General features: G+C 46.9%; 1 protein-coding gene across 1 annotated transcript; it reads left to right on the top strand.

Annotated features, from left to right (window-relative positions):
• The first annotated feature begins 60006 nt into the window (after positions 1-60006).
• LOC119444711 (transmembrane protease serine 9) lies at positions 60007-112456 on the top strand. Its single transcript, XM_049664711.1, has 11 exons — positions 60007-60133; positions 61625-61901; positions 65489-65603; positions 72936-73071; positions 75815-75954; positions 79327-79584; positions 92622-93004; positions 97095-97227; positions 100591-100732; positions 101802-101944; positions 112162-112456. The coding sequence occupies exons 2-11, from the start codon at positions 61630-61632 to the stop codon at positions 112393-112395; spliced, it is 1956 nt and encodes a 651-aa protein (XP_049520668.1). The 5' UTR covers positions 60007-60133; positions 61625-61629; the 3' UTR covers positions 112396-112456.
• Positions 112457-126300: the final 13844 nt, after the last annotated feature.

The raw sequence follows: 126300 nt of genomic DNA, 5'->3' as shown, positions 1-126300 counted from the left end.
AGTGCTGGCACGTCCGGCCAGAGGTACGGCCGCACATCTTCTGTGGAGTTGCTCGCTTTTGACACGATCCGAGAAAGGATGAACTTCACTCCTGGACGGGAACCGACCTGGCACCCTGCAGGAGTGGACCGACCGCAATCGCACATCCAACCCAAGGACTCACTGTGGCTTTGGCATGCTTTTCTGGACTTCTTCAGCATAAAGAAGGGCCCCACAGCCTTCTTTTAAAAGCCGACCTCGGGACCACTCCATTTCGTGTAATAAACGAACACAGCTTCCCCCCCCCACCCCCATAGAGCACCTCTCTTTTGCCGGAAGTTTGACCGATAAAAAAATGAAAAAGCGCAACAGTTTCTGCGAAAAACATGCTTCACTTCCTGTTTTACGGATTCCTATGAAAGAGAGATTAACCATATTTCTTCGCATTGCGCGTAGAACGTTCAGAAATTCTTTGATTGCATGTAAGTGTTGCCATTTTTTAAGGCTTATTTTGTATTTAGAGCATATGTACCCAAATTGTTTTTCCGTGAAATCCTTAAAGCTTTTTGGTGGCGCATGCTCAAAGCCGCGCATCTGTTCGGCCTTGCGCTTTGGGTTTAGCGCAAAACCTTGCGATGTGCGTCCAAACAAGCTTCCCTCGTGTACGGAATTTTTAAGCTATGTCGTCTTGGCCTGACGCACTCGCATTGTCCAAGCCGCGTAGAAAGTTCTTCGGGAGTCTCCTAGGCACGCCTAGCGCGCGTCTTTTGCCAGTATTGTTGAGCTCGTGCCCAGCACTTGCCGACGATTCAGGGACGGTCGACTCGCTCTGGCTTGCAGTCGGCTTGCGTTGGTATACTCCGTCCTCGCTCGGCGCTCGGCCTTTCGATCGCCATACGAACCGGTACATACATAGCGAACACAGGACCGCAGCAACTGCCAGAGAAAGTGAACCCAGCGCGCCTCTGCCTACCATCCTCCGCCGCGACGCTCCGCCTCCTTCCTCCTCCCTCCTCCGCCGCGCGAACCTGCTCTCCGCCTCTAGGCACCCTCATCTCTGCCTCGCTTCCTCCGTCCCCCAGATCGGCGGCCTCCGACTTAATTCTCGCCGAATTCACTGACGGGGCATGTGGGCGTGCGCGTAAAATGCTAGAATGAAAATGCTAGCCTTATATCATACATGAATAACTCAAGCAGACTTGGTGACTATTTGAAAACCGCTCCGTTTCGAAGGAATGCCAATAAATCATAAAGCATCACAGGTGCGCAAATTGTGGCAAAGCGGTACAACTCGACAAGCTTTAATCGAGTGTGTTGCGACTGAGTTGTATCGCACTTCGTGGAGCGCACCTTTGGAATCGGGGCCTCATCGCGGTGGCAAAGGAACAATGGCATGTTCTCCCAGTTGGTACAAGAGGTAACAATATATGCGATGGGAGGCGCGGTGACAGACTGAAGCGCGGTGAAAGCCACAGCGTGAATTGTTCCCGGCTTTACATAGTGTGCCCCAAATTATTTTCGCCTACTTGGTTGACGAACTCGAAGGTAACGGTGTTGATGCCTTTTAGGGCGCTGCACACAAGTTTCTTTTTTTTTTGTCATGCAAGGATAAAAATGAGATTCCGCAGGGCCGGTTATAGAGGAACCTTACAGAAACAGTTTTTCATTCCCCCATTTCTGCTTTTTTTCTTTTTTTCACAGCGGAGCTGTTACGTTTTTCGTAAGTCCGTGTCATGCCGACAGAAAACTCGGCCCAGCTGTGCGTCGCCGAGCTAAGCTAGTTAGTTAGTTATGTAAGGTTTTGTGGCGCAAAGCAACTAAGGCTATGATGCGCCATGCACAGGATGAAATATATAATTTGATAAAAGTGCTTCAAGCAAACAAAGATCATTTACTTCAAAGTTAAAACCCTGTTCATCTAAAAACTTAAAAACATCATCTAGAGATACAGTGCATTTTCAGCTAGGATCAGGGATGAATGAAGTGGTGTTAGTGTTTGTAAAGTTCATAAAATATTTCTGTCTTTTTTCCTGCAACGCCAGACATGTTATTAAAATGTGATTCACAGTTAGAGATTCTTGGCAGTGATCACAAACCGCTTGTTGTTCATTTTTCAATAAAACGTTATGTGTGAGATGTGTGTGTCCGATGCGAATGCGACATAGAATAACTTCCATGAACGTTCCTGTGATATGATGTCTTTCACTCCTGCAGTATTTGCTTTACTATTGCAGCTTGTTATTACTTGACAGCCCCAATCCTGTTGCCACTTCGAGGTGATCGCAGCACGGACCACCCGGACACAGTCCTTGAATGGAAGATTTATCTCTGTGATTTTTTCACGGGCAGCCATTGCTGCGCCTTTATCCGCCTTGAAAGAAACACCGCTTGAACACATAAGGCAAGATTTCTCAGAATTACAAGAAAAATACAATGACTACACTGAGTTTTACACTGACGGTTCCAAGACAAGGCAACATGTCGGAAGCGCAGTCGTATCGGAACACTGGGAACACTGTCTTAGGTTACCACTGTTTGCTTCCGTTTTCACAGCCGAAGCATATGCCCTGCTCATGGCCTTGGAAAAAATAGTTAAAGGAGAGTATAACAAAGCAGTTGTCTACACAGATTCCCTCAGTTTACCTAATTCTCTCTATCGAAAATCAGAGTGCGAACCCTTTCTCGGCTGCATCTTAAAAATGCTCGGCAAAAGTGAAAAGTATGGTCAAGTAATTCGTCTCTGCTGGATTCCAAGCCACATGGGAATCCCGGGAAATGATAAGGCCGAGCTAAGCAACCTCCTCGCATCACTCAAGTGCATAGTGCGAAGTCTCGCTGCGGCATGCGTGCGCTTCGCCTTCCCTCTCCCCAGCCGAGCAGAAGCAAGTGTTCGCTTAGCCGTGACGTCACTGATAGGCTAAAAAGCCCGGAGCCGCCGCCGGGCCGTGTCGCCTCTCTCGTCTAGTGAACACGTGTGCACAGCTATCATGGGGCGACCGAAGAAAGGCAAGACTCACGGTAAATATACCTGGTAGCGAAGCTTCCGCAGAAGCCCATACGTTCAAAACATGGCGGTTCATCTGCGGTTCATGGGGCTTAGCGCCATCTGTGTGAGGAGGGAACACTTCCGGTGGAAGAAAGAATGATGTCACCGTCATATCAGTTAAAAACAGAAGTGACGTCATTTTTTTCTCTAAGGCGCGAAATATATTTTCGGAGGCCTGCCATCACAGCTGTATATTCAAATGCCTGAGATATCTCAGGCATTTGAATATATATTTGAAGGCAGGTATTTCAGGATAACCTGAGTTATCTCAGCAACCTTCGGTTTGCAGATGACATTGTCCTATTCAGCACAATGGAGACGAATTACAGCAAATGATTGAGGACCTTAATCGAGAAAGCGTAAAACTGGGTTGAAGATGAATATGCAGAAGACAAAGATAATGTTCAATAGCCTGTGCAAGGGAACAAGAATTTAGGATCGCCAGTAAGCCTCTAGAGTCTGTAAATGAGTACGTTTATCTAGGTCAATTACTCACAGGGGACCCTGATCACGAGAAAGAAATTTGCAGAAGAATAAACTGGGTTGGAGTGCATACGGCAGGCATTGCCAAATCCTGACTGGGAGCTTACCACTGTCGTTGAAAGGAAAGTGTACAATCATTGCATTATACCGGTGCTAACATATGGGGCAGAAACTTAGAGGCTAACAAAGAACCTCAAGAACCAGTTAAGGACCACACAACAGCGATGGACGAGAAATCTTAGGACTAACGTTAAGAGACAGGAAGGCTCTAGAGCGGTGTGGATCAGAGACCAAACGGGGATAGCCGATATTCTAGTTGACATTGAGCGGAAGAAATGGGGCTGGGCAGGTCATTTAATGCGTAGGATGGATAACCGGTGGACCATTAGGTTTACAGAATGGATACCAAGAGAAGGGAAGCGGAGTCGAGGTTGGCCCAAAACCAGATGGGATGATGAAGTTAGGAAATTTGCAGGCGCAAGTTGGAATACGCTAGCGCAAGACAGGGGTAATTGGAGATCGCAGGGAGAGGCCTTCGTCCTGCAGTGGAGATAAAATATAGGCTGCTGCTGCTGATGATGATGATGATTCAAATGACCCGTCATTTCACTTGATGGGCGTTTCCAGGTTTCACCGCGGAAGGTTATGCAGGAAACAGTCAGCCGTATGGGTGTCGAAATCGCATCCCTGCACAGAACATACTTTGTTTGGAGGCCGACGAACGCTTTGGTCGTAGAGTGCTCGTCCTTTCGTCGGACGCCAAGCCCGTCGGCCATCGCTGACGCCCGAAAACAACTAAAGAAAATTATCTGGGGTCGCAACTCACTACATTTAACTTAACAGGTTAAGAAACAATGAAACTACTAGCATCACTAAATTCAGACAAACGTCGACAAGCAAAACACACATGCGAGGAGGGCGTATTGTAACAGGTGAACTTTACGAGCGCGCCTTCCTGCACACTTCTAACACTGCAAGTGTTAGTGGCGTCAACGCCCGCCGCTATCCGTGGGCGCTCTTACGGTGGGCGCAGAAAAAAAAAGCTATTTTATTGATAATGATCAAGTGAAATAGAGTTATCTCTTCTTTTCTCGCCATGCGCATATAAAATTAAGAATTTTATTTTCGTCGAATAAATCTAACTGTATCTCGCTTTCATTAAATTACGCTTTTTTCTTTCCCAATGTTCGTTCCCTCAAGACATAGTGGCGCCTCACTCGCGGCTCCCATAACCACCCTTGCTGATGTCGGTGACAATTCGTTCTGAACCGCTTTTCGCCCGAAGCTTCGCGACCGATTTGGATCGACCTTGTAAGAATCCCGAGGAAGAAGCCGCCTACAAGGTAAATCCACTTCTCCACTCCCGCGCTTTCCTCCTCTATTAAAAAGGCAAATAAAAGTTTATTCATTCATTCATCCTCGATATCCTCTCCCGGCTGGCTGTGCGCTCTGTGCACGGCACGCTGAGCGTTTTAAATGCGAAGCACTTCTCAGCGAATATTTGCCACTTTGACAGTATCTATCTATCTATCTATCTATCTATCTATCTATCTATCTATCTATCTATCTATCTATCTATCTATCTATCTATCTATCTATCTATCTATCTATCTATCTATCTATCTATCTATCTATCTATCTATCTATCTATCTATCTATCTATCTATCTATCTATCTATCTATCTATCTATCTATCTATCTATCTATCTAGCCGCCTACGTCTTGGCGCTCTCATGGTCGTTTCATTAACTTTGTATTTACCAAATTTCGCATAGTACGACAAGAGTGTGTGGCGAACATAAATGGTACGTCATGCCATGAATATCATGATATGTGTGTCATGTTGGTGATGAAAGAGCTGCCTACGTCTTGGTGCTGCTCTCATGGCCGTTTGGTTAACTTGGTAGGTACCAAAAGTGGCATAATATGACAATAGTGCATGACGAACATAAAAGATAGGCAATGACATAAATGCCTTGACATGCGGGTCATGTAGTTCATGAAACAATCGCCAAACATGACAATGGCCCAGCGAAAACACATTAACACTCAAAAACCACTGAAAGGGGCTCGGACGTGAGTACCAAGGGAAGGAAAGACTAAAAGATGACGGTAGAAGTCGTAGTCATGAGCATGACTCATCAAAAATGACAATGACTCATCAAAAATATTAATACTTAAAAAGCACTTAAATGGGTTCGGACGTGGGTACTAAGTGAAGGAAACACTAAAGGATGCTGGTAGAAGTCAATCATGAGCATGACAAAGCAAAATGACAATGACTCAGCGAAAAAAAGTAACACTCAGAAACCACTGGAATGGGTTCGGATGTGGTACTAAGTGAAGGAAACACTAAAGGATTGTGGTAGAACTCATGGTCATGACCATGACTCAGCAAAAATGAGAATGAGCGAAAAAAGATTAACACTCAAAAATCAATGGAATTGGTTCGGATATGGTACTAAGTGAAAGAAAAGGCTAAAGGTTGATGTTCGACGTCATAGTCACGAGCATGACTAAGGCTTTCGCTTTAAGGTCTCTTAGGTGTGGCTAAAGGGACACCTAGCGACTCATTACACGAATGTTATGACATGGAGCCGCCTACATCTTGGTGCTCTCATGGTCGTTTCGTTAACTTGGTAGGCACCCCGCACACTGCTTCGCATAACATGGATTCCCACAGGGCGTGGGATCTGCCGGTTTTTTATTTATTTGTTTATTTAAGTACATATCCGGAATATCCCGGTGGCTAGCGGTTCCAGTAGCAAATATGCTGCAAGCCTCCATTGGGACGTTGAAATCGAACACCCTCGCAAATGAAGAAAGATGCTTATTTTTAGGCGAGGACCGCAAGTGCTGCCGAGACACGTGCTTCAAGTGGAAGCTTCAGCTCGAGGTCAACTCGGAGTTCTGTATTAAAAAACAAAAATGCGGCACAACCCGTCTCACGCTGACTGTCGACGGTAATGAGTTAGCATTGAATCAAAAAACGCGATGCGACGTATATTGACACCGTGAAAACCAGTTATGCACGAGGCGTGTACCGAGGCGTTATGCGTGCATGAGCGCCGCAAAGCCTGCGCGTGGGCTCCGATATGCATAGGGTGCCGGTGCGTCGGAACGTTACGAAACGCGTCACGCGTCAACCGGGCTCCAAGCTGGCGCTTCTTTCTGGACATTCTGCTGTTTCTAGTGGCCGAGACTAGAAGCGTGGCGCACCGGTGCGTTCGAACGCTTAGAATTGTTGCCTCACTTGCCGGACACTGAGTGGCACATACTCAGTGACTCAAGCTGGAGAGAGGGTCATTGAAGAGCGGCAAATACCCATTGTATATTCATGGCGCAGCTCGCTAAAGCGTTGGCGTGAAATGTGTTCGTTCAGAAACGGCGCATACCCAGAGAATTTGGGGCGCAGCCCGCTAATGCGTTGGTTTGTTGTCCGTGAGCAACTCTTGCGACGGGTTCCACTCGGCCCGGCATCGGGGAAATTCAAGGGATCTTTTTAGCCATGGCAGAGGTGGCACGTTCCAAGTGGCACGTGCATATAGTTACCCAATTTGGCGTCAAATGACATTCATTCAAGAGCGGGACACACCCAATGGCACATACCTAGCGAGCCAGGTTCATCGAAGTTGCGACCCAGGTTCAACAAACAGGTTCGTTGAAGAACAGCACAGAGTGAGTGGCACATGTGCAGTGCTCCAAGTCGGCGTTAAATAGCTTCTTCGGACAGCGATACCTACCCAATCCCACATCTACAGTGACCCACGCCGGCGTGAAAGCGGCTCGTTGAAGAGCGCGACGTATACGAGTATACACATTGCCACATACTCAGTGACACAAGTTGGTTCGATGGTTGGTTTGAAACCCTGTTTCCTCTGCACAGTAGCCCGATGCGATACCCATTCGAGCACGGACTACACAGTAACCACCGTAGGCGGGAAAACGGTTACGTATATTACCATAGATAGATATGCTCGAGGACAACTTTCTGTGGCAATGAAGGGAAACCTACGGGCGCGCGGCTGCTGCACATGTGTTACCGCGCCAAGTAGCGCGGGGACGTTTGACAATGCTTTTGGTTGCTCGGAACAGACGCTGAATTGACGCAGCTTCCATGTGCGACGGCTTCGCCTTTGCTCAGACGCGGAAGGGAAAAGCCGCAAAATATGCAAACTTTTACACTCAGTGGTGTGTTCTGTTTTATTCAACTGTTGCTAATAAGGTGGAATCAGCTAGCGCAAGACAGGCGTAATTGGAGGTCGCGGTGAGAGGCCTTCATCCTACAGTGGACATAAATATAGGCTCATGATGATGATGATGACCAAGTTTTTTTTCAGCCTAAACTAACGTGGACTTAAAGACGGGACTCTTTTCAGAAGCGCTCTGACTTGTGAACACTTTGTCTCCGTAGCTTTCCGTTCAATGCCACAGAAAGTTGTCCGCGAGTATAGAAGGGTAGATAGCCCGCGGAAAGCGCGTGAATTACCGAAAGATTGCTATTGCATTATTAAATCTAAAAAAGAGAAATTTTATATTATACAACAGTTGAAATGAACTACAGTCTACCTGACGCAGGAAGCATAATTTTTGACTTTCTTTAAAGTATTGGCATGGATTGCTGGAAATGCATGGATTGCATGGATTACCCAGGCCTACCTATTATAGCCCCAGAGAGAGACAGAGTAATACCATTCATTAGTACCAAAGGAACTAAAGGCCAAGTGCAGGCCTCCAGTTAGGCTCATGCCTCCTATAAGCCAGCACGTTCATCAGACGTTTGGCAAGAAACAATGTTTCAGATTAAGCGTTCAATATAGCGATTACATTCAGCCCATCGTACAGCGACCGCGATAACGCACTGCAGTTGGAGCCGATGGTTACGACAGTGCCCCGAAGGGTACCACGTTGTATAACCTCTCTAGATGTTCGTGTTATTTACAAATTGTTTTCCAACCTTTTTGATTCTCAATATTTCGCACAGGATATGTAATATTACGAATATATATCAATAAATGCCGCTTCATGCTGTTTTATCCCGCGCTTGAGCAGGTTAATGTTATGCCTCTTTTGTACCTATAAAAGCGGAAGAAATAAACATGCTGTCGCTATTTAATAAGAAAATTAAATATCTCCTTATCCAACGGAAATGTTGAAATCTACGTGGAGAGAGAGAGAATAAACTTTCTTCCAGAACCCCGGACCGGGTTCGCGCTCTTGGTTCTAGTTGTCTGCCAAGCCAAGCGTCGTGATCAACTTGTCTATGGCTTGTACGTAGTCGGAGGAGGAGACCGCCAGCCACTCCTCAAGTGTCGCAGGTTTACGGGTGGGTGAGAGTTTAGCGTAGCTCGCCTGAATAGCGTGACGGCTCCCCGGACAATCCCACAGAATGTGGGCATTACCCGGGAAGCCACCACAGGCCATGCACGAACGTTTGCCAGGCAAACCCTGTATGTAGTGTGGCAAGTGTAGGGGCGAGTGAGAGTGCGCCTACGCACGCCTCCATGGGGCTCCTGCGTTGCCCAGGGGGTGCTGCGAAAATGGTGCTAAAGATCGCCCTCTGTCCTGAACTGGGTAGTACCAAGCTCGGTCGTCTGCTTCGGAAAACACTTTTACAATATGGACCCGGCACTTTCGGTTGTGTTGTACCACGGCCTGCAGCGTATATAGCGTGCCGAAGATTTTTTCAGGGAGGCACGCTGCGTAAAGGCAAGGAATTGTGCAACGTCGAATACGTGTACGCCGTTCAAGAAATAAGCGGCGAAGTTTTAGCGCGGTGTCAATCGCAAGTGAACCGAGTCGCGTACGAAGTTGAACTTCAGGTAAGGTTTGCACGCTGCTAGATTCAGGCGCACAAACGTGAGGAAATGCTTCCTATAAATGAATTCCCAGCAACGATAAGCAGACATCATGTGTACGGAACTGCTCGAGCGCACGATCGTATACGCGCCGCGATGGTAGCGGTCTTTCAGCATGCTGCAAAACGGCGGGCCTCCTGCAATCTTTGTTTAATGCATACCGCTAGACAAGTAGTTACGCCTGTGTTGTAGCTACCGTAGTAGCGGCAATCTGTCCCTTAGCAACTGATAAATAACTGATGCAATGCATATGAGCTCGCAGTATCGCGTTGCAGCGTGAGCTCGTGCGCTGCTCGCTTGATGTACCTTTTAATGACAGCGCTCGAACATCGATGTGCAGTAATCAATATAAATTGCCTTGCTGCGTTGCCTCAACGTGCTGGATTGAGGTCAAGGATGAACAGATTTAACTCTCAAACCTGTGCTGCTCGTAGTGGGGTAGTGAAGTTATCCAGCGCGCCAGACGCTCCGCTTCCTACGTGAGGCCTTGAAGGAAAACGGCAGAATCTGATGTTGGGATTCAGGCTTTCTTGCTCGTCGCAGCTCACGACGCAGCAATGACGACGGTGACGCTTTTTCGAGGGTGAGTTAGGTCTCTTCTGATCGGCGTCGCCGATTCCTTCTGCTTTCAGCATTACGTCCCACGGGACACGGAGAGTCCGTTTTCGTTAAACTATAGGCTGTGGCCAGCTCGCAGCGTGGTCAGCGTGGTCTGGGAGAAGTGACGAGCCTTTTCGCACTCGCATCAGGGCAGAAAAAAGTGCCAATCGACGCAAAACTCAGGCTAGAAACGTGCTTCGCCACAGCCAGGGCTCAATAATACCCAAGCTGGTACTACCCAGATAACTTTTCTCGCCGCCACCAGGCACCGTTACTATACCTCAAACTCCAGCGCAAGACGGCCGTTCAGAGTACCCCCTCTTTCGCTTCATGAATGTGTGTGCTTGCGGATACTTCATGCGGTTTAGCATTTCTTTTTTTTGCGAAACTTTAGTAAAGCGATTAGTTAACGGCTTTGCAACTAACGGTCATGTGTGTAATTTTGTTTACTTTCATCCTATGTAACGTGTAATCTCATGGAATGTGTATCTTTGTCCACCACATAGCTCCAAAATGTATGGCCATCAATCTTTTAAGCGAACATAGTGCGATATTCACAAGCTACGCCGTACTGCAAGCTCCAAATCAGGCGGACGCTCAGTGTGAGACGTGTGCACAGCTATATCACCAGGACGACGGCGATGTGGTGCTTCTAGAGGGAAGAATGGCGATGTCTGGTGCACGCACCGAAATAAAGTACGACACGTGTCAAGCAACACTTAGGGATTCTGTACCTCGTGTGTCACAGTGAGACATACCCATTATGGAGGATTGGTCCAAAACGGGCCACACTGGATGGGCCACACTTGGCACACACCGAATGCGCGAATTGAAGAAAACAAAGCAAATAAAACAATCCGTAAAATTTAATTCACCATTCCGTTAACACATTTTATTTAGGAAGGTATTTTATTTTCGTTACGCCGAACACAGGTGTGCATAACTGGTAAGCATACAAGGGCTATACGTATAAGCCAGTTAGGTGGATACTTCGATTCAGCGGACATATAACTTTTGTATTGCACCCAGCACCTCAACCAAAGTAAAGAGGTGTTCTAGTTTAATTAATGAAGCCCTAAGGGAGTAGAGCACCGCCGCGAGAGGTTACACAGCACAGGCGAAACAGACCGAACGCTTCGACCCACTCGTCGTCTTTCTCGAAGCAGTGCACACTGATCGTTCTTCTTCAGTACAGTATATACATCCACAAATATATGTACCGAGATAGCGACCGCCCCAGCAGCCAGGTAGCCACGCTAAAGGCGGGAAAGTAGGGAAAGAAATCTTCGCATTAAAGCTTATTCGATATATCCGTACATGTAAGCAATCCGAGATGAAGCGGGATGCTTGAGACCATGAGGAACTCCACGCTTGCCCGCGAGGTGTTCATAACTCGATCGACCGCTCAGCACCATTCAACTGGATAATAATACTTTCGGTTTCACAACTAATAAGAAGTGCGTAGGTGTCCTCGGATTCTTTACGCATATATAGTGTAATGAAGTGGAAGCGCAAGCTCAGTAACACGGGACATAAGGGGAAAAGAAGAGGATGAGAAGAGAACTGCCGGCCCAGTGAACGGGTGCTGTGTCTCTGTCTCCTGTTCTTTCCTTTACAATGGCGCAGTCGACAGGATACTGAGACTTCGGAAGACCTGGCCCCGAGCATCGCGAGCGGACGGACACTACCGGGACCGCATTCGTTGCCGCAAGTATTTACCACATAATCCGGGGACGGCGTCCAGGCCTCTTCAGTGGCTCTCGCGGATGACGACGCTAGTGAGTTCAACCAAGCCCTCTCCGCTGTCTCAAAACGACTTCAGACAATGACTGACGCGTTTGCTTCAGTCGTCGAACGAAGCACGCTTTCACTGCAAGCGCCGACGACTCTTCCTGATTTCTATGGTTTCCAACAGGACCCTGTAACTTGGGTGGGTACTAGAGATGGGCAAAACGGCTCACTTCTGTGAGCGCCTCGGAACGGCTCAGCTCACTGAAATGAACCGGTTCATTTGAACGGCTCACCGGTTCACTTAAATGTGTCACCTGTGTTATGCAAATTTTTTGGTTATTTGGCTTTGAAAAAAAAAAACGATATATGAATAATTGAATAACCGTGTTATTGGTATTTGCGCTATGTTTAAACATTATTGTTACATAGTTTAAAAACATGAATTTTTGTTGTAATGAAACTTTCTTTTCTCATATTGAGGATAAAATGCTTATAATACTGTAACAGGCAGAATGCGACGTACTTTTCACAGAAAAAAAATGCAACTTCGACGTCATTACAGGAGCTTTTCTGTTTTTGTGGTAGTTTAAAATCGACTTTGGTCAAAATAAGAACACAAAATTGTTGTACATTAATTCTTATTCATTTATTTATTCATTCTTTATTAATTTATTCTCATACGCACGCTCACTATAATATGAGTGAGCTGTAACGCCATGCAAAACGAATGTCGAAATCATTTCTTGAAGTGCAATAGAAAAATCATACTAAAGATCCACAAAACTACCGCACGTACCTCTCGTTTTTTTTTTTCTCTTGAGTGCACTCGCGATACGGGCGATCATGCCATCATGCGCCAGGACAAAAAAAAAAAAGAAAAAAGAAATGAAGTTCTATTACAACACAACAGATCATTCGCCTCGTTTTATTGACGTGCGATACACGCTCAGAAAATGCAATGAACTGGATGCCATGGGCGACATTTTCATGACTACACTAGTTAGCACAAATGAAGACCAGTACGTAGACTGCACGTTCACCTGTTGTCTTTAAAGACACGGAAGACCATCTTCGAAGTGTTGTTGCACCAGCGCATGATGTGCGATCGGTCAGAGTCGTGAGACATCGTTCGAACAGCAGCAGGCAACGAACGGTACCATCCTTTGTCAATTAAGGCTTCTTTACTTCTCCCTTCGGTGGCATCGGGACGCACAAAAAACCAAAGGGACTGCTGCGCACAGCACACTGCGAACGTATGATTAACGCGAGTCTGCCCACGCCGGTCACCACTCGTCAGTTAGAAAACGAAATCTCGAAACCCAGCAGAAGACAAGGCTCTGGCGGTACGGTCCGGCACGGCTCACAGAACGAGAGAGAGCCGGCTTCCTCTCTCCGAAAGAACCGCCGCTCACTTACTGAACCACCGCTTCCTTGCTCTTCGAAAGAGCGGCTCAAAAGATCCGGCTCGCTCCTGGGTCTAGTTCCGTCTCTTCTGCTGGGTTAATGCTGGGTGCGACTTCCGCGCCATCTATTAGCAGTGCGAGAAAGCATCTGCCCTCCAGCCCTTCCTCGCAAGAGTCGCCGCCACCCCTTCGCCTTCGGCTGTCCTTTGAGCCACTCATCCTCCTCTTTGTTCGTTTTGTTTGTGTGTCTTTGTTTTCATGTGGCGTGCCGCGTACGCTGCCGGGCTGCGCGTTCCTTTGTGTTTTTTTTTCTCTCCCCAGCGTGTGACGTAGACCCCACGCGCCTGCGCTGCCTTAGATGATGTTGCTTCTCTTTCCGCTGCTGCGCCTGCGACCTCTTTCTCTTCTCGTAACTTTCAGTCCCCATCCCCCTCTGCAGCGCGGTTGAGGTGTCCTCTATTGAGAGACAGTTATCGCGCTGCTCTTAACCCAAACTTTCACCCTTTCCAACTATAATCTCCTTCTCTTGAAGAACGAGTGAGTCGTTGTTCAAGTGATCGGCAGTTCTTTCGGAGAGAGAACCGGCTCCCTTTCCCCAAAAGAACCGCCGCTCACTTTTACTGAACCACGGCTCGCTGGCTGTTTAAAAAGAGCGGCTCAAAAGATCCGGCTCGCTCCTGAGTGACCCATCTCTAGTGCGTACCATGGAGTCTGTCGCCAATAGTTACGCGTGGACAGACGCCGTGAAGAGGTCCATGGCAGAAGGTCGTCTCCGAGGTGCAGCTCAGGCTTGGAATTTGTTTGAAGGACGAGCCTATCCAACTTTGTCCAGCTGGACCGTGGCGCTGCTCTCTACTTTCGAGAACTTGCCAAGCGCCTATGACACTCGCTTTGTGCAGATGCGGTCACGCCAGCAAGCTCCAGATGAAGACGTAGCCAAGTACAATTACGACAAGCTGTGGCTCCTCAGCACTGCAACCTTACCTGGGCTTCCCTAGCGGCCAAGCAATATGTCATAGATGGCATCCACGACTCCACGCATGCTGTCGTCCTGTCCGTGTAAGGAAAGGAAAGAACAGGAGACAGAGACACAGCACCCGTTCATTGGGCCGGCAGTTGTCTTCTCTTCCTCTTCTTTTCCCCTTTTGTCCCGTGTTGACCCTTTTGTCCCGTGTATATATATATATATATATATATATATATATCCGGAACATCACGTCGACGGAGAGAATTAGCCTGATGTGTCCGTATAATTGTTATCGCAATCCAGAAAATCTACCCTACAGTCCATAGATATTAACATTTTATTTTAAATGCTACAGATCTAATCAAACTCTGTGCATTGAATGCTGAGAAAACCGATTGTTCCGTTACCATAGATTTAGATAGAAGCTCTTGAGCTTTCTCGTAAGCTAAGCTGGCAGCAAATTGAAGTGCACGACCTCCAGATTCGCTACGAGTTAGTTTATGAGACAGTAGCCATCGACCTTCAGAAATGCCTGCTGTCTTCTGGACAGTTGTTTATGACGTCCAGTAACTGTTGCTGTTAACATGGAGACCAGAAGGAAGCTGTCCACATTTCTGAACCATAATGGCCACTGGTTGTTTAGTCAAGATGAAACTGAACAACAGTACTAACGGTCCTTTTTTAATTTTGCCAACGCCGAGAAGGCAAGAGTCAACCACGCTATTCTGGGTGAACATTGGAGAGGTAAATACATAACGGAATAGAAGAGTTGAGAAGTATGTTCACGTTCGCCTAATTTCTGGGATTACATTTACCGCAAATTTAACTCTAAGACTTGAAAAAATTCAAGGGGCACTTAGTTATCCCTATTTGGATGAATGCGAAATCATTGCGACCCAGAAAGGTCGACGGTTCGACTCCCAGCAAATGTCGAGAGTTCGAATGCCTTAATTAACTAATTTACTGTGAATTAATTAACACCATTGCTCCTGGATTCGACTCCCACGAATGGTCGTGGGTTCGAGTGCTCTAACACTATCTTAATTAACTGTTCCTTAACCTTACCTCACTCTGCCTTAACTCACTCTGTCCTAATTAACTTTGCCTTAAATGAAGCCAACTGCCTCGATTGGCTCACTTGGACTCCCTTGACTTTTTGGAACATCGCGCGGTCAAGCCAGCGCCTCCTATGCCGGATTTTCCACCTCGTGAGCCATATCCTGCTTTGGCATTAATAACCCTCGCTAAAGTGAGCGGCATAAAATGCCGTCGTTCACATAATTGCTGTCCCAATAATAAATCCAGAAATAGGCTTCTACCAACAGCAAGTGGTCACTGTGGCGTTTGACTTGTGTGGCCAAAGGTGGGATGCGTGCGTACCTCGAGCAAGTAGTGGGAGTAGACGAGGGAGACAGTGGGCATCAGGAGCAGCAGTTGGGTGGCCGGCCAGCTGAACTGCGCAGCGGCGACCAGCTCGAGCACCACCGGCATCAGCATAATCCCTGTCGCGGTGGCGAGCAGCGCGTATGTGGCCCGCATGTCTGGTCCGGTTACTTCGTACAGGAGGATGAAGTTCTGCACCTAGCGATGAGTAAAAACTTGGAGTAGGCGTAGGCTTAAGCTTCGCGTTTAAGAGTGGAATGCGATAGCGTTATTGTAGGCCGTTGACGCCGACACCGTGTTTTCTGCGACATGGGGCCCGATCAGAAGTTAGAAAGGCTCGCTTTTTAACATTACCCTCAATGTTGCTTAGAACCAAAGTACAGCGAAATACCATCAGAATTTGAGGACGCATAAGCTTCGCCTTTAAGAGTGGAACCGGATAGCATTCAAATATCCCTGGCTGCTTATCAGGCTTTTTTTCTCGTATATTCAAATTACAATCCGACGCTGTCACCTCTGTAGGTTGTGGTTAAGTCGTACTTTACGATTTTTCTGACGGATTTTACTTTGAGAAATGAATTTTTGTTCACTAACGCCTCGCGCCACGCGAAGGCCCGCCCTGTCGGGGTGGTTCGGGATGATGTGGTTCGGCATGATTATTTCCGCCAGACGCCGTTGCTTACGCCGACGCCGACGCCGACACCGACGCCGGATTTTCTGCGACATGGGGCCCTTAATGCTAAAAGCTTATGACTCGGCATGAGCGCCAGAGAACAGTTTTGTATTAATGCAATTAGCATTCTTTGCCTACTTCAAGCGTTTCAAGTCTGCCTCACCTTGCCCGGCCGTGCCCTGCCCAGCCCTGCCCTGCCTTTCTTTATTTCTCTTTCCTTCTTTCTCACTTTCTTTCTTTCCCTCTCTATTTCTCTATTTCTTTCGTTCAATCATGATTATGCCGCCATTGTCATGTCATCCTCGTCATTGCGTCATCGGCAGAGCGTGGCTATCATGTATTCATTGTGAAACTGATGTAATGCCTTCGTCGTCGTGTCATTGTCATCATCGATGTGTTGTCATGCCGTCGCTGTTACGCAATCGTCGTCATACAGGCTTCGTCATACATTAATCGTCAGGCCGGTGTCGTCAGGCACCCGTCACCTTCCTATTGTCCTCAAGGCATTGTCGTGCCATCGTCATCATACAGCGATCATCATGCATTCTTTGACATACCGCCGGCGCGACCTTGCGGTCGTTCCATCATCGTCATTCTAACTTCGACGTCCGACTGTCATCATGCCGTCGTAGCCACAAAGCCATCGTCGTCACGAAGTCATCGTTATCATTTGCGTCATGCCATCTTCATCACGCTTGCCATCGTCGTCACTTTGGTAACATCATCCTATTTTCGTCATACCGCCTTCTTCGATACATCGCCGTCATTCCTTCTGCGTCGTTCCATCGTAATCATGCTGACGTCATTCAGTCGTGATTATGCTTCCGTTGTCTTGCCACCGTCGACAATGTGTCGTCGTCAGACAGCCGCCATTACGTATCCGTTGTCATACCGTTGCTGTAATGCCTTCGTGGTCGTGCCATTCTGGTCTTTCCAGCTTCGTCATCCGTTTGTCGTCGTACCGTCGCCGTCATGCCATCGCCGTCATCCCGCCGTCATCATTTCGTCGTCACGCTTTCTTCGTTACACCATCATCATTTAGGGATCGTCGTCTAATTGCCGTCATTCCTTCATCGTCAAATCGTCTTTGTCAATCTGTCGACATCACTGTGTCGGCGTCATATAGTCGTCATCCCGCCATGTTCAGGCGCTACCTTAGCAAGTGAAAGCCATAGTGAAGTGGGGCGAGCGCGTAATATGTCGGATATATCCGAAGCAACAGAAGTATCAGTGGGCTTCTTCGATTATCAATCTCTTGACAGTCCCGGACTGTCGAGACGCTGCACACGCAGCGCTCATTCGCTGAAAGCACTGCCTCGGGCGATCCGGGACTGTCAGGGACAAATAATTCAAGAGGCCTACAATGAACCCTGAGAGACGGTACATAACGTTACTTCAGAAATACGACGTGCGGCTGCATAGCTAGAATGCTAATCGCTTTGCCATCGACGGTCGTCGTGAGATGAGTGATTCGGTAATTTTCAGCGGACTATTATTGGTGGCGAGAATATGTTTAAACGAGCACCGACACCAATTTTAACAGGGGAGCTGTTTAGGCTTTTCGTTTCACCGTAATGAGCATTCGCAAAAACTAGCTTAGCGATGACGTCACTGCGCATAGCTACGCCTCGCTTCGTCTAGCTCCTCCGCTGCCGTGCTAGTGATGACGTCATTGCACACAGCTGCACCTCGCTTCACCTTGCGATAGCCAATAGATAGCCACTCAATAGCTAACCGATAATCGATCAATAATCAATGAATTCCGGGAAATGCTGGGAATGACTTGGTAGTGCTTAGCCTAGTCCAACTACGCGGCCAATATCTTGCGATAGCCATTCGATAGCCAATCAATAGCTAATCGATAATTGATTAATAACGAATAAATTCTGGAAAGAATGCTGGGGATGACTTGGTAGTGCTTAGCCACGCCCAAATACGTGAACCACACCTTGCGATAGCTAGTCGATAATCGAACAAAAATCACGAAATTTCGGAAAATGCTGGGTTGACTTGGTAATGCTTAGCCTAGCCCAAATACGCGGCCAATACCTTGCGATAGCCAATGAAAAGGTTCTCGGTAATCGATCAATAATCAATAAATTCCGGAAAAGCATATCCCGTAAGGCCAGGACCACCTATATAGGTGCCGATCAGCTCCGCTGCTCTCCTTGCGCCCGTAGGGCAAGCTACCCTATTTTTTTTTTGCCAGTTGTGGAAACTCTCTACCACATGGCGTACCACCGTTTTGAAAGTGCATACCTGGGCAGCGCTGCTCATGGCCGACACCAGCATCCGGGAGAGCACGAAGACGACGAAGCTGTGCGTCATGCTGCACACGATGGCGGCGACAATAAGCACGGCCACGCAGCCGGTGATAACGGGCTTGCGACCTGCGCGGTCCGAGAGCAGGCCCATGATGGGCACGCACAGCATGGCGCCGGCCATGTACGCGGCAGACGAGAGCTGCACCAGGCGGCGCCGCTCGCACACCAGGTCCCACTCGCTCACGATGCTGCGGTTGCGGAAGGCCGTCGCGTACTCCCAGCTCTCGCAGAGAACTTCCCGTCGCGTCTGGTCGTGGGCATCATCCTGCGCGCATGCGTCGCAGTTGATAGGGTGGATGAAATTTTGCCGCTTCATGTGTGCAGTGAAAACGACGGAGCATATTGTAATAAAATAGTGTTTGGTCCCGGACACATATCCGCCGCGGTGGCCTCATTACGAAAGGGGCGCAATGCAGAAACCCTCGCGTACCGTGGGTTGGATGCACCTTACGGAAAGCCAGATGATTAAAATAGAATCCGTAACCACCCCCTACGGTGTGCCTCAGAGTGAGATTATTGTTCTGGCTGATAGAAACGGAGAATTTAATTTGAATTTATTTCTGATGACGTGTAATTCGCCTCGGCTGTAAGTGGAGCGGGCAAGTACAGGGTTCCAAGAAGGATTTGACTTTCAGATCTGTAAAGGGGAGATGAATATGCGGAAGAGAAAGATAAACTGAGGCTGAGAAAGGTGATATATAAGATGACAGGAGCTCAGATGACTGGGGCAGAAGCGGAACAGCATACATCTGTGAAGGCGTGATTGCATTCCTATACACGCGTAAAAATATTTTCTGCAATGTATATATATATATATATATATATATATATATATATATATATATATATATATATATATATATACAGGGTGTTTCAGCGAACACTTTCAAAATAATGAAAGGTTGCCTGTGGCAGATAGCACAATTCTAGTTGACGAGCTGGTCTACTCGAAGAGGCGGACATTATATGCACAAAGAATTGAAATGCATAATTGTATCATTAACAAAAAATCACTAATTAGGTTTTTAACTAATTACCTTATTGCCCATATTGCAATTTACAAATTGTAGCCGTGGAGTTCCCAAGGTGGATCCACTTGGAACTAATTCTTGGGATAACACCAGATTCGAGATATTAATTCCCGAACTTTGCCGAGAAATGCATTAGCGTTGCAGTTAGTTTCTTAACAAACGTCGCTTTATGCATTGAACTACAAAATTAACTGAGAAATGCATTGGCGTTCAAGTTAATTCTTTGCTTCAATGCATAAAGCGACGTTTTGTTAAGAACCTAACTGGAACATCAATGCATGGTTTCGGCGTATCGTGTGAGGTGATCTACTGCCACAATGGCCCAGCGGTTACCAGCCGACGTCAAGGGAAGTGGCCGATACAAATCAATTCCAACGTGCCCGAACGGCTGGGTAGGGCCGGGTAGAAGCTGCAGACCAGCTGGCGAGAGATGGGGTGAAGATTTCCGGCGGTGGCAGCCGGGGCAGGGGCGAAGGAACTGTTCAACGTATTTGCACATTCCTCGCCACTAGTAGCGCTGTCGAAGGCGCTGGTAGGTTTTGAAAACTCCCGAGTGGGATCACTGTGGATCGGCCTGAAAGGATGGAGCGCAGACAGCGAGGAACTACAAACAACCACTGGCGGCCGTCTGCGGTATAACTGCGTTGGTGAAGCCGGTTGTCGCGAACCGCGAAATGGCGAGCCTGACAACGCAACTTGCGAGTGGCTGACTGTGGTGATGGGTCAGCAAGCAAGTCTATAATCGAGGCAATCCACGTGTCCTTGCGCTGCTCGGAACCGATAGTCTCAAGGTCGATTGAAGAAACAGCGAGCTGGGATAGTGAGCAGGATAGGATTGTCGTCAGGCAAGGGAGAGCGTGATAGGGCGTCGGCAGTCAGAATGTTGGCGTCCATCGCGGTAGAGCACGTGGATATCGTAGTCCTGCAGACGAAGTGCCCAGCGGGCATGACGACCTTAAGGATCCTTCGATGATGAGAGCCACATAGTGCATGGTGGTCCGTGACGACATCAAATGGGCGGCCATACAAATAAGGCCGGAACTTAGTAAGAGCCGAGATGATCGCCAGACATTCTTTTTCCGTGGCAGTGTAATTGGTCTCGGCTTTCGTAAGGGTGTGACTGGCATAGGCCACGACATATTCAGGAAAGCCAGGTTTGCGCTGCGCAAGGACAGCATCGAGGCCAACACCGCTGGCATGTGTGTGTACCTTCGTAGTGGCCGTCGGGTGGTAGTGGCGCAAAATTGGGGGAGTCGTCAGCAAAGGACGGAGATGTGCGAACGCTTCCTCGCACTCTGAAGACCACGAATGAAGGGGTCCGTTGCATCCAAGGAACTTGGCCAGAGGTGATATGATGGCGGCGAAATTTTGAATGAAGCATCGGAAGTAGGAACACAAACCTACGAAACTTCGCAGTTATTTGATGGACGTAGGTTTAGGGAATTCGGCGACGGCACGAAGCTTGGCTGGATCGGGGACAATTCCATCGTTGGAAACGACGTAACCCAGTATCGTCAGCTGCCACGCTGCAAATCGGCCCTTCTTTAAATTTAGTTGTATGCCGGCGTTTCTCACACACGTCAAAAACATGCCGGAGGCGTTGAAGGTGCGTGGAGAAGTCCGGAGCAAAAACAACGTCGTCATCAAGATAGCACAAGCACGTGTGCCATTTCAAGTCGCGCAGAACGGTGTCCATCATGCGCTCAAAAGTTGCTGGCGCATTACAAAGTCCAAATGGCATGATGTTAAATTCGTATAAGCCATCGGGCGCGAGAAAGGCTATCTTCGGTCGATCGTCATCTGCCATAGGTACTTGCCAATATCCTGAGCGCAGATCGAGAGACGAAAAAAATTCTGCTCCTTGTAGGCTGTCAATAGCGTCGTCGATTCGCGGAAGCGGGTAAACGTCCTTACGAGTTACCTTGTTGAGGCGCCGATAGTCCACACAGAACCGTACAGAACCGTCTTTCTTCGTAACAAGGACGAGGGGAGATGCCCATGGACTGTGGGAAGGTCGGATCACTTCGCGGTGGAGCATATCGGCCACTTGTTCCTTAATCACGTTCACGTTCTGTAGCCGATACACGATATGGGCGTTGCCGCAATGGCGATTGGGAGCCAGTATCTAGGTGGTGTGTAACAGTTGACGTCCGGCCCAGGGAAGGTTGCCCGACGTCAAGAAGTACGAAATTCTTGTAAGATGGACAGAAGCGGTGATCGCTGGTTCGGTGTAAGGTCATCGGCAATAGAAGAATCGAACACATCTATGGGCAATGGGCCAGACGTAGAAATCGAGCTGAGCGTACTGTAACGGGCACAGTATGCGTCTTCGGGAACGTCCATAATTTGTACGTCTTCGATAACCCGCCGCGGTGGCTTAGTCAGCTAAGGCATTGTGCTGCTGAGCACGAGATCGCGGGATCGAATCCCGGCCGCGGCCGCCGGATTCCGATGGAGGCGAAATGCAAAAATGCCCGTGTGCTTGTGTTGTAGTGCACGTCAAAGAACCCCTGGTGGTCAAAATTAATCCGGAGCCCTCCACTACGGCGTGCCTCATAATCAGAACTGGTTTTGGCACGTAAAACTCCAGAAAGAAGAAGCAGCTTCGACACTGCCTAGACATTCTCCTCGGAGTAGCATCACAAGGTACGGGAACGGGTTACAAATAAATATAGCACTAGAGCCGTGTGTGATATTCACCGTCGCAAAGGTAGTAGTGGCCCTTTTCGAGTGGAAGAGCGGCCAGACCGAGAAAGTAGTGCGACGGCGTAGGAGAGGCTGCTGCAGTACATAGAGACAGCCACTGACGAGTTGGGAGGAACGGTGGTGTCGTGTCTGACGAGCAGTTTGTTCGGAAGAGAAGCATTGTCGGCGAGCGTCAAATCTTAGAGCAGCGATAGTTCTAGCACGGACCGTGCGCAATAAATGACGGCATTGTGGCGGGAGAGAAAATCCAGCCGAAGATAACGTCATGAGAGTACGACGAAATTACAATAAATTAGATGGCGTATACAACGTCCTGAATGACAACACGAGCAGTGCATGCCGCTAACGGGTGAATGCGCTGTGCGCCGGCTGTGCGGAGGGACAGTCCAGAAAGGGGTATCGTGACTTTCCGAATCAAGCGACAGATTTTTGGGTTCACAACTGATACGGCGGCTCTGGTGTCCACGAGTGCAGATGTGTGAACACCGTCAACAAACACGTCTATCACATTCGTCGGGCTACCCTGAGGACTTCCGCGTTTCGCCGGCGTCGCAGCCCTTGCCTCGTGGACTGCGCCGATTAGTTCTCCTCTTCCCGAGCTACGGGACGACGCCGCGTGGGTGATAGCGAGCGTCGGCGTGGAGAAGGTGAGCGGTGGGTATTGAGAGCGAGCTCCACCACTGGAAAAGCTGGCGCCACCGTCGGCGTGACACCGTGGTATGAGGGATCTAGTGGACATAGCGGCCGCGTCGTCGGCTTCGAAAGCGCCGAAGCTAACTGAAAACGAAAGTTTAGTCCCACATGCGCTACTGTTCTGAGTAAGTGGGGATGTTTTCCCGCTTCGGGTGTCTGCTTGACAACACTTGAAAGTACTATAATAGGTAGTGGCTGCCTTTGAAGGCGTCCGACATGGTAGGCTATTTCTCGGTACCACAGTGCCGGACGCGTACGCAGCGGAGCCCGGTGTCAGCCTTCATGCGCACCCTCAGGCCAAGGAGCTGAGTGTAGCTTCGATTGCGAAACTTAAAACCGGTAAGTAGCCATCGGCTACAACTCGGGTGTGTAGTAGGCACTTCTGCGAGGAAGTTTCTGCTACGGCGTTAGGGCTGCGATGTTGGATGAGTAGCGCTCGCACGCGCTGCCCGGTTAATGTCATGAAGATTTTGTCTATGAATATGTTGATGCTAGATACTAGCAAGTTTACCAGAATGGAAAGGTAACGGTAAGAAGCACGTTAATAAAAAAAAAAAGCTTAATCTTGCACTCGGCCGCGCTACGCTTGAAACAGCAAAGCTGGGCGATCGTAGCCCAGCATTTTCCGGAAGTGCGCGCGAACTTTTCATCTTATTACTCATGATAATGATAATTACTTTTCGCGTGTCTCAGACTTAGGCCGTCACTGCGCGTTGCATAGCTCAACTTGCAACACCGACACCGCGTTGCAATGCTGACAAAGCGTTCCGGCAGACCCGCTCCGTTAATGCGTTTCTCTCTCTCTTGCTCTCATTTTCCTTATCTCTCCCCAGAGCAAAGCGCGCAAAACCTCTTCTTCGCCTCGCAGAGCACTAGCGTGCGAACGCGCCAGCTGTGGACGAAGACGACGATGCTCGAACGCAATCATATGGTTCGCATAAATGCATACTCTGCAAGCATGGCTGTATAGCCTAATTGTTACGACGCTCGCCTTGAAACTGCGGGTACGCGTGTTCAAATCCCGCCTCGGCAACAAAGTTTGTCTTCTTTTGTTTCTTGATACGAACCACAAATTACGGCAGGCTTAAACAGCTTCGGTGTTAAAAAGGCACGGCATATGCTCATGTTTGTGTCAGCAAAAATAATAAATTATACTGGATTAACAAAAAACAAAAACAAAAAAAAAAAACAGCGGGAAATCCTCGCTGAGAAGACCGATAAACATACATGCGACGCAACTTGAGAAATAACGATATTGAAACGTTACTGTATGAAATGCAGACGCGCAGTCGGTCGCTGCGAACCCTTGCGATCACTGCATTGAGGCTTCATTCCGTTATGCCCCATTAGGTTATACAGACAGCACACTAAAAGAACATATTTCACATAGTCTGCTTTCAGCGAGAGCCTACCTTTCACGCAAGAATCTGGTTCGGGGGTCTCCATCACGGCGACCGCGCAGAATGGGCATTCACTGTACGTACTCGATAAAGAGATAGCGCCTGTTATCTACACTGCGCTTTCTAGCTGTTTGCCCAAGGTTATTGTTTTCACAGTAAGAAACTTTCCTCGCTTGGAGAGTACTACAGAAATGGTCAGGAGGGCTCCCGCGTGGTGTTTTTATTGAGCGCCGACAGCTAAACCTACGAGGAGCGCGCCGCGTTATCCCTCATACTACGCAATCGAGGTGCTTCCGACAGATGGCGATTCCGTAGCTCCTCGCCCCCAATTGGGTGGTGGGCAGAACGTAGGCGACGATGCCGAAAGGTAGACGTAATATGGGCGGGGAGCACCTACCATGCGACTTGGCGCATATGTTGTAGCGCTAGGCGACTGCACGCGATTTCAGCAGCGTGTGACGCATATGCGGAAAGTTTTAATAATCCCGGGGGGGGGGGGGGGGCTGGGACCAGTCTAGCTTTCCGAACCCTACTCGTGTATGCATATATATATATATATATATATATATATATATATAATGAACGAGAGGAAAGGGAAACAAGGGGCCCGAATTTTATAAGTCATAGCATAACAAGCCAACAAACAATGACAGCAAGGACAACATAGGGGAAATTACTTGTACTTAGTAATTGAATTAAAGAAATAATAAATTAACGGAAATGACAACGGATGAAACGACAACTGTCCGCAGGTGGGGAACGAACCCCCGTCTTCAGATTACGCGTGCGATGGTCTCACCATTGAGCTAGCGCGGAACCGTTTTGCCATCCACTTTCTGGGGTATTTATGTTTTACTACTAGAAATAACCCTGGGAGGGTTAGCCAGCGCCACCACTCACAAACCTAGGGGCGGATGTAGAACATCCTTTCTGCCGAAGGTGTCACGAGTACGTGATCTTTTTGGGTGATGGCAACTAGTCAATAAACCCACATATGCTACCTGAAGGCATCAATGTTGCCGATTTCGAGCTCTTGTTATGTTGTGAACGAGAAGAAAGGGAACCGAGGGGCCCGATTTTTATTAATAATATTGTCACGAGCGGCGATTTTGTCGTCGGTGTTTGGACGACGACGACGGCGTGGCTTTCTGGTGTGCACGCGCTCTCTTGAACCATTGCTGTAGCATTGTGCGCCTTACCTTGTAAATATATCCATTGTATATATATTCTCCCTGTAACATCTTTGGTGGAGGTACGGGGTAAGCTCGCTACAACACCGGGAACTGGATCTTCGCAGCGGACGGTGCGTTGCTGCCTCCACAATCACTGACCAGGCGACCCAGTGTGAGCAAGACCCACCACCGGTAATTCTCTTGCACCCTCGTGATCCCGGGACATTCAACGGCACAAGCGGCGTGGACGTCGATGAATGGCTGGCAATGTATGAGCGCGTCAGCCGCACTAACAAGTGGGACCCGACGATAATGCTTGCGAATGTCATCTTCTATTTGCGGGGCACTGCGCGACTCTGGTTCGAGATGCATGAGGTAGATTTGAAAAGTTGGGACCTCTGTAAGCAGAAGTTACGCGATCTATTTGGGAGACGTATCGGACGACAACTAGCGGCCAAGCAGGAACTCGAAATTCGTGCTCAGGCGTCCACAGAGCCGTACATCTCGTATATTCAGGACGTGTTGTCTCTGTGCCACAAGGTCGACAAGGACATGCCTGAAGCGGACAAAGTGGGACACGTACTGAAAGGCATAGCTGATGACGCATTCAATCTGCTACTGTGTAAGAACTGCTCTACCGTGGAGTCGGTCATCGCTGAATGTCGTCGTTTTGAGCAGGCCAAAAGTCAACGTATAACTAACCGCTTGGACCGACTCCCCAATACGGCTGGCACGTCCTCATGAGAAGGTTTAGCCACGATTCGGCAAGCGCAAGCTCCAGAAAACGTCACCAGGATCGTCCGTCGAGAACTTGAGGCCATGGCACCCGGTACCCTTCATGACGGTATGCAAAGCAACAACCTGGCTACAATTTCGCTAACTCAGGCCGTGGTTCGCCAAGAGGTCGTGAATATGGGCATTTTACCCACCTTTGATAACGGTAATGCGGCTACCAACCCGGTCGCACCTGTTGTCGCTGCTGCAAGGCCGAACACGACCTTCAGGACACGCTATCGAAATCCAGCTGATTGGCCCGCACCTGATGACCGGCCCATCTGCTTCACATGCTCTAGGATTGGACACATCGCCCGCCATTGCCGCAGCCGCTGGCCTACGTCCTATCGGCCAAACCCTTACAATCGCCCGGACTGGGCACCATATGCTCCGTCGTTCTGTTCTGAGGCTTCAAGTGCTGAACGCCGTCCTAGGGAAAACCGGATCAGCCACTCGCCATCGCCCCAGCGCCGGCAGTCCCGCTCGCCCCAACCTCGCCGCTCTCGGTCTCCCCTTGACCGCCTCTCGGAAAACTAGCCGGTGCAGCCCCCGCAGGTGACGCTGCACTTACGACCCGGCCTGACAATCCTCTGATTGTTCCTCATACCCGATGCATCCTTCTTGAAGTTCTGGTTGATGGTGTGGCAGTTACAGCTCTTGTTGATATCGGCGCACAAATTTCTGTAATGAGCTCGAGCCTCCGGCGCCGCCTCCAGAAAGCCCTGACGATCGCGGCTTCACCTACCGTCCGAGTAGCCGATGGAGTACACCTGCCGTACTTGGAATATACACTACACGCATCACCATTTCTGGTCGCCATACATCTGTTATTTTTGCTGTTCTAGAACGGTGCCCCATGCCCTCATCCTTGGAATTGACTTTCTGTCCACACACGCTGCCCTTATCGACTGCTCCGCGGGCCTTCTCCGGCTAGAACTTCCTTCATGCTCCGACAACGTCGACGCCGGCCCACCCCGCCTACGTTCCGTCGAGTTTCTTTGACTGCCTCCGCAAGCCGCAATATACGTCTAGCATTCAGCCTTTCCGCCGTAGCCCGAAGGCGACTGCGTTGCCTGCCCTATTCCTGAGGTCGCCACGACACGCAACGTCGCGCTCCCCTATACGGTGGCGACAGTTACAAACAACGGCACCTCTTTTCCCATCATCAATTTTGGCTACTCGACGCAAGTTCTTCCTCGCGGCATATCACTCGCTCATCTGACCCCATTGGCCGGCCACACGGTGTCTGCCCTGACCACAGATCCTCCACCGGATTTTTCACCGCCATCATCGCAGTCAGGGTCGTCCTGCGACCACTTCGCCCGCATGATATCAGGAGACCTCGCTCCGGCACAGTCCGCTGCCCTTCGCCGCGTGCTGGTTTCCTACCAGGATATCTTTGACTTTGGCGACCGTCATCTGGGCCAGACTTCCGTCGTCACCCATCGCATTCATACCGGCGATGCGAGTCCTATTCACCGACGTCCTTACCGTGTGTCAGCTCCGTAGCGTGCTGTCATCGTACAGGAAGTGGAGAAAATGCTGGGCAAAGGCATAATTGAACCCTCATGCAGTCCTTGGGCCTCGCCCGTCGTACTTGTGAAAAAGTAGGACAATAGCTGGAGATTCTGTGTAGACAACCGCCACCTCAACCAGATTACCAAGAAGGATGTGTATCCTCTCCCGCGTATGGATGACGCACTGGACTTCTTGCACGGCGCCAGATATTTCTCTTCCATCGACCTGCACTCAGGATACTGGCAAATCGCTGTGGACGACCAAGACCGCGAGAAGACCGCCTTCGTGACTCCTGATGGCCTCTATCAATTTCAAGTGATTTCTTTTGGTCTATGTAACGCTCCTCCTACTTTCGAGCGCATGACGGACTCTCTGCTTCGAGGCATCAAGTGGTCTACATGCCTTTGCTACCTGGACGATGTTATCGTTTTTTCGACTACGTTTGAAAACCATCTCACTCGCCTGTCCACCGTCCTTGATCTTTTTCGCCATGCTCTTCTTCAGCTTAACTAGTCGAAATGTCGCTTTGGGCACCGTCAAATCTGCGTACTCGGACACCTTGTTGACGCTGCAGTCGTGCAGCCAGATCGTGACAAAGTCCGCGCGGTTAGTCAGTTCCCTACTTCATGGTCGGCCAAGGACGTCCGCAGTTTTCTTGGCCTGTGCTCGTACTACCGTCGTTTTGTCCAGAACTTCGCGGAAGTGGCCCGCCCTCTCACTGGCCTACTCGTTTTCACTTGGGGTCGTGAACATGAGGACGCCTTTTCATCGCTCGTTGCCATCCTAACGAACCCACCTGTTCTAGCACATTTTGACCCGTCAGCCAGCATGGACGTTCGTAACGACGCCAGTGGCCACGGTATAGGCGCCGTCCTTGCACAACAGCAGCACGGCCTCCACCGCGTGGTCGCCTATGCAAGCCGCCTTCTGTCGCCGTCGGAGCAAAATTACTCGATCACGGAATGCGAGTGCTTAGCTCTCGTCTGGGCCATTGCAAAATTCCGACCGTACCTGTATGGCAGGCACTTTTTAGTTATTACTGACCACCATGAGCTTTGATGGCTTTCCTCACTCCAGGACCTCACTGGTCGCTTTGGCCGTTGGGCACTCCGCTTGCAAGAGTACTCATATTCTGTGTTCTACAAATCTGGGCGGCTTCACCAAGACGCACTGGAAGATGAACCTAACACCTTTGTTCTGGCCATTACAGACTTCGTCCACATAGCTGACGAACAGTGCCGCGACTCATCTTTGCGGCCAATTATAGACGGTCTCAACCCACCACACCCTGACCCTTCCCTACGGATGTTTGTGCTCCACAACAACACCTTACACCGCTACAACGCCCGGCCTGACGGCGCTGAGCTCTTGCTTGTTGTCCCGGCGCATCTTCGCTCTACTGTTTTGCGCCAGCTTCATGATGCGCCGACGGCCGCACACCTAGGCGTTTCACGCACGTATGATCGCATCCGTAAGCGCTTCGTTTGGCCTGGTCTATACCGTTGTGTGCGACAGTACGTTGCGGCTTGTGACCTCTGCCAGGGACGCAAGACTCCTGCCCTACTGCCTGCTGGCTGCCTTCAGCCCCTCGATATCCCTGATGAACCATTTTTCCGGATGGGATTCGATCTTCTAGTGCATTTCCCCATGTCAACCACTGGCAATAGATGGGTTGCAGTCGCTACTGACTACGCAACGCGGTACGCTGTTACACGAGTACTTCCCACCAGCTGTGCTACTGATGTAGCCGATTGCATTCTTCACGACGTCCTCCTGCGCCATGGTGCTCCTCGTCAGTTAATCACGGACCGCGGCCGCTGCTTCCTGTCTAAAGTAGTCGACGCCATTCTTCGTTCTTGCTCGACCAATCACAAGTTCACCACTGCCTACCATCCAAAGACAAACGGCCTTACTGAACGGCTCAACCGTACTCTCACAGATATGCTTGCTATGTACGTGTCTGAGAACCACCGAGACTGGGACATTAACTTGCCTTTTGTGACCTTCGCCTACAACTCTTCTCGCCACGACACAGCTGGCTACTCACCTTTTTACTACTGTTTGGCTACGACCCACCATTGCCTACGGACACCATACTTCATCCTCACGCAGACACATCCTCTGTCTATGCTCGTGATGCTCTTGCCCGTGCTGACATCGCCCGTCAGGTTGCCCGCGATCGCTTGTCGGCTTCACAGGTCAATCAAAAATGTCTCTATGACCGCCGACACCCGGAGGTGAACTTCCCTCCAGGATCGCTCGTCTTGCTATGGTTCCCGTCACGTCGCGTTGGCCTATCCGAAAAATTCCTCTCCCGTTATGCTTGCCCTTTCCGCGTAGTACGCAAAGTCACTAATGTGACCTAGTGAAATCGCTCCGCTAAATCCTAAGTCAGCCTCTAAAGCAATCGCGAGTGACATAGTCCACGTCTCGCGCCTTAAACCGTACTATTCTCGGCCCGGGCCCTAATTGCACCGGGATGGTGCTTCTGCCGCCGGCGAGTAATGTCACGAGCGGCGATCCTGTGGTCGGTGCTTGGACGATGACGACGACGACGGCGTGGCTTTCTGGTGTGCACGCGCTCTCCTGAACCATTGCTGTAGCGTTGTGCGCCTTACCTTGTAAACATATCCATTGTATACATATTCTCCCCGTAACAATATCATAAGAAGCCAACAAAAAATTAAAGATTAAATTAAGGGGTTCTACGTGCCAAAAGCAGTTCTGATTATGAGGCACGCCGTAGTGGGGGACTCCGGAAATTTAGACCACCAGGGGTTCTTTAACGTGCACCTAAATCTAAGTACACGGGTGTTTTCGCATTTCGCTCCCATCGGAATGCGGCCGCCGTGGCCGGGATTCGATCCCGCGACCTCGTGCTCAGCAGCCATAGCCACTGAGCAACCACGGCGGGTATAAGAAGCCAACAAACAATGACACATAAGAAGCCAACAAACAATGACACCAAGGAAAACATAGGGGAAATTACTTGTACTTACTAATTGAATTAAAGAAATGATAAATTAATGGAAATAAAACGGATGAAAAAAAACAACTGTCCGCAGGTGGGGAACGAGCCCACGTCTATGCATTACGCGTGCGATGGTCTCACCATTGAGCTACCGCGAAGCCGTTTTCCCATCCACTTTCTGGGGTATTTATGTTTTACAACTAGAACTAACCCTGGGAGTGTTAGCCAGCGCCACCACTCACAAACCTAGGGGTGGATGTGGAACATCCTTTCTGCCGAAGGCGTCACGAGTACGTGATCTTTTTGGGTGATGGCAACTGGTCAATAAACCCACATATGCTACCGGAAGGCATGACTGTTGTCCTTGGTGTCATTGTTGGCTCCTTATGATATATATATATATATATATATATATATATATATATATATATATATATTCCTTATAGATTCCTTTTGTCCTGATCTACATGTCGTCGCTCGCTTTCTCCGATGCGTCGCCGTGCCGGACCCACCGAGCAGGAAAACTGATGGCCGCAGTTCCCGAGGCACGAACTGCGTCTACGTCGAAATGCTCAAGTCCTCGTCCCTCTCCAGCCAACGTAATTGAAGTGTATGTCGAAGGAGTCGCCATCCTGGCACATGTCAATACAGGAGCCGCAGTATCTGTAATTTCCGCCAAACTCTATCGCATACTAAAAAAAAAAAGTTCTGACGCCTTTATCCGACCTCTCCCTTCGAACCGCGACCGCTCAAAACATTACGCCTCTCGCTGCCTGTACTGATCGAGTCTTCATTCAAGGAGTTCTGTATACTGTCGAATTCGTCGTGCTGTCCTCGTGTTCCCATGACATTATATTAGGCTGGGAATTCCTTGCAAATAACAACGCCGTTATTGACTGTTGCCACGCCGAACTTGAACTTTCTGCGCTTCACGATTTTGAGACTATCGACGACCACCCTTCTAGGGATAAACTGTTTGTGTCCGAAGACAATGCCGTTCCTCCGTGCTCTTCGCTGCTTGTCCCTGTGTCGTGCGCCGCTATTTCTGAGGGCATTGTTCTCTTTACGCCCTCTAAAGTGTTCCTTCGCCGCATATGTTCCCCGCTGCCCTTTGCTCTCCTTACTCTTCGCAGTGGCGCCACGAAGATGCTCGTCGACAATCCCACGGCGTGCCCTTTACCTTTATTTCATGGCGAATACCTAGGCCTTGTTCAGCCGGTCGACACCTTTTGCATCATTGACGCTCCTGCTGCTTCTACTCCTACGGACCTTAGCGCACCTTCTTGTGACCCGGCGGTTGATCAGTCCATCCTCGACGCTTTCAACCGCTCCATCGACGATGAAACGTCATCTTCACAAAGAAGCCAGCTGCTCATTCTGCTGCAGAAGTTCCGCGCCTCTTTTGACAGCCCTGCTTCCGGTTTGGGTCGCACATCAACCGTTCTTCACCAGATAGATACCGGCAGCCATGCACCTCTACGGCAACGCCCTTATCGGGTATCCGCCTCGGAGCGCCGTGTAATTGATGACCAGGTTGATGATATGCTCAAGCGCGGCGTTGTACAGCCTTCGAACAGTCCCTGGGCGTCACCAGTCGTTCTTGTTAAGAAAAAGGATGGCTCTATTCGGTTCTGCGTCGACTACGGACGTCTGAACAAGATAACGCCCAAGGACGTTTACGCGTTACCGCGCATCGACGACGCCCTTGACTGTTTGCAGGGAGCGGAGTTCTTTTCTTCGCTGGATTTACGTTCCGGATACTGGCAAGTCCCTATGGCACCATCTGATCGACATAAAACAGCATTTGTGACACCTGACGGATTATATGAATTTACCGTGATGCCTTTCGGCCTGTGTAACGCTCCAGCCACTTTTGAGAGGATGATGGATAATATTTTACGCGGCCTCAAATGGAACACATGTCTCTGCTACCTGGACGACGTCGTTGTCTTTTCCCCTAATTTCCATACACATCTCAGCCGTCTCGAGCACGTTCTGAAATGTCTCACTGACGCGGGACTTCAACTCAACTAAAAAAATGTCGTTTTGGTGCCCGAAAGCTCACCATTCTTGGCCATGTTGTCTCGCGAGACGGCATTCTTCCGAACCCAGCCAAGCTCCGCGCCGTCGCTGACTTTCCAAAACCGAAGAAGTTAAAGGAGCTTCGAAGTTTCGTTGGTTTATGCTCGTATTTCCGACGTTTCATTCGAAATTTCGCATCCATAAGTGCACCCCTGACAGACCTTCTAAGCGGCGACAACGAACTTTCAGCTTGGTCGCCCGCCTGCGATGACGCCTTCACGAAATTACGCCGCCTGCTAACCTCGCCACCTATCCTCCGCCACTTCGACCCTGCCGCCCCCACCGAGGTCCACACCGATGCCAGTGGCGTCGGACTCGGTGCCGTACTCGCGCAACGGAAGGCGGGGTTCGATGAATATGTCGTCGCCTAAGCGAGCCGAACTCTGACAAAAGCCGAGGCTAATTACTCGGTTACAGAGAAAGAGTGTTTAGCCATTATTTGGGCACTTGGGAAATTCCGCCCTTATTTGTATGGTGCCACTTTCGACGTCATCACTGACCACCACACCCTTCGTTGGCTGTCCCCCCTCAAGGACCCATCTGGCCGACTTGCTCGCTGGGCCCCTAAGCTACAGGAGTACGACATCCGCGTTCTTTACCGTTCTGGCCGCAAACACGGACGCTGACACCCTTTCTCGCTCACCGGTGGCAGCTGACAACGCTTGCCTATCCGCCCTTGAGCGCGCACTTACATCACATGCACTGCACAACATGCTGTTGGAGCAGCACAAGCATCCCTGGATCAGTGCTCTCATCACCATCCTTTCTGATCCATCCACCTCTTCAGCATCTCGCGCTCTTCGCCGCCAGGCTACCCACTTCTGCATTCGCGATGGCCTTCTTTATCGCCGTAATTACCTTTCTGACGGACGCAAGTGGCTTCTTGTGATACCCCGACATCTCCGCGACCTTATCTGCGACGCTTTCCACGCCGACCCACAGTGCGCGCATGCCGGCCTCTTCAATACCTACGCTCAACTACGCCTCCGATTTTACTGGCGCGGTATGTATAACTACATGCGAAAGTTAATTCACTCCTGTACTCAGTGCCAACGCCGAAAATTACCTCCCGGACAAGTCTACCCGTCACAACCCCTTCCCTGCCCTAGTCGTCCCTTTTATCGTGTTGGTATTGACATATACGGACCGCTACCATCCACTCCAGCAGGGAACCGCTGGACTATTGTTGCCGTGGATCACTTGACCCGTTATGCTGAAACCGCCGCTCTGCCGACTGCCACCGCCCGCGACGTTGCATCGTTTCTGTTACACCATTTCGTTCTGCGCCACGGTGCCCCTCGCGAACTTCTGAGCGATAGAGGCCGAGCCTTTCTCGCCGATGCTTTGAAGGCACTACTCGACGAATGCCAAATCATTCACCGCACAAGTACAGCATACCATCCGCAGACTAACGGCATGACAGAACGCTTCAACCGTACTCTTGGTGATATGCTATCAATGTATGTCGCCTCTGATCATTCAAATTGGAACCAAGTTCTCCCTTTCGTGACGTATGCGTACAATACTGCGGCCCAAGCAACTACTGAATTTCCCCCGTACTTTCTCCTATATGGCCGAGAACCATCTAATACGTTCGATACAATTGTTTCATATATACCTGATGCGTCCGAAAGTACTCCGCTGTCTTAAGCTGCTCGACATGCTGAGGAATGCCGCCAGCTTGCACGCTCTTTTTCCACCGAGGACCAGGGGCAGCAGCAATCCCGTCAACATTCCGACCGTTCTGCAGCAACATTTTCCCCTGGCTCTCTGGTATGGCTTCGGATACCCGCTACCACACCCGGCCACTCCGCAAAACTTGTCGCGAAATACCTCGGACCCTACCGCGTTCTGGAGCAAACGTCCTCCGTCAATTACCTCGTGGAGCCCCTCAAGCCACCGACAGACCTGCGCAATCGCGGCGCCGAACTTGTCCACGTCTGTCGCATTAAGCCGTACTACGACCCAATAGTAGTGTCTTCGGCTTAAGCCGCCAGGATGGCGCCTTTTTCGGCGAAGGGCGATTGTAATGAAGAAGAGTAACCTGTGCCTCAACAGCATCGCCACCGGCATGAGCTCGTGGTTGCTGTCCTTGGCCGAACGCTTGTGACTGCTACCCGTTCACCTGCATCCGTTGCTAATAAACCTCTTAGCAATATATATATATATATATATATATATATATATATACATACCCGGTGTGTCAACGCACATTTACAAAAATTCGTAAAGGTGGCCTGTGGGAGATAGCACACTTCTAGTTCCTGAACTGGTCTGCTCGAAGAGGCGGACTTTACTTGCACAAGAAATTGGAATGCCTAATTGCCTTAGTAACAAAAACTCACTAATTAAGCTGTTAACTAATTACCTGATGGACCATATTGCAATTTACAAATTGCAGCCGTGGAGTTCGCAAGGTGGATCCACTTGGAACAAATTCTCGTGAGGACACCAGTTTCGAGATAATAATTCCCGAACTTTGCGGAGAAATGCATTGGCGTTTCAGTTACTTGCACAACAAAACGTCGCTTTAGGCATTGAAGCACAAAAGTATCTGGAACGACAATGCATTTCTCCGCAAAGTTGGGGAATTATCTCGAAACTGGTGTCATCCTGAGAATTCGTTCCAAGTGGATCCAGCTTGCGAACTCCGTGGCTACAATTTGTAAATTACAATATGGGTTATGAGGTAATTAGTTCAAAACCTAATGAGTGAATTTTTTACTAAGTCAATTATGCATCTCAGAGAGAGAGAGAGAAAGAGAGAAACCAGAAGGGGAAAGGTAAGGATGTTAGCCAAGGACGTGCCCGGTTGGCTACCCTACACTTGGGGAGAGGGAAAGGGGAAGAATAGATAAGAAGGAGCGAGAACAAAAATCAAAAGAGTCAGTCATTCACAGAGTCAGTCGCAGAGGAATGTCCACTGTCACAAGCTCTCATACAGTCGACTCGTCTTCAAGAAGTGCAGAAGGGCTTTTGTGGCCTTTCACCGGCAAGAATGCGTAGGCCATGGTCCCAGAATATTTTCCTCTCAGAGCATTCCGCTATATAACAAGCTGAGTTGAGCTTGTAGCGTACGTAGTTGAGCGTCAAAGGATGGACAATGACACAGAAAGTGCTCTAGAGTCTCATCGCACCCGCACAAATTGCACGCCGCACTGTTCGCAGTTCCTATTAGGAATGAATAGGAATTTGTAAATGCGACGCCCAACCACATGCGACACAGTAAAGTTGTTTCGCGACGGCAGAGTCCACGTGGCAGGCGAAGTCGCAACTTAGGGTCCAGAGAATGCAAGCGTGAGTTGCTGAAATGCGGTGAATTGCATCGTAGAAGTGTGATGTGGCGAGCTAGTGATTGAAGTTGCCGCGCAGCATCCGTTTTTGAGAGTGGTATGGGCACCCGCCGATGTTTTGGATGAGCTGAGCGAGCAGCTATATCTGCGCTGTCGTTGCCGACAATTCCGCAGTGGCTCGGCAACCACTGAAATATAATATCTTGTGCAAGTAATGTCCGCCTCTTCGAGTAGACCAGCTTATTAACCAGAATTAGGCTATTTACCACAGGCAATATTTAAACAATTTTGAAAGTGTTCGCTGAAACACCCTGTATATAAGATCATCAGCCTATATTTATGTCCACTGCAAGACGAAGACCTCACCCAGTGATGTCAATCACACTTCTCTTGTACCAGGTGATTATAACTTCATCACCCCATCTAGTTTTCTGCTGTCCTCGAATGCGCTTCCCTTCTCTTGGTATCCATTCTGTGACTCTAATGGTCCGCCGGTTATCCACCCTACGCATTACATCGCCTGCCCAGCTTCATTTTTTCTTCTTAATGTCAACTAGAATATCGGCTATCCCCATTTGCTCGCTGATCAACACCGCTCACTTCCTGTAACTTAATGTTAGGCCTATCCTTTTTCGTTCCATTGCTCTTTATGCGGTCCTTAACTTGTACTCGAGCTTCTTTGTTAACCTCCAAGTTTCTGCCCCATATGTTAGCACCGGTAGAATGCAATGATTGTACACTTTTCTTTTCAACGAGAGTGGTACGCTCCCAGTCAGAATTTGGCAATGCTTGCCGTATGCACTCCAAACCAATTTTATTCTTCTGTAAGTTTCTTTCTCAGGATCAGGCTCCCCTGTGAGTAACTGACCTAGATAGACATACTCCTATACAGACTCTAGAGGCTGACTGGAGATCCAGAATTCTTGTTTCCTTGCCAGGCTATTGACCAGTATCTTTGACTTTTTCAGAATAATCTTCAAGCCCACTCTTACACATCCTCGGCTGAGGTCCTCAACCATTTGTTGTAAATCGTCAACATTGTTACTGAATGGGACAATGTTATCTACAAACCGAAGCTTGCTGAGATATTCGCCGTTGATCCGCACTCCTAAGCCTTTTCAATCTAAGAGCTTAAATAGTTCTTCTAAGCATGCAGTGAATAGCATTGGAGAGATTGTGTCTCCTTGCCTGACCCCTGTCTTGGTAGATAACTTTCTACTTTTCTTGTGGAGAACCAAGGTCACTGTGAAATCCTTGTAGATATTTGCCAAGATACTCGCGTATGCCTCCTGTACTCCTTCATTACACAATGCCTCTATGACCGGCTGGTATCTCTACTGAATCAAATGCATTTTCATAATCTATGAAAGCCGCATAGAGAGGTTCATTGTACTTCGCAGATTTCTCGATTACCTGGTTGATGACATGGATATGATTCATCGTAGAATATTCCTTCCCGAAGCCAGCCTGTTCTCTTGGTGAATATCTTGGTGACTATTTTATGCACTACTGAAAGCAATCTATAATGGGTCTATAATTATTCACTTCTTTAACGCCTCCCTTCTTATGGATTAGTATAATGTTGGCGTTCTTCTAGCTATCTGGTACACTTGAAGTCCTGAGGCATTGCGTATTGAGGGCCGCAGGCTTTTCAAGCATGATATATTCTCCATATTTTATTAAATCGGCTGTTGTTCCATCTTCTCCAGCAGCTTTTCGCCTGGTCATATCTTGCAAGGCACTTCTAACTTGATTGCTAGTTATAGAAGGAGCCTCTGTATCCCGTTCATGACTGCTTCGAATGAAAGTAACTTGGCTGCTATCGGAACTGTACAGGTCAGTATAGAATTCTGCTGCTTTTACTATGTCATCAAAATTAGAAGGAGAATGTATGCACTGTCATCAGTGCATACGTCTTGCCTTCTCCTATGCCAAGTTTTCTTCTCACTGATTTCATGCTGCATCCATATTTTACTGCTTCCTGAATCTTTAACATCTTATAATTTCGAATATCCCTTACTTTCTTCTTGTTGATCAGTTTTGACCGTTCAGCGAATTCTATCTGGTCTCTCGAGTTTGACACTTTCATGTTTTGTCGTTTCTTTATTAGGTCATTTGTTACTTAGGAGAGCTTACCTACGGTTTGCCCTTGGTGCCTTACCTCTCAATTCAATTGTTGCTTTTGAGATGAGCCTAGTTACGGTTTCATTCATTACCTCAATGTTGTCTTCATCTTCCTGTTCTGAAGCAGCACATTAGTTTGCGAGCAACAGCCTGAATTGGTCTGCTTTTACCCTTACTGCGTCTAGGTTGGCCTTTTTCTTCTTGACTAATTTTACTCTTTCTCTCTTCAAATTGAGAGAAATCCTAGACCTCTCTAACCTATGGTCACTGCAATTTACCCTACCTAACACTTCTACATCCTGCACTCTGCTGGGATCGGCAGAGAGTTTGAAACCTATTTCATTCCTTGTTTCTCCATTAGGGCTTTCCAGTTCCACTTGCTGTTGGTGCGCTTCGTGAAGAAGGTATTTATTATTCGGAGCCTATTCGTTTCCGCGAATTATACCAGCATATTTCCTCTAGCGTTCCTAGAATTGATGCCGTAGTTACCAATTGCTTGCTCACCAGCCTGTTTTTCCCCAGTTTTGCATTGAAGTCGCCCATGTCTACAATATACTGTGTTTTCACCTTTCTCATCGCTATTTCAACATCTTTTTAAAACTGTTCTATTTATTCATCGTCGTGACTGGAGGTTAGGGCGTAGGCTTGTACTACCTTCATTCTATACCTGGTATTCAGCATTATTACGACGACTGCTACCCTCTCATCAACGCTGTAGAATTCATTAATGTTGCCCGCTATGTCTTTATGGACGAGAAATCCTATGCCGAATTCTCTCTTCTCTGGAATACATCTGGAGCTGAAGTCGTGGCCGTTAGTGAGCACTGTATAAGCCTCACCAGTTCTTCTAACCTCACTAAGGCCAATAATATCCCAGGCACTGCCTGATAATTCCTGAAATAGCCCTGCTAAGCTAGCCTCACTGGAGATTGTGCGCCTGTTGAACGTTGCTAGATTCAGATTCCAGTGTCGGCCTCTCCGGACCTAGGGATTGTTAGCACCCTCTGCCGGGTCGCAGGTCTGACCGCCGCCTCGGTCAGGTGCTCCGCAGCCACTGGGGACTGAGGGCCATGGGTTAATTGCAGGAGTCTTGAGGGAGGTAGTGGTCGAATACTGCACCAGGGAGGCCAGTTCATAATCTGGTGAGGGAGTGACTTTGCTGAAGCTTAGTGGGCCTTCCTATTTGGTTGCACCTGGAATAGTGTAGCCCCACTAGTTGTCGGCAATATATTTGTTTGTGCCGGTGTGAGGCGCCACTCTATGCCTGAAAATGTATTGGATTGCAGGAGGATATATATATATACAAGAGTCTTAGAAAGCGACGCTCACCGGAGGCAGGGGCGGGTCGTAGACGGTGCACCGGCTGAAGCTTCCATCCGACTCGACCGGTATGGCGGCGTTCCTCCAGAGCTGCACGGACATGGCGCCGAAGATGGCGGGCCGGGCGCACCAGTGGTCGACAGGGCTTGCGATGGCGCGGTAGGCGAGCGAGTGGCAGAGCAGCACCACCATGGATAGCAGGCTGCAGGCCATGATGCGCCGCTGAAAGGCGCCGTGGCCCAGGATGGCGTACAGGGCCTTCTCGACGGCCTCCTTGGTGTCCTCGGAACGGTTGAAGCTGCTCAACATGGGCCCGGACTCGGTCAGTGCCTCCGGTAACCCCACTGTCGGGATGATCTCCCAGGCCATCGCTTGCGTGTTGCTGTATAGCCTCAGAACATGGCTCATACCCACGAGTGAGAAGAGATGAAAACTACCACAGCGAGGTTAAGTGAAAGGAACAAACGAGACTACGATGCCTCGTCCCGCCACTGAACCTTTATCTCCTCGGGTCTGCCTGGCTCTATCACCTTTGTGTCCTTGGTGCAATGAGAGCGAATCTCTACAACACTCCGTTTTGACATGCCTCCGGTTCATTATTCCAAGTGAAATATTTCTAGAACAACACCTTCGAAGCCTTGGTTTGAATTTGACTCTTCCGGTAATTCTTTACTTTGGTGCTACCGTACTGGGTAACAGCAACAGGATTGTTTGTGAAGCCCTCTGTGTCTCTCTACGAGAGACAAAAAAATGTATGCTAAAATTCTTCTAATTTATTACGCTCGCATTTTTTTGTAATACATAGATATTTGATGATTCATATCTGCATCAGTAGGCACTTTATATGATAACAGCTTTTTCGCCTCCCGAATCGTGGCTTATCCCCCAGAATGGGTTGCGCCATTTCACTAGAGAACAAGAACAAACGATCAATAACGGAAACGCAGGGGCAAGTTCGTCACAAGAACAGGGCTCAATAACTCAACAGCTCAATGAAACTAAAAATCTAGAGGAGGAACTTGTCATAGATGCCTTCAATGTATACAAACAAGCAAGGTTGCTTACACCTGTCTCTTATTTCTTGAAAATAGCGAACAGGTTGTGGCTAATGTGTAGATATATAAAGGTGAACGTGCGTGGGTTAATTATAGCATTTGCAGCAAATTACTTATGCAAGCGCCCTGTAGCGCTATAAATGACGGGCGCTATAATGTAGAGTAATTCCAATCTCTTTCTAATAAATGTGTACAATTGACCCTCACCATTTTGAAATAGTTTTGCACCTGGGCCACTTCGCCTGTGTGTCACGTGACGTAACGAGGACTGCGAAAGCTCCCCACTGCTATGACGTGTACACCCTTATTATGTATGATTAGGCCAAATAACAAAAAAAATATTTATGACTCGACCCTCTTTTTTCGTTATCAGCACGTCGCTATTGGTCAGAATTACTCAGGGTGCGCCAACTTTGCATGTTCGTTACGCAACGTCACTTAACCATGAGAGCTCACCTCGTCAAAATGATGTGCAGGCACAATAGATGCATTTTTATGCCGATTTTTTTTTCGATATACATGCAGACTGTCCCGTCCTGAAAAATATCAATGGCTGCTCACCGATCGCTCTGGCACTGGTTGGTGGTGGGAATGAAGTTTATTGCGTGTAATGCAAATTTTCGCGTGGCAGTACGACGTTGTCGAACCGTTTGGGCACGTATACCAGAGGCCTGCCCCAGCTTTTCTTCGCTGAGGACCCATTTTAGTGGCATTTTCAACGCCCAGTTGTGCGTCGCCGTCATTTTTAACCTAACCATGCCAGCGCAAGGCAAGCAAGAGGAAGCGGACCAATCACAGATACCGGCATCACCCTCCCCTCTCAGCTATCGACTTTCCCTCTGCTAGCTCGGACCCACTAAAACCCTCTCAATGTCATTGCGTTCCTTACCTTTTGTCAGCAAAATTATATAAGAAATACCTGTAAAAGTAGGCCATGATATTCGCTTTGAAAACAAACAGATGGGACCTTCTATAAACGAGGAGAGCGGTTCATTTGGCTGTTCAAACAACGCTTGTTCAAACAACGCTGTTCAAACCACGTAACCACCGACGCTTGCGTCGGTGGTTACGTGGTTTTTTGCGTCAGGAGATTAAAATATGATTCGAATGGAATAGGTCTTTTGATATAGGGCCCGTGTTCTACAAACGGGGAGGAATTTAGCCCGCTGTAATGGGCGAATTAATATTGTCGCCGTGATGAAATTGAACGAAAATTGAGTGATTAAAATGCAGGTGCCAATCGAGTGCACAATAACGAAGATTACTCTTCCTATTTCACGTTGTGAAGTCCGCTTGCTCCTGAGACAGTTATCCAGTTGTCTAATCAAATATAGCTGGTTTCGTAAAAAATCTGAGAATTCCGAGTAACTGTTTATAGACCCTCGTAGAAAATTGGTAAGTTTGCCAAAACTGGCTGATAAAAAACAAAAAGCCGGCAGATCCCACGCCCTGTGGGAATCGATGTTATGTGAAGCAGTGTGCAGGGGGCCTACCAAGTTAACGAAACGACCATGAGAGCACCAAGACGTAGGCGGCTGTTTTATGACCTACATGACACGCATGTCACGACATTCATGTCATGAATCCTCAGGAGTCCCTTTCGCTACACCTATAAGACCTTAGGGCGAAAGCCTTAGTCATGCTCATGACCTTGACTTCGCTCATCAAACTTGAGCCTTTTCCATCACTTAGTATCACATCTGAACCAAATCCATTGATTTTTGAGTGTTCATCTTTTTTTTTGCTGAGTAATTCTCATTTTTGCGGAGTCATGGTCATAACTACAACTTCTACCATCATCCTTTAGTGATTCGTTCACTTAGTACCCACGTCAGAACCCATTTCAGTGGCTTTTGAGTCTTAATCTTTTTTCGCTGAGACATTTTTATTTTCGCTGAGTCATGATCTTGACTATAATTTATACCGTCATTATTGAGTGTTTCCTTCACTATTGAGTGTTTCGCCCACATCCGAACCCATTCCAGTGGTTTTTGAGTGTTAATCTTTTTTCGGTGAGTCATTGTTTCTGCTCAGTCATGGTCATGACTATGACTTCTACCATCATCGTTTAGTGTTTCCTTCACTTGGTACCTATGTCCGAACCCAATTCAGTGGTTTTTAATTGTTAATCTTTTTTCGCCGAGTCATTGTCATTTTGTCTCAGTCATGGTCATGACTATGACCTCTACCATCATTCTTTAGTGATTCCTTTATTAGTACCCACCTCATAACCCATTTCAGTGGCTTTTGAGTGTTAACGTTTTTTTCCCTGAGTCACTGTCATGACCTACATGACACGCATGTCATGACTTTTACGTCATGACCTATCACTTATGTTCGTCATGCACTCCTGTCATACTATGCCAATTTTGGTACCTATACCAAGTTAAGGAAACGACTATGAGAGCACCAAGACCTAAGCGGCTGTTTCATGACTTACATGACACGCATGTCACGACATTCATGTTATGACATACCAGTTATGTTCGTCATTTACTCTTGTCAGAGTATGCCAATTTTGGTTGATACCAAGTTAACGAAACGACCATGAGAGCACAATGATGTAGGAAACTAGATAGCTAGACAGGTACTGTCAAAGTAGCAAATGTTCGCCAAGAAATGCTTCGCATTTAAAATTGATACATTGCTCCACCGCATGCGCCTTGGTACAGCATATACGCGGCGCTTTTTTGTGCAGGAATAAACGTGTCCCCAGCCCGCGGTGCTTTTGTGGCCTCCTATATATATATATATATATATATATATATATATATACAATGTGTTTCAGTGAACACTTTCAAAAATTCTTAAAGGTTGCCTGTGGCAAATAGGACAATTTTAGTTCATGAGCTGGCCTACACGAAGAGGCGGACAATACTTGAACAAAAAATTTAAATACATATGCCACTAATTAACAAAAATTCACTAATTAAGTTTTTAACTGCAAGTCATGTCTGCAAGTTGCAAGTCATGTTTGGGAGCCGTACACTCAACAAAACACACTAAAATGTGAGCACGTACAAAACAATGCCTTGAGGTTTATTTTTCACACATACGCTAGAACCCAGTCCGTCACCGAACTTAGAAATAGAGCTGGCTTCATGACTGTCAAGCAGAAAATGCAGCTTAACAGGCTGACATTCTTCTTTCACGTATTAAGCGGAGACTATAAAGTAGACTTAGAAAAACACATCACATTAGAGAAACCTGCTAACCCCAGAACAAAGCATTCAAAACATATTGGACCACTTAATTATAGAACCGAATCATTCAAAAATTCGTTCTTGGTTCGAAGCATAGACGATTGGAACAACTTGCCACAAGATATAGTAGAGTGTACTGATTTACAATCTTTTGTTAAGGCTGTTACCAATTATTTGTAAACGGTTCAGAATACGTTTTATTGTTAGCTGTTTGTCGGTTGTAGTTGTTTGGTGCATTACTTCTTGTTAGACCATGCAGTGGTGTAACTTGTTAATTGTGACTAATGTTGTTATTGCTTCATATTTGTTTCTATGCTGTGCCTTCCTATCCTACCTTGATTGCTTTCTATTGAATTATTCAAACATGCCCTATGTCTAGTTTGTAGATGACAGCAATGTAACCGCAACTCCTGTCTTGGCTTGTGCTGACAGTATGAATAAATAAATAAATAAATAAATAAATAAATAAATAAATAAATAAATAAATAAATAACAAACTAATGACCTGATGACCCATATTTCAATTCACAAATTGTAGCCGTGGAGTTCGCAAGGCGGATCCACTTGGAACGAATTCTTGGGATGACACCAGTTTCGAGATAATAGTTATCGAACTTTGAGGAGAAATGCATTGGCGTTTTAGTTATTATTTTAACAAAATGTCGCTTTACGCATTCAAGTACAAAATTAACTGGAATGCCAATGCATTTCTCCGCTAAGTTAGATTCGATTCGATTACGCGTTTCAATTTCTTGTGCAAGTTATGTCCGCCTCTTCGAGTAGACCAACTCATTAACTAGAATTGGGCTATCTGCCACAGGCAACCTTAAATAAATTTTGAAAGTGTTCGCTGAAACACCCTGTATATATGTATATACAGGGTGCCCCAGATATCTTTAGCCAGGGTTTAAAAATACTTCGATGCGCCCTAAGATGATGCGACGAAATGCATTTTTCTTACCGTCGTGTGGAGTGAGTCAGACTTTTCTTTGTGTTCCGATTACTTGGTTAATTAGTCAAGATTAATTAATTAACTTCTGAAGCAACAAAGTTAGGCAAGTAATTCCTATAGAAAAGAAGTACACTGGTCTGTCAAACGCCCAATTAAAAAGTTTCTAACTTTCTATCTATTCATAATTGGTGTTTTCCAGAGTACTGCAGATGCCCACTAAATACAAAAAAAAAAAAAAAAAAAAAAAACGTGATACACGTGCTTGCGCGCCGCGATTGCAGTCTAGCTGTTTCTTTTTCTAGCTGTTTCTTTTTCGGGACAGTTTGTACATTCTTCGTTTGATGTAGTGCGGAACTTATAAAGCACTTGTTTTGTACGTAGTACTCCCAAATCGTCTTTTCTATGCGAAGTACTGGCTTCTTGCCGAATGGGTGTCCTAAACCAGACTAAGCTTTTATTTTTGTCGCTTTCTTCTTTCCTTTTTTGGGGGGTTAATCTTTTTTTTGCGAAGATCTCATTAATCCGCGTCGCTGGTGTTTCCTGTATGTCGATTTGCGGGAATTATTCTTTATTATGCTGTGCATGCTTGCGATAATTTGTAGAATGTCCACGGTTGTTATGCCTGTGGACCCTTGTGTTTTTAGGGGCGAAGCTCCTTAGGGTGTGGGTCTGTCCCTCCTCTCTAGTATGTAGTAGCAGTAGGTAGCCACGTCTACTTTTATGAAAAAAAAAAATTCCGAAAGTTGTGTCCGCAGCGCGGAATCGAACCAGGGACCCCTCGCTTCCGAATGCACGGCGCTAACCACTACGCCACGAAGCGCACATGGGCACACGCACCACGATGACAATAAATACCCAACATTAACGAAAGGCCGCGTTTCTAGCGCGTTTCTAACGCGTTTGTGCTAGCGCGTTACGGCCCGTGTAAGAAGCTGGTGTAAGACGCTGTGGCCTCTCCGCCTTACCCCCGTATTCATAAATGCTCCTCGACTTTTACTTGACTTGCCACCGCCTTGGGCAGCGCGTTCGAAACGCGTTGAAGGCGGTGGTAAGTCAAGTTCAAGTCGAGGAGTGTTTATGAAAAAGTTGTCGCAGTTTCACCTGAAAGGCGAAGCATCAATTGCGATAGCAAATTTGAAGAGAGCTATACGGAGTAATGATAGCAGCTTTATCAGCTGTATAAACTTGGACATGCAGCAGCACCGGCAACACGCAGAACTGTTGTCGACGCCGCCGGCGTTTTGCCCGCGTTCGCTCAAAATGCGTGTGGCGTTGGTGACTGTTGCCGGAGCCTCTGATATAAATAGGCACTTGGTGCCGCAGCTAAACGTCGCCTCCCTTCCCTGCCCCTCCCCCCCCCTCCCCCACAGCCTTTCGCGCGTCGGAAGAAGGTACGTTTACTCTACATATATGGTGATTGTAGAGGAGGAAAGAGACGCCTACTTCTGCAGCCCTTAAGGGAGCACAGCGCAGAACGCGCGTTTGTTCTCCATGATGATGATAAGTGGTTCTTGAGGGAAAGGGAAAGGTTGGCGCTATCTTCTGCAGCCCTTGAGGGAGCACGGCTCAGCGCCATTTGTTCTCTACCGTGCGTTCACTCCCCGTGAAAGCGCGCGTCCCTCGCGCTCTTTCACTCGCACATACAGCGTTCGGCGGCGCGCGGGGACGATTTCATCTCCATTGACGTCATACGGAACCTCACGGCGACGGCGACGGCGACGCCGACGGCAGAAATCTGCTTTTGAGTGTCCATATAATTGCTATCGCAATAATACGGGGGTTATACTCTCTCAGCAGTCATGTGATGGCGTCGACAAATGCAGTGCACGTTCCGGCATGTGTAAACGGCTGCGTAAGACGCTGTGGCCTCTTCCCCTTGCTAGAGAGTACTGCACGTTTCTAACGCGCTTGTGCTAGCGTCCCCTTAAACGGGAGACGGTGCAATTTTATTGCGATAGCAATTATATGGACACTCAAAAGCAGATTTCTGCCGTCGCCGTCGCCGTCGCCGTGAGGTTCCGTATGACGTCAATGGAGATGAAATCGTCGCCGCGCGCCGAACGCTGTATGTGCGAGTGAAAGGGCGCGAGGGGCGCGCGCTTTCACGGGGAGTGAACGCACGGCGGAGAACAAACGCGCGTTCTGCGCCGTGCTCGCTTAAGGGCTGCAGAAGTAGGCGTCTCTTTCCTCCTTTACAATCACCATATATGTAGAGCAAGCGCGCCTTCTTCCGACGCGCGAGAGGCCGTGGGGGAGGGGGGGGAGAGGGAAGGGAGGCGACGTTTAGCTGCGGCACTAAGTGCCTATTTATATCAGAGGCTCCGGCAACAGTCACGAACGCCGCACGCATTTTGAGCGAACGCGGGCAAAACGCCGACGGCGTCGACAACAGTTCTGCGTGTTGCCGGTGCTGCTGCATGTCCAAGTTTATAGAGCTGATAAAGCTAATATCATTACTTCGTATAGCTCTCTACAATTTTGCTATCGCAATTGATGCTTTCCCTTTCAGGTGAAACTGCGACAACTTTTTAATGAAGGGCGCTGTTATAAAATAGGAATGACGTCACATATGGCGCGTGTCATTGGTGGAAGTCAATCGTTCGATTTAGTGCGGCGAGACTGGGCGAATTACACGGAAGATTCACGGTTTACCGATGATTCCCTCCGGAGCTTCGTCCACTCATCATCATTCACCCCGTGGATATGCGGTGTTTTTTTTCATGACCGTGGTTGTTTGATGTCGAAGCACTTCCTGAGCGTACTTAGCCAATAGCCATGCTCATGTCCTTGAAAATTGTCGTCTCGAATCATGCTTGATGTTGTTCTAATGGCTAATTTAAGCGAGATTCTTTCGGGGCTGGGCAGGCTCAGTCGGCCCCTGTGCTTAAGTAATTGAAGTAATCGTTTCCTTACAGGTGGCTGTGTTTTCCCCTTTTAATATGTATTCACTAACACTGTGATTCGATTACCAGCTTCATGGGAAATGATTGAGTAATGAGTAAAGAGCGAACCATTGTTAATTAATGCTTTGATACCAGTAAAAGATACCACGTCAACCTTCCTAACCACCACAAAAGCTCTGGGATTGCTCGTCGTGCTCATGTAAGTACTTCGCAAGAAATTTTAATATAGGTGGTTAAACAACAAGCACGATCTCAATATTTTTGCACGAACCACACGTCTTTTATTTCAGCATGACTAGAAAATATAAAAAATTATGGAAACGTGGAATTTCAGCTCTCATTTAGCAGCCGTGCACATCGTGCGGCCGAGTCGGAAGTGTGCGCGTGGGAAAGCGCACAGCCGAGTTTCTCTGCTGCTAATGCAAGCACTATGGTTAAAGGTACGTCTGAAAGAGCTATTTAACTTGCGGTGTGTATTGTGGTGGGGCGCACCTGAGTGAGCGCAGTCGGCGCAGGCCGGCGCGCTCATCACTGCGGAAACAACGGCCGCGTCTGCGTCCATAGTGTAGCTGTGCGACTCAAGGGAGATTTGGCGGAAAATCCGAGAGAAACATGTTTCAAGCTCGCCGACCAAATCGAAGCCATCCAGCAGGCCCGCGAAGCGGCGACTAGGAAAGGCCCGAACGCAGGACACTCAATAAACGTTTTATTGCGATATGAATTAAATGAACACTTCAAGCGGATTTCTGTGGTCGGCGTCGCCGTTGTCGTCGCCGTCGTCATCGCCGTGAGGTTCCGTATAAAGTCCAAGGGCGATAAAATCGTCGCCGCCCGCCGTAAGCTGTACGTGCGAGTGAACGCACATGAGGGACGCGCGCTTTCACGGAGAGCAAACGGACCGTCGCGTGATAGACCGTGGGGGGATGGAAGAGAGAGAGGGGGGCGGCGGCACCAACCGCGTAAGGGGAACTGGCGACTCAGCCTCGCACGCGAAAGGATGAAAGCGGGAAAGCGGTGTGGGAAGGAGGGGGGCGGCTTTTACTCGGCCCGCAACTGCGTACGCGTACTTTGCCCAGCCGCGGTGGTCGCCCGCACCGTATCTTGAAAGCGAGCTGCAGACGGCTCATAGCTTTGTATGCGCTGTGCGTTCGCCGCTCAGTTTCCGTTCAAGTGTTAGACCGCGCGAACATTCGCTCGCTGCTGCGCTTGCTCAAGCCAGCGTTTTGACAGCGGTTGTCTGTGGTCATCGAGTGGGATCGTCGAGTGTTTGCTTGTGCCTGCTGAAAGCATGCTTGGTAATTCATTTAGTAAGCGAATGTGTCCAAGTTTATCCAGCCGATAAATCTACTATCCTTACTCCGCATTGCTCTCTAATAATTTGCTATCGCAAATGATGCTTCGCCTTTCGGGCGAAACTGTCGACTTTTTTTTAAAACCAACCGTCCAACAGACCGACCAACCGACCGACTGTGGTAGCATTACGTCGCACCTCCTTGAGGTCCCGGATTCATAACTGAATGGAGGCAAAAGGCGTAGCGCATCAGACACGTACAGGACACAAGAAGAAGAACACAAACAATACACACGGTTGGCGCTAACTTTCAACAACAAGTTTTTATTGCGGTATCACAGCATAGATATATACCACGCTCTCGCCTGCAATAGAGCGCGTGCTTCGAGTAACCTAGCTGATAACACGTCTCGCTACAGAATGGGAAGTAAGTGAAATAATAATAATAATAATTATGCCATACGTATAAATTCCACCTCTTTTCACGATAATGAAGTGGACGGTTTGCTGATACAAGACCCACCGAAGGTGGCGATGTGATATGCCTCAATAATGAGCCTGCTCATCTCGTTTAGGCTTTTTCCTAGAATCGCGGTATCTTCAAAGGCAGGGGCAATTCTTGCAGTGCTGTGCTAGAAAACCATGGGCTTGCTCTTTGTTCACATTGCGACTATGCTCACGTAGTCTATCATTAAGGCATCGCCTGGTCTGGCCGATGTAGCAGGCTCCGCAGGATGTCGGTATCTGGTAGACGACACCGCTTACACATTCTACAGGCTTTTCCCGGTGTTTCTTGTCGCAGGTGGTCTTCTTTGTACCTCCTGGTGTGGTCTTCCTACATAGACTGCTTAATTTGTTAGGCGCTGAAAACGCAACTGGAATCTCATTGCGCTGCGCTATTTTCTTGAGGCGATGCGACAATCCATCCATGTAGGGTATGACAGCTACCCTATTCTTCTCTATGTTGGGGCACACTGGCGAGGATACTTTCGACTGAATCTGCCTTAGCAATCCCTCAGCTACCGACACGATGATGTGGTTAGGGTACCTCGAGTTGCAAAGACGTTTCACTAGCTGTGTGAAGCTAACATTGATTAGATGTTAGCAAGATTTCTTTAAAGCATTGGTTAGGGACATCTCTACGATTCCTCTCTTGACAAGCTTAGAGGGCGAAGAACGAAATGAGAGCAAAGGTTTGTTGGCGCGAGGATGATAAAGCCAGCATGTTTGACGGTCATTTACAACAATCTGTAAGTCTAAAAACCGTATGGCACCATCACTAGGTAACTCAAAGGTATTCAAGAGCGGCGTAAGGCACTCTCGTACAGCACATAGAACACTGCCACATTCCTGCTCAAGCAATTGGTACTTACAATCAAGGACGATCAGATAATCGTCGACATACCGAAATACCTTAATAACTCTTTAGCCTTTATCTGGGCATGTTAGACAGATGCCTAGACGCTAAGTTGAAAGGCTCAAGAGCTCAACAGTAGCCGCCGCATGCAGACCTCCGCTCATGCAGCGCTTGTATATGACATCCATATATGATGTCGCTGGCCACATCGGTGAACAGGCGACGCGCGTTGCTTTGGCGCCATCTCGTAGCCATCGTCGCCGCACAGCCCATCTTGCGCGGCACTACGCTCTTCTTATCACGCATCAGCCAATACCCTCCTCCTCTGCTTTCCGCCTCATGATTCCGCTGCATCCTCCTCCTCTGCTTTCCTCCTCGCGCTCTCTTCGCTATCGCAGTCTTTCATCTGGCGCTACTCTCGGCGTTCACTCTTTCACCCTTCGCTGTGCTCGTTCGCCTGATTACGCCGAGGGCACCGACGCTCTCCGGAGAAACGGGCGCCTAGGAGCTGTGCTCTAATACACGTACTGTGAAAAATGGTGCAATAAATGAACTCAAGTGCATGACCCGATAGACCAATGGTTGTGGCTCTCCAATGATATTGAGGACGCACAGCTTGCTGCCATCTCGCCCTTGTCAGATGTTTTCTTTTGGCATGGTACACGAACGGCAGCAAAAAAAAAAAAAAAAAAAAGATGTAGTGCGCTATTGAAACAGGGTAGCAATCAGAGATTCTACCGTGCCACTAGCACTCGGTGCTATAAATCCTATGTATAAAAAGACATTCTAACAATATGCAACGTGCAGCAACTTCTGTACTAGTAACAGTAACAATTAACTGCGAACTCTTTGTGCAAAATAAAGTTTGTTAATTTCCATGTTTCCGAAGGACAATTCTCCTGCAGTTTACGTACGTACATTTCACTCTAACATTTTACCTGTAATGCATTTTGTGCCGAGAGCTGCTGCTAAACGCCTCTTTCGTTAGAAAATTGAGTCCACAGCCGCGCTAGAACTGACTGCCATCAAAGCGACCTATACTGCACGTACACTTTCCCCTAGCTCTTGTCTGCGCAGACTAAGCCCTAACACGTGTGATGACAGCAAGATACGCGTGCATGATTGGCAGTTCTACACGCATTCGAGCCCCCGCACTCTGAAGGCAGCGTGAAGCTTCGCGATATGCAGCTTTGCGGTAGAGCTGCTTCCTTACGGACCCACGTATCTTTGAAAAGGTCAAATGTGTATGCCAGATGTGCCCGGAAAGTAACATTATTTATTGAGCTCCAGAAAACAGAGTTTTGTGTCACGTTACTGAGCTCTCCACGGTCGCTGGTGAAAGTGCAAGCGGTATCCCCCGGCGACGCGAGTTCCGCGTGCACGGCCGCAGTGCGCGTGGAGATCCCGACATGCGGTTTCCGCTTTACTCGGAATCTCGCGAAGGTGGCGTTATTACGAATAGATTAGATTAGGTTACATAATGAGGTTTTACGTGCCCAAACCATGATCTGATTATGAGGCACGCCGTAGTAGCGCACTCCGGATTAATTTTGACCACATGGTGTTCTTTAATGTGCACCTCAATCTAAGTACGCGGGTGTTTTCGCATTTCGCCCCCATCGAAATGCGGCCGCTGTGGCCGTGATTTAATCCCGCAATTTCTGCTTAGCAGCCCAACATGGAGACTAATCGCCCGAGAATTTCGCCCTTGAAAAAATTCTTACTTTTCCGGTACAAGGTACATCACCAAGGCTCACCACCGTTAGGTGCAGATATACCGGAAAGCGTTCGTCGCCGAAATCCGCTGCACGGTTCTCATCGAAAAGCGCCGTTATGTCTTTCCGACTCATGAACGCTTCGCATACACTGATTTACGCCGTTTGTCTGCTCTGAATGATATTTATTTCCTTACTCGCAAGAAGACTCTTTTCCACCCCTCACCGCAAGTTAAACAGAGCACAGGCAACCACCCTTCGTCTATTACAGACCAATACATACCCCTCCCTCAGACGTCATCACATCATATACCCCGACATCTACCGAAGCCACACGTGCAAGATCTGTAAAGCTCAGTCAGCAACACTCCCTCACATGCAATGGGAGCGCAAACATCAATACACTTACCTTAATCCCGTGACCCTCTCGTCGATATGGCACGCCGCCCTGCGCAGCTTCCATCTCGACGACCAACTCTGGGCTAGCCAGCAGGCCTACGAAGAGGCGAAGAGGCAAGACCTCGACGTGCCACAGTGGGAGGCCTAGGCCCAGCCGACTAAACTGCTGGTTCTCGATAAAGTTCCCACTCTATCTCTCCTGATGCGTTTCTTCATTTATGGTTATGCCATATTTTATTTCTCCGGCGGTATGTAGTCGTTGGAGTATATTTCCGATGAATGCGACACCAACTCTTCGGTGGCCTATTTCCCAGCGATGTCACCATTGAGAAAACAAATTCGGGAATCTTACATGCCAAAAACGACGATATAATTATGAAGGACGCCGTAGTGGGATGCTCCGGATTAATGTCGACCACCTGGGGATATTTAACGTGCATTCAACGCACAATATAGGATCGTGTTTTCATGCCGCCCTCATCGGCATGCGGCCGTCGCAGCTGGTCTCGAACCCCCGACCTCCAGCTCAGCATCGCAACACCGTAGCAACTGGGCTGGCGCGGCGGGTCGATTTCATCGTTCAATAAACCAGAACAACTCAAACGGGTTTCTCGGCTTCGCAGTAAAGAAATTCGCGGTTTCCCCGGCATCCTACTCGGGATCGATGGCTTTCGAATAGTTTCAAAATTACCACCGAACAAATGTCCCGGCCGGTTGACGAAGTGACCACTGCCCCACGAAAGTTAGAAAAGATATAGCGACCGGTTGTAGTGCCTTACACAAGCCTACAGAGGGAATTAAAATTTACACTTTGGATGTTTTGCGTGGTTCGAATGCTTTGCATACATAGAACACCTATGACCGACTATTAACGTCGAACGTTGCTTTTAAAGATATTTTAGGTTCATTTTATGTTTAGTCTTAGAGGCTGATTTCATACTGCAGAAACTTGCAACATCGTCACCAATACATAGTTTGCAATTTCATCGTTGGCACTAGCGGTATAAGGGACCACCATAAATGGCACCCTCGACATTGATCTTGTGATAGCTGGGGAATATATTTTGCCTCGCTTTCTTCCTAGGACCGGAATTCAGTAATTGATTTTCAAAATAAAGGCGTTTTGAGCACCACCAGCTCCCTTTCTTTTCTGATTTGCGTGTTTGGATGACGTAACAGAAAGTATACTGCTGCGAAATCGACCGCCGTGATACGACGCTTGGCTAGTAACGGTTTTTGGCGCTGGTTCTGAAATGACACCAGAGCTGATCATGCTTAACGATGCTATCAATAATAACTCTTCTAGTTGGAACACTTGCTGTTTTATTCCGTGAATTTTAGACACATCTGAACTCAGCAACTAATAAAAGTTAAACCAATATTTTTGTTTCTGTCAGTGGTGTTGTAAGGGTGAGTGAATACAGAAGTTGGCAACGTCAACTTGAGGCTGGAGAAAGCCATGGTTGAAATGCAAAACGCAAAAAAAAACACATATTAGGCATGGCTGGGATCAACGATATGCAGGTAGCATTTTGCAGGTAGTTGTCAGTCTACAGCATTGTTTGGTGTTGCGAAAAATTTTTGGTGTCTGGCAAAAGGGAGATCCTCAGCATTGCGGTGTCATAAATGTTGGGTATAAACACCATATGTGTGCGGGAAAACCGAGATGGACAAAGTGGTTATACTGTAAGCGTCTGCAAGTTCACTGACTGAACTTGGCGCTACAATATTAAAGCGAAAGCTTTACCAACCTAGTCGAGCCGAGTTTCGCCGTCGCCAGCAATATGACCTTGAATTCACCACAGCTGCGCCGTAGCCTTGGCAACGTATCACGTGATTCGCCGCGCCGAGCTCCACCACCGCCACCAGCTTGGCGCATGCGCTCTCCGCAGATGGGTCGCGGCCTGACCACGTGACTCGCCGCGCGCCTAGCTAAAAGGAACGCCGCGCTCGCCATGGATGAGAGCGAGGCCGGGCCGTCTGCTCTGCACGCTGCACGGGAGGGGGAGGCTTTGAGCCGTCGTCGGGAAGCGGCGTCTGACCACCCCGCGGATATCGCCCGGCGAGCTGCTACACTGGAGAAGGTCCGGAATGCCAAGCGTGCGAAGCTAGCGTCGGAGACTGAGGAAGAGTGAGCCGCGTGGCTCGCAAAACGCTTGGACTTGACGGGTTATAATTTATACCGGTCTTAACGATGAGTGTATACCTAAGTATACTAGTTACAGCTAAATGAAAGGTTTACCAAGTGAAAACAAGACTCAACCAGGTTAAACCGAGCTTTCGCTTTGCATATGCAGCCTGAGCTAAGCCGCAGCCATTTTTTTAATGCCTTGAAAGAGTATGCAGCCGATCCGTCAGGACTTGAGAGCTCAACCGAATAAAGTTTTCGGAAATGCTTTAGACTTTTCATGACAAAAATATCAGGACTATGTTAGCTAATTGCTCCAATAAATCTAATCGGCTATCTCGAAGCCAACGCCGCCAATGAATCATCGTCAAACGGACCTGTCCTTCGCGGAGTTCAGGAGAAAGCTTATTCATAATATTGATAATATTACCGGCAATATTGCACACATTGCAATTATTATAGGGAAGCAGGGGAAGGACTCACGTGATTTAATTTGATCAACGGACCTTTCCAGAAAGTCACTTGCGTCCCTAGCGGCAGCCCACTGTGGAACAGGGATGAAACGCGCCGGCTCCGTTATCGGCCGTCACCGTCATGTGTTTGCATGGACATTGGGACAGGAGCAAGCAACATCTGGCGTTTCCTTGCCGTTTTAGATCAGCAAGTGCTGTTCAAGCTTCATAAAGTTTTCGCCCATGCACAAACATTCGCTCATCGTACTGCAAAGCACGGAAAAGTTTACGCAAAATCTCCTCAGGCAGTTATCTGAATGATGCGTAAGCATTTCGTAGTAACGATGTGGTGTTGAGTGCTCACACTCGACACTGCTGGTAATTCAAGCACTGCTCAGCGGCTTCGGTCGTCTTTCGGGGCCATTACGGTAAATGTGACAACGCTGCGGCGACACGGACTGCTGTGGAAGGCGGCGCAACGTGAACTGATGAGGCAAGCAAACTACATTGTCAACAGCGAGAAGACCCGACGAAGAGAAATTCGCAGTTTTGTTTTCTTGACGAACCTGGCAAGTCATTGCAGGTGATATTATATGTCCAAACAATGTCTAAAACACGCTGGCTGTGTCACTGCTGCCGTCTGCAATTAGGCAGAACATGGCCTTTGAGAATCGCTTTTAATAATTGTTGGTAGGTGCATGTGAAAGGTGCAGAAGAAGACGAATTCTCAATTTTTCTAGACAAATTAGGCAAGTAACAACGCCATGTGTAACAGTGAACCATCCAGGCTATGAAATGTGATCTTAATGCAACATTTTAGGAAAAACGGAGCTACGGTAAGGACAAAATCGTGTTTCTACGGTTGAACGAGTTCCATAATTGCTGATATAAGCTACACCGCAGTACAGATGCCTATATTTGTGATATCAATTAGCATGCGTAATTAAAAACAACCCCACAAACGAATGCCCCAGATAGCACCTGCGATTATGATAAAGGCTTGCCAGGCTCAAGATCTCACTTGCTGTTAGTGGATTGGGGCTGTCGGAGCGTGTCGGGGGGTGTTTGCGTACAAGATGGGCAGTCCTTGTTTTTCACACACTTATCAATGTACCATGTACGCTTCACCACATTGCGAAACGGTGATGCTGTGAAGCCATATAAGCCCCTTACCGCGACGTCTTCTTTGTTAAGCTCTTGTTGTTGATGCCTATCGAACATTTCGCCTGGCACCTTCTCCTGCCACCTTTCTTCTTTTTCTGTGGCATGGGTAAGGCCATCATAAATCGTAACACGCTTGCCGAAGGTTCCACAATGTGCGCACTAGCAGCTCGCAACCGATAATCACGAGAAATAGGCCAGGACATCGAAAAAAGAAAACGAAACATTTGCACGGTGCCCTCACATTCGCTTGGACGGCAGCTGCCCTGGGCACCTTCTCGCCAAAAGACGCCACCAGAGGAAAGCGCGGCGCTGCATGTTTCTGAACAGGTCCATTGCCTCGTTCGCGCGTTCGTTTTAGGGCTTCGAAGAACTGCTATACGGGAATTTATTCTACCATAATTCTTCCTGCGGTAATGCGCGCTAATGCACTTGTATCGCTTTCAGTGGACACCCTCTGGGTGTAATGACACCAGTGAGGCTTTGTGAGCATGAGTTAAGCTAAAATTCACTTGCGGGGCATAACGACCCAAAATTGCACAGTGCGTTTCATCGCCGCCTATAGTCGGTCGCAACTTAAGAATAAAATTATGCAGATCCCGCTCACTCTGAAAATTAAAGTCATGCTACGCATTTTCAGGTAGCTTTTTTTTTTCATTTTTCGCTTGGGTTGCAACGCGCCATAACGTCAGTGTGGAACTAAATATAAGCATGCAGTCCAGTTGCATAGAGATTCTGCACTAGTGACTTATAAAATGTGTTGTCCATAATCCACATTTCATAGTCTTCAGCTTGGATTATGGACAACACATTTTATAAGTACCCTATATCTTGCTATGGCATCACCCGGCGGCGGCGTGCCTCGACCGACTCTTTGACTTTCTCGATGGCTTCGCGCAGGCGCTCATTGTGGAGATCGGACGTGCTGAGGGTAAGACAGAACGTTGACTTGCCTGGCTGCTCGATCATTGCGAACACGCCCCCCTTCCTCTGCGCCCAGGGGGAGGGGGATTTTGTAAAAGTTCACCAAGTGGACTGTCCATTTCGGCTAGGGCGATTGGCTCCAGTTGCACGAGCTAGAAAGAGCCAGTCAGTCTCCTTCTCACTGATGCAGCTGGAGCCAACCCTAGTAGTACGCCATCAAGGAGCGGCTCAAGTGAACCCAATGTCTGATTTGACGCACTCGTCGACGAAGCTGCGGTCTTCCAAGAACTTCTTTGCGAGGATCAGGAGCCGGTTGGCGTGCACGTGGTGGGAAACTTGCTTTTGAATAGCTGTTCGTGCGGAGGAAACCACCATCACTGACACCATCACTGACTACCAAGTGGCTCAGTGAGGCGGGAAGACGGTTAGATGCAAACATACAAACATACATAGACATAAACATAGATATAGACAGACAGACAGACAGACAGACAGACAGACAGACAGACAGACAGACAGACAGACAGACAGACAGACAGACAGACAGACAGACAGACAGACAGACAGACAGACAGACAGACAGACAGACAGACAGACAGACAGACAGACAGACAGACAGACAGACAGACAGATAGCGCTCTAAATGTGCGTGTTGTACCCAAACAGTGCTTACGAATGAAACATCTGTCCAGATATAAGCTTTCAATCGCTTTGAAAGCAAACCAAAATGAGCCCCCCATAAACAAGGAGAGCGTTTTACTGGGCTGTTCAAACAAAGCCGCGGGTCCCCGCCCGGTGGTAGCGTCGGGTGCTACGTAAATTTACATCAGGAGACTTGAAATAAATCAGAATAAAATAGGTTTAGGTTATAGGGCTCCAACCTTCCTTCAGCCTATCTAGCTATCTAGTTGTCACACCAAGAGAGAGAGAGAAAAAAAATGTAAAGGAAAGACAGGGAGGTTAACCAGACATTATCTCCGGTTGGCTACCCTGTACCGGGGGAGGGGTGACAATGCCCACAGAAACAGTTCTCTTTTGTGTGTGTGTGTGTATGTGTGTGTGTGATTTTTTTCTTTCCTTTTTTCCCCTTTTTTTGTACCTTTTTTTCTCTCTCTCTCCTGTCGAATCCCTTTACCCCTGTCACACCAAAAATCAACTTGGGTCACAAGGCTTGCGCCGCTCTTCAAACGAACGCTTTCGACGCCAACTTGGGTCACTGCATATGTGCCATCGGGCCAGGTTCCGCTCTTCATAATATTCCACATATCATAAAAGACATATGGTTTCGAATTACGCATCCTTAATAGATATATTGCTAATGAAGTGTATACAAAGTCTGCGTAGAGCAACAAAAACAAACTCAATGCATCACAAAATAATTTTCACTTGCAAGGAATGCTGTTCGAGTACTTGGATAGTGATCGTAGATGAGTTAGGCTAGCGTTTTAATATATATGTATGTAGATTGTAGCGAAGGATACGAACGCCATAGTGGGTCATGCTCTCCAGCCCTTTCTAGTGGGTCGATCCCTCCTGCGCTTTGATCGGGAAACGTGGCTCGTGCTGAGAGCTCGGACCCTGCAATAACGGTCGGCCCAAAAGGCTGGTGCCTAATAAACGCCTTTACAAGTGGTGGAGGTGCGGGGTTTTCACCAGATTTCTGTTGAAGCGGGAGAAGGAAGGGGCCGCTAGCTGGACGATAACAACTGAAACTGAGGTTGTCGAATGCGTTCTACAGCATAGGTTTTACATATATGTCGCGAGGCTTCACCCAGAAGAGTTTTCGTGAGAGCGGCTGTCAGACTGTCCATCCGTGCACAGTGGATGTATTTTGGTGCCTCTTTGAGGCTGGCCATTCTGTCCTGAGCCAGTGCAAGAGGCAGACCTTCGCCACCTTTTATGAAGATTCAAACCATCGTTCGACGTCATCTGCGCCGTGTTGGCCTTCATCCTAGCCGACCCCCCGACCTGCTCCGTTGGATTCAGGGGTCACACTTGCGGTCATTTTAGAACTTTGTACGGGAGGCAGAGCTCCACGATCACATGTAGCTAATTCTTGAGGCCGAAGGGCAAACTGACGTAAAAAGGTGTAATTAAGATGTTAGTTGAATAACAATTGCCAATTCGTTCATTTAGAAGATCAGAAAATATAATGGAGGCTCGAGTTGCTAACATACAATTGATTTTATGCGCATAGAAGACTGCGCTCTCTTTTAAGACTTGGTGCACAGTATAGCTGGGACACCCCCTCGTATGTTCATTTTTTACAGCGTTCGCCAGGACATTCGCTCGAACATCCGGTGTGCCGCTGCTCAAACATAAATGACGCGTTCACATTATCTTACAATGTCTTTTCTTTTTTTTTATTCTTCTCCGTAGCCGGAGACACTGGGAAATAGTGGTGTATGTACGGCGATATCTTGGGCTTCCTAGGCAGTTGGTTAGCAATGTGAAATATGTGTAATCAGCAGCTCGAAAATTGCGCTGGCTTCCCGTACTTCAGTAAGAAAGAATTATTATGACGTTAGAGAAAAGCAACTCTTACTAATTTGGGTACAAAGAAATTGGTCAGACTTCGCACGCCTTGAGTTCATGCAAGAGGCCAAGGATTGACACGTATCGTAATACAAAAATGGGTCACTCATATCTAAGCGACCGCAGTGGAGTACCGCAATAGTTTATCAGCGTTCCATGTTATCGTTGGCTGGAAGTTATCTCATTGTGAATTGGGTTGGGAAAGGCAGGGGCTCAGACTTATCTGTGGTGTGATTGCATGCGAAACGCAGTGACAGCGAAGAAACAAAAGGGCCCGAACAGACTACCCGCGTGCCTCATCTTTTCTGAAAACATTAGCGTCATCATTCATTCCGGCAATGATAAAGGGAATGTGCCCTCTGTAATCTTGTATTACCCGCTCCACCTCTAAGGTTCTGCAATTTCCTCTGGCAGGAATTCAAAAACGCGTCAGAGGAAAGACTAGAATCAAATAAGAGGCTCCCTAGATAACTTCCTTGCACAAGCACACCTGTGATACATACTGCACCGGTGTCGCCTGGCACAAGGTGAGTGGAAACCGAATTACGGAAATAGTGTCTTAGATGTCGCCGCCTTCAAGACACGGGCACCCGTTGTGAGAAATCGCGCTGTCTTCAGGGTATGACCGGCGTATGGACAAGCAGCATTTACTACGCTAAGTTTTAGTCATGCCTAAGTTCAATAATGCAGTACTACATACAGTCGCAGGAGCAAGTTCCAGCATTTTATCGCAAACTTTCGAACCAAGGCGAAACATTGGCGATTGGGTTGCGTTGTGCTTTCTTTCGAGCTCGTCTTACGACTTTAATCGTTGGTTCAAAGTTAAACCCCCCCGCCATTCGCTTCCAAATGTCAAGAACATTTAAAACGTTACCACCCAGCCGACTTCTGTCGTTTAGCCCCTGAGAAAAGAGCCGTATTGTGGCCCAAATTTTCGAATTTAATAAGTTCATCCACTTGGGTAGAGATTTTATTAAATTCCTAAATAGTTGAACAAGTTTCAATCAGTGGGGAGGGGACGTGGGGCGGGGTGTGGGCCAGAATGTGCACGAGCACACTGCGCTGAAAGATGACAGGGCAGCGGCTCTCTGGCCTCGATGAGACATCTTAAGTTGCTTTAAGAACGTTTACGTTAGTAATAATTACGATGAAATGTTCCCTGTGCCTTATTGCTATCGTTGAGCGAAGTCGAAGACACTATAGATACGCTCTCACTTCTTGTCGATTTAGCTACATACTTCACTTATTGTGTAAGGCGTTGAGCTTCCTAGAAACTTACAGAGCTACACGCCAGCACTAGCAAGTTGCTCTAAACAAATTCGGTGCCTCGACTTGATTGTATAAAGGAGACGTTTAATGCCCAACGGTGCTTTATGTCCAAGGAAGTTCCCTGGGAAATGTTGCTGTATGGAAGGCGTACCGCGCTGGTTGCCCTTTCATGATGTTCTTAAGGGGAAGCAAAATCTACATGCACATTTTTAGACTAAACAAAATATGAAAACGAGTTGTGGATATGTGGGCCATTTAAGAAGTGACACAAAGCCTTTCATCATTGTAAACCTTTAAAAAATATTTCAGACCAGCTTTTTGACAACGTCTTCAGTGAGTTTTGGAGATAGATCTTGAGAGTCTTATAAAATAGATCTTTTAACTTTCTTTCTAATCCTATGTCTGAAAGACCTTTTTTAGAACGGTGTAAAACATGTGCTTGATTGTCTCGGAAATGTCATTCAAGTCCCACATTAGTTGACATATAAGATGTCTTTTACAATGATGTTGTCTAATGCGCGACTCATTCAAATCATTTTCTTCGTACCGGATAAATCCTCTAAAAACTTTCGGAATCTGTTTTGTGCCAGTTGACACTAGCTTTAAATTTAAGAACAAAAAAATTAAAAAAGGCTACAATGTGGTCTGCCACTGTCTTTTTCTTTATAAATGTGCTTTTCGAATTCACGTTCCACGTAATCCACGTTTACGGCACCACCGGTCAATATATGCCGCGGTACGTGTCGCAGGAAATATGAACGCTGCGGTCGTCCTCGCTCTCATGGCCGTCGGCTGGTGCGGCATGGGGGCGTCGGCGTGGACCAATCCCGATGGATGCGGCCTGACGCCCATAGCTCCGGCGCTCGAGACCCGCGAGGACCGGATCGTGGGCGGTCAGGAAGCGGTGCCCGGCAGCTGGCCCTGGCACGCTGGTCTGCACAGCAGCCCGTTCTTCGAGAGCGCGTACTTCTGCGGCGGTGCGCTCATCTCTGACCGCCACGTGCTCACCGCCGCCCACTGCCTCGAGTGAGCGATTCCGGTTATCGAAAACGTCCATTGCTGTTGACTGCTTTAAATTATGGGGTTTTACGTGCCAAAACCACGATCTGATTATGAGGCGCGCCGTGTGGGGACTCCGAAAAATTTCGACCACCTGGGGTTCTTTAGCGTGCACTACAACGCAAACAAACGGGCGTGTTTTGCTTAGAAGAAATACATGGTAGGCTTTATTACATTATACATTATGCCGATCAATCAATGTTATAATAATAATAATTGCATGATTAGTTACGTGCATGTAATGTGTCTCTTCTGTTTACTTTCATTATCCTTTTAGCCATCGGTGCGTACCATATGGAGAGGCAATCTGATTTTTAAAGTACCGACTAGGGATGACAGGCAATAAAAACTTGATCATGGGACTGAATGCAAATATGACTCTCTGCTGACAAAAAAGCATTGACCTAATTCACTTTGGTACAGCTAATATAATGCGATAATATAATGACACTTCCGGAGGTGCATTACCATATTTAACCAGTAGATCGACGTGTTGCACGGTGTTAATCAAGTGTTCATTCTTGCGACTGAAGCCCCCCCCCCCCCCCCCTTCACCATGCTCAACAATACCTAGCGCATCTAATTGTGAGAAATATTCTGTTTTTTTTTATTCACATAACACACAATCTGTAAGAGCTGAATATTTATAATCAAATAGTTTTGGTGTTTATGACGACTGGTATAGGGTGATATAAATATTCATGATGCATGCTCAAAATCTCCGCGTCGTGCTTCTCGGACCGTTATATGACTTTGCAAGTCATCAGATCATTAATTTTTAATTCGACACTAAAGATGCCGCGTGTGTGTATATAAAGAAGAGAATGCCGTCTTTATATTTAGGATGGAGGTGTTAGCTGGTCTGGCAGGCCGAGAAGTTGATCTATGGTGCGAATCGGGAAAAAAATGCATTTGGAAGAAGCTATGAGTCGCTGAATTTGATGAAGATTCGCTGAGGGGATAACGTGGCGCTGTGGTTGCTCAACCACAATGGTATAGTGATGAGCGACAGAGGCTTGGAATTAGCATCTGCGGTCTCCGCGTACTATTCAAACTTCAGTTCATAGTTCTGTGAATAATAAAAAAAATCTGAAGTGACCCCTGATTCTCCGGCAGGTTGGCTGTTTTGAGTGGTAAGGAAGAGGGGGGGGGGCGGTTGTGCAGTGGAACAGGCTAGTGCGAGTAAGCAAACAAGTTTGGTGGATGTCCGCAATCTTGCACCCTAAATATTGTTTCGGAAGGAAAAAGGACGTTCTGTTGTACGTACAGGTAAATTGTCATTGTCATTTTCGTCCGCTAAACCTTGCGGGTCATTTCAGAGGACAAAAGCGGAATCGTTCAATATCGCGGCCGTGGTGGTGCTGTGTTGTATCTGCAGGCGATTTGAGCGATGGCGTGTGTTTGCAAACATAAATGAGTCACGTTGTCCTCCTCGCGATATTTTTTCGGGTACATGCATCTAAAAGAACAAGTCTGCAAAAGTTTCTATAATTACGTCACAACATAATAATTACCAGCTCTGCCAAATGTCATTTCTTAGAAAATCGAAAATGATTATTTCTTTATTTCAACCATTACCTTATTTAACTTCTTAGCTACAAAATAATGGCGCGTGTTTATCTTGAAAAGTTGAGGAAAACAGCCATAAAGTTTAGGTAGGTATTGGTAAATTTTAAAATGGTCATTAAACGACGTAACTGGACAAAAGTTTCTCTAATTACGTCACAACATATTGATTATCAGCTCTGCCAAATGTCATTTCTTGGAAAATCGAAAATAATCATTTCTTTATTTCAACCATTACCTTGTTTAGCTTGTTAGCTACAAAATAATGGCGCGTGTTTATCTTGAAAAGTTGAAGAAAATAGCCTTAAAGTTTAGGCAGTTATTACTTAATTTTAAAATGGTCATTAAACGACATGACTGGCATTAAATAATTTGTTCAAGCTATCCGAGAACAGGCACGGCACTGCGAGCCGGGGCTCTCTGTTCAACGCCCGACCCTGTGACTTAAAAGCGCGGTGTAATAAAATGAAGCTGCTATCGCACTTCCCTCGTCCTACTAGCTTATTCCGATTGGCGCTGTGTGCAACTGCCGGTCGGATGCAACATCCCGATGTCACTGCATCAGGAAATGCGACACAGATCGCCTTATCACGCGATATGGCGAAGCTTCATTTTGCGCCGCCCTACGACGTCACAAGGAGGTTGCAACGCGAGCCGCGATTCGCGATGCCACGTGCATAATCAGGTAAATTGAAAGAATTGTCGGAGGCCAATTATTTAGGTCTGCGTGGCCATTTTAAAATGGGGAGACACGTAACTAGAATACTATGACGATGCACTTCAGGCTTTCCAATATAAACCTGTCCCGTAAGGTTTCTACCCAAGAAGTTAGTTAATGCGAATATAGTTTATAGTTACGGAAGAAATTGATTTGTCTGTGTATATTTTTTTGCCGAGTAATGTCCGTTGAAGCACCTAATTTATGTGTATATGGGCATTATTCAAATAAGTGTTGCAGGCCTTTATAAAAAATAAAAGTAAAAGAAAAAGAAAAAAAGAGCGCAAGCTTTGTCTACCACCTTAGCGCACTTGGGAAGCGTCGTCCACCCATTCAATGTAACCTCTATCCCCATCAGCCAAAATAGCAATACAATATTTCTGTGTAATTCCTACTACAGGAAGCTCTCGCTTTTCCTATTGCCTCTAGGCACAGGTGGAAAACTTAAAAGCATGTAACTTCATTTTTATGTCATTTTTATTGTTTGCTCATGTTATACACCGAATTGCGGCTTATTTGGGATCATTGATGCTTTTAATTTACTAATATACTGATCCATTTACTCCGGCCATGCCATACCGCCGATACACATGCTGTCTTAACAATCATTGGGCATCATTGTCGTTTGAATCTATCTGGCCCGATCGATTTGAACGAAGCTCACAGCCATATCTAAATGCGCGGTAAAATATACTGTCACCCAGTCGATACCCTCTCCTTTTGCATGTTTCAATAAAGATACCTGGTTCATTAGCGGTTATTTTCCACCTACACGAAAGAAAAAAAACACATTTTTAACCTCAAACACCATTTAATGACCGCTGAGAACACATAATCTACAGATATACGATTTCTCAAGTTCCATGAGCTGAATAGATGAATTGTTTCCAGTGGTCGTGCCTGTAGTATCAAAATTGGGCTTCATTTTTCTAAACTTACATACACTCGCACTTTTCTAAACATAGCAAGGCAATTACGCTCCGCGCAAATGCGCTACAATTGCGAAGTGCTACAATTTATAACCCAATAAGTTGTTGCTTATTATCAATGCCGCAAAGTCTCAAAGCTGCTCGATGCAAGTAGGTTGAATTGTAGGAAAATCTATGCAACGCCACGTGATTGCGCGCAGGCTGAACTGCGGCTGAACTGCAATGCTTGCAGCTCCGGCAAGACTCCAGCGCCAAACGTGTCGCTGGCAATTTTACCAGAGCTCTCTATGGTAGACGTTCTGGATTTATACACAACAAACTTGACGTAACGTGCTTTGCAGGTACCGCGTGGCCGACAACGCCTACGTTCACGTCGGCGCGCACAGTCGGAACAGCCGTGAATTGACGGAGCAGTACGTGCGCGCCGAACACCTCTGCATGCACGCTGACCCAACGGTGAGCACACTGCTCGGAGTTGCATTTTAAACATTGGAAGATTTCTTAGTGGGCAATTTTTTTCTCAGATTTTGTAAATTGCACGTGTTCTTTAACTGACATGATTTAATATTTACCCTAGCTTAGATTACATTAAATAATTTATCATGAGGGCACAAGCTAACATTAACCCCAGAGTAAAATTTACAGAAGCACACCCCAATGCAACTGCAACGCCAGGTTGACAGGCTGCAGAAGGTATAACATGGTGTCTAGCTCTAGTATTAAGTGATTGCCCTGTTAATTTTAATAACAGCAATAGCACCTCAACAAAACACAAAGTCCAACCGAAACATAGATGTACCCTCTGCTTTTGCCATTTTTTAAGGTAATGAGGCCACCTATGGAGTGGGAAAGTGTGCATGTTAATAAAAGTTGCCTTGTTCAGAGTGTATGGTATAGTGCATTTCTTTCGTTGGCTGCTTCGTCGGCCATCAGTATTTTATTCGTGGCTGAAATGCACCGGCTAGAGAAGGGTGTACCACGTGTATACCGTGTCTATATGCCTAGAGAAAGGCGGCAATTTGGCAGGTGACGAACTAACCGAGGAATTATATAGGCATTTCACATTAAAGACATGTGAAATGCGTGCGCAGGTTGTCATGCATTTTGTTGACCGAAAAACAATTCGCCTATATTCGCAGCAAGTGTCGCGCACTCGACTGATAGTAAACGCAGCCGGTTTTGTTTATTGGTTGTTTGTCATGGTGTTTCACCACACGGTGGCGCGTGTCATCAGCATCATCATCATCATCATCAGCTAATTTTATGTCCACTGCTGGACGAAGGCATCGGTTACTGCGATCTCCAATTACCCCTCTCTTGCGCTGGCTGAACTTTCGCCCGCAAATTTCCCAATTTCATCACCCCGCCTAATTTTCTGGCGTCATAAACTGCGCTTCCCCTCCCATGGCAGCCATTCTGTAGCTCTAATGGTCCATCGGTTATCCATCCTACGCATTACATGCCCCTGCCGAGCTCCATTTTTTTCTCTAATATCAACTAGAATATGGGCTATCCCCGTTTGCTCTCTGATCCACAGCGATCTCTCCCTGTCTCTTAACGTTGCACTTAAGATTATTCGTTCCATCGCTCTTCTCGCGGTGCTTAACTTGTTCTCGAGGCTCTCTGTTAACATCCATCTTTCTGCGCATATGTTAGGACCGGTAGAATGCAATGATTGTGCGCTTTAATATTAACTGACAGTGGTAAATTCCCAATCAGGATTTGGCAATGTCTGCCGTATTCACTCCAACCCATTTTTTAAAGCGAAACTTTATGTCTAGGCGAAATCATATATGGCTAGGCGAAATCGTCTGTGCACAGAAAACTATCATCATCAGCACTGGCTCGAGCATCGTCGTCTTCTTTCGCAGCTACTCGTTGGCGCCCCTCGGGTTTCGCTCATGCTCGTGCTCGGCACGTACTCGTGCCACTGCTTCCGCGTTCGTCGTCGTCGTCTTCTTCCGCAGCTGGCTCCGTTGCCGGTTATCATTCCAGCATATAATTTCACGTTGTTCCCTCCGTTTCAGCCGAACTTGTGTGTAACCTCATAACTGAGAAATACTTTAATGAACCCTCGGGGTTAACCCAGTGATAAACGCCGGGGCCACACGTTTCAGCTTGGCTGGTTAACCATCTTCACGAAGTGCAAGGGCCAACGAATTTTTTTATTCTTCTGTATATATCCTTCTGTAGATCAGGGTCCCCTGTGAGTAATTGTCCTAGATAAACGTACTCCTTTGCAGACTCTAGAGGCTGACTGGCGATCATGAATTCTTGTTCCCTTGCCAGGCTACTGAACGTTACCTTTGTCTTCTGCATAATAACACTCAACTCTACTCTTAAACTTTCTCGGTTAAGGTCCTCAAAAATTGACAGTCACTTGAGCATATGCCAAAGAGGGTGAAAGCAAAAGCATGCGCGCTCAAGAGCTATTCATTAAATTACTTGACATTCTCATTAGAATGCGTTGTTACTTATTATTACTTGTTTTTCCGACCAATGATCGCGGGTTCGAGTGCCTTAATCGACGCTACCTTAATTAGCTGTGTCTTAATTAACCTCGCCCTAATTAACCCCCATGGTCGTGGGTTCGAGTGCTTTAGTTTAGTCTATATTTATTAACTGTGCCTTAATTAACATTGCCTCAACGCCAAAGGTGGTGGGTTTGACTCCCACATAAGCTCCAGGGTTGGACTACCACCGAAGGCCCTGGGTTTGAATGCCTGAAAAAACTCTATCTTAATTAACACGATGACGACGGTGCCCCGAGCACCATCAAAACCATTGCGTGAGCGTTGCTTGCTTGGCCCGCGCACGATCAGAATTGTTGCGTGAGCGTGTGCGTATAGGTAAGACACGATGCCGGGGCGGTGTAGTAAGTGAATTACTACACCGAGTCGTCATCGTATACGATTTCACTTCGACGCCACGGTTTTCGCTCAAGGACGTTAAACGTCGACTGAACAATGAGACATATAACGCTTTCGTCTGAATGATTTGTTGTAATTCGTCCTGATCGTTGCTAAATAGGACAATGTCATCCGCAAACTGAAGGTTGCTGAGATATTCACCGTTGATCCTCACTCGTAACCACTCTAATAGCTTGAGTACTTCTTATAATGCAGTGAATAGCCCTGGAAAGATTGTGTCTCGTTTCTTGATCAGTAATTTCACACTTTTCTTGTAGAGAGCTTAGGTATAGCTGTGGAATCTTTGGGGATATTTCCCGAGATATTCGTGGATGCACCCTGTACTCCTTGATAGCGTAATGCCTCTGTGATTGCTGGTATCTCTACTGAATCAAACGCCTTTTCATAATCTATGAAAGCCATATAGAGAGGTTGATTTTACTCCGCAGATGTTGGCGTTCTTCCAGCTGTCTTGTACACTTGAAGTTGTGACGCATTGCGTATAAAGAAAGGGCCGCACGCTTTTCTGGCATAATAGCTCCGGCATCTTCGAATAAATCGACTGCTATTCCAGCTTCTCCTGGTGCTTCTCCCCGGGAAACACCCTGTGAGGCTCCTCTTGTAAGGCTCTTTAAATAATGCTCCTTCACTAAAATTACCAGTTGAGAGTTTGCGCTCGTTTCATTTAGTCTTTTCCTTCATCCGTGCGTTTCATGCGCAACCCAAAGTATGCCTGTGTGTTTGTTTAACTTCGGAAGTACATTCTTCAAACTCTTGAGCCATTACTTTGGGGAGTTCGTCTACGAGCACTGAGATGACGTTTCCGAATCTCTTATACTCTTAAATGCTTACGCATCTCTATGGTTTTGATTGCCTCATAAGTTCACGTTGCGCCGCCTACCGCAGCAGTTCGTGTCGCCGCAGCGCTAACGCAGTTACCGTAATGGCGCCAAGACCACCGCATCCGCTGAGCAGTGCTAGGATTACCAGCAGCCACCACGTCGGTACTACGAAATGCTTACGCACTATTCAGATAACTCCTTGAGCAGATTGTACGTATTTTTTGGTTTTAAACAAAAATCCTGGGCCTCGAATCCCTAGAAAAAAAAACTGCACTGGGATGAATAGGTAGCCTAAGGCATGTTGCGTTCTATGCTCCTTTTATTTGAATTACGATGATATTCGGATAAAGAGATTATACTGAAGGTACAACAATTTCTAGTAATATTTTGCCGCCTGAAACGCTAACCACCTTTAAAAAAACGAATGCAGAAAATTGACAGTATTATTAGAGAAAGGGTTGTGGTCGTAAAAAAGGAGACAATAAAAAAAAAAAAAAAAACTTGCGGTCAATACGTGTCACAGCAACAATTCTACCCATGATATTATTGGATTATATATGTATATGTATATGGTATATAAATTGGCTGAATTCCCACATAAGAAAAATAGAAAGAAAACTTGGAGATCGGATGCACATGTTGGACTTAATGTGAAGTGAAGCTTTAGAAAAGCGTTTAATGAAAGGCTATCAGCTTGTGCGTTTTATTCCGGCAACTTTGGCAAAAATGACACTGGCACACGCGACGCCTCTCGCCCACCTATGCTACGCTATGAGAGCACTGAAACGCGGGTAACAATTCTAGCGTGCCAGCGCGGCTGTGGCTACGCAAAGTGAACTGTCTTATATAGACATGTATTTCTTAATTTCCTCTAATTTATTTAAGTAATCGTGGCCGATACCTCGTTCTGGGTATGGGCCATAGTGTAGAAATGGTAGTCGTCGTCAGTACGCGGGAGGCACTTTACCCCAACCCCTTTTCAATAAAGTTTTTACAGGGGTCTTCTCAAACCCCGCGCTATAGAGTAAATTGCATCCAGAAGTTTTCAAACCACAATGCAGATTCTGCAATGAAGTAGCCAATATGGTACTCATGGTGTGGACGTGCGAAGCAATATATGATAGCTCCAATACGATAGAATCCTGGGAGGCCTTACTACGCAATCCGGACAGCAAGACTGAACGCGAAATCATCAGCCAAGCTCTAGCTGCCGGTGAGTCCTTCAGGATCACGGCCGACGAATAGAGGCGCTGCGGAGGAAGACCATCTTCTGCAGCGTTAATTGACTGGTGGAAATAAGTGTTATTTCTCGCTATCTCTCCTTCTCCTCCTCGATAGTTTCTGTCACTATATGTACCAACCGCTTCTGGGCCAAGCCCTCGAAGCGGATATGCGCCATAGTATGGAAATCACCATCATATTCAACACGCAGCGGCCATCCCAGAAATCTAGTCAGTGTTGCACGAGAGCAGCATACGTGCGATTATGTCCCGATGTCGTTAGTTTTTAACTTGTATTTTAATGTGTTAGCATTCATAAAATATGGAATACAACATTTTGAAAACATTGCCTATGGCAGATAGCCTAACTGTGGTACTTGACGTGTATTTAGTAGAAGCGGTGGACAATCAAGATGGAGAAATCGATATGGAGAATGAAATAATTAATAAAAACTCACCAATAAATTTTTATACTAAATACGTTTCGGCACATAATGGAATTTACGAATTGGATACCTGGTGAGATTGGGAGGCACATTTATTAGGAATGAATTCTAAGGATCTCACGGGCTTCGAGATATGCGCCATCAAGCTTGCGCTAAAGTATATTACGATTTCACTTACTTTTTGACTAACAGCCTATATATGCATTGATACACAAAATATAACTGGGACGCCCATGCATTTCCTCTCACACTTTGCAAATGAATAGCTCGAAACAGCTGTCATGCTGAAAATTCCTTCCATGTTGATACGCCTTGAGAACTCACCGACGGCAATTGGTAAACAGCGGTATGTGCCTGAAGGTAACTAATTAAACAATAATTAGTGCACTTTTGTTAATAAGTTGAATATGCACTTTGGTTTGCTGTGCAACAAATGCCTTCCTCTTTGAGTAATCGAGCTTAATGATTACAGTTATGCTATCTGCCACAGCAGATTGTTAAAGTTCTGTATGAAAAACAAACAGGAAGAAAACCTAGTCTAACTGTTAAAGTTCTTCACCGAGTGTCACGGCATGGTGAATTCATGCCTGCGTGGCCAGACGGCAGGACGTCGAAAGAACCACAACACGACCGATGTTGCCACCACATCGGTGTCCGGCTGTGTTCACTGCAATGACCCAATGAAACAACAAATGATACCAAATATCTTCACCGTAGCAAACGTGCGGTTCCGTGCGCAGAAAACTTTTAATAAAGTGAAGCTTCCTACGCCTTCTTTCTCCGGGTGTCGTATGTGTGCTCGGTCGATTTCCCGCAAGGTGGGCCGATCCTGGAAACAGGGCGAGAGTAAAGTGGGCGGTATTGGAGATGCTGCAATGGGCCCATCTCGGGGACCAATAATGTAATTCGCGGTCGCGTTGGCCGCATGATGGGTGATCCTGCGTTTTGCCGATATGCTGCAAAACGCGGTGTTTAAGATGTGATAGTGTAATAGCATTTATTTAACTGCTCCAACGAAAGCTTTGCTTCTCATTTATTCAAACATGAGCGTTGAATATGCATAATATCGTTTCCTGTTCCAAGCTTCCGTGAAACGATTGCATCTCTTCAATATCCGTTATAGGGACACGAATATATTCATTATAGGTTGTATATTATTCCTTCTAAATCAGTGATTGAATTTCACTTCTGGAAGAAGGATAATTATCGAGGTAAAAGTGTGACACGAACATTTTTACAAATTTTCATGTAATTAGAATTTTTAAGTACTTCACGGATCTCTTTTTTTTCTGATATGGCCCGCCTAGTGCAGTAAAATTTAAAAAAATGTTGTTTTTAATTACGGTTAAATTATAATGCAACGTAACTCTTTTTTCTTTTTTTCACTAACAAACTAGAGAATACCAATCAAATACTCACAATAGGTGACATTACTAGAACTTAAATGTGGCGTCCTACCCATCCTTCAGTTTTCTATTACTACTAAACAAGTATAATCAGAAGAGTTTAGTGCCCAAAAGCAACAGTGAGCCTATGAGAGGCCTTAAGAAGGGGTTCAAGATCAGCACCGACCACCTGGTCTTTTTTAACGTGCACCGAACTATCAGAACACGAGCGTTTTTTGTACTCTGCCCCCATCGGGTTCGCCAATTGCCGGGAATGAAACTGGCAACTTCTTGGTCAGCACCAGAACGCCCTAGCCGCTGAGCCACCACCGTGAAGACATTTCTTCTGTTTCACAGAATATGTGCGCAGAGGGAGACGGAGTTCACACCGGGGAGTCGGGCCGGACGTGCGCCTAATTTGGTCGCAAAGCGACGGGCTTTGGTGAATAAGCGGACGTTTACGCTCAGTCGCTCGCTGGTCAATTTCTCCGCTGCGGGACTAGTCTCGAAAATCTGCTAAACCTAACAGCTGCAGAGGAGTAGAACGCCGGTTTACACGCGCTGTTTTTTGACGTGTAGAAGGTTGCGCAAGCGGACGCCAACAGCGCTAATCGCGAGACATTCCTATATGGTAACAGGCTCATCGCATGTACCGGCGTCAACGTCGGTCGCTCTGAAACACCCGGTTTCCATGCGCTGGTATTTGACGTGTAGATGATTGTCAAAGCGGACGCGCATAGCGCTGATCGCGGAATATATCTGTAGGGTAACAAGCTCATCGCGTGTACCGGCCTCAACACAGGTCGCTCTGAAACACACCTAAGTCGCTGTCGGTGGCACGACGTTTGACTATCACCTGTGTGAATACCGCTTTTCCCAATACTCATCAATTGGTAATTCACGAAGCGTAATCTGCCAATCTACGTCACGTTGTTCCTTCTGTATATTGTCTATTTACATAAAGCTCATCGTTTCTGAGCCTGCAGATGGACATCGGGATTGTCAAGCTTTCGAGTAGCGTGAACTTTACGGACACCGTTCGACCAGCGTGCCTACCTGAACCCGGTTCGGAACTGGCTGATGGCACGACGCTCTACGCCACCGGCTGGGGACAGACAGACGGTGAGTGTCGCGTTACGCGGTGGTTGCCGTTGCGTCAATCGCAGCTTTTATAGCGGCTCTCAAAAAACTGTCAGCATGCGATACTTACAGCAGACCGAACGCCACGTGTTGATCTTGCAAGTGCGTTCGCTTTAGCGAGGCATTTTCTTCACGTTAAAACAGTAAATCTTCCCTGCCTCTTCACATTGTACTTATGTAGAAAAAAAAGTTCCCCGTGCTCTGCTCGCGTGGCATTTTATATACAAATTCATACACAGTACTATACACCCTGGAGGGCATTGCCCAATTGGTCAATTACAACCGTCAGCAGAATAAAAGGTCCCCTAAGCTCAAGGCACTTAAACGCACGCTTTAATGGATGCAGAGTAGCTGATTGAACAGGTTGTGCGACGCGGACCAAGTTCACTTGGGCGGGTGAACAGCCTCTATCTGGCCAGCCTTCGTCAATGACACGCGTTCACTCATTGACGTGTGTAGCATACAGCGCTTAAACGCGCACTGTGATGACTCTGGTGTTTTATTGCACTACGCAGTAGCGGGATAGCTATCGAGCTATTCGTGCAACATCGCGACTTTCCGTAACATCACGGCACCTTATAACTTCACGCTCAGAAAGCGGAAACAAAAATAAAGCAATAAATATTACGAATTTACATTGCCCCGAAACAAGAACCTTATTACTCTAAAGCGGATGCTCTACCAATACTGCATAATAATAATACGCGCAAAACTAAACTGAGAACATCATACTACAGAGACAACATTGGTGCCAGCTCGCTTAAAAATAAACACATACATGCGTCCATCAAGTGCACCCACTTCCACGGGAATTTCGGCGCAGCATACACACTTCTTACACAAGCTGCAGTTTCCCCCCAAAAGGTCCAGTAGGGTTCTCGCTGTCAATTTTTTTATCTCAGGGTTTACATTTCTAGAGCGTGTACAGACCGAACAGCTTGAAAGCTTATTTGTGAGCCCGCCAGTATTCCCAAACAGTCGAAACATAATTTACATGAAGTGACGTAGATGTCCTGCTTAATCGCATTCTTTTGCGACGAAGATAACTTGCATTAAGGGTTTACTCTTCAAGTTCACAAGATAGTTTTAACGGGTCACATTAAAGGTTGTGCAAAATATGAAATGACTTTTTTTCATTTAAGCATATATCGCGTACGCTAAAGTGCCCAAGGGTAGAAGAAACAATGAACTGCATGCTTCATCGTCTTCTCCCGGGCAGTCACCCCAGGCGAAGATCGCGTTACTGCAACGGGAGTGAGGAAAATCAAGAACGGCGTACTAAAGAGGAAACTGGAATCTTCTGAAGATTGCTCATTGTATTCGTAGTCATTTCATACGTCCTAATTCAACTGACCAATGCTCACGATTGTTCTTCGCTTCTGACTGTAGATTGTTTAAATTCTAACAAATATGGGCGTGACGGTTATTACTGGGCCACCACATTACAGTGCCCGCAAAAAAATAAGGAAATATCATTGTGTACGATTTAGCCATCTTTCATGAGAAACTGGTTTTGAGTTATCTGGTCATATTTAAGATATTATGCATGCCTCCGTTCAATCCGAAGTTCCGCACATAAATCCGCGGCCACCACAGTCCATTCTATATATTTTGTTGTTGAATCGTGCACTTTGTAGGAAGGTGCACTTTGTAGGAAGAACAGCAACTTAGATTGAATTAGATCGCTGACACAAATTGACAGCAGCCAACGATCCAAGGCAGCTGAGTCTATGTCTGCTGATAATGACGCGTGATACGTACTCATCACTAAGATAGTGATTTGCTATCAGCTGTGATATGTCACCATTATGACCCGGTTATTATGCCACAAATATTCATCAACGAATTATAATCCCTGGTAGGATTATCCGAGAGCTCTAACCTAAGGCTGCCGTGACGCTTGCAGCGATAAAGTCCGTAGCTTATCACCGTAAAACATCATTCCTGTTGATATAGCCCAGTGAAATGTGAAACTTGGGCACAGGGGAGCACATAAACATTTGTTGCATAAAAGGCAACGTGGCATCATTCATCAGCGATGCGTGATCCTTCTTGTGATTTTTAACTAAAATGCCTGTAATAATACTATAATGTCTCTTTTTTTCGCATAGTAGCAGTTAAAGATATAGCAACTTGTATTTTAGTAAAAATTTTGCCGTTCTATCAGCATAACAATGAAACAGTGTTCAGAACACAAAATGACAGATGAGCCATGGCAATTACCATAGCCTATTCTCAGTGAAAATTTTGAGACGTTCGGGTTGCACGACTGAACAGTTTCATGTGAATGGAACGCCGCCATTTCATAAGTGGACATACTTTTTTTTCCAGCACCTTAATTTGTGACTCACGGCTCTTCAGAAGTGCCTGTTTCAGGCAGTTGTTGTTTATAGATTTTGTTCGTTATAGTAGTGCCTGCGAAAAAACGCTGATGTCGCGGATATGGTCTTTCAAATTGAGAGCATTGTTTCAAAACTGTGGGAGTGAAAAACAAAATGCGATCATCCCATTTTTGAGATGCTTTATATCTCCGACATTTTAGGGAGATCTTTGGGGAGATATTTGGGGAGACATTAGAGCATGAAGGAGGGCGGTCCTAATAATCTTGAAAGAATGGGACATTTTTATTGATTTTCTTTCTGGAACGCAGCTGTATTGAATTATGCAACTGCTGTATGCTCGTTTATTTGTTTTTATGATAACGTGATCCATCGCCGCGTTGCAGAGTTCGATCCTTCTTCTCGACCGGAGGGGCTGAAGCAGGTGATGACCAAAAGCATTGCCAACCAGCGCTGCGTGAAGGAATTCCATGACGTACCGGACTACCTTCTGTGCGGGTCGTTTGAAGACGGCACTCCTTGCCAGGTGCGGCTGTGCAGGCGATTGATTCCTTGCAGACACTATAAGTATAACACTATAGACACTATAGGTCACGTATAAGTATGTTCAATGCTGTCTTCATTCTACTCTTCCTTTAGCTTTGAAATATCATAAGTTTGGCAACACTTGGGCCCTGTAGCCTAAAATCTTAGCTAAGGAAAACAAGACAACAAAAAAAGTAATGGTAAGGAAACCAGAAAAAACTGTAAAAACAAGTCTATAACAAAATTCAACACCTCTAAGAAAGCACGTCCATGGACCGCGTTGGAAATACTGAAGAAAAATTATAGGTAATAAATGCTTAGAAGAACCACCCACGCATGAGATGATAATGCAATCGCAGGGAAAACTTAAAAGGGCGTGTAGTGCCGTTCACGGAGAATCACGTAGAGCCCTGACAGCAATTTTTCTTTGTCGGGGCATGACAAGGATCCAAGCTATTTCTCGCAGACCGAAATTGTTCCTATCAGAAGCGTCTGGACGACTGTGAAGAATATTTCGCTACTGGTCACGCTGTAGACACTCAGTGGGGCAGTGCAATAAACTTCGGCATGCTGTGCGGCAGCGCGCGCACTTAGATGAGGCCCATTTCTTTGCGTCAGACAACACGTAAGGCCTGTAAGCTAACGCGAGGCGCAAGCGGTTTTTCTGATAAATAAACAGAACACGCAGACAGAGTGCTCATGAAAGATGGGTAAGTATATACTCTTCAGGTGCTTCAGGACCGCGGAGTCAATGCCTTATATATGGGCTTACGTTCAATGTTTACTGTTCTTACTATATTTAAGTTCTTGGTATTTCTTGGTATTCACAAAAATAGAGAGTCCTACTTCTCTTTAATTGAAACATTTGTTTGAAAGAAATAATTCTGCTTTTGTTCTTGCGAAAACTTTGAGTAAATTTTACAAGTTTCTTTAGTAATTTGTGCAGTGTTGACGCATAAAGTGATGTGCGGTGGCAGCTTTAACGTATTCAGTAGTTATGCTATTACAATAGTAAACAGTGCGAAGGGGATAGGATTAAACTTGGGCCGTCATCAGGGTATATTCAACTGTCGCACGTGGCAGTCAGATTGTTCCTTGGAATTTTCTTAAAAGGTAATCATATTTGTTTCATGGAGGATGCATGGCGATTGCACTGAGGGGTATGTATGCGTAAATGATTTTCTAGGTGCTCCGACAGTAGAACTCGAATGCTAGGACGCGAAAAATAGAAGCAGACGGACGGAAACACACTAGCAGCTGATTTGGTAAGACGATGTCACGCTATGTATGAAACCATAAGGGACGACAAACGACAGTACACGAAAATAATCAGTACAGGGTAAGCTACGTCGGGTTTTTCCTATGGTTATTTTGTTTAACGTGACGTCATCTAATAACACCATTTCTTCGAAGCACTTTCATCGCTGCGCATCCTTCATTGTCTCTGTTGTCGTCAAGTTGCGTCGTTTCGAAGCACTAGAAAATCTTTGGAGAATGTTCCAACTAGACCGCAATAAGTCGCCGCTGAGGTTCAATTGTCGCGTAGAGCGTTGGCAAAACGAAATAAAAATAATCGGAAGGTTTAAGAGGTTCTTCTGGCTGTGAACTAATTTGCTAAAACAGCAACACGTTCTCACGGCAGAGTTCTCGAGAATAACGTTTGCTTTAGGATGCGCACCATGTCTCGTTTTTACAGCGAAGGTGTTTACCTCTAGCCCTCGCATGCATCTCCGCATGTGTTACAATGGGGGGGGGGGGGGGTACCCTGGGCTGCTTGCCTCTTTATCGGCGGCAGGAATGGAGACGATTGTGCACGTGGCCTGCGCTTCTGTGGTTATGTAGGGAGAGGGAAGGGGGGGAAAGCTGCAGCAATGGCGACGGGTAGAGGGAGAGGGGGAAGAGTGTGGTGACGGCGCTGTGCACGTGGCCTGCGCATTTGTGGTTACGTCACACTACTGCAGGAGCACAAGTTTGAATACACCGGATCGTGGACGTTTCGGTGTTTCTTCGCCCTCTGATAAGTGTTATGATGACAATGAGGAGAAGGCTTGATGATCATGACTTGAGAGTGTCGAAGATGGCATAATTAGGTCGTTCTCGGCGCAACGAAAGAAACAGATGGACACTGCAGACTGTGGTTCGACAAGCTAGCTGTACAAACTTGAGATGAATTTTATCTTTTGTTACTTGTAGCTTACCAGGAAAAGCAAACCGATTGTCACTGTGAACAAATTATGAGACACGTCGGTACTTATGCAATATCAGTACACTGGAAGTTTGCAAAATTAATTAATTACAGTCGAATTTTCCGACCTGTTATTAAATGTCTTTCACCGCCTCCACTTTTAGGTTAAAGCCGAAGGTGTTAAAATAATTGGGGTGAACATTTGGGCTTGTTTCTTTATGTTTCACTGTGAACACCGGTGACTCAACACAGGGAACTCTCAATGTCACGTGAAATCACGTCAGTAGGGCAGTGCAGCTAGTAGTTTCGTTTGTACCTTAAGTGTACAAATACAAAACTAACAGCTGTTTAAAAAAAGCTGTTTGTGAAAGAGGCTGCTGTACAGTAACGTTAGAACAGGAGATATCCGCTCAATACAGCAGTTGGTTGTGTCTCGTTTTATTGTTACATCAGCGCACTACGTCATCGCACCAGTGAGGTGCACCAAAAAGCCCAGAACAACTTGTAACGAGAAGACATTGCAGAATCATTTCAGCTTCAATGAGCACTTAGCCGAAGGTGAGCGTTGGTGGGTAATGTGCGCATTCTTACTTCTCTTGAAGGTATACGTGATCTCTTTAAAAAATGACAGATCTAAATGAACATAAGCGTTTTATTTATATTACTGTATATCATATGTGAGCGATACGACACTCTGGGATTGCATCAACATATGAGGCGAGAAAAAGAGCAGAGAAAAACGATGTTGTGACACTTCGAAACTGTTTAACTAATCTGATAACCTCTACGCAAATGTTGTTACTATAGTGCCTTTTCCTGCCTGCAGAAACTCTTGATGTCCGTCTTTATAGATTCAGGTTCATCAAAACATTTTACCATTGTCTACTGTCGACTGTTGTTCCGTGCTCAATTTGTGCTCATGAGACTTACTGGCTCTGATGCTTTCTCTTAGCTAAATTTATACTTCCTGCGCGCATCGCCACAACGTAAGAGCTCTCAACCATCGCTTTCAAAATATTTGGTCATTGCAATAATCGCATGGAATATACAGCTGCAAATGTTGTTTCACCGACAGTGACATTGCTGCAAAGAAAGCGACAGTTTGGTTCAGCGCTTGGAAACGCTTCAGTCGAAGCGCATGCACACAAATAATCTCTTATCGTTGACGACAAATATTTTTTGTTGTAGGGTGACAGTGGAGGACCTCTGGCTCGCAAGGGAGACGATGGTGCCTGGGTTCTCGAAGGGATCGTCCACAAGGGCGGTTGGCTGTGCAAAACCTTGCGGCACAAGAGGGCTATGCGCTACATGAAGGTGTCCCACTTCGTCAATTGGGTGGACGATTACATGCGAGCTGACGCTGAAGGGCGCGCGGATAGTTTCTGCGACATGGCGCCAAACTTCAAGGCTGACCGGGGAGTCTGGACAGTGGGCGCTGGACGACGTTAGAGACAAGCTTCAGGCATGGAGGAAAGAGCTGATGCATCATAAGGTATAAACTGAGTCGTGGGACTGACAGTTCATCTGTTTTAATAAAGAGATCAGAACACTTTAGTTCACTGGCCTACCCGCGTCATCTTACTATACGACTGTATTTAATGACAAGAATAGAAAACGTGCGCACAAAAAATTCTATTTATAGTTTTGTCACACTATGACGTACGATCAATCCACAGCAGAGTTACTCCACATCTTCGATCGTTTCTTGGCAAGCCGGTCGCCTTCAACTCATGCGCAAGTGCACTCGCGTCTTACCTGTGCTCGCGAGGGCAGTGTTCCATCACTTACCATTACTTATCAGCGTAGACAAGCTGATAAGAAAAAATTGTGCTTCGCTGCTCAGATGACAACACATGACATCATCATCATTGTAATATACTCCTGCTTTGTGCGGCCATCGTTGTTTTCACAAGCATGACATCGAAGAAATGCATGTGACCACGCCGCCATCTTGTAAAGATACGTGAAATATTTGCAGTACAGTTGCGTTGTATGCCACCAGGTGTCCTGACATGTAGTAGTTGCATATCGCAGTTGCATGTTGCATGTAGCTGGACCTGATTACCTCAAGCGGGCTAGGTGACTGTCACCACCCCGTTTCGAAGGGGATGCCCAATGATCACACATGACGTCCGGCCCGTCCAGCTACCCATCCATTCTGCTAAACTGACGATGACCGCTACCGACATTGACGACACGCAAAAATGGTTGTCTTTGTCGTCATACCAAATAGTCAATCCCAGTTTCGCCATTGCCACAGCATGAAGAAAAAGAAAGCTTCTCTATAACCGCCTCTAACGGTATTCGAACTCATGCCAGTGAAGCAATGTGCATGTGGGAGTCGAGCGCGCTAGTGACTGAGCTATTACGGCACTTTTTTTTCTTTATTAGGGATAGAAGAGTTCTCAGAAAAGCAAATCACCTCAGAAATTAAAGACCATTGAAAACGTATTTAAAGGTCAGGCAAGCACGTGCAAGCGTCCAATAGCGACATCCAGCCCGGGTGTGTTTATTGTGATGCGTACACACTGCGAGTGCTTTTACATCAACGCGTTCAAGAAATCTAATCAAGAAATCTAGTTGCCCGATTAGCTGTTTTATCGCTCTGTTCAGCGTAAGCAGCCTATTCCCGAAGAAAACAAGTGAGTGATTCTGTGAGATTCAGCATGAAATACATGATCGTTCTGCCTCGTTTGCCATCGGGAAACAGCGTTCTCAACTCCGTGTTCCTGCAAGCGGACCTGGGCGACAGGCCGTACAGCTATCGCGCAACGACGATGCTGTGTGGCAAGGATCTGCGCTCCCCACGCAGCTCCACACACAAACCGACAGTATTGGTAGCTGCGCATGTGTTTCGAGGCAAGAACGAGCAATACTGCAGTGGACGAGGATTACATAATGTGCACCGCAAAAGGATTGTGCTTGACAAGATCGTGGGGTGGTTACATGCAATCTCTCCCCCCCCCCCCCCCCCCCCCCCCAAACTACCCTATAAGCCCTGCGTTTTTGTCCAGTTCTCTCTAGAGGGTGAACAAAAATATGTGAGATATAACCAGAGAACCAAAGCAAACAAAACAGATGCTGGTCTTCAATGTAGGTAAATTGGGCTGTCGCAGTAAATGAGTCCAGATCCGAAGAAATCGCTGAAGTCTGCGGCCGTTTTTTTTTTCATTACATTATACTGAGCACAACAGATCTGTATGCACTGTTATTGATGCTGTGTTCTAACATAAAAAGAGCGCTTGACACTGTGGCAAACGTAGCTATTCTAATGGCCTTAAACACATATTCATTAAACATATGTGTGTAAAAAAGACAGTAGACTTGCACGCCCTTGCAGAACCACAGCCCGATTTTTAGTAATGCCATTGATTTCTAGCAGTTGTTTTAAGATCAGTCGCTTGTAATTGAATACCACACTTTAAAATGTCGCCACCATATGTATCGCCTATTCAAAACGTTGTCCGCACCTAACGCTTTCAAGCACTACAATTGTTAGCCAATAGGGTGCTTCACTCACACACATTTACCTTCAGCCATGCATATCAGCCATAATGTTTCCTCCGTGTTTCCAAATTTGATCTAGATGGCTGTTACAGTGCTCCCAGGAGAGCAGGCTAAATTACGTGTGTTTCTAAAAACGCAAATATAACGTTCTGGAGCACTTGAGAAACCACTTTACTACAACGGCCGTGTTTACCCCATACTATCAGAACATTGCCTACACATCTTTCTCCCTATATCTACCCAATATGAGCAATGTGACTCGTTTAGTTCGCCAAAGACATCACGGCCGCCTCGTATAACGCAAAGGAACAGAGATGGAAGGAATGTTCATTAATTATTTGCGATGCTTTTATTATAAAGCCAGAAACGTTAAAGGAATTTGTCTCACGTTACGGTTAGCATTCCCCATGTCTCAATCAAACGTTAACTCACTGTGACATACAGTTTACTCAGCACATTTGGACGCATTGCACATAACGGCCGTATAATGCTTTCAGGCATCGGCGTAAGAAGAATGTTGCAAAGGCCTTAATTTCTCAACCCTTTGTACATGTACAGCAGACATGATGACCCCCCCCCCCCCCCCCCCTTTTCCCGCTTATCTACCCAATGTGATCTCAGTGGCAGTGACAGTGCTCGCAGGACAGCGGGCTAAATTCTGCATCGTTCAGGAGACGCACAACACTCGAGCGCTTGGATAGGAAATTTACTGCAGAGGCCATAATTACACATTGTTTAACATCGCCCTCGTTTTATCGAAATTTAAAACAAGCTGCCTAGCTAATTTCGCCGAGGACATGAACATCTGAAGAGCGCAGCTTTCACGCGCATTGTAGACGCCCATGTGTGACGCGATTGCCTGTGCCTCACAAGTGGGTGAGCATTAAGCGAGCGTCCGATCAAGCCGCGATCTCGGTCGCTTTATGCTCTCCCGAAGATGAGGTGCAAGAAGGCACGTCACTCATGGGCGTCTACTAAGTACGTCGGAGTTGCGCTCTTGCCCTGCTCAGTTCCGCTTTTCTGTGTGAGGTCGACCGGAATTCATTGGCCTGTAAAAATTCGCAGCGTCAACTTGTTGGATTTCTGGCAACGGCTATGAGCTACTCGTTTGCCATGCTTAATATCTTCCATTGTAATAAATCGCAGGCTCTTTTGATTAAAAATGGCCATCAGTATAATTTGCAGATTTACTTGTCTATTTATTATAATCGGTCATTTTTTTCAATAAACGACTTCATGGTAAACGTAAAATAAAGGAAATTATTAATAGAATTTATTTGTCTCCATTCCCAAGTTTTGAAAAATAAATTCGAACGTATTTCCTGCAAATTCTGGTATAACGTTCTCGAGTGCTTCAGAGCGCACTTGCGGCGCTACTGTAAATGCAAATCAGACAAGCTCACTGATAGAGGTCAGTGTGGTCAGTGTGGACTTCCCACATGCCACGGTACCTGAGATCATGAGGAAGGCAAACAACGTGCTCCGGCTCTTGCTTCCTGCGTTGTTGGAGTCCTTTTAAAATTACATAGTGCTTGCTGGTACGTCAACACTCAGGGCTCGGCCTCATCTGTGTTATCTATCATAGCCCTTTAGCTTCTCTCAAGGAGAACAATAATATCAGAGCGACTTTGCCACAATGCAAGGAGCTTTGGCCAACATGACAGAACGTCCATCAAGTGCGTGGATGACCTTGACTGACTTTGGAACGTCTCTGCAATATTTTGAATTCACCGCGCACGCAATACAAACTAATAAATGACTTACACTAGCGGCATGCAACGCGCTCTGTAACTGAACAACAGGGCTGTGTTGAAGTGGTTGCTCCCTTAATAGGGCATGACGGGCTACCTGAAAGCCAACCTGGAGGAGGAAACTTCACTGTAGAGAAGGCGGACAGGTCGGCCTGATATAATATGTTGTATTCTGCTACTCCGCAGAAGATAAAATTTGAGGGTACAAGGAAGAACGATCAACGGTAATGATTAGGGCAAACAAAGAAGTATTCGTATGGGCATTAACTCCGCAACACAGTGGCTTGCATTATGTGTCGAGTCATGTCCGATGCCCTAAAGAAGTCCATAACAGCCTTCTTATCTGTTTTTTTTTTTGGCGCTGTGAGATCACATAATGCAATCATAATGGTACTTTCCTAAAATGCTTGCCTTCCGGCCCCTCTGAATGGCCAGCTTGAACTCAGGTGCAAGTGCGCTCGCGTGGTTGCTGTGCTCATGCCAAGAAAGCCGATCAAGCTCCTGTAACTGCGAATGAAGGCTCCTATGGAAGATCATTCTTAAGGCGAAAGCCTTATATGTATGTCTCGTCGTTCAGTCGACCTTCAACGTCCTTGTGCGAAAGCCGTGTCGTCAAAGCGAAATCGTACACGATTGCGAATCGATGTAGTAATTTACTTACGACACCCACTCGGCATCGTGCCTGACCTATATGCAACCGCTCACGCAACAACTGTGATGGTGCGTGGGTCATGGTCGTCATCCTGTTAAATAAGATAGAGCTAATTCAGACACTCAAGCCAACGACCTTCGGTAGGAGTCGAACGCTCAAGCTTATGTGGAAGCTTATCCACAATCTTTGGCGTTAAGCCGAAGTTAACTAAGGCACAATTAATTATTATAGAGTTGATCATGGCGCTCGAACCAACGACCGGTGGTGGGAGTCGCACCCTCAACTTTTAGTGCGAGTCGAACCCATGACCTTTGGTGTTAATTAGGACGATGATAAGTAAGGCACAGTTAATTAAGGTAGCGTCAATTAATGCAATCGAACCCGCGGCCTTTGTTAGGAAAAAAAAACAATAAGACGTTCGAATGAGAACGTCAAGTAGTTTATTGAATCTCTCTTGAGCGCGCAGGCTTTCGGGTTTCTCCTAATTTGGCCTATGCTAAAATGACTGTCATTTTTTTACCTTCTTTTGACGAGAGGCTGCAACCGTTCGGTCTTTATTATCGTGGCGCTCGCAGTATTCACTTCGGGGTAAGACAGGAGGGCAGTACGGATCTTTTTACAATGTCTATCCGAACTGTGACGTTCGCGTTCCGCGTGAACTTGATAGACGTGGTCGGGCATGCGTGCGTCATATTAGTTTAGATCTCGTTTACACTCTCCATTTCCCTTTTAAAATTGAGCACTCTAGTACTGAAGTGTAACACATCTGGAGTGTAGAGCAGCGGATAATTTACATTTGTATTCAATTTAATTCATTTTTATTTTCCACATTAACATGACAAGACCACGACGTCGTGGGGAGTAGACAAAAGGCCTAAAAGACGGGGCTGAAATTTGCTTAATTGCCGATGGCAGAAAGAGCAACGATATGAATCAATAAAACTTTATTGAAAGAGGGTGGTGCGTCGTCCTACTGCGGGGAAAAGTAGTACCTCCCCCAGTGGCCGCAGTGCCAGAAAACGTGACACGAATTCGGCGGTACCTGAACGCCGTAGTGGTGGAATTTGACAGTCGAGCGAGGCACCGTCGGTGGACCATAGGCCTCTTCTTTATCGATATTTCCTGTGGCTCGTTTAGCCCAATAGGAACGTCATTTGTGCTGGATGTGGGTTGAGAGGGCAAAGCCGCCTTGCGCTTTTTGTACGAGGACCTTCGAACCTCTCGGCGTTCCCTTCAGCGGTATTGTGGCTGGAAATTATATGCGCTCACTCCCGGTGTCCCTGCGGGGCTTCATGGCAGCTGTGGAGGTCCTAATTTTTTCACTCTGCGAGTATTGTGGTGGCTAGCGCCTTGTCAGATTGTGAGTGGTGTCGTTGCCTGGGCTGCCCGCGTGTCTACTACCCAATGTACTGGGACTTGGATGTTGCACCCATGGCTCACATTTTAGAGGGCGTCTCAGCATCGTAAGCAACAGTGCCGACTCCCCGTAAATTGGCTAGGGAACGTACGGATTCGAGAGTATCGGTGGATACAGTGATCTTACGCGTTGAGCTGTTTAGTTCTTGAGCACATACGAGACCAGCCAGAATGACAAGCGTCTCGATCACGGCATTAGCAGGCTCGGAACCACAACAGAGATTGATAGTTAAAGCGCTCGCAGTTTTCTCTGTCCGTGGCAGGCAGAGGAGTTTGCAGGGTTCGCCGATTCCACGCGGCGTCCGTGTATACGGTGGCCTCGTGAAGGTCACCAGTTGGGGGGAATTTCCGTGTAGCTGTTTTGCGATGGTACGCGCAACGCTCTATTCTAGCCGTCTATGGAATAGACTTTCACCCACTTATGAGGCTCTCATTTCGCGGTGTGAGCAGGGCTGATATTTCGCGTGGCCTTCCTTGCTGCAAGCGCACAAATAATTTGCCCTTATCAGAGTAGGTGGCTGGCACACACACGCTGCCATCATTTGTTGTTTCTGCTGGTATTGCTGCTACCGCTGCATTTGAAGTTAAACTATTTTGCGTCGTTGCTCTATAAAATCCCGCAATAGCTCGTAAGACGGAAGTGACATGGCATCATCAATAGTCGTTTCTTACGGTGTGGCTTAACTTGATGGAGCTCAGCACTGAGTTGGCAGTTCCAAGGTGCGGCGGTCACTTTTGACGGGTGCAGCCTTTTTGCTAGCATCTTATTGCTGTGTGTCACTTTTATGGGGCACCGAAGATGCAGACTTGCGGGATGTTGACCTATTGTGAGATCTCTGAGGCGCCGGTAGATCCACAATGCACGAGCTGCCTGCTTTGCTCGTCTCCTCTGGCTTTTCTGTGCTTTCTCCTGTAGCTCATGGTCTTTTACTTCCCACGCTGCTTGGTCTTCCAGCGCCAAGAGGCATGTAGTAAGCTTCATTTGCTGCTTTTCCAGCTCCTCCCTATCAGACGTTGTATCTCTGCTAAGATAGCTCACAGTTGCTTGACGAATTCCATGATCATCTCGGTGAGCTGTCTTGATGTTTCCTTTTCGATTTTCCGCGCGCTGCTACGCACATCTCTTCGCTCTTGGCGCGAAGGTGACAAAAGTGTTCCCATCACGTGAGGAGCTTGTTTTGGCCGTATTGTGTAGCTAATTATTCACCTGATTCTTGTCCGACGTATTCGAGTTCGTGGGAACTGTAGAATGGCCGTGATCGGCCACGCGACGAGATTTTTCTAGGCACTTTGGGTCCGTTGCAAGGCGTCCAACTTCACCGCAACTTGTGCAATAAGGTTTCGCGGTTAGGAAGCCTTAGGCATTGTGTTCGGTGGACAGACTTTGCGCAGGCAGGTGAGCGCGTGCCGTGCCTATGACTAGTCCTGGGGATCTAAAGCACGCACCAACGTTTTGTGTACTTACGATGAAACAGGCGTCAACCGGCACCAGTCTTGACAATACAGAGGACGTAAACACACAGTGCACTTTACTTTTGCCCTTAAGGCGTGGCGCTATGATGCTCTAGACATAAATTTCTGACTTTTCTAAGCACTCGTCGTGAGGCAGTGCTTGATTAGCCACCTGTTCTCGTATCTCGGTGGCGTTTATTAAGCCTCTGTATCGCTTTATACAGAGGCTTTGCGCGCAACAAAGGCTGCTTTGAATTTTTCACGCGACACTGCCTTAAACTTCACCGTCCTTCAGTTTTTTACTCCGTTCATGTATTCCTATTTAAGGCAGTGACCTTGGCGAAACTGTGCCGTGACGAAAAATGGCCACGCCGCAATGAAATGTGCGGATTGAGATCACATTCCTAAATGAGGTTCCTGTAATCAAAGTAAATTATTGGCTTTGAAAAGAAAATTTGGCACATTTCTGTCTGGGTGGGAATCGAGCCCGGGCCCCCCTGGGTGCGAGACGAGCACGCTTCCCTGAAGCCACGGCTGCCCCGTGGTTCTGGCTTACTAAAGGTGTGCCTAGGGCGTGCGTGATTGCACACGTCACGTCGCAGCCATCTCGCTTACTAAAGGTGTGACCTAGTACGTGCACTAACATTCTGCACTTTAGGTACTATGTTAAGTGTTCATAAGTGGCGTTCGGGACGTCGCCTTAGTGTCACACGTGTATTTTCCATTGCGGCTCGTTATCTCTTGCAAGAAGTCTAGCCACGATTGTATAACTTAACGCCTTACCAATATGTCTTACAAAGAAGTCTAACCCCGATTGTATGACTTGATGTACTACCAAACGTGCAGCCGGCTTTCTCCTTCTTGTGTTACAAGAGTGTAACACCTGCCGAACTGTTATTTTCTACGGTGCTTTTTGTTTACAAGTATTTGGTGCCTCTTCATTTTTACTGCCTGAATGGGCATTCATGCAGTATTTCGTAACATTTTACTCGGTGCTCGTGTCTATTTTCAAGTATTCAGCAATTATTTGGAAATTATTTTAAAATTTTGTCATCTGTCGAACCATCCGGAGTAGAATTCTAGACATTTGCCTCAATCTCAGTCTCCAATTGAAGCCTTTCTTCCGCCCCTGTTGTTGTTGGGAATGAACAGAAGTTTTAATAACTTCCAATCCGCATAAAATGTGGTCCAGAGAAGAATCCAGGGTTACGAAGGGGCTAAAATATTTATTAACGAAAAACAAAAGAGGCGAGTGACGAAAGGTTCTGCTTTCCACTGCTTCCAAGTGGCGCCAGTAGGGAGAACCTTCTGTGCAGGAGTCCTACGCCTGCCGCCGCCCGCCCGGCCCGTCACACAAGCTGCTGCTGGCCGTACGTGTTTGAGCTTATTTACCAAAAAATAAACAAACTATGCTCCCTACTAAAGCAAGACTTCGCGAACTCTATCGTCCTACCAAGGTAAATACACCTCGTAGCGAAGCTTCCATAGAAGCCCATACGTTCCAAACATGGCGGTTCATCAGCGGTTGATGGGGCATTAGCGCCGTCTGTGTGAGGAGGGAACACTTCCGGCGGAAGAAAAGATAATGTGACGCCATATCTGTTAAAAAGAGATGCTACGTCATTTTGTTCTCAAAGGCACGAAATTTGATGTCGGGGGCCTGCCATTAGAGCTGTATATTAAATGCCCCGCCATTCGACGTGATGGGCGTTTCGAGCTTTCAGTGCGTAAACCGATGCAGGAAAACCTCAGCCACACGGGTGTCGAAACCGCACCCTTGCGCAGAACATACTTTGTTTGGAGGCCGACGAACGCTTTGGGCGTAGAGTGCTCGTCCTTTCGTCGGACTCCAAGCCCGTCGACCAGCGCTGCCCACGAAAACAACTAAAGTGAACAATTATCTGGCGTTCGCAACTCACTACTTTTGACTGAACAGGTTAAGAAACAATGAAACTAGACGCGTCACCAAATTCAGACAAACGTCGACAAGCAAAGCAACACAACATGTGAGGGGGGCGTATTGTAACAGGTGAACTTTACGAGTGCCCCTTTCTGCCCACTTCATGAACTGCATTGCATTGCAAGTGATAGCGGAGGGCGTCGACGCCCGCCGTTATCGATGGGCGCTGAAAAAGGGGATTAATTGATAATCATCAAGTAAAATAGAGTTGTTCTTTTCTCGCCATGCGTACATAAAAGTGATTAGAAATTTTATTTTCGTTGAATGTATCTAACTGTGTATCGCTGAAAAAAAGGCTTTTTTCTTTCGCAATGTTTATTCCCTGCAAACATAGTAACGCTTCAATCGCTGCTCCTATAACAACCCTTGCTGATGTCGGTGACAATTCGTTCTGAACCGCTTTTCACCCGAAGCTTCGCGACCATTTGGACCGACCTTGGTCCTACTCTGTAACAATTTCTTTCATTCGATTCTTTTTTTGCCCTCTGTTATCGGCTAGCATGATCACGCCACCGTTACCGCAGGGATTGGCGACTCAGCAGGACAGCTGATGAGATAGCAATAGATTGCGAGGGGGGAAAAATCCGACCATACACGTATATAAAGGCCACCAGAAAAGTGGGGCTGTATTTTTACCAGTTGTCCTGTTAGTTCTTTTTTTTTGCACTTTATCTCGCACCGGGCACCCGTCGTCACGAATACCGATTGGATCTATAACGCTGCCACTTTTGGGCTATACTACTCATGCGTAATGAAAGTGTCGCACTTAGCTGTTCCTGGCCTGCTATGGCATAATATTTGAATTATTGAAATGCGTTTCTTTTTTAATTTAACTTATTCAGAATGGAATCATGAACCACCTACTACTAATGAAAAAAAAATTGTAGCTGCCGCGGTAGCTGAGTTGGTGGCTAAGGCATTGCGATGCTAAGCTCGAAGCCACTGGCTCGATCCCCGTCGCGGCGGCCGCACTTCACACGGGGCGAATTGCAAAAACGTTTGTGCACGTAGATTTAGATGCACGTCACACAAACCCTGGTGGTAAAAAAGTTTCGAAGCCTCCCACTACGGCTTGCCTTTTTTATCATATCGTTATTTCGGCATAATAAACGCCAGAATATATGTGTGTTTACATTTACTATTTACCTGATTATTATGCGAAAAGTTTTAACGATGAGAGCTTGTAGGTTTCATTGAATGGGGACTCGCGAACTGTAATTTCTGTATTTTTACCTCGGGAAGAAGGACATATTCGAGGACGTACGTATCATTTTCTTCAGGAAACGCACCATTTCATCTTCGCGCCTTTCCGTAACCCTTGGCGTGAATGCGGGTATTGCGTTCGGGATTTTACGTTCCAGAGGGTTCGTTTCTTCTGTATTTTTCCTGCGTAATTGGTATACCGAGAAATTTGCAACATGTGTCGCTGTATTCATTTTTCGTTTAATGCGCTTACATTCTTAGGGAATATTACGGAATTTCTTGGCCATATTAAAAAAATTACTTATGTGGTTTTACGTGCCAAAGCCACCATATGATTATGAGGCACACCGTACTGGGGGACTGCGGATTAATTTCGACCACGTGGAGTTCTTTAACGTGCACCTAAATTTAGGTGCACTGATGTTCTCTGCATCTCGCCCCCATCGAAATGCGGCCACCGTGACCGGGATTCGATCCCGCGACCTCGTGCTCCAGCAGCCAAACACCATATCCACTCAACAACCACGGCGGGTTCCGGGCCATATCTATCTATGCATGTTTGTACCTAACCGTTTGCCCGTCTACCTGGCACACTGTGTAGCCCATGGTCGAATGGTTACAACATCGGGATTGCTGTAGTGAGGGAAGGGGGTTCCAAATCAACCGTCGGACCAATTTGAGTCAATGAGTATCCGAGAGTGTTCACACATGTGCCACTCGCCAACGAACCTCTTTCACGCCGACGTGCGGGGCGGGGTATGTACCGCTACTCAGTGAAACTCATTGACGCCCATTTGGAGCACTCAGTATGCGCCAATCGATTTGTGCTGGTCTTCAATGAACCTCTTTGATGCCAACTTGGGTGAAAATGTATGCCTCGTGGAGATCTGCACGGCACTCACCAAGCAACTGACGGCGCCGAAAATTCCGTGTAGTGTGCCTTGCGCAGCTGTCGCAGTGAAATATTGTTGAAGAATACGACTGAAATATTGACTAGTTAATAAAATAAATAACGAGATTGTGCGCATCGAGCCCCTGGAAATAAAAGAATGAGTGTTTTGTGAATAGGTATTTTCGCAAAAGAAATAATTTTAGCTAAAAATGAACGCAAGATGGCTCCCCGGACTTAAGGCAACCGGACGTACATGTGAAGAAATGAGATCATTTGCATATTCCTGTTGAGGTAACAGGTAGAAGGAAGCTGACGAGGGCTAGCCTAGTTTGTTCGAGCTTAGTTTAGTTTAGGTTGGTCGAGGTTGGACACGCAGTAACACGGCGAAGGCTGCAAATATTCGCATAGGGTGGAGTCGAGTTACTTCATGTCGACAGCACATCCTAATAGGAAAGTTCGAGTTTGCCCATTTGGTTAATAATACATGGAGAATGTACGAAGTTAGAGTTGCCAACAACATTTGAATCCCGTGGGCCCATTGCACGTCTGTGGCGTTGGCCGAGATTTGCTTTTATGTGGTGAAGAATTAAGAGAACTGATAAGTCAACCCTTCGAAACGTATAAATTTTCTTCCACGCAAAAAGAAAACGCCTCAAGTTCAGTGCAATGAACAACATGATGTTCTCCCGTCCGTTTCCAGCTTTGTGAAGCTCTCACAGTTCTGAATGTCCGAACGAATTCGAAGGACGTCGCTGCAGGGAGCATCGTTCATTCTGTAGACTGCATGGGAAGGTTTGCACCGTGAATGCAAAAAGGACAATGGATTTCCCGAGCGCTTTATCTCCGTGTTCAAACCCACTATCTCCGGAATGGCCCGCAAAAGAATAAAATATTTTCTTGCCGCGGTGATTGGCATCCGGTGTGGTGATTTATCGGTTTGTTATCGCTATATGTACACGAGGCAGGAACGATAGCGCGGCGGTGCGCGAGATAGCCACGAGGTGTGCGAGTGCACAGGCTCTTTGGATTTCTGGCCGAAACAAAACGAAATTAAGCATATACATAACGTCACTGCCTAGTCACTGCATAGGGGATGGACACAATCTTGTAGGCATGTTATACGTCACAACATTTCTAATGAAAAGACAGAAATGGTAACAATTTGCTACAATGTTACCTTCAAGTACTTTCCAGCGTAGAAAAAGGTGCGCATAAGCATCGAGGGGCAGGGGACAAAGAAAAACTAGCCTAAAGCAGTGATGAGCTGTTCAAGGTGAGGATTGCGAGGAGTGATGGAAACAGCACCGGGAACCGTGGGTGAAGGTGAGGGGGGGGGGTGACCATATTTGCTCCAATTGGTCGAAATAATTCAATCAGTGGATTGAATCGAGTGCGTTATCCTGACAGCCGCGAATCATTAATCTCGAGGCAGTGAGTTTCTGAAGGACCCGTTGTGCAAACGAGGATTCGTTTGCTTAATGGGCCGCGGGCATGATAAGGCTTCTCCTTACTGTCGGTGGCGCCAGCTGATAGCTGGAACCACTCATTGTATTTCCCGAGCAGGCCACCTCTAGGATTCACGCTCAGGGCTTCGCGAACGAGCAGGCTGCGAGAATAGGCTGCGAGAATAGCACAAACTTCTGACTGTATTTTGCACCGGTGTACACAACAGACGCCACCATCAAGGAGTCCGCACGAACTCCGATAAGTCTTCATAGAGGCGTTGGCGTCGGGTATCGCCAAAGCATGGTTCTGTCATCGGCTCGCGTCGCCGTGGCCCTGGCGCTGGCGTTCTGGTCAGCTGGGTTTGCAGAGTCCAGGTCCGCGCCAACCTTAGAGCAGTGCGGAAGGCCGGCCATCGAACCAGTACTGAATGCCGAGGACAGGATCCTGGGTGGCACTGAAGCAGCTCCCGGAAGCTGGCCCTGGCAGGCTGGCTTCCAGCTGCACCACGGTTTGCCCATCGAGCGCCACTTCTGCGCCGGCGCGCTAATTGACAGACGCCACGTGATCACGGCATCGCACTGTGTTCGGTAAGCCTTTGAAAGACGCATTGAGTACACGCGGCCTTGAGGGAATTCGTTCGACAGGCCATTTATTCCGAGAATTAGGAGATGCGAAAGTGTTCTTGTCTATATGAATTGTCTTCTTGATGCATGGTCTTTAGCGTGTAAAAAATGATGGTGCTGGAATGGGGTTTATTGGAACAGGCGTAGATGTAGATCCTTCGGATATACTGGCACGGAACGGTCGGATAAAACAGTTACGTCGGGCAGCGCTCTGAACCGTAACTTCGGCGTCGTATTTCGTGCAGCAATCACGATGCTGCTGCTGCTGTTGGTCGTGTGATGATGATGATGATGATGATGACCATATCATCTTTGACGCATCGGTCAAGGGGATCGGCCAGAGTGGGAGATTTAAATATGCTAAGGGGATAAATTAAGCAAATGCCTAATTTAAATTTTGGTAAATATATTAAAGCGAGTAAATTCTAAGTCAATTGAGTGGATAATAAATATATAAAAATATACATACTAATGCAAGAGGCAAGGATGTTATGATAAATGGAATAATATGCTTAACAATGAAATCGGTTTCATTCAATAATGAATTTCTCTAAGGCGATGCATACGTCCAAGCAGAGAAACTCCGAAAGACAACAGTTCCGGAGTGTTCAATGGCAGACCGAGTGGTCGCATTGCAATTTTCAATGTTCTTTTTCTTAGGGCGGACAAACGCCGGCAGTCCAGTAAGTAATGGTCGATCGTTTCTAATGCGTTACAGAAATTGCACAAAGGGGAAATTGCCAGACCAGATCGGTGCATGTAGAAATTTAGGCGTGGGACTCGACATCGCAGTCTTGTTGATATCACTTCTGTCTGTCTGGATTTGCGAAAGTTCCTGCTCCAAAGGAATTGTAAGTGGTGCAGTTCGGTGGATGATGCTAGATTTGATTTTGCCGCCATAAGGGTGTATCTTCTAAACCTTACAGACATTATGAAACCCGTCGTTGGAAGATGGGAACACACAGGGTCTGTAATAGAAGCGTTTGCCGGGCTATCTGCCGCTTCATTCATAAATATGCCTTTGTGACCAGGTATCCATACTAATCGCAAACTCTGCAAATGACTTGAAACCAATCAGTGTAAATTTTTTACTATTTGCGATTCGCCGGGAGCAGTAAGTGAGGTGCACAGGGATAACGAGTCTGTTAATATTACCGCGGTTGTTGTGGAAGGCTGTAGCTTACACAAAGCTAGGACAACAGCTAGGAATTCCGCTAGGAATATTGGAGTGTAGTTGGGAAGCCGAACAGAAAAAGACCGTGCGCATCATCTTCAGAGCATGGTGTACGTCTTCGTCATCACAGTGCTAGTGTCTGAAGTTGTTTGTTAGATATGTGCAAAATTATTCCTTAAGTGTACCGAAGAAACCACTTACTGAGCGCATTTGCGCTTTGGCTGAGGAATTTCGAACGCATATTCGGAAAAACCTCGTATATGTATATACAAAAGAAATTTCTGCTAACATGTAAGCCAGACCACACTAACGTGCGGCACAATCGCGGGATTCCGGCCACAGTTCAGACAGGGAATCCACCTCCGGCATTTCGTTATTGTGTCCGTCAGTGCAATTTCTGTTCCCTGCCATATATTTAGCGGCGAGGCATGACTTACGACCAAATTTCGAGATGTTGCGCCTCAACATCAACATTATCTTTTGAAAGGAAACGCTAAAGCAAAACACCTAATCAGTTTAGATTGATCAAGTATTCTTTTAACACTCTATTTATATATCGGAGTAACAGCTTGATTATTAGAACAGAAAGTGAAAATAAAATTTTTGTTTAATTCGTGTCGAAACGCTAGTGAATGCACCTCACTGCGATGTCATAAATTTCAAAGAATTATTTTGTATTCGCGTCGTTAAGGGGCTCAGCAAATGTTCTTGAAACTGGCTAAGTTCAGTACTCGCCTTTTTTATTATACAAATGGCTCTTATTTAGTTACAAAAACTCTGCCCCACCTGTAACCGTCCAAATACATGACATCTCAGTGAGCTGTCGCGTAAAATTCAAGGTGGCGTCACCACCGGCCTTTCTTTTTGTGTATTTTTTGTCTTATGAAGCCTCCTTTGTCGGTAAGAGTGAAGTATACAATGCCTATTCTCTTTAGTGTGCCGTTAAAATAAAATTTACCTTTTTAAATCTTTCTGTGCGAATACGCAATGTCTTTATCTATAATGGCTGTTATTTTTCGAGATTTTTATAAAGACTGCTTTATAGTTGTGTTACACAAGGACCGCTCCAGTCAGTAAAGAGCATTGTGTCACAACGGTGCGACAGGCGCCGATCTGCTTTTAGATAAGATTCCTCTGTGGCCTACATCATCGACCTGATGTGTAGATAATAAATGTAAGCACAGTGCGGTGGTCTGATAGGAAGGTCTCTAGCGCTGGTCTGGCGTTCATTGTATTGCAGAGTGGAACGCTGGTTTAATAAGGAATTCTCTCTATCAGAATCCCTAACAATGATGACGAGTTGGCACGTATGGCGATTCATTTTGGTAAAATCTGCGATACATTGCCTGATGATAAAATTTTGAAAGGACGTTGAAATATTGAAAGGAAGGTAGACCATTCATTGAAGCATTTGAGAAACGCAAGGACGCGTTAATATTTCATGTTGCTCGTGCCATCCGCTCGCTATACGGTGTGGGATGGTTACGAATTATGGGGCTGGATGGAGGACGGTGAGGATCGAGAGGGAGACGGGAGAATAAAGGGTAAGCACAGGCTCAAATCCAGAGCTTGTACATTGTGCTGGGATAGTCCCCGTAGCGCCCGGGCCGTAGCGGAAATCTAGGGAAAGCAGAGAGCCAGCACAGCAACATCTTGCAATGGTCAGTCCGTCCGGCGATGTCCTTAGCCCGAAAAAACAGCTGACGAGGGAGCTGATTGGCTTACTCATTTAACGATAGCCGCGCGAGTGACCTGGGGCGGTATTCTGTAAGAGTCCATTTAGTGGACAGTCCGCTTCGGCTGTCACCATTGGCTGCTGCTTCACGTGCAGGAAGATGCCAACTAGTCTCCTTCCTGCACGTGAAGCATCAGCCAATCAGCGACAGCCGAAATGGACAGTCCACTAATTGGACTCTTACAGAATACCGCCCCTGGTCTCCAGACCACTGCAACAAGCTCGCGTAAGTTCTGTAGAGGGTGTTGGTGGTCGGTTAATCTCCTCTTAGAAGTTGTCTGGAGCCTGGAAGACGTGTAACTGTTGCATAGCAATAATACATAGCCCAACGCAGACGAAATCCGCCGGGTGAGTTACTCGTTATGACGAAGATGACAGTGCTTAAGACAGGTGACATGACCTAGGTGCATTACGCTGGAACGGTGGCCACTGGCCATGAAGCGGGATATCACATAGTTGCCGTCGCAGACATGACTGATGATGACAAAGGGGCCTGTACAGCTTGCCCAAATGTTTTGAAACAAGCGAAGCTTCCGTTCACAACAACAGAGTGTCACCCTTTGCGTGCGACGCATGTTAGTCGTCATGACGGGCCTTAGCACTATTTTGGGAGACTACTGTGCGGAGACGAGTGACGTATTCCGCGCGGCGAAGCGTTTTCAGAATGGAAGGTTCCGTGCTAAGAGAGACTGCAAGAATGGTGTCGAGTGCACGAAGTAGTGAGCGCACGCAAAGCAGGTAAAAAGGGCTACAACCAGTGGTCTCATGCTGTGCAGTGTAAGCGACAAAGAGTAAGATGCACTCCCAGTTTCTGCGCTTCAAATCCACGCACGCGTACATTGGAAGCATGTTTGTGCGTTCGATAAGGCAATTCGTCTGGGGATGATATAGGCTAGCATGCCGAAATGTGGCAGCAGGAATTAGAGGCTCCTCGACGATGTCGGCCACAAGCTGGCAACCACGATTGCTAATGATGACACACGGAGGCCCATGGCCCAAGATGACAGAGCACAGCATGAAGCGTGAGAGGCAGGCACGCGCTACTGAAGAAAGTGCGGCTGTTTCAACGTATCGTCTTCAATGGTCTCCAGAAGGCCTCGAAATATCGCATCCTGTTCACATGCGACGGCCACTTTGTGTCGCAGGTATTTTCCTCCAGTGTTACATCACCTTATTCGTGTGCACCTGGGGTCTCACAAAAGGGAAACCACGGACCCAGCAGAAATGGACCTTGGTATAGAGCACGTCTGCGAGCACAGGGCTTCTTACAAGACATACGTGAGTGCGCCGTACCACGTGCATCTATCTATCGCACAGCAGGGTGGCCTATATCAATTTCCTCTAAACCACCTTCATTTCACGTGCTAGTGCGTTCTGCGTGCGTGTTTATGTGTGTCAACTTTTTTTCTTTCTTTCAATCACTTCTCATCGTGCCTAGTCATGCTTTACACTTGCAGTAACGCAAACGTCTATCTAGGCTGACCTCTAAATTTAGCATTAACCCTTTTCGCAGTCGTACAACGAGAGAGAAGGCCTCGGCGGAGAAAGTAATTAAGTCGGACAGTCGTCGCGAATACACTGTTCTTAGTATTCAACAAAACGCGGCGATTCTACGCAGAACCTAGAATCTCATATAGAAAAATAAAATAGTTTTGCTTATTCATTAGGACAGCAATGCGAACGCGGTAAGCCACCCGATTGTTAGGACTGACCTAAATGTATACATAATCGTATAAGCTTAGGCTCATTACGGTCCTTAAAACACACAAGCATAATAGCTTCACCCTGAACGGCGTAGAATACTTCATCAATCTAAACTTACTTAGTGTTTCTCTTTAGTTTCCTTTTAGGATTGGCGGCTACCTCGAAACACACCAAAATTTCTGTACAGTGCAAGATCGTTGACTATCGACTTGTGTGTGCGAGGCCGTCGTAAAGTAGGATAACGTCCCTTAGCGGTATTCATGCTTTAAGATGTTTGAAGATGTAGGGACGTCGAGAGGTACCACATATGAGCCAAGCATCACACTCTCGCCCCTGTTGATCTCACTAAAACACAGCGGAAGTGCTGACCCCAATTTTGAATGGCTGATGGCAAAGTGCAGGATGCCATTCGCTAATAAATTATGATCAATTAGACTCTCATTTACAGCTTAGGTGAAGTCTACCTGCTCATTTGAAATGTTCCTCGTGTAGTGGTCGTTACCACGTTTAATGCAATCACTGCTTAAACAAATTCGTGGTCCTATGAGCGTATGAGAAGTGCGTGCAAATTTTCAGCAATTTATTTTCTTAATGTGATTGAAACGAGAGGAAGTAGCAGTTAAACTCTCAGTTTAACACTTTCACTGAAACCTAACCTTTACCAGCTTTTACATACATTTGCATTATCCGATCTTTTTAATTATTTCGTGCCTTGAAGGTAATAACAAATAAAATGACATAAAATAATCATATACGCGTTTATTTCCTTCAAGAAAATTGACTTAATTCAATCGGAAGCATTCAAGCAGTTAGATAGACCTCTTTTTCATAGAAATTTATGTAAGGAGACATGGCACCTATGTATACGTATGCAATGTATTCATGTATTTAATGTGTGCAAGAAGAGGCACCCCCTATCGCTCTGCTCCGACCGACAATAATAAGAGAAACGCCCCCAAAAGCAAGAAGCCATAGCGACGCAAAAAGCTTTTGACGGCATAAAAAGTCGACATCCTTCAAAGTGTTAAAAAACCTTTGTTGAGTACAGAAATACAGGCCATGTATTTTTTAAATTTAGAGTTTGATTATTCGTTCCCGCTGTGCCTACCATTGAATAACTGCCTCTATCAGATTTCTTTCACCGCATTTAGCATAAGCAGCTACATGCGATTCTCGGCTTGCTACGGCATTGCTGGAGACTACAGGTTGCTCTTCCATAGTACGTTCAGCTTTTATGAGCCCGAGGGTCAACCTGAGGATCTTAATCTCCTTTCGGCATACCAGAACACTTACCAGATCAGTATTGATGCTTTTGGCTTCTGTGAGGAATTGCAGCCTATATTCATGGCCCGTGTTCTTGATACTTCAATTGTGCAATAGAGTATTTTGATTGGCTGGCGTTTGGGCCGCCAGCCGCGCATGGCCGCGATCGGCATAAGAATAAGGGCCCATTCACACTTGCGACTAGGCGAGGTCGCGCGACCGATTGCGACTGTCGACCAGAAAGCTGCTCAAGACGAACGATGTTCACACTGACAAATGCGACCGACGAGTCGCTAAACCGAAATGTCTCGCGATATGGCGTTCACGTCTGCTTGAAATGTCATCGCCGCGTAAAACAAGCGTCAGCGTATACGGACGTCCTGTTCCTTCGCATCTGATTGGTTCACCTGTTCTACGACTGCGGTCGCGCGACTGAAAAATCGAGCAATGAGCGACTGGCCTGAAATGGTCGCATTTTGAGAAAAGCGACCATTTGCAACTACTTGCGACTGGTCGCTTTGCGACTAACGTGGTCGCGCGACCTCGCCTAGTCGCAAGTGTGAATGGGCCCTAACGTGATCGCCATGGCAGTGACCGATTGCGGAAGAGTCGTACACAAAAGGAAGTATGTGAATGCGAGCCCGTGCATTGAGGTTATTTCTGCAAAAGAAAAAAAATGAAAAGGAGCTAGCAGTTGGTCCGATCGGCCTACCGGGCCCACGCTCTGATTAAAGACGTGACTAAGGCAGATGCCAGCGAAGTAAATGCTTCAGTCATAACGCCTGCAGAATATCTGACCACGTGTTGAACGCCATCCGGGCTTTTCTATTGTCGCACCACTGTAAAGTGGGCGTACTTCACTTTCAAAAGTGTTTACACCCTCCGTGGCTTATCTTGTCCCCAAACAATCGTCACCTATCTTGCGTGAATATTCTTTATCTAGTGCAGCACGCTCAATACCATCCAATACGCTATTTCACGTGGATAAGTGTACGCCATTCGTGGCCTGAAAGTTGCACCCGTGAAGTGTTAAAGAAAGCGTACTCAAGGCAGATGACAGTCATTGCTTGGCGATAAGATCAGCCTGAAAGGATGGAAATGCATTGTCCTTCTCATACAGATAAGCCGTGACCTTGATATTTCAGGTGCTTCTAGTTTTTGTTATTTATGGACATTTCACGCGTCAAGAAATACTCAATCGCGACTGCCGGTACAGCTAACGCAGGCGAGATGCTGAGCTACCTAGCGGCGACACATGACGAGGTTTCTCACAATTCAATGGGCTATACATACCAATATCAACATGCTTTCACCCCGAAACGTAGCGTTTACTACACTCGGATACATTGATTTATCGAATCAATGGTAGAGAAAGTGTGAACATGGATGGGAAAGTGAAGAAATAAAAATGAAAAGCCACCTATACTAGAAAACTTGCTTCTTGATAGACAGATGTCATGAGTTATTTGCCTCATCTGACACCCCTTCATCAGTTCAAACTTTAGAGAAGCGTCAATGCAACACGTTCTTTGCACTTGATGTTGCAGATTTCTAACTTGTTTACACATGCTACGATATAGTGCTTACTTTAGGCAGCACACTTCCGCACTGAATTGCAAGGCGTTAACGATAGTTTGTGGCCTTGGAGAAGCTGAGTTGTGTTTTTGCACGCAGAACGACATCGCCATCATCAAGCTCGACAAAGACGTTCCCCTGAGCCAGTTCATCCAGCCTGTCTGCCTGCCTGAATACTCCCTCAATGACACATTGCCAGAAAATACCGAGCTGTACGCTACTGGCTGGGGCAAGATTGACCGTGAGTATACACCATGATGGAAGTCTATCATATCGTGTGCGCGATTTCGTGTTTTATACAAAAATTCTTTATTCTTTCCTGCTTACACAGTCATTCGCAACTGGCGTAAAAAGTCTATGCACACGTGAAGGCAATCTCGTACATGCAACCCGTAATATTAAATATGGTGTTAAGATGCGAGAATGTTTGTTGGCCAATATACGATCAACACAACCACATTACCGAGTGTCGTTTTACTTGAATCCAGTAGCGCTTACTTGGGATCACATTTTTTAGTGGCAGGAAACATTGTGCAGGCGAACACAGAACCATGTCGTCCTTCTTTATTAGAGAGGCCACAAACCAGGAGGGACGTGAACCTCGTTACATACCACGAATATTCGCCGAAGAGGCCCACAATGCATCTTATTAAAACAAGACAGGCTTCAAATAAAAAAAACGAAATTATATTTTTCTCAAGAACGAAAACTGAAACAAACACACAAGGACGCTGTGCGTGGTTCCGTAAGCTCGAAATGAGAGTGCAAGCACTGATATGTAGACAGCGCCAGGTCTTCGTTGTCTTCGCAACGCGTTGCAACCAACCCTACTCCTAAGCGAAGTTTGGACGATTTTGAATGCGAAGCATTCTTTGCCTTTTACCAAGCAAATAATGGTGGCAGAGCAAAGAAATTTGGTGGCAAATTAAGGCCACGGCTCGTCGCATATATCGTAACGATTTCGCACGCTGTGCCTGAATAAACATTTGTTGCTCTGGAGTTGTTAACCGTTCTACAAATCAGGTAACACACACACACACGCCCGCCCGCACAGAAGTCACTTTTACAGTAATATCTTGGCAAGTGAGAGAGCTCACGATGCGTCGCTGGAGCTCGGTCTCCCCGTATTGACGTGGGTGTGGCCCGCGGCTTCGTCGCCTCCCTGAGAGGGGGCAACGGAGCTTCTAAAGACTTTCATTAAATTTCTGGGTCTGTCTGTCTCTTGGCAAGTGACAGTGATTAGACTGCGGGCCTGAACTTTTCTGAGACCTATAACAAACCCGAGCCGCAACCAATCAATGTGCACGCAGAGGACAAGGACGGGGACATGGCTGACGTCCTGCGGCAGCTGGAGACGCGGACCTTGAACGCCGACGAGTGCCAGCAGCGGCTCAGCGTCAAGTTGCTCGACACAGTAATCTGCACTGAACATGTAGCCGGCTCCACTTGCCACGTAAGAACAATCTAATATCAAACTGCTAGCCATCGGCTTAAGCCTTTAGCAGGACGCCTAAGCAGTATCTTAACCTCCCTGCCTTTCCCACCCCGTTTATCTCTCTCTTTCTTATAGACTATAAGGATGTTCTCAAAACACCAATATCAATATACTAAATCTGCTTTAGTTACTTTTATTTTCGACAAAGATGATTTTGGAAGAATCATGCTTTCAGGGTTCATAAAATTTGTTATCTGAGTCACAAAGTTTCATTGCGATGTTTATTGAATACCGTGAGTGAGGATGACAACGCTCACATTTTCAGATATGATACATGTGTTGTTAAATATAACACGGAACTACTCCTGTAAAATATTTATATTTCGTTTCTGATGTCTCTTTTATGTCTTTCTTTCTTCATTGTGCACCAAACTAGAAGGCTTGGACATGGTTTCTCAGGCAAGGGTTGAACATTTGGCGAGTTGGGAACGTCGCATCTTGAATGTGCTCACAGCGCACATAGACTTAGGAAAAGACATATTTCACTCTACCTGTTCCTTTTCCTAGGAATGTGTGCGCTCTGCACATATTCAAGATGCCTTTTCGGCACATTAGTAAACCATTCAGTAGAATAAATATACAGGGGCGTGCTCGCATATATTTAAATTACAGGTGTGGCTCACAATTACACCACGAGCTATTCGCTTTAAAATTACACGTGCTGAAAAACAAAAAAAAAGTAATAGAAAAGACGAAAACCAACAAATAAAGCCCGAACAGAAAACTAGTGTTGTAAGGCGGGCTTGTTGGCATAGCCTCTTGGAGAACTCTTGTAGCGCACATAGACGTGGACGCAAGAAGGCCCATGAGAGACACCGCCTCGGCGCCGTGTCTGTCTCTCATGTGCCCTCTTGCGTCCTCATCTGTATGCACTACAAAGTGCTCCTAAGTCCCAGCTAGAGTTCGTAGGCGCGCGTAGCTTGGATTGAAAGGACACTAAAGGCAAATATTAAGTCAACGTGGACTTACACTATCATTCCAGAATCATCGTAGCTTGTTTCGGGCCAAGAAGAGACTTTAGGATGAAATCACCTCTGAAAGGGAAAGCTGAAAAAAAAGCAAAAAAAAAAACAATTATCGTAACTTGCACTAGTGGCGCAAGGTTAAACAAACAGAGGAGCTGATCGGCACCTAGCTGGTCCTGGCGTTACAAGTAATGCTTTTCCGGAATTTATTGATTATTGATCGATTATCGATTGCCTATTGATTGGCTAACGCAAGGTATTGGACACGTATTTGGGCTGGGCTAAGCACTACCAAGTCATCCCCAGAATTATCCGGAATTTCTTTATTATTCATCGATTATCGATTGGCTATTGCTTGGCTATCGCTTGGCTATCGATTGGCTATCGCAAGGTATTGGCCACGTATTTGGGCTGGGCTAAGTACCACCAAGTCATACCCAGCATTATCCGGAATTTCTTTATTATTCATCAATTATCGATTACCTATTGATTGGTTATCCATTGGCTATCGCAAGGTGAAGCGAGGCACAGCTGTGCGCAGTGATATCATCACTAGGCGAGTTTTTGCGAACGCTACGCGGCGAAACGAACAGCTTAAACAGCTCCGCTGTTAAAACGGCAACTCCCACGCCCTGTGGGAATCGATGTCATCCGAAGCAGTGTGCGGAGAGCCTCCCAAGTTTACGAAACGACCATGAGATCACCAAGACGTAGTCAGCTGTTTCATGAGCTACATGGTACGCATGTCATGACTTATCAGTTATTTTCGTCATACACTCTTGTCATACTACGCCAGTTTTGGTACCTACCATGTTAACGAAACGACCATGAGAACACCAAGACGTAGGCGGCTAGATAGATAGATAGATAGATAGATAGATAGATAGATAGATAGATAGATAGATAGATAGATAGATAGATAGAAACTCTGAAAGTGGCAAATGTTCACCAAGAAATGCTTCGCATTAAAAAAAAAAGCTTTATTGGTGCAGTGATTCTTATTGAAGAGTCACGATTGGAGGGTCTGGTGCTTCCGTTGGCCGATGTATTTGTTCCCGCCACCTGGTCCGCGAGCCATTTCTGGTAAGTCGGATCCGGGTAGAGCGGGTAGGCCTCTCATCGTGCCGTGGATCTGTTTTCTGGCGTTATACATTTGAGATTTGGATTGCGCGTACAGGAGCAGATCGTACGGAGTAAATCTCCCGCGGGATTGTAATGCGGGCATTGGGGCGCTGGATAAATGTCCGGGTGATACATGTGTTACGGGGACCGGAAGCGCGTTTGTGTGGAGCTGTCGGAGTAACACCGCCTCTGTTCCGGTGAGAGAAGTATTTCGCACAGGATCTCTACGTAAGGCGCCCGCAACGAAAGGGGGCGAAGGGGATCGGCTAGACTCAGGGTCCAGGGGCTGCGAGGGGGCCGAGCGCTCGGGATAAAGAATCGCGGGCTTAAAGCGTGCTCGGCGACGTTCCCCCCGGTCTTCCCCTGATGACCTGGAAGCCATATAATCCGTTTGGGCATAAGATTCTCGATTATGCTCAGGCATGGCGTATATCCTGCCCTGATAAAACTTCGGCACGCCGCTTGGGAATACGTCATTATTATGGCCCGAGGATGGGCAGATATGACCATGGCGATGGCCAACTCCACCGCTCGAGTCGACTCGGTGTTTTTGATGGATGCCATAGCTATTGGTCTATCGCTGGAGTGCTCAGCAGGCTGCGGCTGTGGTTGCTCTATTCTTGGAGTCGCAGCGCCGACTGCGATTTCGGCGGGGTGGCGGTGCCATGCTATCGAATATTCCGCATCTTGGTCTATGCCGCTCGGTTTGTGCTGATCCTCAACTAACCTATTTGATGCCAACTTGGGTCACGGGGTATGTTCCAGCAGGTGTGTGCAGCCGTTCAGTGGACGTCTTTTATGTCAACTTCGGTAACTAGGTATGTGCCCCTGGGAATGTGCCACTTTACAATGAGGACAAAAATCTCTTAAATTTGTCCCATGCTTAGTGGAATCGAGCCCACGTCACAAGGGGGACTCAAGGACAGCAACCTGTCGCATTACCAGGCTGTGCCATAAATTCACTGGGTATTTTGCCGTTCTTTAAAGAACGCCTTTACCCAGCCCTTTAGCCAGCTGCGCCACGAAACCGCGGGGTATGTGCCACTCTTCAATGAGCCTCTCACCAAATTGAGTCCCTGAGTACGTGCCATTGAGCGTGCGCCAAGCGAAGCCACAATTCGCAGCGTTCGAAGGCACCGACGCGCCTCTCTTCTCATCTCGAAGGCCACGCGCGGACTTCGCGGCAGTACCAATAGATGGTGGAGCACGTCTAGCAGGAAACGCCATAGAGTAGCTCGGTTACCGCATGACGCGTTTCTCAGCGTTCGCACGCACCGGCGCGCCATTGCATTTTGGAGGCCACGCGCAGATTTCGGGGCAGCGGGGCTAGATGGCGCTGAGTGTTCTTAGGGAAGCGCGAAAGAGCAGGCCCACTGCAGCACACGCCTTATATTAAACAAGTTTCAACGGTGCAATGCGTTGTGTCATTATATTGATTCAATGCTAAATGCATTACCGTCGACAGTCACCGTGAGATGGGTGCCGCGGAATTTTTAAACGCGTAAGCATTTCTATGGTTACCGAACGAGAAATCTGTCCGAGAGTCCGTCCGTCTGTCTGCCCATCCTTCGCGTGAGACGATCGCTTTCAAGATAGAGCTAGCAGCAATGTTTTACCACCTAAGTTGCTCACACATTCTCTTACATTATTTGCAAAGTTATTCCTCGGATTCTTGATAATGACAGCCCATAAACAAATGTCATGAAACAAAGCACCTGCATCACATGCCTTTTGTGTTAAATCTTCTCCAAGGTAATATTAAAAGTGTGAAACAAAATATTGACAGTCACTTTAGCATCCGCCAAAGAGGGTGAAGGCGAAAGCCTGCGCTCAAAAGACATTCATTGAATTACTTGACGTTCTCATTCGAATGCATTGCTACTTCTTATTTCGTTTTCAGCAACAATGGGGACGAATGACAGCAAATGATTGAGGACCTTAACCGAGATAGTGTAAGAGTGGGGTTGAAGATTAACATTCAGAAGACAAAGATAATCTTAAATAGCCTGGCAAGAGAACAAGAATTCAGGATCGCCAGTCAGCCTCTTGAGTATGTAAAGGAGTACGCTTATCTAGGTCAATTACTCACAGGGGACCCTGATCATGAGAAATAAATTTACAAAAGAATAAAATTGGGTTGTAGTGCATACGGCAGGCATTGCCAAATCCTGACTGGGAGCTTACCAATGTCGTTGAAAAGAAAATTGTACAATCATTGCATTCTACCGGTAATAACATATGGGGCAGAAACTAGGAAGTTAACAAAGAAGCTCGATAACAAGCTAAGGACCACACAAAATGCGATGGAACGAAAAATATTAGGCCTAATGTTAAGAGACGGGGAGAGAGCGGTGTAGATCAGAGAACAAACGGAGATAACCGATATTCCAGTCGACATTAAACGGAAAAAACGGAGCTGGGCAGGCCATGTAATGCGTAGGATGGATAACCGTTGGACCATTAGAGTTACAGAATGGATACCAAGAGAAGGGAAGCGCAGTCGACGACGGCAGAAAACTAGGTGGCGTGTTGAGGTTAAGAAATTTGCAGGCGCAAACTGGAATCAGCTAGCGCAAGACAGGGGTAATTGGAGATCACTGGGAGAGGCCTTCGTCCTGCAGTGGACATAAATATAGGCTGATGATGATGATGATTACTTCTTTGAAACGCGCAAGCATTTCTATGATTGCCCAACAAAAAACTGTCGGTGCGTCCGTCCATCCGTCCTTCGCGTAAGACGATCACTTTCAAGATAGAGCCAGCAGCAATGTTTTCGCCAGCTGTGGAAGAAGACGACGACGAACGCGCGAGCAGTACCACAAGCGCATCTCTGTGACCACGTGACGTGTGCAATCAGGCACGCACTATACGCGCGGACAACTTTCTGTGGCAATGTAGGGAAATTTGCTATGGGCGCATGGCTGCTGCTAAGGGTTACCGCACCAAGTAGTCGAGCAGCGTTTTACAGTGCTTTTGGTTGCTCGGAACCATCGAGGAAGATTATTAAGAGTAGAAACTCCCGTAAGCGCGGTCGTGCGTGGGCGACCAGATAACGTCACATTAGTATGCGCCGACGGGGGAACATGCAGCGGTGGCACCTTGCGGCGCATCATGCCAGGAGCAGCAAAAAAAATGTCGCAGTTTCGCCCGAAAGGCGAAGCATCAATTGCGATAGCAAATTAGTAGAGAGCTATTCGGAGTAGGGATAGTAGTTTTATCGGCTGCATAAACTTGGACACATTCACTTACTAACTGAATTAACAAGCGTGGTGTCAGCGCGCACAATCAAACATGAATAGATCACACTGAATGACCGCGGACAACGACTGTCAAAACGCTGGCAGCAGGCGCAGCCGCCGCAGCGGACGAAGGTCTATCGCTGCAACGGAAACTGAGCGGCGAATGCATAGCGCATACAAAGTTCACAGTCGCGTGGAGATAACAGACGGTGCGGGCGACCGCCACAGCCGCGGGCAAAGTACGAGCGCAGTTGTTGGCAGAGTAGAAGCAGCACCCCCCCCTCCCTCCCGCGCTGCCTTCCCGCTTTCTTGCTTTCGCGTGGAGATTGAGTGGCAAGTTCCCCTTACGCCCGGTTACAAGATACGCCTTCGGTGCCGGAGCACAGCGCCGCATCGCTTCCCTCCCTCCCATACCCCCATGGCCTTTCGCGCGACGGTTGCGTTTGCTTTCCGCCGTGCGTTCACTCTCCGTAATAGCGCGCGTCCCGCGCGCTTTTGCTCGCGCAGACGGCGCGCGGCGACGATTTTATCGCCCTTGGACTTTATCCGGAACCTCACGGCGACGACGACGACGATGGCGACGACGACGGCAGAAATCTGGTTGAAGTGTCCATATAATTGCTATCGCAATAAAAAACACAAAAAAGCAGAACCCCGGCGGGCTGCTCGGGCGCGTTCTTTTTGGCGGCACCCGTGTCTCCCGCTCAAAGCAGACGACAAGCGGACGACACGGGCGTTCGCTTCAGCGTGCACGCCGTAACGTTGTATTAGGGGGCCTTAAAGTCAAACAGCGACTCTTCTGGTCGGTGTCTGTTCGAGGGTCGTAATACTAATAGCGCTGATACATGCAGTGTGCCCTTGTTCGGAATTAGCTAGCCTAAGATGGGACCCAGGTGGGACGCGTGAGTGCCCTCAGTAGAACTTGGCAAGCACGCGGCTGAACGGGAGCACACATACGCGGCCGGTTGCCTTGGCAACCAAAACGGCGATATTAGACAGTTTTAGTTTAGCGTGGTTACCGGAATAGCGGGCGTACCGGAATAGCGAGATCGAAATGCGCATGCGCAGAACGCTACACGACCCATACCGTTTACCGTGCGCACGCCTTGCCCTTCACTTAGTACCTACGTCTGAACCCATTTCAGTGGTTTTTGAGTGTTAATCTTTTTTCGTGGAGTCGTTGTCGTGTTTGCTGAGTCATGCTCATTACTATGACTTCTACCCCCCTCCTGTAGAGTTTCCCTCACTTAGTACCTACGCCCGAACCCATTTCGGTGGTTTTGGAGTGTTAATCTTTTTTTGCTGAGTCGTTGTCGTTTTTGCCGAGTCATGCTCATGACTCTGACTTCTACGATCATCCTTTAGTGTTTCCTTCGCTTAGTACCCACGTCAGAACCCATTTCAGTGGTTTTTGAGTGCTAATCCTTTTTCGCTGAGTCATTGTCATTTATTATGAGTCATGCTCATGACTATGGCTTCTACCATCACCCGTTAGTTTTTCCATAACTTAGTACCCACGTCCGCACCCATTTCAGTGGTTTTTGAGTGTTAATCTTTTTTCGCTCAGTCATTGCCGTTTTGGCCGAGTCATGCTCATGACTATGACTTCTACCATCATCCTTTAGTGTTTCCTTCATTTAGTTCCCCCGTGCGAACCGATTCCATTGGTTTTTGAGTGTTAAAGTTTTTTGCTGAGTAATTGTCATTTTTACTGAGACATGCTCATGACTATGACTTCCGGCATCATCCTTTAGTGTTTCCTTCACTTAGTACCCACGTCCGAACCAATTTCGGAGGTTTTTGAGTGTTAATGATTTTTCGCTGGGTCATTGTGATTTAAGGCGGCTGTATTATTACCTACATGACACGCATGTCATGACATACATGTCATGGCCAATCATTTATGTTCGTCATACAGTGTTGTCATACTATGCCAATTTTGGTACCTACGAAGTTAACGAAACGTCCATGAGAGCACCAAAACGTAGGCAGATGTTTCAAACCTACATGATACACATGTCATGATATTCATGACATGACTATGTCATGTTTCATGACTTACATGACACGCATGTCATGACATATCATTTATGTTCGTCATATGCTGTTGTGATAGTATGCCAATTTTGGTACATACCAAGTTAACGAGACGACCATGAGAGCACAAAGACGTAGGCACATAGATAGATAGATAGATAGATAGATAGATAGATAGATAGATAGATAGATAGATACTGTCAAAGTGGCAAATGTTCGCCAAGAAATGCTTCGCATTTAAAATAACATTCCACTTCAGTCATTAGAAACTCGCTGAATGATGCACTCTTCTCTGTCGGTTTCACAGGTTCATTTTATCATTAAATCTCACCGTCTCCCTATTCGTGTCCCTGCGCGCACGTCACGATGCCTTCACAACACGCTTAGTTGCACGCGCATACATGGTCAAACGCACGCATTTATTAAAATCGTCATCAATGCATCGCGCTATTGCACTTGGAACAATCTCCTGGACCATATCGCATCCATGTGAAACCACGCAACTTTTTGTTATAACTTGAATACGCTCTTTGATAGCACTGTATAATGATGTTTCACTGTACTATTTGTAACCTTTGTTTTGTAAGCTTTTTATGCGATGCTGTAATGAAGAAGAGGGAGCAAGCAGTAGTGGGGCGCTCTCATAGATTTAGGGCAGCGCAGATCACGAGCTGTTGGCACTGAGACCTTTGCTCTCTTGTGACTGTGCTGGTTTTTAACCTGCTGCTTGCCAGGTGCCAACATGTTTCTGTTCCGTAGAAACTGAATGTCCTTCGGTGGACTTGTAAGGCATTATGTATAAATGTAAATAAATAGCTGCTCTAGCCTGCGAGGTGCAGCCGTGCACCCACCGGACAATACGACGGCGCTTCAACTTTGAACTGGACAAGAAAAGCAAGAACACAAATGCAAGCGCAGTACAGCATCAAAAAGTACAAGCTTCGGTTGCACTGGCAATCATCTTCGGTCATTTCTGCCGGAGTTTATTGTTGTTCGGGACCTTTATTGCCGTTCGGGGCCTTTATTGTCGTTCGGGACCTTTGTGTTGGGCTTCAGCCCAACTGGTGGGTATCTTTGTCCCAAAAGCACGTTTCCACAATATCGTGTTATTTAGTGAAATAATATTTTAAACCATTTTAAAATTGCATATGTTATTCGAAATAAATTTTTGAGCTGAATACATGGTTTTTTTCTTTAATTTGGAAACTCTACAGACTATCAGTCTCTACAGCCCGCGACTGCACGCGAACGCGCGCAAAATTGCACCGCGACTGGCCGCTCGAGGCACTTTGCGTGTACTATTTGTGGGCGTCCTTCACGCTCGGAAAAACATTTTTCTGTAGCACGTATTGAGCAGCAGAAAGCTGTATCGCGAGTTTCTCATGATGCTCTGCAATTTTCTCATGGACACTTTTAATCTAATTATACTGATTAAAAGTTTAATAATTAATTAAGGCTAATTATGTAATTAGGCAGAATGCAAAAAATCTGAGTATCTCCGAGCGACGGCAAACAAAATTACTTTGGTTCAGTGTAGTTACGTAGCATTTGCTTATCTTTAAAGTTTGGCCGAAGTTAAGTGAAACACCCTGTACATGGGGTGTCCCAGATAACGTTGTTGAACGAAAAAACAAGAAGACTAGGAAAACACGGCGAAGCATATGATTTTAAGACCCATGGTGTTAGGTAGTCAGGATTCTTACCACTGAACACCGCAGGTCTTGTGTTTGCATCTTGCAGCGTGTTTTTTTCAATCTTCTCTTTGGTTGAGCAGCTTGGCTATCGTTAGTCGGGAAACACGGTGTAAGTAGTTCGTTTAATGTTATTTGTACAAGTTTCATCGCTCATTCCCTCAATTTTTCCTTTTAAGCTCTTATCTCCCTTTCCCCACTGAACAGCCAACTTCTTGCCCAATCCACCATAGTGGTTAAGTCGCCATGATTTAAGGAGCAAGTTAGCAAGCAAGCAAGCAAGCGAGGAGACCGGTGCTCCACCGCTGCTGATGATACGGGCTCTAGCAACATGCAAGAATCTCGGCTTGTCCTATTTTGCACCTGTGAGGTTTACGAGAAATGTGGACTTTGTGCGAACCTTTGAGTACCACCCTATACAGGTACAATGCCACCGATTACGCGTTAGCGATGTATGTATGTTGTTCTACAACGGGAGAGAGGAGAGCACACTGATGGGGATATCCTTCACTATAGGAGTAATTTCAATCGAGGCCATTGTATGAACACAGTACTTCCGGTCAGTTAAAGAAAATATGAGCCCGTAGAATTTGCAATAGCTCGTAAGTTGGACAACACCTTCATGCTCGGAACGAAGTAGGTTAGTCGGCGCAGAGTGTTTTCTGTACATTTAAAACGATATTGAGCCAAACGCCTCTTACTACTATACTTCGACGGTAAAAAACAACACCAGGATTGGTCAAACAAAGCTGCTTATTTGTTTAAGCGCAGCTTTAAAATGCATATAATAAATCACAGAAATACTGCAAGTGCCCTGTGTGTCCTCCTTGCTTGTTTCCAATTTAAGTGGTACTGTCGCGTGTCCAACTGGCGGCCTCCCATTTCCTCGGGTGGGAAGGCCAGCCGTTGGCTGGCCTTCCCACCCGAGGAATTGGAGGCCGCTCATTCATTGGTTCAAACCTGGAGTGCGTACCGCGCCGTCTTGTTTAGAGCCGGAGCGCGGCAGCAACCTGTCGCATGTGCCGTTTGTTTGCGATGTTCGTAGAGTAGAAGCAAGGGCGATATTTTCCGCACTCCTGAATCTAGAGGGTTCCTCTGTTCTCACGTATCGAACCTTGCAGGGCGATAGCGGAGGGCCAATGGTGCGTCGAGATGATAACGGCACCTGGTTCTTGGAAGGAGTCATCTCAGGAGGCCCGCGTGTGTGCGGCAACACCAAGACGCCCATGCGCGCGACGCGGGTGTCGCGCTTCGTGCGCTGGATCGAAGAGTACCAGCGTCGAGACGCCGAGGGAACCCTCGAGGACTTCTGCAAACCGACGGACGTCAAAGCTGCCGCGGAACCATCCATTTGAACACGTACAACTTTTGCATGTTCGAATAAAACGCACTGTTTTCTAGAGCCCTGTAATTAAATTGCAGTGTACTTATTTTTTTATAATAATTTCTTGCGATATAAAAACACACATGAGAAAAAATTACGGGGTATGCTTGGAACTTTCAAAGAATGCGAAGGTGAAAACCTAGTTGCACACCCACCTACAAAGCACCCTCCGAAGCTCGTTCCGCCCGCTCGCCTTCAACAGGAGCCTCATGTTCGCCCGCGTAGGTACCTTTACCTCTCAAGGCGGCTTGTCTTGCACGTGCGGCAGCGGCCTCTGTCGCGACCAGTTCTGCATTCCCAGAACACCTGCGTCTCATTAGGGCCACATGTTCACCTCGCCGGGCCACTGGCGCAGCTTCATCCATAGCCGCTTTCTCCCGACGGCGGTTACGACGAGCGGCATTTCGAGGTGCTCTAGCCTCTACCGCCGCGGTGTACTTTCTCGGTCTTCCCCGCGTGACTAGAGCCTGGCGCGACGTCACCTATAGCGATGTGGAATGAAGCTCTGAGCCAACGCCGCGACGTATACAAAGCGCGCGAGCGGTCTGCGAGCGTGCTGCCGCCGTTTCCAGAACGTAGTGCGGGCGCCGCCGCTTACATTTCCCTCCTACTCCCCAGCGCAGCTGTTGCCCTTTCCCTCCACGCTCCTACTGCGCTACCATTGCATTTTCCCTTAACTCTCTGACTGGGCGCCGTCGCCCTTTGTCAGAACCTTCCTTCGGCGCTGCTGTTTCCCTTTTCCGGCGCGCTCCAGTTTTGTGTAACTCACAACGCGACCTTGAAACATGTAGAGATCGAAGGCCTTCGCCTTAAAAATGTAAAACGAACTTTCCACTTGTTAGATATAGCTTTCAAGGATAAATAAAGGTCTGGACGAAGAATGGCGAATACAAAAGCTGTACTTGCACACTAAAGAAACAAAAATATCAGAGGATTAAAAGTATGTTACAAAACCTCTGCTCATCTTCTCGCACTTTTGCAGCGTATTATATACACTGCCATCACCGTTGTGGGACGGCCCTATTAGGACAATGTTACGATGTCTGATAGGTAATGTGAATCCGGTCTAATATTCAATGGGTCCATTTTGAAATAATCGAAGCTTACCATGCTGCCTCCCTATGCTGATCAGTTCCGCCAACTCTCTGTTAAGTATGTACCAAGTATTGTCTGCGCATGTGTGTCGTATAAAGCATTTATGGAGAGCCTATATCCATGAAACTAATAAATCCATAAAACTATATCCATGAATCCATACACCAGCGGCGGTAATAGCCCTAGAAGACACTGATAAGAACGAGAGAACAGGACGTCCTGTTCTCTCGTTCTTGTCCGTGTCTTCTAGCGCTATGACCACCCCTGATGCATCTAACCAACTTTGCCAAGAAATCTAACCAAAAAGCCATACTTTGAAGTACCACACTTAGCAAAGGGTTTGCAAAAGAAAAATGTACACCACCTTATTGACACGTGTACTTGTTTAGCATTCTGCAGTGACCGCTTTTCGCCGGCTAGCACATATTGAACGTTATCGCTGGACGCAAGACGCGCCTGCAGTTTCTCTGAAGTTTCTCTAATGTTGTCGATGGTTATATCCGTTGTCTGTTGTCATCGAACCTTGTGTAACCTGTCTGTATGCGCGACGCGAATTGCGTAGTACTTGCTGGAAGGCATGCCGACTCCAGTGATTAGGCTGGAACCTTCGGGAGTCATGCATAAAAGCCGACGCGCTTGACCAGCTGAGCAGATTTCGACGATCGGCGACTGTGGTCGCCGCTACCGTTGTGCTTCGACTGTCACTTGCTTTTGTGGGCGCATGTTCGCTCAATAAAAAAAAATTAGGAGCAGCTTCACACTAGTGCGAAGACAGGGCAAACAGCGAAGCTGGCGACCCCACCTATCTTTAACTCGGTTCGGCCAAGTCTTTTAGAGGTAATGCTTGGAGACTCGGCCACGTTTTGCGCAAGATCACCCCGGAATCATCGACAGCCCAAGGAGCAACGAACAATCGGTCATTAAAATATGTACAATGTTTATTCAGTGCCAGTGTCGTAGTCATTCTTTTCATCGCAGCAGGGCAAATCTTCGTCCAGCGCCGTGCGTACACCGTACACCGCCGTGCGTAAGTCGTCTAATGTTCATGAAGGGGAGGCGCGGCGACACCATGCGTTCTTCGACCTCGTTCAGTCGGGGCAGCGATGCAGGTTTCGGCGGGTACAAGAAGCCGTTCGACGCGTTACACTGGGGAAGCTTACCCCGGAGTAGCGAGTCGCGACACGTCTTGCAAAGCTTGGCTTCGTCGGGAAACGCGTCCCGTATGATGTGCACGGCAATCGGCCACTTTTCACAGTCGCGCACAGATTTCAGCGTAGACAAGTTCGAGTCAAACCGCAGCATATCGCACACTCGACAACTGTGACCAAACACACTGCTTAGAAACTCGCGGGCAAATCGTCCGTCGGCACCTCCCATGTCTTTCCAAACTTGCCGCTGAAAGTTTCCAAGACTCGCAGACCCGGGTCGTTTTGGCGACGCTTCTGGACGCTCAAACGATTTTGCTCGGATTCGCGGGCTTCGCCGGCGCGATACTCGATATGGGACCGTAGTCGTCTCGCTCTTGAGTAGGGCGCGGCTCATTTCGCACCGCATTTACTCTGCTTCGGGAGTGACGCTCTTCTTCGGCAGCCCCATTTTCGCGGTGATGTGCTCGGCGCGGAGACGGCGGTAGATTTTCTGCCGCAGCGGCAAGCGACGCGGAGTTATGTATCCCGTGGGTCGGCGCAGTGATGTCGACGGATTCGCTCCACCTCTGCGCAGCCGCGGCAACTACTCCGCATTGTGCGGTGACGTCATGGTTCGGCAAAGCTAAGGCGAAGCGATGTGCCGTGCGCGATGACGTCACGGCTCACGCTGCTGCGGCGAGCCTCGGCGCGGTCAGCGCAGCTGGGCAAAGCGTTGCTAGGCGACGCATGGTGACGTCATCGCCAGGCGGAGGTTTTGCGGCGTACACTCGACCGGACCGTCTTCGAGCTTAAACAGCTTCGCTGTTAAAAGTTTGTTTCGTGGTCCACAGTTTTGCTTCTGTGTTTATCAACGTCACGACAACGTGACAATATATTTACATGAGACGTATATCCCCCCAACCTTTCCGCACGCGCACGGACGCACATTAAAGAAGCTGAAAGAGAACCTACTGAATTTCAAACTGCTGTTTTCGCATCCGGAGAAGAACAAGTAAGTGATAATACTGCTCACTAATTTTGATTTCAGCGACCACTGCTTAATCTTTCGCAGGCATCCCTCATGGAAATTGCATTCACTGGCTCAAGAAGAGGCATAATACGAGTGTAAGAAAACAGATGAACGCTTGTCCTTTGAGCGTGTCTGGCCCCTATAAAAGCTTCCCTACGCTTCGTTCAGCTTGCTACTCCAGATGATTTCCATCGCCTATGAATCGTGACACCCGAGCACAAATTGATGTGTAAAGCTAACGGAAGCGCTCACATTCGAAGGTAATTCTATACTGTCTGGTTAATGCCAATGTCCCAGTGAAGCCTTAAGAGCTTCATTTTAGTGCGCCTTCATATAACCTATCAACTCGCCATTCGGAAATATTCCCATGTTTTATTGCGTGTACTGCGGACCATGCCCTCTACCGTGCGCTGTTACGTTCTAGAGATAAGCAAGGCAGACGCACTTCCGGTGGTGAGAGAAGCACTTTTGCACGCGAATTTTACATCTCCTAAGCTGCCAGAACGCTTGTTCGCTTCCTGCTGTATACGGGCCTGCCTGGTAGGCTATGATATTTATGTTTGCCGCCACGATTTCTTGCGCCGATGCCTATTTCTGTACGCGCGTTTCTCTCTTCCTATCTTGTTAAATGTATTCTCCCTTTTACCCGTACAGGGTAGCAAAGGGGACTTCTCTGATTAACCTATCTGCATGTCCCTGTTTCTCTTTCTATCTCTTAGCCTGGTAGACTTAGTAACAGTGCGGTGTGGTTTGCTCGAATTATAAAAGGCATATGAATGTAAGCAGTAATTGTATCTTTTAAGTGACTCGTTAGCGGTGAATGCTTTTGCAAATGTTTAACCATGGTCGGTTGTTTAATATAAATTGCGACTTCATGCATCGTTCTTGACCAAAGTGTTTTTTTTTTCTCTACTTTTGGTTTCGTCCTTAGAAAAAAAAATAAAAAAACACCGCCCAAGCACCGCCCAAGGTAAACCAGCGAAGCTGAAACGTGCGGCCCCGGTGTTTAGCAGTGGGTTAATTCCGGCGCTGTATTGAAGCGTTTCTCAATTATTGCTTACATGTTTGTGTTTCTAGTGGAACGCAAGCGACAATGGCGGGCGGATGCTGCTAACCTCGACGCCGAGTTAACTCGAGATATAGAACGCATGCGACAACGGCAAGACGAGGAGGCAGCGTTGCGGACAGCGCAGCGTCAACGTGGCAATGACGGGAACGCGTTCGCCGGGGCCAACGCCCACTTTCTCGAGTTTCTCGAGCGGCACTTTGGCTTCAGCTGCGACGAAACGTCCACGTTGAAATCGCGAAGTGGAACGCAAGCGCCAATTGCGGGCAGACGCTGCTAGCCACGACGCCGAGCTAACTCGAGATATCGAACGCATGCGACAACGGCGAGCCGAGGAGCCGGTGTTGCGGGCAGAGGAGGTACGACGCAGAGAACGACGTCACTAGCGGCGCTGTCAATGGCGCGCGCGCTTGGGTGCGACGTAGAGAACGACGTAACTGACGGCGCAGCCAATGGAGACGTTTAGAGAAACATGGGACGAACGGTTTTTTGTTTCGCCTAGCCATATACAGATTTCGCTGTAAAAAAGCAAGTCAGCACCGGTTGACATCGAAGGAACCAAGGTCTTACGGGGCGCAATAGTGTGCCATGTGGTTTGTTAGTTCATGTTTTTCCATGTTTGTTATTCGGGGAGGGAAGGGAAGCTCTCTCAGAAAGCGTTGTCTTTCTTTCGCATTTGTAAATATACTCGCGGACAACTTTCTGTGGCAATGAAGGGAAAGCTACGGAGGCAAAGCGCGCGCAAGTGAGAGCGCTTCTGAAAAGAGTCCCTCGCTTAAATACAGGTTTGTTTAGGCTGGGGAAGAGAAAACAGAACACCGTATTAGCAACCGGTAAATAAGACAGAACTCACAACTGAGTGTAATAGTTTGCTTATTTTGCGGCTTTTCCCTTCCGCGTCCGAGCAAACGCGAAACCGTCGCACGTGGAAGCTGTGTCGATTCAGCGTCTGTTCCGAGCAACCAAAAGCACAGTCAAACGCTGCCGGACTACTTGGCGCGGTAACACATGTGCAGCAGCCACGTGCCCGTAGCTTTCCTTTCATTGTCACAGAAAGTTGTCCGCGAGTATAGCTGTTGAGTCGCCTTAACTGCACTTACGCCACATTAGCATAATTTAATAACACAACCATCTTAATTTTATAAGAAGTACTTCAACCTTTTTTTATGTAGTTAATCTTTTGTTTTTGCTTTTTAGACTGCACGTCTTTCGGGATCGGTCCACATTTTGGACGGCACTATTTCAGAGATCGTGTCACATTCTCTTCTTTTATTTTTGAGTGAAGCCACAGTTTCACTTCCGTTTTTTTTTCTGCTCCGTACTAAGCTCCGCGATAACTTGGTGCGCAATTTTTTTCCAAGCTTAAGTCACATGCCTCTTTAGTTATCCTACGTGTACTAGAAGGCCTCAAATTGTTTATTTACGAGATGAAAGTGGTTAGATCGCAGATCTCACGAACCCCAAATCGACCTGAACTTGCCAAAGAACGCCTTGTCTTCAAAATGCTTCAGGTGAAGACCGCTGGATAGGTACATAGAAAAGGCCGTGATAAAGACGTCGTCAGCATTTCAGCCTGCAAGATACCTTTAGCATTTGAGGGGGTTGAAGTTTGCGTTCTATATACATGCGGGCCTCTAGATTGTCAGGACTTTCCAGATCACGCACAATGTGAGTTACAGAATCGCCTCCATATATTTCATCATCATCAATCAGCCAATCTTTATATCCACTGCAGGATGGAGGCCTCTCCGTGTGATCTCCAATTACCCCTGTCTTGCGCCAGCTGATTCCTATTTCCACCTGAAAATTTCCTAACTTCATCACCCAACCTAGTTTACAGCCGTCCTTGACTGCGCTTCCCTTCTTTGGCATTCATTCTGTAACTCTAATGGTCCACCGGTCATCTACCCTTACGCATTACCTGACCTAACCAGCTCCATTTATTTCTCTTACTGTCAATTAGAATATCTGCTATGCCCGTTTGCTCCCTGATCCACCCCACTCTTTTCCTGCCTCTTAACGTAACACCTACCATTTTTCGCTCCATCGCTCTTTGCGCGGTCCTTAAAGGGATAGGGACACAAAATTTGCCGGGTGGTTTTTTGCGTCGGAACAGAAGTTTAATTGTTGAAAATGACGAATACAACAAGCTGCTTTGAAAAAATGAACGAGAAACATCTTTTTTTTTGCGATTTTCTAGAAAATCGCAAAAAGCGGCCGCCTCCAAGCGGCCGCCGGCAGAAGCTGAAATTTGACTTCATAAAACCCACCCGCGGCCAAGGTCGGCCACAGCTGTCGCAGTGTTTCCAGCGTCTGTTAACCCCTTTCAGTGATCTTCGCACGTGGTCCGTCCTGAAACACTATCCCTGTCGGCGCTCCACGCAGGTGGTGCGTCTTACATGAGGCTTCCCGCGGACGTCGCTCGGTATTGACGCTTTCGTCGCGGCGGAACTAAATGCCCAGACATTGCTGTTATAACAGCATCGTAGGTCGTGACACGCCGTCGCACACGTTTCCCAGAGACGAGAAGGTGCGTAAACTTTGGATACCCGTTTGTTAAAGAGCTTTAACTTGCCCGGTAATGGGGTAAACGCGGGCATTCAGACGGAATCGTAAATGTGAGTGGCCTGTATGGTGCTGCCACCTAGTGGCGCAGAGCTCAAACAGACAAAAACAGCTAATATTGCAGTAACCAAGCAATATTAGCTGTTCGGCAGCAACACGATTATGCCAATGCCTGAAAATATGCACCAGAATATGACCAATAATTATTGCACAAGCGTCTGGTGCAGAGCGAAATCTTCGCGCTACGGTTCGCGAAAACCTGACCGGCACTTCCACGGCCGCCTGATCTTCTGCGTCGCTTGACGCGGAATGCTCATAACCGTAAGCGGTAATATTTCTGGCCAAGTTGGAATGGTCCTCGTCTTCAGACCGTGTACTCATCGCTGGTGGAGACGCACCAGGAACTCGAATCCATGTTCGCGATGGCGGCGTCGGCGCGCTTTGAATGACCGTGGCCGGCCGGCTGGCTATCCGACGAGGATGTCGTGACCGTCACGCCTTCCAACTCCCGCAGGTCGGGCGGCGAGGCGCGCGCTCACAAAAACGCCAAAAATGGTTGCTGAGATATTCGCCGATGATCCTCATTCCTAGGCCTTCCAATCTAATGGCTTGAATACTTCTAACCACGCAGTGAATAGCATTGGAGAGATTGTGTCTCCTTGCCTGACCACTTTCTTGATAGGCAACTTTATACTTTTCTTGTGGAGAACCAAGGTAGCTGTGGAATCTTTGTAGATATTCGCCAATATATTCACGAATCCCTCCTGTACTCGTTGATTGCGCCACCTGCCATTTAATTCATTAGAGCCCTTTTCTAGGTTCAGTGCGGAAATGCTTTAAAGATGTTAAAAAGGCTCAGGGAAGATTACTCGGGCAGTGCCCTAGAACTCTGTAATCTCATAAAGTAACTACTACGTTGTTATACAACATCCAAATGAGCCGAGTAAGTTTGGGAGATAAGTAATTAGAGCTGCACGTAATTTCTAGCTTCTAACAACCGCAACCAATCGCGGTACTAAAGGAGAGAAGGAAAGAGGTCAATGACCTATGCCGAGAGACGTGCGGTCATGTCACGTCTCTAAAGCCTTCCGTTGATTGGCGATTTCTAATACACTTGAACTCTCTTCAGTCGCTTACAGCCCATCCTATCTGGCTGGTAAGAAAGTAACTTTGGGTTTTATTGGCGCTGCAGTCGGTTCCGGATATAAGGCGCCAAGAACAGGGTTACCCTATTCCCGGTTACCCGGTTTATCAAACAAAGTTCTCCTTGGCAACACTTGCGAGAAAAGTGTGAGGGTAAAGCTTTCATTGCTTTTCACAGTAAAAGCGATCGCCGTTCATTTTTCACGTAAGGAGTGGTCCTGTGTTTTAGCGTAGTTGCAGATATAGGTAGCCAAGACATTATCCAGTTTCTTTTAAATTTTCGTTTCCAAATCCCACTGATGATATACTTCGTTCGAATACACAAAACTGTCCGTTAAGATGCTTTCGCCGAAATGCGAGCTCGCTATCAGCGGGTTAAGTGGGAAGGAAGACAATTACACGCCTTACGCTCAGTAAGAGACTGATGACAAGAACTTTTCACTGAATTGTCGGGGATCGCTTAACATTTGTACACGCAAACGTAATGCCTGTACAAAAACTATGTGCAACAAAGGTTTTTCCATTTATTGGCTTACATTTCTTTGCATGGGCTGGACATATTACGGGATGTTCGTGCAAGCATTCCGACAATATTAGCTTCTGACTTGTACACTGGGTCATGAACACGCTAATAAAATGAAACTAAAGAGCGGCGGCTGTAACATTACAAGTTATGCGTCTTTCCTGTCCTAGAAATGGCCGTTCAAGGTTTAAGCAAGTGTACGTCACAAATGCCTTTGTTGTGTCAACAGGACCCTGCATCCGCCCTTGATACCGCGATCTGTCCGTCCCGACGGTAATGAAACGTGCGAAAGGTCAAAGGGCACACTTGAAAAAGAACGAAAGAGAGAAAGAAAACCTAACAATGACGAGTAAAAAAAAGTTAAATAAACACATCAATAATACGTTTACAATTGTCAGCAACAACAGTGTGTAGTTTCGACGCGTCACCGTCACCGGGCCGGGAGAGGTCGCCGCTCCGGCGCCGAGCCGCAAATACTCTTCCCGTTTCGGCAGTCAACCCGCGACGCTCTTGGGCGGCGCCCACTCGGAAGTCATCGGATCACTCATGCGTTCAACTGACATACGCGCGGCCGGTAGCCGCTTCGGTCGGCGATTAATTAAACGCGTCGATGCACGCCGGTGCGAGTTATACTGTGGCCGGTAGATCCACGCAAAGCGTATCTGGGTCAATGCTCGCGATGGCTCTCCGCGCGCTCTCATTGCGACGCAGTGGGAAGCGCGTTTGTGTGCATGCGTTGTTCCCCCCGCTGGTGGTGTCGACGGTAACGCATTCGGCCGAACGACGCGCGAGCAGATGAGACGAGTCCTTCGACGGTGAGGACGAGGCTAGGGCCGAGCCCGACTTGGGGGTCTGATACGAGCAAGGTGAGTATAGTCGGCTAACCTTAGGGCCTATCGGCCTTGCAAGGAGATTTGAGCGCCTCTGGCTTGTAGAGAATGTACCGCAAACGCGTCGCGCGAGCAGGCTTTCTCCTGTAATTAATTTATACCTCAGAATGTTGGTTAGGCAGACTTTCGGCCACAGCCCATGAGAACGCAAGAGAGAGAGAGAGTGAGATAAAAAAAGTAGCCTCTTAGCCGAAAGTACTAAAACTTTAGTCCGTGCGGTTTCATTTGACGATTCGAAGACTCAACAATCGGGGCGGCCTCGTCCTTCCTGGTAGTCGCTTTGAGCAAGCTAATCCGTGCTGAGGAAAGCATGAGCTGCTGTGGATGAGTGAAAATTGATGCATCATCGCAACAAAACTAAAATTACATGAGCAGACTCACTGTTCAATGTTGAAAACTTTCATATTTAACTATGTATGTTGCGTTTGTGTTCACAATTTGTAAAAAAACAAAAACAATTGAACAAACAAATGCCATATCTGCATTTTGTGTGGATTGAGAAACAAGCTATTGGAAGGTTATATCTGCTAGGAACAATTAGATTCCCGTTTATTTCAGAAGTATTGGCTGCGAGATAGAGAGCATGCGAGTCGCCGCCAGGCGGACACTGGCGACACGACGGATAGTTTGGACTGCGCTGCGTCTTGTCTGCTAAGCACTACGTGTTTACATGTGCGCGCACAGCGTAAATACCTTTAAAGACTGTTTTCTAAATGGTTGTAGCGCAGTTGTAAATGCTGGTCTGCATTCTTTGATGGTGTACAAGAGAATTTAGCGTCCCGCTGTCGTCCTTGTGTTGTAGTAAGAAGAGTGACTGTGCGTTCTCGAGCGCGCGATCTGTGATTGTCGCATGCACCGTTTGCCGCAAGCATATCAATTTTATTATCGTTTTTGTTTGGAGTAACTCACAAAAGGAATTTTACCTCGTTTTAAACAAATGACGTGTTAGCAGGGAGACAGGAATGCCACGCTTTTGCGCCTTGTCACGATGTTGATCATTCCGCAATCGCTTTGATACAATCGAAAATGAACAAGGTGGCGTGAACATAACTCAGCAGTAGAAAAAGCAATCGCAAGTATGCGCTGATATCATTTCGCGTCACACACTTTGTATAACCACATATTCATTAGGACGCTTGCGATAATTGCATGATTCTCGCTTAGTGGTTACGCGATCACAGGTGTGGCTCTCATACTACCACGGTGAATTCATTTCCCTCGCAAATAAATGCGGGGCTTTTGTAGTTTTATTCGCTGATGCAAATTAAATGATAAAATATGGTATTTTTTAATTGTGGGGTTTTACGTGCCATAAGCACGATCTGAGTATGAGGCATGCCGTAGTGGGGGACTCCGGAAATTTGGACCACCTGGGGTTCTTTAACGTGCACATAAATCTAAGTACACGGGGTTTTAAGTACACGGGTAGTCTTGGCCGTAACCCCTTGGTGTTGGAACAGAGAGCCTCGGTTGGTTGTAAGTACGGAAAGTTGTCCTAGGCTCCAACTTAAGAAAAGTCGAAGAGTAAGGCGCTGTTTACTTCTGTGTTTATCATCAGTATTTTTCTGCAAACTGTGCATTTGACTGTGCAAATAGTTTCACTGTAATATACATCCAAGCTTGTCCCCCCAGCCTTCCTCCTGCTTCATGAACGCCGATTATCCCCTTAAAATAGACTTGATCAACTTCAAGGGGAACGAACAAACTTTACTACACTTTTACAGAAAATAAAAAGGACTGGAGGGCATACATTACCGGTTTCAAAAAAATGTTAGGCTCGAGACACAATCCCGTCATTTTTATTCAGTTGTACAGAGGTAGTGAGTATAGAGGAAGTATTCAAGGTGCTAGATCGATAGTCATTAGGCTAAGCATTACCTATGTTGGACCAACCTGCTGTTGGAGACGAATAATGGGTCAAAAGGAATTTTTTTGACATGAAACAAGGCGTAGATAAGATATTGGAGGCGATATTAAGGTAGGAGGCAAAAGATGGCTTCACTAACGTTATCTAGGTGTGGTAGAAAAGGTAGGACTCCTGTATTTCACTTAATGGGGAGCATTGAGAATGGGATAAATTTGCCAATGATTAATTTTCAGAAATCAATATTTCAGAGCAATAGTCTCAGTCTTCATTGAACAACCCTTGTGCACAGTCAATATAAGTACAAAGTTGAGTGAAGATTAAAGCACGGTACAAAAATATAAACTGTAGAAACGTGAATAAAAGTACACAAATTCAAGTGGACATCAAGAAAAGCAACGTAATGATGTAATAAAGCAAACTGTTAGAAATCAAACGAACACTTAGCATGGGTGGTTGCCTAAACGTCATCATGAATGAGATCTTGGAATTACACAACTCATGCTACAATTAGAGGACAAAGGTTTGGAGTTGAAACACCGAACTCGTATGAATGAATTGCTCTGCAAAAGGGTGTGGTTATTAACTTTTGCTTTACCACATCTTCACTGCTTAGTTAAATTCAGGCACTCTAATTTAAGCAATTGGCACGGCTTTCGATAGCACCGACATGAGCAGCGCGTGTTCCGGCAAATAAGTAGTGTCCAGATGGAGCCCTGTGCTATGGTGGCATGATTGTCTTTGGTGGAGAAGTGGGACGGCCTCGCTGGTTTTTCGTCAACAATTGCAAGGTGTTGCATTGGTCTGTATAGAGTTTTTTTCCAATAAATGTGGCCCCGCAACGTATCCATCAGACTAAGTATTTATAAAAGGGATATCAATTAGGTATTTCCAGTAGCCCCATTTAAAAACATGACTATACGAATAGCCACATGTTGCAGATGACGCAAGAAGTCATTTTGTTTCCCTTTAACAGCAAGCGCTCTATATCATTATAAGGATATGCAATCGCTTCTCAGTGATTGTTTATTTACACTGCAAAGGTTCTCACTCATACCTGAGAACAGTTTAAAACCTACGTCCTTAAGGCCTAGTCCGTTAAACTCTATATTAATCAATATAAATCTTGTGTTTTAAGTAAAAGTGTAAAAAATTTCATAACGAACGCAGAAATCGTAATTTTGTTCAGCGTGGTACCACAGAGCGAGCTGACACAAAACGCCCATAGAGCGGGAAACCGGGACTAGCCACAGGCAGACTACCGGAATACTTAAAGCGTTTGACAATCAGTAACTATATATGCTATGGCTACACATAAGCTACTTGCAGTGTTCGTTTATGCGCTTTGGCGGACACATTTTTCGTGAACAGCTAGAGTCAGCAAATATTTGTTAAATAACTTCATTATTCTGTGTCGCCGACCACTCGCAACTTCTGGTAGTCTGAAGGCACTTCTTAGGAGCTTAGAATAAACAGCCGAAAACTGTCAGTTTGTTTTGTTATTTGGTTACGCGTACACACTTTTCATCTTAGGTGACTGAAAGAACCGACAGGCACGCTAACGAGAGAAAGCTTACGGAAGATGAACAACGAACTTGAAAAAACGTGAAAAGTCGCATCTGCTGGTTTAGAAGAGTTCCGACAGAGGCGAGAGTGTGGCTTACATGAAATTTGTATCGAGCTCTGCTCCAGGAATAAAACATTTCAGCGTTGAGCTATCGTGAGATGTATTAGAAGATTGAAGAGCCGACTGCGGCCGTACCAGTCATCGTATCCGTGTGTAGCTTCCGGCATGGTTCCCAAGAACAGTTATTTCTCACTGCATGCGAGACACAGCAGTACATATTTCGAACATTTAGTGTCCAGAGGGAACATTAAAAGAAATAGTCACAAGTGCGTGCAGTCTTCGAAACTCTATTTACTGCCAATTCCCGCGCTCGGCCAGGACCTGAAACCACAGGTGTATGAGCATTACTGATGCCAGGTTGCATGCAGCGTGTCCGTACTTAAGGTTTGTCGAGAGTGTACGATCAGACCGGATACTAACAAGATGACGCGCACGTCTCATTTTTCATGCACATGCCACAAGCTACGAACTGAGGGTGACACCAAAACCCACATTTTTCTTTTCGTTTTCCCCCGCCACTTAAGTAGGCGCCAGGCATTCGTTGTTTTTTAGGGAAAAATTTCTCCCTGCAGTCATCCAGCCGTCAAATTAATGCCTCGGGAAAAAGTAAACGTCAAGCGAATGATACATTTACTGACACTGTAGGTGCCACAAGAAATTACAGCAGATGGAAAGCCGCGAGGAGAAGTCCTCTCTTCTGTAATGCCTGTCACGAAATGGTTTGATTTCGGCGTCACGTACTTGTATCATATTATACAGTGCAACACATCGGAACATGCAATATTACGCCACGCAGAAATGAAGTTGGATGCACTGCAAAGGAAAAGTAGCAGCATGATTTATCTACAAATATCTTTTCTTTCGCGTTTCTAACAGTATTTATAAATCGGCGGTTTAAATGTTATTTAACATATTTTCTCAATATTCATATTTCGAAGTAGTACTC

Source organism: Dermacentor silvarum, chromosome 3 (genome assembly GCF_013339745.2).
Source record: "Dermacentor silvarum isolate Dsil-2018 chromosome 3, BIME_Dsil_1.4, whole genome shotgun sequence".
NCBI lineage: Eukaryota > Metazoa > Arthropoda > Arachnida > Ixodida > Ixodidae > Dermacentor > Dermacentor silvarum.
This window is presented reverse-complemented; position numbering and strand designations above follow the sequence as displayed.

Coding starts and splice junctions, on each gene's coding strand:
- LOC119444711 (XM_049664711.1), top strand. CDS start 61,630: ATGAACGCTGCGGTCGTCCTCGCTCTCATGGCCGTCGGCTGGTGCGGC. Junction 61,902..65,488: donor ACCGCCGCCCACTGCCTCGA/GTGAGCGATTCC, acceptor CGTGCTTTGCAG/GTACCGCGTGGCCGACAACG. Junction 101,945..112,161: donor TAGCCGGCTCCACTTGCCAC/GTAAGAACAATC, acceptor CGAACCTTGCAG/GGCGATAGCGGAGGGCCAAT.